This window comes from Danio aesculapii, chromosome 7, assembly GCF_903798145.1.
Source record: "Danio aesculapii chromosome 7, fDanAes4.1, whole genome shotgun sequence".
NCBI classification, from domain to species: domain Eukaryota; kingdom Metazoa; phylum Chordata; class Actinopteri; order Cypriniformes; family Danionidae; genus Danio; species Danio aesculapii.
The window spans coordinates 45,585,514-45,708,401 of NC_079441.1; the positions used below are offsets into that span (position 1 = coordinate 45,585,514).

Here is a 122,888-nt window from a genome sequence, read left to right on the forward strand (position 1 = left end):
TTTATACAGCTTAAAGTGACATTTAAAGGCTTAACTAGGTTAATTAGGCAGTTTAGGGTAATTAGGCAAGTTATAGTATAACGATGGTTTGTTCTGTAGAAAAACAAAGTTTGAAAAATAAGTTCTAGCCGAAATAAAACAAATAAGGCTTTCTCCAAAAGAAACAAATATTATCAGGCATACTGTGAAAATTTCCTTGCTCTGTTAAACATCATTTGGAAAATATTTAAAAGAGAAAAAAAATCTTAGGGGGGTTTAATAATCCTGATTTCAACTGTACAGGTTTTCATTCTATGGTACCTTTAAATATTTACAACAATTCACAAAATTTACTAGTAAAATGTACAAATATTCTGAAATATATGCATTAAATCAAGGATATGTGAATTAATCTCTTGATTAAAAAAACAAAAAACAAAGACAGTGTTTTCACTGATAAAGAAAAAAAAAAAGATTGTAAAAAAAAAACTATGTATACATATGTGTGTGTGTGTGTGCGTGCGTGCGTGCGTGCGTGCGTGTATATATATATATATATATATATATATATATATATATATATATATATATATATATATATATATATATAGTGATGGCTGTTACAATGAAATTTAGGCTTAAATTGAATTATAACTATAATTATTCATAGTCAATCACAACAATTATATAAATGTTTCTATAAAGACACAACAAACCTTATACTGTATTTTTATGACATTTATAGCTACATTTATTATACTGTAATTAATACCTAGTAGTGAAGCATTTAATTTTTCACTGCACATGTTTATAGCACATTATATATGATTTATATGAATTAATTAGTCAGTCATCATTGTATTTATGAAGATGCAGTCTGCAATGTTAAAACATATGTTATGCTTTAGTTACTCAAGAAAAAAAGGCTACACCTGTATTTCAGTTCTGTTAAGTGATGCCACCAGGTTTTCTGGCCCAGAGTCAGTGTTTTTAAATTGGAATATGAGGATCACATATTGGTATATTAGATCACGACAAGCTGTTTCTTGGGAAGTTATATCAAGTCTCTTTCTGAATGTGGAAGGACAAAATTGCTTTGTTTGACCTGAAGTTAAGAAAATCCACAGTCTATCAAGAAAACCGAATCTGACAATGACAACCTCAGGCGGATAAACAGCTAAAGTCTTGTAATATGTCAAATTTGCCAAATTATTTATTTTAACAATTAATATCCTCAATTCCTTTCCCAGGGATGGGTTGCAGCTGGAAGGGCATCCACTGTGTAAAGTATATGCTGGATGAGTTGGCGGTTCATTCCACTGTGGTGACCCCAGGTTAATAAAGGGACTAATCTGAAAAGAAAATGAATGAATGAATGAATATCCCCGATTCCACTTTATTGCAATTTAAAATAAAGTTAATTCAACACCTTAAACAACATGCCTCCCAACATGTCCCAACTTTTTTGGAGTGTGTTGCCACCATTGAAAAAAAACGTGTTTATGTTTTACAGAAAACACTGGAAATATTTTCTTTGCGTTTTTGCCAGTTGATTTTTTTTTTAAATAAATAATTTTTGAATAATATTGCATTTTACAAAATGTCCCAAGTTTTTTAGATTGTATCTTGCAATATATATAGACCTTCTGACCAGTGACAGTCCAGCATCTGGACTTTGCATCTAATTGTAAACTCCTGTGTTCTTCCTGGCTGCTGTACAATTACTAAAGATGTTCAACAGTACCCGACAATTCTGATCAGTCAGAACAACATTTCAGCCTCTCAGTGGATGTTAAAGTCAAGTGTGCGTCCGTGACTAATCGCAGTGAAGGCCTTGTGTCTCCACGGGGTCAAAAGTGACATGCGGACCCCCAAACCAGCCAGCATAGCCCTCAAAGTCAGCATGTATACAGTGAACTGACATTTCGGATTCGCTCGTTTAGCCAGAGTGTCGTATCCACACTTGGCTACTGACCAGTGGAAGCATCATATCACACGTGAAGCCGCTCCAGATGTTTCTGCTCTGGCTGGCCACGAGCTGCACATCTGCTTAAGGAAAACCGCATATCCAGGTGCAGTCTTCAAAGAAAAAAAGATTAATTAGCCAACACTTTAAATTAATGTCCATTGATGGACCTTTAATTATGGAGTAATTAATTATCATTACAACACAGACTAATTATATCATTAAGTAAAGTCAAGCAAAAATAATTTCATTACACCAAGGTGGATCCAAGACACTTTGCTTATTTTCAACCCAAGCGCACGGGCATGTAAACAACATCATTGTTATTATCCGTATGTTCTAGCACAACAACGGAGGTGGCAGCATGTCTGCCCGTGGGTGTCGAATTCAATTAATTTCCCTACAATCTATGAAGTTATTTTGAACATGTGTGTTTTAATAACGTATCTTGTAAAGAATCAAAAAGTTTAAAAAAAGCATTGCAGTGATACAATACAGAGCTGATTAAAGGATCCTGTGTGTGATTTCCACCCTGTTTTACACTCTTCCTGTTTTGTTTAAGATTGAAATCCCCTCAAGACAGCAAGAGACTGACGGTTCTTCAGCAAAGTTCACACTGTGTGCGCCGTGAAATGCACTGAGCCCACCCAAAACTGTCAAAACGACAAACAGTACATCTCTCCAGCAAGCAGAGCCCTGATATCGCAGCCGGTGTCATTGCAAATGGACGACATCTTCTGTGTGTGCCTGATAAGGGCACTCACCTCACGGTGACCTGATTCGATGTACACACGCGCAAATATACGCTCGAACGTGAGCGTCTACAAACACGGGCGCACATCTCATGCAGATACGCGGAGACACGCACACAACGAATCTCTCGTTCTGTCTCTCTCTCCCATCTTGTTGCTTAGACGTGCATGTCTCTGGCAGATGTACAATGTCACAGGCTGGGGAAGAGGAAAAAAAAAAAAAAAAAGTTGTGTTCCCATGCAAAAGCGGGCCTGCCAGTCACATTTCAGCATGTCCAACCTTGTGACAAATCCCGTCATTCAAACCTCACATCACAGACCTGTCCATATGGTTACCTGTCTCCTGTCACTCTGTCAATCCCAGCCTAGAGAGCTAAAGGCACAGGTCGGACAAGAGCGTGGACGCAAACCCCACGAGTCAGGAAAACTCTCCGGCGAGCTAAAGGCTTCCAGTCCTGCAAATGAGTTGACTGACAGCTCATGATTGTCCTTCCTAGGCAGTGACACGTTGGAGTACTCCTAAACTACCAGCGCCTCGTCTTCATCGGGCTTCAGCTTTTCTCATCTTCACTCATTCGTCTACCCCCCACTCGCTTACTCTCGTGCTTTTTTCCCCTGCATGCGTGTGTCAAAACGTCAATTTCGGCACGACAGGATGTGACAAGGCCCGTTGCCCGGGGGGACGGCTGGGAATAGAGGGCTGCGCAAATTGATTTTGATTTCATTCCAAATCATTCAAAGTGTTTAGTTCTAATGGGAGCTGATCAGAGCGCAGTTCGGAGCACGGCACCGGGTCTGGAGATTAGTTCTGTCATTCGGGCGATCAGGGCCTGTCGGGTCCACTCCCTCGCTTCAAGACGGGGAAGGCCACATCACTTTTTTTTGTGGCTCTCGTCAGCTGAGCTCTTTCTAAAGCCTACAGTTTACATAAGAGACAGAGTAGTGAGACGTGAGCGATACCCTCTACCTCACATGAGAGGTGCAGAGATCCACCCACTGGCGTCCAGAGCTGTCACCGTCGTATGCTAATGCAACAAGATTGAGGAAAAGAGCCACTGCTACAAGCACTGTATGCAAACGGGCTTCTGGGACTGGGGAGAAAGACAGAAGTCTCCATGCAGTTGGAAAATGAGTGGAAGATTTGAAGGTTTCATGGATCTGTGAAGATGCAATTTGCGCTTCATGCTCTGCAGTCGGGTGATTTAAAAAAAAAAAAAAAAAAATCACATGTTTAGAACAAGATTGTCAGCCATCTTGGTGTGGAGCAGACTGCCAGTTTTGCATAATTCAGATTTTTTTACATATTTATCACTTTCTTTTAACATCTATCATTGGGGATAAATGTCTAGAATCACTTAGAACCAGACCTGTCCCTGCAGGCACAGGACATCAGCATGACATCATATTGACGTTGTACCCCAACATACCCCAACGTCGTGCGGACATTGGATTTTGTTTGGAAATGAAAATTGGGTTGATGTCAATGTCCACTGTCCAACCTAAAATCAACCAAATATCAATGTCTAATCATGTTACACCTTGACGTTGTGTGGACGTGACAATATCAGACGTTGGATTTTGGCCACTTTCCAACACAACCTAAAATCAACCAAATATCAACGTAATTTGACGTCGTTATTGGACGTCAAGATAACGTTGTCCTTAGGCGCTAGCTAGACATTGAATTTTGGTCACCTGACATCATGACCTAAATCTAACCTAATATTAACATCTTATGATGCTGTGTGCCTGCTGGGATGTTACATTCAGAATTGAAGATTCTGCTGGTTTTTTTATAAAATTTGTTACACCCTACACAAATATGACCTGAAACTACGAGAGTAATGTGTCATTGTGTCCTTGTAAATTGCATGTGTGTGTATTTAACAAAAAAAAATCACCCTTTACAAAGTCACGTTAAAAATTACAGCATTGGCCTCAAAATACAACATTTTTCATTTCAAAGACAGAAAAGAAAAAGTATTTCTGCATTATGCTTGTTACCTCAGCCAAAGTCTCTTTAAGGCAAGCCATTTCACTCGATGGGCATCTTTGAAATGCCTCTGGAGCAGTCTGCTCGGGCATTCTGTCTAAATGGGGAAATATCAAATTCTCCAAAACTGTTTGCCGAGCTTACATTTACATTATATATTTGGAACCACAAATAAAATTAAACAACTGTCTAAAAGTTTAGTTTCTAAACTTTTAAATCAAACAAAATTGGCATTTTTCAGGTTGCCCGAGCTAATGCGCATGTGCGCTCAAAAGGAATGATATCATTTATAGCCGGTCCACATTTTCATCCTCTGGATAATGCTTCATCAGATTGTGCTGCTCTTCTGGTGTAATTCACAACTTGGTCTTGATGGTGAATCTCCTTCACAAATTACAGTGACTCTTTGTTTACAAGTTTGTGGGAATTTGAGAAGTTGCTGTCATATGATGTGCGTTTGAAAGGACAGACTGCACATCACGTTCATTTCATACAGATTGCAAAACCAAGTGCACTTGTTTTCAAGCTTTTATGTGGATAAATTTCTTATGTCTGTGAAGCAAGTATTCACTGATATTGCAGTGTATTTGTTGATCACAAAAAACAGTTTTAATAGCACACATCTGGTCCCCTGGAGAAACATCAGTCTATAACGATTGCTGATTGGCTCCTGTACTAGTAGGCGGGGTTCAATTTGCAATTTTGATGTTATACTTTTCCCCATTCAAAAATTTACGGGTGGTATGTCTTGTGTATTCTATAATTTTTGCCTCAGCTCAATTTTGGCTGAAATTTAAAAGCCATTTTGAAATAAATACTGAGTTGTGCACAACCTTGATCAGAGGAACATTTATTTCTAGCTAAAGGGATGGTTCACCCAAACGTTTACATTTACTCACCATTTACTCTCCCTCGTGTGCTTCCAACCCTTTTTCTCCCACTGCCATTGACTTCCAAGTATTTTTTTCCTACAATGGAGGTCAATGGCTACCGCATTCCAGCATTTTTCAAAATATGCTATTTTCTGAAGATGTTTAGAAGTGGTGGGTCAGTAAATGAAGACACAATTTTCATTTTCTGATCTATGCTATTATTACACAGGTGTCAAATACAGTTTCTGGAGAGGCGCAGCTCTGCACAGTATAGTTTCAACCCTAATTAAAAACACCTGATCAAACTAATTAAGTCCTCAAGTTTGTTTGAAACCTACAGGTAAGTGTGTTAAAGCAGGGTTGGAACTAAACTGTGCAGAGCTGCGACCCTCCAGAAACTGGATTTGACACCTGTGCTTTAACATAAAAAAGGGCTTATTAGAAGCTTATTTAAACTGGAACGTCTCTTTAAACTGAACGTCTTTTATATTTTTGCAGTTTTTCTTGGTCAACACCTCAATTCTAGTGCCGCATCAAACTGTAGTCAAGGTTTGGGAAGTCAAGGTGGTAGTATTTTTGTGGGTTTGAAACAAGATGCTGTCGGCTGCACAATTGTTACTCCCATGTACAAGGGTTTCTAATTTGCAAGCAGTTGATGGCCCAGAACTTTCTGAGCCGATCAAATGTGACAGCATCAAAGAGTGAGCTAAAGCAGACAAACTTTACAGCCTCTCCATCAGATATGCAATCCCGAGAGAGGGCGGAAAGGAAGACTAGAGAGAAAGAGAGAGAGAAAAAAAGAGGAGAGCTCGAGGGTTATCGCAGGATAAATTCCTTAATTTGCACATACAGACAAGTGCATTTAGAAAATTGATACATTTAATAAAAGCGACAGGTTTATGTACAATGTGAAAAGGCATATTGAAACATTTCACATACAGACGACAACGTTGTCAAAAAGATCCCTCTTCACACAGATCTCCGAAAATTACTGCAAACGTTGTATTACGATTTACTACACACTGAACATATACTATGTCTGCACATGTCATTACTGTTTTTAAATCATATTTTGTAGTTTAAACAAACAAAATAAAATATTGTTATCAAAAATATGTAAATGAATGTAAAATGTATTTTATATTAAAACATATATGTTTATTCATTTTCCTTTGGATTAGTTGCTTATTTATCAGGGGTCGCCAAAGCAGAATGAACTGCCAACTTATCGAGCATATAGAATGTTTTATGCAGCAGATGCCATTGCAGCTGCAACCCAGTACTGGGAAACACCCCAATATTTTCAGTTTAACACTGTGTTGTGTAATCAATACACATTACTATAACTGTTATGGGTTTGGGATTGATAAAAATACGCAGTTAAGGCTGAATGATCCATCTCAGTCACTGAGAGCTTCCACCTTAAGATGTGCTAGTGGGATGAAACTCAGTCAACAGCATCTCATCAGCCCGTGACTTATTAAAAACTTTCATCAGTGTGACAGAGGGGCATCGTTCCCTGATAGGGTGTGTGAGCGTCCGTGTGGAATGACAGCAGGGCGAGATGCCAGTCTTCTTAGGGGGCATGACTGTGCCAGAGCCCTGGAGCCTGTGCCCTTAAGCCAAGGACATGTGTGGTGGAACACTATTTAGTCTTATCGGTTTTCTATCTATCTATCTATCTATCTATCTATCTATCTATCTGTCCGTCCGTCCGTCCGTCCGAATAATTCTGTGTGCACAAAAGCAATCAAAAACTGATATATTTTCAATCTTATTCTTATACTGTTGCTTGTTTTAACCAACCCAGGCGCATTCTGAAAACGTACCGATATATACATTTCTGGAGAGCACCAAATATGTCCCAGGAGATATGGTTTTTGCAGTTTTTGTTTTGCGAATCCACCAGAGGCTGATGTGTATGCTTTTTAAGATATCAAATTTGTCTTGCGAGTGCCATTCGCGCCTGCTCTTCTCGCCTAAAACCACCAGAGGCCGCTGTTGACTGACTAATTTACTGACTGACTCACCGATCGATCCCCCCACTCTCCCCCTTCCCTAAATCCAACCAATAGTGTTTTCAAAAGCACAGATTGACCCGGCCCACCCACTTTCCTAAACCCAACTGACAGTTTTAAAAGGCAATCCAGAAAAAGTAAAGCCCTCGCCTTATTTTTACCACGTTGTGAGATTTTACTACATTCTCACCCTGTTATTTACGTGTTTATTTAAGCTTTTGGCTTCTTTTTTTTTTTGTCTTACCTGCTTTCTGGAACCGTTCTTCGCCGGACTCAAAACCCGTTGTCGCAGTCAACTCCTGTCGGCGTCTCAAGTCCGTCGACGTACATGGCCAACTAACTGGACAAACTGGTAACAGCGAGAAAGCTATCTATACAGAGGTAAGCAGTCAGCTGGTAAGCGCGAAAAGGAACATACCACCCTATAGAGTTAATTTCAAAGACGAAATGCAGTCATACGTACTTCTGGCTACATAATTGGCGACCTTCAGAAACATATATAGGGCTATGTTTTCAGAATGAGCCTGTGTTGTTTTTAACTTTCAGCAGCCAATACTTCGGTCTTTAGCACAGGGAGACGGTGCAAAAAAAGTCAATCAAAAATCAATCAACTGTGCCCCAGTAAAAGCTTCGAGATACGATTTACTTCATGCAAGTTAATTAATTTAGGGTGGTAATCCCAGAATAAAGACGTTAGGGGTCATTCACTTTTGGCATCTCTTGCATGCGCAAGTTTTTGTGTGCAACCGAAACAACGCTGGTGAGAACTAAAGTTTATATTATATAATGGTGATCTTATTTTGAGCATGGCTATGAAGCAGGAAAGAGAGATAGTGAGTCAGGGAGGTAAGACTAAATAACATCAATTCTAGGCCATGAGTCAGGTCTGAGACAACAGATAATGCTATAAAAATCTTTTTTCGTATTCTATAGAATTATCATAATTAATATTCATGCAGAAAATTGTGTAAGTGATCTTAGCTTATCACTCCAGTTGTGTCTTTACATTGTTTTCCAGTTACATTTAGGATTGATTTCTGTTATTTATTTAAAAAAATAATTATTGTATAATAATACTTTTATTTACTTATAATGATATAAAGTGAATTGTTCTATTTATTGAAAATAAATAAATACATTTAAATGTATTTAAAATTTATATCGTCAACCACATAGCATCTTTATTTCTCGGGGGATGGGAAAGGGGGTGTATTTGGGGTGGTTCGCCCAGGGTGCCATTTAAACTAGAACCGCCACTGGTCTTCAGTGTGACGTCATGCTTCAAATATCACTCCAATTTAATGAAAGATTTTATTAAAGAAACATTTATGTGTATATAATAAACATAATAGTTTTCTTACTTTATTGTAACATTAAAAGTATGAATGTGCTTTGTGGCACATATATTGTGCACTGCAATGTAAATCAATCAATAAAAAGTCATCTTCAAATTAGATTTTTTTTAGACTTTTTGTTTTTGGTGACACAGTCAATTTGTGAAATTAAAATAAAATAAAAATATATATATAAAACATTACATAATAATCATTGGTTCCTTAAAAATAAAATATTACAATGAATGAATAAATGATATTACCAACCCTAAACCTTTAAAAGCTTATGTAATTTGAATGATCACTTTTAGTTCATTATTCTTTGTCATCACAAGCGCATTAGCATGAGAGCTCCATTCAGATGGAAGGTGCGAGCTCACCTGCTAGCGTATCTTGTTAAGGCTGTTTTTTATTCAGTGTGAGATCAGAGGCCAGATCCCCATGAGGTCAGCACTTTCTCTCTTCCCTCTGCGTCTCACCACTGCTTTAAGGTGCCTACTCATGCCACGAAGAGACAGGATCTAATAGATTGATACACAGGTTTTGACATGCTATTTGAGCGTGCAGCCGCCCTGTAATTGGCCACGTCATCATGCATTAAATTAACGATATATAGAGAAGTGCCCAGAGACGAGTGTCTTTGGCCGATCCATCAGCCGTCAGGACAAACTGCATCTGACGGCTCTCTCCGTGGGGCTAAGAGCAGCCAAGACAGGGAGGGAGAGAGAGGATTTCAGCAGCAGCAGCCCTTTTTATAGTAATGCTCTTGCTGAAGAGGATGTGAGATTGGGTGGGAAGGTTTTTATTTTTAAACTCTTTCAAGGTTGACTTCTCTCAGTCGTTTTTCCAGATGATCAACATGTGCCATTCGTGGTTCTTTGTTCTTATCTGTAACTTGAGGGGGGGAATAAAATGCCATACTGGGGTAGCGCAGGAGAGCCTACAATTTCCTAAATATCAAGGTACTGTTTAAAGTTACTCTAACTGGAGTAGAAGAGCAGTTTTTAAGCATATTTCATGAGCATATATTTCTAAAGAACATCACAAGAATTTGATAATAAAAAAAGATGTTTTAAAAAAGGACAGGCGGCACAGTGGCTAGAACGATCGCCTCTCTGTAAGAAGGTCCCTGATTCAAGTCCTAGATGGGCCAGTTGTCATTTCTGTGCGGAGTTTGCTTGTTCTTTCCTTGTCCACGTGAGTTTTCTTCTGTGTGCTCCAGTTTTTCCCCCACAGTCCAAAAACATGTGCTATACGTGAATTGGGTAAATTGTCCTTAGTGTATGTGTATGTCCTGGTCCTCCAGGTTGGGAGTCGAGCCTTGGGCTAACGGCCGACCTCGTAAAAATGAGATGTTACGAAACACCAACATGGTGCGGCTAAATATCAACTTCAATATAAATGGCCCTGGGAGTAAGCAAGCAAGAACGCTGATCAAAGCATTTTCAGATACCTCATAATCATTATTAAACAGGCACATGGTCATAATTTCCTTAATAATCTGACAAACCCTGTTTAACTGACAATCTAACTTTCTTGTTTTGACTGACTTTGCAAAATGGCGAGTCATCCTGAACTGAATGAAAACAAAAACATCAGGTTGACCAAATAAAGGACAAGGCAATGACCCTTTCAGTTAGAAAAGTTGTTCTGATTCCTCAAATACTGTATCTTTACAATGTCATTAACACATTTGTTCCTTAAAAAGGCTGGTCTCAAAGGGGGATTGCTTGCATTTTCTGCAGTTAACTCTAGTGGCTGAGAGAGCTTAAATGCACTGAAGAAAACACATCCAAATAGAAAAAAAAAACACAACAAGATATGCAAACACAGAAATGTGATGCGAAAACCACCCAGCTGCTTCAAGTTTAGCCTAGATATAAACAACAAGGAAAATAAAATTAATGAAAAGTCCATACTAGAGTTCTGATCTAAACCCAATTATACATCTAAGGAAAATCTCAGTAATAAAGTCATGGCTAAGAAACACATTACAGTCAGTGAACTGTGAAAGAGACTGAAGAAGAGCTGATGAAGATCACAGCAGAGCAGACTAAGGGCGTACTCACACTATGTACAGTTGCCTTGAACCGGGCCAAAGCACGCTTGTCCCCCCTCCCGTCTCCCCCGATGGCCCGCACTCACATTACATTTGGGCCTGGGCACGCTTACGTCATCGATGATGCGCTGATCAGAAGCGCTCTCGCTCAGCACAGCGGAGATTTCTTTAGTTATGTCGTCGTTTAAGTCATTTGATATGCAGTGACACGCAGTCAAATATTTTGCCGAACAGATCAGCCACTTTTGACGGTCATAAACAATCATAAAGTCCTAGTGCTGCAGGAATTAGGAGGTTTGCTGAAGGTGCGAAGCTTTCGTGCAGTGAGAGGTTTGCGTCTTCAATAAACGCAACGTACGGAACTACGACAGTTTGCGTTCATTGAACAGTAAGAATGATTAATAAACGCATATGAAACAGTCCCTTAAAAGTCACGTCTCACTTTCAGTTTCGGGCTTTGGCGTGTTTTGCACTCACACACAAGCATACCGCACCAAAGCCCAAGTGAACCGGGCTCTGGCACATCTCTTCCAACCGGCCCGATTCAGAGCACTCACACTTCTCAAACGATCCAGAAAACGGGCCTGGGCATGGTTCGGATAGCATAGTGTGAGTAGGCCCTAAGAGACTAGCGATGTCCTGTGAGAGACTAGTGATTTCATGTGGCTTCATGTCATTCAAGTCATGCTCAAGTCATTCAATACACATTCTACCCATTTACTATTATTTTACAGTTTATCCTTTAGAAATTTTAGTTATAATAATAATAAAAGTTTTTTTGTTGTTGTTGTTGAAGAGTCAAATTACCTGAAAATGTCCATGTATAGTGTTTAACACTGAAAACTCCAGCATTATAACTTCAAGAAAGGCCATAATGGTCATTTTGACCATTCTTATATAAGACGTCCTATTATCATGTCCTTTACATTCAATACTTTTACTAAGATTGAAAATAATTTTTTTAAAGAAGTTATTACCCTAACAATAGGATTTTTTTTGTTAATACAGGTTATAAATGTGTATTAGTTACTAGACCACCTCCAAAGGTGTACACCTCACTTTGTCCAGCAAGCAGGAGAGCAATATTTTTTTTTTCAGTGGACTGAAGACACTGTTGTGAAAGACCTGTCTGAAGTAAAGTTATGTTTTCTCTATCAGAAAGTTGTGTTTTTGTTAGCAGGATGTTGCTAGGCAACAGAGGCACAGGAGTAAGTAGCGAACATTGAAAGGCATGTGGTCGATTTGACCGCTATGGTAATACAAGATAGAAATGAGAACTGTTTTGTGTTTTGTAATTTGAATAAAATAACGCACACCTGGGCTAGCTAATCAAGCGATTACTAAGCTTTCAAGAAACATCGTTGCAGGTGTGTTAAGGCAAGTTGAAGCTAAAATCTGCAGGACACCAGCCCTCCAGGATTGAGTTTGGGCACCCCTGCAATACAAATATTTTGGAAGGGGATTATAGTTCTATAGGTTTTATTTTAACAAAGTAATTAAATTACAACATTTACAAACAGTCAAAATGACCACCTCAGTAGTTCTAGCGTTAATACACCAACCATACAGTGATCTTTGTGTCCTGCTGTTCAACTTATAAGAAATAATGGAAAATATGACATCCATTTTTATGTAGATCTGGATCCAGCCCAGTCCGGAGAACAATTATTCAGTTGGATATATTCACGTAGTGCACAAATTATTAAAAAATATCACCTCATGCTGCTTAAGGGCGCGAGCAAGATGGAGGTGTATAATATGGAAACACTGACAGAAGCCATTTTGATCTTTAAATTCCCTTAAAAAAGAAGAGTGACCTTTACTTAGAAGTTATATAAAGGTGCAATTTAAGCAGACTCTCTGGAGTTCAGATTTATTAACATGAAATCTGAAGTGGAGCATACTTTATTGCCCCATGCTCTGCCGCAGGACTTACAGGGGCCTTTGCCATTTCAAGCTCTCGATATTACCATATTATTATTTCATTATTTCTTTATTCCGATCCCTAAACTCAAGCGTGGCCATAAGTACAGACGACGTCAGTTTAAAAGGGAAAAGTACATGCGATATATATTGAAATGCAATCATCGCAGTGACTCATATCTACAGGTTCTCACCCAAGGGTTTTCTTTGGCGGAGGGTATCACTTATAAATGCTCCCTCACCTCAGCCTCTCTCACCCTCCCACTTTCCCTCTCTCACACACACTCACACTCCCCAACCTTTATATTCGCACAACACCGGTATAGATCTCGTCAAAGGGCCCAGGTTTATTTTCCTTTGCACGGGGGATGTAAGCATTGAAAACACAAGCTGTGTTTGAGGGAGGAAGTTGGCGAGACAACAGAGGATGCTTTATGCCGCCGACACAATGGGGAGAGGATCACAATGGCATCCTGCCGAGCCAGTGGCACACAACGTGGGATTACAGCAAGTGGGACTTAAAGCACTGCAGATGGGGCGGGGGGGATCCACTGCAATCAGAGGCATCACAAGAGAGCTGCTTCGCTCCTAGTGGTGACCCAAATGTTTAAGCTGAATAAAGCTTTGAGGGAAGTGTGTCGTGTTGTATAAATACCGAACGTGGCTCTTGTTCTTTCCTCCCACCTCTTGATTGAACCAAAGTGTGCACAGGAGATCAGTGAGACACTTCCATATCTCATAGTCGGCGGTGAAGTGGTTGCCACGTTCAATTACGAGGCATCATAACAGTCAGTCTTGTGCTTTCTTTTCCTTACCCCCGGTTCCTCTTGATACCTGTGCAGACTCTAGTTGTTAGCATGTTCTTTCTTGGCAGCACTTCCCGATCTTGACTTATCTCCATCCCCCTTGTTGACTTTCACGTCCACATTTTAGCCCTTTGCGTGCGTCACTGTCCTACATAATGTTCCTCCAGGTGTCCTTACAGAGGACTATCTGCAGCCATCTCAGCAGGGGCACTGAGGGGCTCTGTCACAGGCCCCGCTGTCAGGCCTGGCCCCTGTGACAGAGAGCAGCGCGCCTGCTAATAAGGGTATTCATCACGACGGCCAGGAGCCGTGACAAGAGTGCCTGCACCACTCGATTGTCCCTCAAATATGAACTTATCATTTAATTACTCTCCCGTGCCTCTTGATTGCCTTGTCAAGATGCAGGTTAGTTAAGAGAAGAGATCTCTTCTCGCTGCCCGGGCCCTGGCCCTTACCTTGACAACTGCTCGTCTCATCAAAACATCAGCTGCCCGGGAGATCCTCGAAAATGAGATTCAATTTCATCTACGCTGATGCCGACAGCTTTTTTCTTCCCTATTGCTCGGGGTCGGAGTCATGAAGTGGGACGATCTGTAAGTGGGAGAACATTTGATTGCTACACGGTTAGCAGAATAAACAGGGGAGAGGGAATGTAGAGGTTGGTGGGAGCTCTTACTATGAAAACAAGAGATGAAAGAAATAGTTCACCCAGACATTGATTTTACCCAATCATTGACACACTCTTGCATTGATCTTCTTTTTCTTCTTCTTTACTGGAAAATGCAAATAGTCGCAGGCACTGGTAAAGACAGCAGGAAAGCAATCTATATGATTCACACACTGTATTTTATTACTTGTTATGATTAATGTGATGTACAGACCAAAACTCTTGCCCATTCTGATCAATACCTTGATGGATATGGCCAGATTTGTGTGCATGCATGAGTTAGTCAGTCGATCAATCAATCAATCAAAAAAGGCATGGATTCAGTTGGGTTGTACATTTGATATTACATTTTATAATAAAAGGTTATGCATCAATTATAATTGAAATGCAAATCAAAAAGTGAGATTTTTGCCTCTAATCTTGACTAATCAGCACAAAATAAATACAAAGTGTAAATATAAACTTGAGACAAAGTCTATCATAGAAAATTATTTAGTATAATTAGCTCCCAGAAAGTGATTATATTCCCAAAGACCACACACCTGTTAATTCAGAATAACATGATAGAGAAGCAACTAATTTAGAAGAAAATATGATAGTGGTTTCTGCGCTTGCAGAACTTTTTTATGGATTGATTGATTCATAAATATATCACACTAATTTCCCAGAAATTGACAATTTTATTATATTATTGGATGGAACAGTGCTTTATTTCCTAATATTGTGCATGTGCTTAATTTACAACTTTGGATGGAAACATAGAAATTGAACAGTTTTACTTTACACTACCTGACAAAAGTCTTGTTGCCTGTCCAAGTTTTAGGAACAACAAATAATAACTTGAAGTAGTTGATCATTTGGTATCAGAAGTGGCTTATATGAAAGGCAAAAGCCTCTAGATTACGCTTATTTTACCAAAATAAAATATGATCATGCCTTGATTTTTAATTATTTAATTAGGACAGTAAGGTCTGACTTTGCTTAGACAAAAGTTTTGTCACTTAACAGAAACAATGTACAGTATAGAATATAAAGTCATGGAGCAGTGGAAAAAGAATTAAAATTGTGTATGACTTGGAGGACTGCATCCATACATCTCTGCATTGACTCAAATAACTTATTAATAAAGTCATCTGAAATGGCAAAGAAAGCCTTCTTGCAAGACTCCCAGAGTTCATCAAAATTCTTCAAAATCATCTCAATAATCATTCTCAATAATGTTCATGTCTGGTGACTGGGCTGGCCAATCATGGAGCACCTTGACCTTCTTTGCTTTCAGGAACTTTAATGTGGAGGCTGAAGTATGAGAAGGAGCGCTATCCTGCTGAACAATTTGCCCTCTTCTGTGGTTTGTAATGTAATGGGCAGTACAAATGTCTTGATACCTCAGGCTGTTGATGTTGCCATCCACTCTGCAGATCTCTCACACACTCTCCATTCTGAATGTAACCCCAAACCATGACTTTTCCTTCACCAAACTTGACTGATATCTGTGAGAATCTTGGGTCCATGCGGGCTTTGTGATGATTGGGATGCAGTTTAACAGATGATTCAAGAAAAATCTACCTTCTGCCACTTTTCCAAATGATCAACTAGAAGTCAAGTTGTTATTTTTTGCAATTACAACTGGGATTGACGACAAGACCTTTGTCAGGTAGTGTACTTTAACTTACATTTACTTAACTTTCCTGACATAATCAAGGTGATCTTTGAATAAATATAGGCTATAGGAGCAATCCCTTCTCTCCCAAAACCTATAGTATGCCTTATAAAAGTCTTGCGGTATTACCATGAGTCATATGAATCGGCTTTATGAACCTTGATGATGTGCTGCAACTTTTAGTTTCCTTTACTTTCATTACTTTAAAAAGATTTGCCAGGTTATTCTTCAAAAGTTCACTTTTCTTTTGCATTACTTTGAAGAAAAGTTGTCCAGGTTAGAAATTATATAAAGAGGAATAAAAGTATTAACGAAAAACACAACAATGAACTTTTTTTTCTCTCAATACAATACAATCTATCAGACTTGCCTGTAAATATGCAGAAAGAATTCTTTTTAGCTGTAATTTTTGTTTTGAATAGCAGATTTTAGAGCACGTATAATGAGTGTTTAAACTTTGGTACTGAAATAAACTGAAAATAACAACGTGTTATACACATAAGTGTGCTAAATGCAGAAAAAATGCATTGCGAAGTCATGAAAGTCAAGAGACACTTACGCTTCTGACAGACTCTTTTCTAACTGTGCCATTTTTGGCTGGCAAGTCGTGCAATTCCACAACTCCAATTCTGTTCAACACTCATGTAATAAAATCACTCTCAGTATTAAGAGGGATCTTGGCATTTCTTTTTTTATTTCTGTGCAACAGTTTACAGCCCTCCAGGGGAAACAGAGCCCAACCTATAAAAGTTGCAGCCTGGCATGAACCGAAGCCTTTCAAATGAAGACGTATGTCATGGAGTCAGAATGAGAGAGAGCTAGAGATCCAGAGATGGAGAAAAGCTGAAGTGAGAGAGAGGAACAACTTTTTAGTGCGCGCGGTAGATACCCTTTTAAACAAAGAAGACTAATAAATTCCACCTTTCTGATGTGATACAAATTAAATTGTGAGCATGAAATTTTGGCCATTTCTTTCCCAGATGATTGGAATGAATACGGGCTAGTTAAAGTTTAATATCCTATTATGTGTGTCTGTTTTACTCTCGCTGTCTGTCAGAAAGGTTACTTCTAGCTGACTGTGGATATTAAAAAAACTTCTTTTAGACTAAAATATTGTCAAGAAATGGTGTCACGATGGTGCAGTGGGTAGCACGATCACCTCACAGCAAAAAGGTCGCTGGTTTAAGCATCGGCCGGGTCAGTTGGCATTTCTGTGTGGAGTTTACATGTTCTCCCCGTGTTCGCGTGGGTTTCCTCCGGGTACTCCGGTTTCCCCCACAAGTCCAAAGACATGCGCTATAGATGAATTGGGTTAGCTAAATTGTCTGTAGTATAAGTGTGTGAATGAGAGTGTATGGATGTTTCACAGTGATGGGTTGCAGCTGTGAGGGCATCCGCTGTGTAAAAACAAATGCTGGATAAATTGGCGGTTCATTCCGCTGTGGTGACCCCAGAATAATAAAGGGACTAAGCCGAAAAGAAAATGAATGAATGGATGAATGAACATTGTCATGAAGTGTCTCTATAACTTCTATTTCCATGTTTGTTTGTTCAGTATTTGAGCAGAACATAGCATACTGATGCTTATTAATCCATATTTTACACATACATATTGTTTACAATGGACATGTTCTCAGGCTGAGAATGAACATACAATCTAATCATCCGCAACACAAATGGATTAAATAAAGTGAAGGGTCACTTATCTTACTTCGTTGACAACTCTATTGGCACTGTTCCAGCTTAGAGTGGAATTTTAGATCCTGATGATACTTACACTATACACTTTTCTACTTAAAATAAACCTTTATTTGGGGTGGCTTTGGGGGCAAGATAATGCAAATGAAAATATGTTTTCTATACAAGTTTTTTTTTAATTATCCATTGTCGTATGAACTTAAAAATAAAATAAAAAATCTAAATTATTTTTTCAAAATGCTTACATTTACCTATTTGCAGTGTTGGGGGATGTTACTTTTGAAAGTAGTAAGACAATAAAAAAAAAAAAAAACACATCCCCAAATCAAAATAAACCATTGAGCTTTACACATTGAATACATTTCTTCACGTGGCCTTAACAAATGTGTAAATCATTTCCCAAAAGAGAAAATCGTACTATATTACAAAACATAGTCATTTCTAGTAGACAGTGGCCGCATCTCCTCAACAATAAAAGCAATAACCATTTAAAATTTTGAGTTTAGTCTAATTAATTCTTTTACAGGGCGTCGCGGTGGATAGTGAGTAGCACGATCGCCTCACAGCAAGAAGGTCGCTGGTTCGAGCCTCGGCTGGGTCAGTTGGCATTTCTGTGTGGAGTTTGCATGTTCTCTGCGTGTTCGCGTGGGTTTCCTCCGGGTGCTCCGGTTTCCCCCACAAGTCCAAAAACATGTGCTCTAGGTGAATTGGGTAAGCTAAATTGTCCGTAGTGTATGAGTGTGAATGAGAGTGTATAGATGTTTCCCAGTGATGGGTTGCAGCTGGAAGGGCATCCACTGCGTAAAACATATGCTGGATAAGTTGGTGGTTCATTCCACTCTGGCGATTAATAAAGGGACTAAGCCAAAAAGAAAATGAATGAATGAATGAATAATGGTCCTGGAGAGTGTGAACTGTTGTCAATCATTTGTTGTTTAGCTGGAGGTGGGGTGCGGGTGTAGTGCTTTGCATCCAGTTTTTTTTTTCGATGTGGTGTTTCTTGCAACTGTCAAGAGTTTTACTTACACATAATCTACACTTAACAACAATCCACTTCTTTTCTTCGATCAGTTCAAAATAACAAGAATCCATTGCAAAAATGTAAGTCTCCGGCCTGCCATTCTGACTGTCTGTGGTGATGATGGCCGATTTGTGAAGGAATCATTTATTTTAACTGGATCTTCTAAGTGAACTGGTCAAACCAGTTCATTAAATTGAACGAGTTGTTGTGAGATGGTTTGCATCTTTAGTAATTACTATTGTACCGAATACCCCCTCTGACTCGAAATAAACCCATATCCTGAGTTATTCAGTTCTAGAACAGTACTCTTACTCATCTGCAGAGAAAAAGAAGACCTGATGATGATGATGAGTGCGAGTCGACTGACTGTTCCCTCATAGCAAGCTCTCTCATTAAGTGTGTGATTCAACCTGACTGTCATTTTGACTGTCAATGACTGTCAACCTGTCATTTTTAGTCCGCAATATATTTTGTAAAAGCCAATTTTTTAAGTAAAGTAAATAATATTACTTATATTTAAAGGTAATGAGTTACGTTACTCTTTTATTTGGAGAAGGAATATTATTTCATAATGCTTATTACTTATAACACGTTACCCCCAACACTGCCTATTTGTAACACAACAATCATAAAGGTTTAGTTTATTTCTGCATATTTTTGATCCCCGGTCTTGAATTTCCCTCCCATTAATTTCTAAAAGTGTTCAAATACTCATTCTTCTAGCTCTCATACCTACATTATTACAGATAACCTAACATAGCTGATACATCTTGCATATCATTCTACATGATTACATTTGTTGCTAAGTGACATGAGTCTTTCAGTCACGAATGGACAGCTGACCTTGCTTTGTGCTGTATTGATGTTCGTGATATAAGAATACAGCATTTACATTTATGCTTTCAGCAGATGATTTTATCCGAAGCCTGTGTCTTCAGGTTACATTTGTTCAGCGCATTCCCCTTGGAATCAAACTCTTGTTAAGCTACTGAAACAGTGATATAATAAAGGCTACACAGCACTTGGCTCTGTGTTATACGGCTCACAATTTTGTCCTTGGTGTACCATGAACAAATTATCAAAGCAAAACGATCAGATTGCAAAAGGAGAATCAAGCATGGAAACCGTCTCACACCACACTGAGGTCACTGTGTTCAATGTGGGTAACACTTTATTTTAATGGTCCATTTGAGGAGTTGGTAGACTGTCTACTTTATATCTGTTGATACTTCTCCTTCAACAGACTTTTAACTGACTATAAGAAACTTATAGTACTTGCCAATTTACACTAACCCTAATCCCAACCTAGCAGTCTACTTATAATCTAATGAGAATTAGTTGACATGTAGATGCAATGAAACTTAAATTCAACAAACGGACCATCAAAATAAAGTGTGACCTCAATGTGTGTTCAACCCCTTCATGAGATCAAAGATGCCCAGCAAGCTTTGTTGATACTGCTAAAATAAGATGATAATGGCTCAAATGTGCCCACCCCCCTTCAAACAACCATATGAGGATTTTAAAGGCCTCATGGCTCTGTGTAGAGCATTTTGACGCACTTTCCTTTAAAAGTGCTCTCCGTAACGATGCTGAAACCCATCTTCTCACAGCTCAAATTTTATCGCTCGCTATAAATCTCAGGAATGGCAGAAAGGTGCTGCTTAAAGTGAGGTGCGTGGAACTTTCAGATGAATTGTGGCAGTCAGAATGCTGACTTTGACAAGCATATCAGCACGTCTCACCGGATCCCGCATCAGAGGCGCAGTTGGAAAAACATAGCGAGATCTACCTGGCCCGTCTCCTCCGCCGGGACGGAGATAGCGGCGACGATGGACTGAAATCACACCGCACTTCCCCCATCTGTGCCGAATCCTGCAGTGACAAGCATGAAAACCTGCGTAATCAAAGCGTAATTGATTATACTAATTGCCAGGGCATAATTGGATCCGACTCAATTAAAAAGCCTGAGTAATTGAAATGAATTACAAATGACGCATTTATTACCATCGGAATAAAAAAGCAAGCAAGCGGATGAGAGAGAGAGAGAGAGTGAGAGAGAAAGAGAGGGAGAGAAAGCGAAAAGCTTGCAGGGTTGGGCTTTGTCTGCAGAGCTTGGGGTCCTGATGCACCTGCAATGCTAAATCATCAGCGCCTCACTAGATAGCGCCGGGCCGGGAATGCTTTGTGCTGTTTTTGCAATTCCTCAATGCGGATTTATATCTTTTGCTTCAGGAAAGGTTGTAATATTTCACGGCGCACGGCACAGAGTGCGACTCAGTACTGTGCGGGCGTTCAGAATGAGTGCTGGAGGGGGACGAGGGGGAGGGTTGAAATACAGTATCAGCATATATTGTAATTTTATTTTGATAAGGCCACGCTTAAAAGCCGAGGAGGCTCCCATGCGCGCAGAGGGCGAGCGGGTTTATTTATTTTACATATACACAAAGCCTGCGGACGCTTCCTCAGCCGTCATTAGCGATTTCTCTACGACAGGGGATATCGGCAAATGAGAACAGGTGCACCCCTCCCCCGCACACAAACACACACTATTCAACAGTAGTCTTGATAACGTAAACCACTTTGCAGCCACTTCCTGAGATGCAGCATATGTGTAGTTGGTGTCTCTGAGTGTGTATGTGCACATGAGTGCGCATTTTTTATTCTCCAGCCCTGTCAGAATTTCCTTTCAAACTCGTCTGATCGGGTCGAGTCTCATCACGCTGTCACCCCAGCTCGCTTTTCATTAGTCTGCCTCCTTCTCTCTCTCTCCTTCTCTCTCTCTTTCTTAGCCTCCCTCCCGTTCTCTATCTGTCTCTATTCGCCTAGCCAAGCAGAAGAACTCAAACACATGCGCAAATTAAATCGACATCCAAACTCACTCTCATATACAAAGCAATTTAAATGATATTCATTAGAGCGATGACAAGTCCTGATGAGGCTTCCAGGAGGAGAGCACTCCTTCAGCGCTTTCGCCGACTCCGTTTCATGCTCACCGATGCGTGATGCCCGTCGCCATACCATCACTTAAAATACCGAGAGAAGAGAAAGAGAGAAACCAAAGGAAACACATATCCCACTTGTCTCAAAACAAGCACAAATACACTTCCCTAGACCCCTTTCTGTGCGACGGGCTGGCTGTTTGCCTTTTGCGCTCTGTCCAAACACCTGACCTTTCTGGTGACAGATTAAACTCCAGTCTTTTTCACAGAAATAAAAATCATATATATATCATATATATATATATATATATATATATATATATATATATATATATATATATATATATATATATACACATATATGTCAGAATTATTAGCCCCCCTTTTGATTTTTTTTTTCTTTTTTAAATATTTCCCAAATAATGTTGAACAGAGCAAAGAAATTTTCACAGTATGTCGGATAATATTTTTTCTTCTAAAGAAAGTCTTATTTGTTTTATTTTGGCTAGAATAAAAACAGTTTTACATTTTTTAAAAAACATTTTAGGGAGTAAATTATTAGCACCTTTAAGCTTTATTTTTTTTTTTGATAGTCTACAGAACAAACCATCGTTATACAATAACTTGCCTAATTAGCCTAACCTGCCTAGTTAACCTAATTAACCTAGTTAAGCCTTTAAATGTCACTTTAAGATGTATAGAAGTGTCTTAAAAAATATCTAGTCAAATAATATTTACTGTCATCATGGCAAAGATAAAATAAATCAGTTATTAGAAATGAGTTATTAAAACTATTATGTTTATAAATGTGTTGAGAAAATCTGGGGGGTTAATAATTCAGGGGGCTAATAATTCTGACTTCAAGTTTGTGTGTGTATATATATATATATATATATATATATATATATATATATATATATATATATATATATATATATATATATATATATATATATAAAGGTGATTTTTGATGCTACTTCCTGTCTATTTTTGAGTCTCCTTTCTTCAGCCATTACTCTATTTATGTCCATGGCAATTAACTGCTGTCAGCTGCTTTTAATGTATTAAAAAGCCTGGCTCTTTCTCTTTCTCTCTCCCTCTTTTTTTTATATTTTACCCTTCATCCGGACGAGAGCCAATTAATTTGGGCTTTTCTCTCGGCCCCTAATTAACCCCTTCAGGACTGAGATGATGGCTAATGCCACTGATTGAGGCCAAGCCTGAAATTACCCAGAATTACCCAACTGCTGTGAGCGAGAAAGGAGATTACCGTACGTTCATTGTTCGGCGGGGCCGCCATTCATTAGCTCGCTTACCCATAATTCATTAGGAGGAAAGGAACAAAATGGAGTCGATAACACGGCCAATGTGTTACGTATATTTCTCTTACCCGCTCCTGGCCTCCTTTCCTTTTCCCTCTCTCTTTGTCTGAGTTAAAGCTTTGGCAGACATGAGAGTTGTCTGCCAACCTGATGTTGTAATCAATATATGTGAGCTGACGTGAGTCTGGACACGCGTGTTAATTAAGCAGCTTGTGGGTGGAAATAATTTGAGTGTGATAATGAGTTTTGAGAGAGGACTCGAACAAGATAACTGTCTTTGGAGTACAGCCACTGACACGCCGGGCTGTCTAACAAGCCACGCCCACTTTTGTCAGCCCAGAGGTAGCAATCACCCAATCACTAGTTAGATTCATGTTAATTAGTTCTCAGCTTTTTGTGCGGGGGATTTAGGTGTGCACCTAGTAACCGACCTCGAGTATGCGTATGTATGATCAAGACAAATGTCATCTTCTGTTAGAGTCAGCACCTGCACAGTGCAAGTATCGTATTTAAAATTCATATGAATACAATAATGTTCATCAATAAATTAGTTTAAATGTTTAATAAATAAATGGGTAAAAACAAAAGTCAGGACAATTAAAAATACAACTTTATTTTATCGCATTAGAATGTGTCCTTAATATAGATATTAGGGATATTTATATTTTAATGTTATGGTTTGTTTATTATTTTTAAATAAATAATGATTAACATAATGCTCCTGTGATTTAAAGAATATATATCTGACTGTTGACCACACAGCAAGTTATATGGGTGGAAATGCAAACTGAGGTGCATTGAAATTGAAAATCATATTTAAAGTCGCCTTAACAATGTAGAATACTAATCAAGAATTATGTGTTGGTATATTCACAATAGGAAATTTTCAAAGTGCCTTCATAGAGGATGCTTTCTGCTTAATATTCTGATATGATAGATTGTAGACATGAATGAAAAATTGATCATTTGGACTCCTACAGTGTATTTTAGGCTATTCCCACCAATATGCCAGTGTAGATTAAGACTTATTTTGTTGTGCAAGGTCACATATTTAAATAACTATTTGACGGCATATAAAAATAATCTATTTAAGATTAAAGTGCAGCCAAAAATAATCATTATAACTTAATAATAATTATTATAAATCTTTTTAAATCTTCAAACATTTTCACTATTCCCCCATCCACTTGCTTTTATCAATTTGTCAGCAAGGGGATTTAAATAAAAAATTCTACATATATTAATTGTTTGGTACATATAGTATCTCACAATCATTAGGTAAACAAATATTAGTTCATATTAATTCATGTACAGTTGAAGTCAGAATTATTAGCCCCCCTTTGAATTTTCTTTTTTTAATATTCCCCAAATGATGTTTAACAGAGCAAAGACATTTTCACAGTATGTCAGATTTTTTTTTTCTTCTGAAGAAAGTCTTGTTTGTTTTATTTCAGCTAGAATAAAAGAAAAAAAAAAACATGGTCAAAATTATTAGCCCCTTTAAGCTATATATTTTTTTCGATATCTACAGAACAAACCATCGTTATACAATAACTTGCCTAATTACCCTAACCTGCCTAGTTAACCTAATTAACCTAGTTAAGCATTTAAATGTCACTTTAAGCTGTATAGAAGTGTCTTGAAAAATATTTAGTCAAATATTATTTACTGTCATCTTGGCAAAGATAAAATAAATCAGTTATTAGAAATGAAATATTAAAACTATTATGTTTAGAAATGAGTTGAAAAAATCTGCTTTTCCTTGAACAGAAATTGGGGGAAAAACAAACAGGAGGGCTAATAATTCAGGGGGGTTAATAATTCTGACTTTAACTGTATATTCACAAGCTTGCATGTATTTTCCAAGTATCTCCCAGAAGAGAATGATGAGTGGAACAACAGCCCAAGGCTGATCGCTGCCCCTGCCATTTCACAAAATAAGACACTCGCTATGCTTTGGTTTTGTTGACCTCTTAATTCTGTTATTCTATTAGAGGTGGGGGTAAAATTGAATTTGTGTGTGTGTGTATGTGTGTGTGTTTAAGGGGTGTTCAGGTTAAATGGTGCTAAGCACTTTCCCTTATCACCCCCGCTTTAGAAGATTCACCTCTGACCTCTCTGAGAGGTCTTCTTTCTCTCAGTCTGAGCCCCAGGGCATCAAACTCTCCAAACATCAGACAATCAGCTCACATCACTTCTCTGACTGCCCTCCAGCAACACTCACACAGCCATCCCTTTCCTTTCCTTTCATTTTCTTTCCTTTCCTTTGCTGTCCTTTCCTGATAATAGGCTACTGTTTATTTTGAAGCTAATACTGGTAGGTAGCACTTTATTTTACAGCCCTGCATGTGTACATACATATACTATGCACTTATCATAGTCGTTCCATAAAATGGTAGAAAAACTACTAACCCTAAACCTATCCCTGAACCTAACCTTGACTTTTGTAGTTCCACTAAGTTCTTTGTTAGGAAAGTACACTGTTCAACCCAAATTCTGCATTCAATTTGTTTTGGAACTGCTGAGGAGCCACTTTTGAAGCATCTCTTTCGGAATTGAACCAAGACAAACTACAGGAGTTAAAATTCATCTATAAATGGGTTTCTATTTAAAGATAAACTAACAAACAATTATTAAGATGTCAAATAAAATGTCAGATTGTAAAAATAATAAGAAGAAAGATGAATGCAATGGTGTTGAGAGACCTAAAGCAAACCAATGTGAATACACAAATGTGGTGGTCATGATGAGCTTGACATCCAGGTGGCACTAATGGGAATTGTATGGTATTGTACAAATTTCAGTGTTTGTGGTGAAACAAATTAAGATGAACCTAACTAGGATGCCAATGTGCATGCATAATTCGTCATGGAATATTGAGTATTACATATACTCTTATAAAGGTTGTCGATTGGCTTTGAAAGTTCTAAGAGGAAGTTTTGGATTTTTTTTTTAATTATGACATTGGTCACACAATTTAAACAAACATACACAAAAAAAAATGTTTCTTTAAATTATCTATCACTGTTAGATTCTTTGATGAAACCAAAAAAAGTTAGTCTATTAAAATCCCTATTTGGATCTTGTGGCACTTTTATTTTTAAGAGAGCAATATTTGTTAAATCAGAGCTGAATTATTGACAAATACTCTCCAAATCTAGCAATGCCAGGGAAGCAATAAACAGATCAAATTGTTCATTTTTTAAAAACAGATTTCTGGCCATGCGAATCTTTAAACTAGTTCTAGATGAATTCTGCTCTTGAAAAAGCTAAGCAGCCGAGGTTGTGGATGAATTGAACTTCTGTAGCCTGCCTTTCACCCCATGCAGCGGTCAGAGGTCAGGGGTGAGTGACAGGACAAGGAGGCCATGACAGGGCCATGTTTATTTAACTCTTCACCCAATGAAAGGCTAAAAAAAGATGCAACCACATTAATGATAACGATCAAGACCAGAGATGTCCAAACGTTTTCTTTTAACTAGCCAAAAATAAATAAATAAATTATATATATATATATATATATATATATATATATATATATATATATATATATATATATATATATATATATATATATATATATATATTTCCTTGCTGACAAAATATATAATAACCATATTACAATAAATTTACCATGGGTAATTTCCTAATTTGTTTGCTAATAAAGTAAATAAATAAATAAGTAGAAAACTAGAAAATATAAATAATCCATTTTATAACACAATAGTGCTCAATGCTAAATACACTACTCGAGCCTTTGCCTTGATTTGCCACCAATGACTTGTGCATTGTCCTCTATCTGTCAAGTGAAAGTATTTACATTTTAAAAGTCTGATTTATTGAAACATGTAAATTCTGTTTCACGATCACGATCTCTTCCCATCATTCTCCCTGTCTTTTCAGTTGGGACACTGGGCCAAATCAAAGATTACCTTGGGACAACTTTGGCCCGCCGGCCCTACTTTGGCCATCAAATAAGGTATAATTATTGACTTATTCGAGTTTTTATTATTATATCAAAACATATAGCTAATTTTAGCATTTTACCATACTAATGTAATAGTATTCAGACTCCCTATGTAGTTTCAAGAATAAGCTGACAATTTTTACCCTAAGGAAATGTGTGCGCAATACCAACTTCAAAACAGAAAAATGTAGCGAGTCATTTGTCTACTGTTACAAACCAAACTAAGTACAAGTTTAGATCAAACTTGCTGGTACATTTTGGTCACACTTTATTTTAATGGTCCATTTGTTGAATGTAAGTTACACTGCATCTACATGCCAACTAATTCTCATTAGACTATAAACAGACTGATAGGTTGTGATTAGGGTTGGGTTTAGGGTTAGTATAAGTTGACATGCACTTGCAAAGTTCCTTATAATCAGTTAAATGTCTGATTAGCAGCAGTATCAACAGATATTAAGCAGACAGTCTACTAATACTCAAATGGACCATCAAAATAAAGTGTTACCCCTTTTTTATCCTTAAGATAATTGCTTTTATTGGTCAGTAAATGACAGTTTAATAAGAAAAACAAGTACATATTTGTGTATTGTGTATTGTATGAGACCATTTCAGACTCACATTTAGCTTATTAATGGCTCAGACATTTAACATCCACAATTTTCGTTTGTCTTGAGGTCATAGGCTCAGTGCAAACAGAAGTAATGCTGTTTTGAAAGGCGAATTAAAATGAATTAGTATATAAATGAAGTCATGGTGCAGGCATCAGCAACTCCCAACCATCTCTGACAGATTTTATTGTGTTACCCGCACTAAAAGATTCACCCTCGGTGTCCTTTATTTGCGTTTTTATGCTGCCCTTTTTTCATTCATCTGTGTTGGTGGGCTTTAACGTCTGCCGTTTGTGATGAATACCGAGGCGTATGTGTGCATCTGTATTGTAGCAACTAACTGCTTTTGCGCTGTAGATAATTCTTCCCCCCGGTATGTTTGTCTCATAGACACGCAGGCCCACGTGGGAATGTGAGCGGGTTAGGAGGGAGTGAGTGTGCGCTCACTGAAACCTTATTACCTCTTCCTGCGTGGAGTGTGTTGTGTCTCGAGTGATTGGTGATCACATTTGTAATGGCACACTGCTGCACAACGCCATTATGCCCTTTGTCATCTTACTGAGCCACTGACAGCCAACAGGCTCTCGGAGACAAGAGGTATAAATGACAAACACACACACACACACACACACACGTACGCACACAAGCATGTATGTGAGATGATTTGGAGACTACAGGTGTGTGTTTAGTGCTTTTAAGTAGGCATTAAACTCAGTCTAACTCCTAAGATGTGTGGTGTATTGATTTCTTGTTGTGCAAAGAAGCGTTCAAGCCCCATTTAAGATTTCTCTGCTGCACGTAGCCAGGAGCACAGCGAGGCCTTGTGAATTAGGGAAATCGCGCATTCATCACACGCATTATTTTAAGATACTTTGGAAAGGCGACAGCTTGAAGATCTATGGTGGTGCATTACAAAACGCAAAGGCGCCTCCTGTTCTTTCCCTTCATTCCTTATTGGGGTAATGTTGGGGTCACTGGGACACACCCATGAGTGTTTTTTTTTTTGGTGTGCTAATATCTCTTACCGAGTGTGTGTAGATTGTCCACACAAGCTTGTGATTGAGAGAATTTATAAGGTGCTCTAAATTAGCATTTGTAATGGGAGTGCTTCCAAGGTGAGACTGCAGATGGTGAGTGAATTACAGTGCATGTAAATTACACAGGTTAAGAGAGACAGCTCGCCTCAAAGGCGTCCGCAGACAAAGTGAAGCCTTGGGTCAGCGCAGTAGTGAATCAATCAGGCCCAATTGTTGAGGAGGGGATGCGCATTGCCTGCATCGTTGTGATTTGCTATGAAGGTACCCGCTTATTGCAAAGGCCTAGTGAAAACGGCCTGCGTGTGTGTTTGTTAGCGATAGCGCAAGCGCAGATACATTTCCTCCGCCGCCGCACATAATCCGCAATTTTGTTTATCTGAAAAGTCCAGCAATACATAAAGTCCCTTAGTAGCTCAATAGCATTACAACACCGCATTCATTTGTGTTGGAGAGGGCTGGTTCGAGAGTTTCACTGAGCTGCTCTTTTGTAGCAGCGCAACGGAGATAAAGCCTCCAATGTGTGGTTCGCTCCCGCACACGTAAACCTCTCATTCTGAGCAGATTATGTGTACAGACCAATTACGTTCCTCACATCATGGGAAATATACTCATTGTTGAGGTATTTAAGCGCTAAGCAATTATGTAGGCCTTTTTCCTGCGCAAACATACCTTTGGCTGTGCATGTTTACAATTGGTTTACTCCCCGTCGTGAACTGGGTCAAATTCATAGCTCAACGCAACCTTGATACAGATGTATGCAGATGCAAAAGAGGCCATTAGCATCAGGATATTGTTTATTTGTGCTTTTAGGAGTACGTAGGCATTTCTTGATCGTTAAATGTATCTGTGCATAGTTGATCTCAACCTTATGGCCCGTTTACACTGAGTGGTATGGTTTGGTTTGGTTTGGTATGCTTTCATGGCCGTTTCCACTGTCAAAAGGTACCTAAAAGCAAACCGTACCGTACCACTTTTTGGGTATCCTTTGCAAAGGGTACCTAGCATGACAAAAGGGTACCAAAAGGCGGAGCAAGACGCGCAGCTGAGCACTATTGCATGTTTAACAATTATCATCACCTTTTGGATCATTATGAACTGAGAATAAGTAATTTCTAATAGAGGTTACATGTGCTGGTGAAGATTAAAGATACAGATGAGAGGTTTGCACTGACTGTGGGGTACATTTCATGTTGTTTTTGAATGCAAATAAGGCCTAAATGTATACTGTGTGTAGTTTTTCTGTAATTGATAACATATCGGAGACTGTAAGGGTCTATATGTGTTCATATATGTTGCATTTATTTATTTATTTTATATAATTGCAGACTTTACAGTAGGCTATTTCGCCCTATCCATGATCTGCAATTATAATCAAATTATGTTCATGGAAATGTTAGTACTGAACATTTATACACAAATATTTTTGTGTATAAAGTGTCTGTTTTGTGACAAGTGCTTCTTGTATGATATGTGAACGACCCAAACAGCTTTACTTTGACATTTCCTCTAGCGAAAATGACTTCGACTGAAACTTTCTTTCATACACCACGCCCATCATTGGTACCCTTTTGGCAGTAGAAACGCAAGCCTGATAAAGGTGACCCGTACCGACCCGTACCATAGAGTACCACTCAGTGGAAACTGGCCATTAATAACCCCAAGTTCGGTGGCTCATCGGGCTGGGAGAGAGGAGAGAAAATGGCTTTCTCACACTTCAATTTCACGCAGATTTTCTTTGCGACTAATGAGCACCTTAAATATGGCGCCAGGCTTCAGTAAAGCCTGTGAAGGCTGACATTTTCACACACAGCAGCACCTTGTCACCACACATGATGTCCCCTCTACCTGGTTCCTGACGTCTTTGAGTGTGTGCGTGCGCATGCTGAATGCTCTCTGACAGATCTGACGAGGAACATATTCGGTAACTAAACAGAGTAAATCTTTGTTTTTTGAAAAGTGTCCCCCCCATTATGAGATATTTCATAATGTGGCTCTGATGTACCCCCCCCCCCCTCTCTCTCTCTCTCTTGCATATACACAAGCAAGGAATCAGCACATTCAGTGTGTCATTTATATTTTGTTTGAGTGCAGTCTATGTATGCTAAAGCATAATTTTACAGTCACAAACTTTAAATGCGATTCTGTTGTCATCCTGGATGAGTCCCAAGCAAATTTGTCCCTGCAAAATGGGAACCTGAGCTAATTACAACAGTGAAAACTGTGAAAAAGAGACAGTTAATGCCAGAGCAATTATCTGCTACATTCCTTTGTAGAGAGGGAAAGGCGCACCGCTCTTCACACCGCCTGATGCTTCCCTAGTTAAACCATATTAGGAGACGTTGTGAGTTGATGTGTCACCAGGCAGGGAATTAGATGAGAGGAGTGATGGGATAGATCTGCCAAAAATATATGACACCACTAAAGTCTGCCGCATCAGAGATAAACACTTAATGTTTGTGAGACCAGCAGCAGAGGTCTATGCTAATGTATAAACACACACGCACGCATGCAAGCCACCTGGCTGATTTTAATTTGCCTGTCAGAGGTCCGGTGGTCTACCCCGATCGTCACACAAATGTCTTTTTACATACTTGTCGACTGCTATTTAACTGACAGCAGTTCTCTTTAATCTGCTCATTTCTTATCCCCCGGCGCCCGACAGACTTGTGAGCCACGACACATCAAGTTATTGCAAAAAACCAAAACAATTTCAATTTAATGCTGCAGTAGAAAAAAGGTTATATGAAGTCATATAATGAGTGCTTCATTGTCAACAACAACAGAAAAAAAAGGTAACACGGCACAGAATGCATAACAGTGCCTGTGCTGTTAACATGCCAATATTTTACACATAAGATTTCCATTCACTGGCAGCTGTCAGTTACTTCAGTAAATTAACTGCCAAAACGTAGCAGAACTGTCAATTGGAGGTAAGGTAACCATGGTTACCTTTCATATCCCCTAAAATGATAAAGCTGCAGTGTGGCTTTATGGAGGAATAATTAGACAGAACAACAAAATAAAAGATACCAATCAAAAAGGCATTCTACAATATGAAACAACAACCAAGAGTGTTTATAAATAAAAAGGTTACATCGTGGAATTCCTCCTTACATTATAAAGTTTCATCTTTTTATACAACCATTTAAGTCAAATGATGGAACACGTCTTGTACAAGTTTAACCCTTTGAGCACGAGGTGGAAATAAAACTTTAGGGTGATCTTTTTTTCTTAGCATTTTCATATCTTCTGATTAAATAACATATTTATAAAACTATTGTGCAAAACACTTTCATTAATGTCTTCATATATTGTGCACCAGTAGATAGTCATACCCATCTTAAATTATAAAATATAAAATGATGCATAATTTAGACAGAAATTAGTTTATGTTTTTATGTACACATTTTTACATTGACCTGAATTCATAAAAGGCCCCTGATTTGAGCAAACTTAAAAAAAAAAGAAAATAAAAAAATAATAACATACTATTTTGGATTCACATATACTTCTGCACCGTAAGCTGAATAGGAAGTGATGTATCAGACGATGTAGTGTTTGGTGGGTATAAAAAATAAATTAATGAAAAAAAAAACTTTGAATATGCCCACTCAAATACATATCAAATGTGTTATTTCCAATCTTTTGTATTTATTTCTTTATGTATTTACGTTTGGGGGTTGTAAATATAAAAGTATTTAGGCGTACTCAGAGGGTTAAATTTTTTTAGGTCAATAAAAATGGAAATTAAAAAAAAAAGAGAAAAGAGAGATAAAGAAAAGCCCAGATTTAGTTTTCAAATATTGAACTAAACCATTCATTAATGCATGCAGCTTACTGCATCTCAAGGATGCCAAAAAAATTCAATTTACACAACTTTCAAATACATACAACTTCATTTATGTCTTTTTTATTTACCTTCATATTTTACCAGTGACCTCTTCACTGCACAGTTAGAAAATTATCATTTGCCATCATTTTCTCTGTTTTCCATTGTGAACTGAAAATGCAGAAAATGAATGTCTCTAGGGCCAAATGAGTTTTCCCCAGAGAAAGAACTCCAAATGATGTGCCAAAACTAAACAGTAGTTTTCTGGCATCTATGTGCAGTTAGTTCTTTGTTAATTACTTTCAGTTCTTTTTTTTCCTTATGAAATGTTAGTCAGAAGGCTTGAAAAAAAGGACAGGAGATAAAGAGATAAGAGAGTTTTTGTCCTTGGCCATTGCTAAGGTTTCTCAAGTTCACTAACATACATAAGATGGTCCTCCGGGGATTTACCATGGGTCTTACTCAGATGGAGCTTGACAGCGTGTTTGCTGGCAAAAGTCCGGTTACAGAGTTTACACTGATATGAGGTGCCATTTGCCTCCTCATCTGGGGAAGGGGAGGGGGAAAGTGAGTGAGGACTGGGGTTCGCGAGCGTATGAGCCAAAGAATGCGCTTGGGCTGAAAGCAGTTTCTCAGATAGTCCCTTGGTGTGGCGAGAGATCTGGCTAACAAGATGTTCTCCAGACAACTTAGCCAGGTCCCTGAGCCGAAAGCCCAAATGTGACTCAAGATGGCTGACGTAGGTAGAGGGGGAACGAATCTGTGATGCACAGTCACTGCAGAAGAAGACAGGATGGCCAGAGTCTAAGTTTTTCAAGAATTTTGTGCCACCTGTCCGCCTCAGCTGGTATTTGACATTTGCTAGCCAGTGGCTAATGGTCGTCATTGAGAGTCCAGTAAAACGCGAAATATGCATGCGTTCCTGTGGACTGAGGTCTGACATAATGTACTTGCCGTCACCTGTTTGCCGTAAACTGGAGGCAAACTGTGCCTGCAGGATGAGCAGATGCTGAGGATTCCAATTGGACTGTCGGCCTTTACGTTTCTGAGCAGGAGAGATCTCTTCTGATTCCTCAGGTGTAGATCCATCTATGTCTGATCGCTCTGAAAGACTTGTTGGTGTGGAGGACTTAGATGCATGGTTCTCTGTGAGGTTCCGTAGCATATCGGAGATGTCAGACAGGGCATTTTCGCGCAAAGGTGAGTTGGACATGAAGGAAGCCACAGCGGATGAGGCTTTGGCCATGGTGATGGTTGATGATGGCGAAATTGAAGTGGGTGTGGAGGTGGAGGAGGACAGGGCAGCAGATCCCAAAGAGTTGCTCTTATCACTCTTGCCTTTGGTCAGATCAATAGGCTGATCATTGTTGATGTGGTAGAAGTAGCGGTCTAGATGGTCATTTGTTTTTTTGGTCTGAGATGGAGTGGAGGCAGCCACGGCTGCCTTCTCTGCCAGGCTGTTGCTCATCTTAAAGAGCATGCTCATGGGGTCAAGGGATGGCAGGGCAGGCTTGGCAGCTTTGCCAAGGTGAACATTCATGACAGACTGAAGCGCACTTAAAGGGTTGACAAATGGCTGCTCTGGGGGATGGTCAGTTATAATAGCAGTGCTGCTACACAAGGTAGACACAGGGGTTTTGACAACATGGTCAGTACCATTTTCCAGAGACTCTTTTGTAAGAGCATCACCATTTGATTCTTTGTGAGTGATTCCGCCCCCATTAGTTTCAGGGGTTTTGGCTCCTCTTCTTTCCTTAGGGGACTCCCCTCTGGCAGATTCCCCTGCATCACTACTGCAAGGAGAGGGCGTGGTCCGTCTCAGCGGGGAAGACCTTGCTCCAGGATCCCTCATCTTCTCCTCTACTTTGGCCACTTTTTCTGTGACTTTTTTGACTAGCTCCTCCATTGCATGGAAGTTGTTTTTGGGCAGAGGGGATGTTTGGCAACTAGGTGGTGAAATTAGAGGTTGGCTTTTGGTAGGAGACAGGATCTCTTCTCCAGAAAACATATACTTCAGAGGAGAACTTTTCCCAGAGTTGCGCAGGGACAGTTTCATAATGTTTGGAAGCTGGTAGGCAGCGTGGATACTGGGATAGCCTCCCCAGCTGGGTGTGCCATTCTGTGCTTTGTTTATGGCAGATGTTACTGTATTCTCAAGAGACTTCAAAATGTCAAACCCCCCCTTAGGGCTTTCTTCAAGATCTTCCTCTGTCAAATATGGATACTTGGATGAAACTTCAAACTTCTCATCAGTTTCACTTTCGGCTGCTTTCTTGTCTTTGTTATTATTTGTCTCTCTTGTACACTCCACTTCCTTCTCCTCTTTTTTAATCTCCATGGGCATGATGGCAGGGGAGATACTAGGGGGAGGAGGTGCAGGAGGTGGTGGGGAAAAAGCAGTTGCAGCAAGTGGCACTGACTGTACCTTGTCTTCATTAGTAGGTATAGTGTTAGGCGCTGTTGTGGAAATTGATTCCATGATAGGTTTGCCTTTCTTGATGGCAGAGTTAGTGACTTTGATGAAGTGTCCTGTGACCATCATATGGGCCGTCAATTCCTGTAATGTGTCATGTGAGCTTCCACACTCCATGCACTTCAGTATCTGGGATTTTCGTGACTCAAACTGCCATGCATAACTAGCACCGTTCTGGTGTCCATACCGATTATTGGGTGTGATGTAAGGATTGGGGGTCTTTTGCAGAAGGTCATTGGGGTCAGATAAAGAAGGCTTGGGGGTGCCACCATTTGAATCTGGTGAGCTGGGGAGTTCTAGCTCAATAGGTGCTCTTTTACGAGCTGAGGAGATAATCTTGGCTGCCACAGGAGTTACAGGTTCCTTAAGAGGCACTTTCTGGTAGTGTTTCGTTTTGATCATGTGAACACTGAGATCCTGTAGTGACTCAAAGGAATGTCCACAGTACATGCACTTGAGAACTTTCTGGGCATCCTCCTTTCCTTCCATCTCAAGGAGGGAACGCTTGCGAGGCTTTGACCAGCGCTTGGTACCTTCACTGTCTGTCTCATGGTTGTCATCTCTGTAGTGGCCCGTTTCATTCATGTGCACAGTGAGCTCAACTAGCGTGTCATAGGCAGCACTGCAATCTTTGCAGCGGAATTTGCTTGCACCAGTGAAGATGGAGCCATAGAGTTTGGTGCTCTGCCGATAAAGCTGCACAGTACTGAAAAGGTTAGGTTCGGATGCTGGGTGCAGCAGTCTACTCTGGTTTTGTGAAACATTCTGCAAGGTCTTAGCCACTGCTGTCTGGTGCCAGTCATATCCACCACTACCACAGCTACTGCTGCTGCTACTACTGCTGCTGCTACTACTGTGGCTACGTGGGGGCTTTTCTGGTGGTTGCTGAGTTAAATTCAAGTTCAGCGATGACCAGTATGAGTTGGTCAGGAAGCTAGTGTAGATAGCTTTCATCTGTTCCAGGCTGTCTGGGCCTAATGGTGTCGCCTCCTCGCTGCTTGGTGTGGCTGTTGTCGTCATCATCATTGACGAAGTCGAAGAAAGAGAGGTGAGGGGCTCCTTGGCTGAGCTGTCTTCTTCATTCTTCACTGAGGCACTCTCAAAGTCTGACATGCGGTCACTGGATTCACTCAGGTGGGACTCGCTGTCCATCTCATGGCTGGAGAAATCAGCAGGTGGAGAGTCATGGAAGCCTGGTCTGTCTTTAAGGAGTAAGTCCTTGTCCTGGCACACATATTTCATGGCAGGTTCCTCCTCCACAGCAGAATCCTCTCCCTCAACATCCTCATCTAGCAAGGCAGCCTCCTTTAGCTCCTCTGGCACATATGCTGCAGGTAAAAAGGAGATAAAAGAAAAAGCAGAAGTGTTATCACATTGTCCAATGATGAAGAATTCCTACAATGCCTTGTATTGAGTATAGACAGCTGATAGAAATGTCAGACATCAATGTGTTTTCTCTAGCAGTGAAAACAAAACAATCAGTCAGACTTTTTTTACATTATAAAGTGTTGCAGTAATTTCTTCTCTGCTTTCCAGTTGCATTACATTGCCACATGGAATTAAGTTCTGACTCTACCCCCTTTGTTCTGAAAAGAGAGTGTAGCAGAAAAAAAAGAAGAAGAAGAAGAAAAAAAGAAGGGGTGGGGGTTGTAAAATAACGGGAAAAATCACTCTTCAAACCGAAGTTGCCACCTTATTCTTCTCAAGGGGCAACAGCTTGAAATTAAAACTAAATTTGAAATTAATGAAGCACATTCTGGAGGTGGCATTCGTTTCTGAAGTAATAAATTACTTGTATCAACCTCAGAGACAGCAGTTCCTGTCTGTCAATTAATATGTCTTACGCTTCTTCAGCAGCCCCTAATGCATTCCCAAACAGACACACTCGCCATTTAAATTAAGAAAGCATTCTCACTCATTACCCAGCAAAGGGCTGCCTTCTTGTAAATAAAAATGATTATATGTACAATTCTGACATTAAATCCCTGCACCAAACACATTTGTGTCAATTACAAAAGATTAGAAAGTTGAAAATTACGATTCGCAATTTAGCCTTGAGAGCGCAAAGAAAACACTGTAACGTTTATTATTTTTTTATTTTCAAGTCTGAAAAATAAGAAATCAAAACATATTCCTTTTAACTTCCAGTGCAAGTGATGCAGAAAGAGAAAGGCAGAAAGAGAGAAACAGAAATTCCACACATTCCTAACTCTGTCAGTTAATCACACTTTTGACCAGGTATGTAAACAAAGCAGAGAAAGGACACTCCATTGGACACACAGATTTTCTGTGAACACATTCTATCATGTCTAAATACCACAAATGTCAAACTAGTCATGCAATAACTTCAACACACAGTATATACATTTAATTCTAAATAGAATATGTCAGTTTTTATACAAGGGAATACATTCCAGGGTATCCTCAACAAAGACTAGGTAGAATTAAAATAGTATGAATTAGGCATGGGACGATAACCGTTTTTAAGGTATACCGCGGTTTGGAATTGTCAAGGTTTTAAAACCGCCAACTTTTTCTGGTATACCGTTGCTATGGTATATGTAATATGTAGTTTTTGTTAGTTTTTTAGGACAACAGTATCTCCAGCAAAAAAGATACCAGCAGATGCCATTTTTAAATAAATCAGCGTTTTTAAGCTAACGAAGACAGCAGAAGTTAATGGTTGATATGAATTATTTAACCTGACTATTCAAATTATGTAAACTATTATGTTTACTATTCAAATAATATTACATCTTTTCCAAAATAAAATGTATTGTGTTGAAATGGGATTTTTTTTGTTTGTTTTTTACCTAGACATTTAAAAAGAACATATTTTACAGCAGCAATCACAATACCGTGAAACCATGATATTTTTATCCAAGGTTATTATACCGTCAGAATCTTATACCAGCCCATGCCTAAAATGAATTGATATCAGCCCCATTTTATCGAAGACAATTAATTTAAGCCTTTAACAAAATAATATGTTATGAATTAATTATGATAGCCATATTACACAAAAGCACTAAGTACTAAAAGTAAACTATACTAAAATTAGTAATTACAATAATAATACAATTATTGATCACACTTTATTTTGATTGTCCGTTTGAGTATTAGTAGACTGTCTGCTTAATATCTGTTAATACTGCTCCCTCAACAGACATTTAACTGACTATAAGAAACTTTGCAAGTACACGTCAACTTACACTAATCCTAACCCCAACCTAACAGTCTACTTATAATCTAATGAGAATTAGTTGACATGTAGATTTAATAAAACTTCAATTCAACAAACGGACCATCAAAATAAAGTGTAACCCAATTATTATCATTTTTAATTAACCAAATGAATCTATTTTGACAAATCACAAATAAACATGACTTACCCTTCCAGCTTACACATAAAAAATAGCTAAGCATCTAATTTACTCAAGCATGTGTATGCATGTAAATGTTAGTATAAACTGCAATTACAAAAACAAAGTACACAAGTCTCAGAACAAAAGGAAAAGACCCTTCAATGGTGATGTTTTTTTTTACAGCATTATTATTAGGATCCATCTTCTCACACACATCACAGCCAGTCTGTGAAATCGAATCGCCCCCTACACAAATCACAACCAACTGTGATCGTGCAGCACACACAAACTCACATGCACACGCTCACACACAGCCATCTGTTCTGAATCAGCCAAAACGACAGCTGTTTAAGAGAACAATGCCTTCGTTCAGGAAGCAGGAGAAGCCGAGCTTTACATCAAGGCCAAATAGCAATGTAAAAACCCGGTTCCTTCGAATGCATTCTCTTTAAACCTGCTCTCAATGATTACAACACACACACACACACATACACACACACACACACCTAGGTAAAAAGGTAGAGGTTTTAGCATGAAATTTTTAGCTCCCACTAAACCGCTGCATGTAAAATGTAAGGTCAACCTTGAACATAATTACACAAAATGATTAGCTGGTAATTAAAGTTAAAAAGGAGGGTGAGGGTGCCAATGGGCAAAAAACAAGAGCTAGAGCGAGAGAAAGAGAGAGAGAGAACGTTTGCTCATCACTTCAAACCTGTCTCGCTATAACCTTGACCTAAACTTGACTGTATGTAGAGCACAGAGTGAGTATTGCCAGTGAGTAGGCGTACGCCCTACAGCAAATCTGAGAGAGGAGTGTGTACATGTTTTTCTATACGTGTGTGTTTCGTTCAAAATTCATTTTCTGACAGCAAACACAAAATTAGCACTGCTTAACAACCAACAATCGGCCTTAAGCCCCAAGGTAACCTGAGAGAGGTGGAGAAAGATGAGAAGAAAACAGCGACAGGGGCTAACGAGAGAGACCCGGCAATCTGCACCACACACACATACACACACCTCTAATGTTGGTGCATGTTCTGGCTGTGTTCCAGGATCACAAGCCCCCAGTGTACCTAGAGCCTGTGTGTTCTGGCTGGGAACAATATTGAGATTTCATCCCTGGACCTTCAGAAGCCAGTGCTCCGGTCCAGGCCTACCCACACCACACAGGTGCTGTTTTAATTAGAAAACAGGATGCTTGGATCCAAACGTGGTAGGGTGGGGGTAAAATGAGAATGACCTCCCAATGATTTGGCATCAGATTGGAGGAAGAGCTTGATCTAATTTACACTCGGACATCCAGGGAGACGACCAGCAGAGAAAGCCCTTTTCTAAGGCAGTGGAGAGCATAACCTTGCAAAGTTTAGAGTGCTTTGTGGGTTAGGACTATCGGAGAACACCTTCCTCAAAAATACAAAAACAATATCCTAGATTAGTGCTACACTGTAAAAAGTGAAAACTAAATTAATTAATTAGTTTCAACTTAATTTATTACGGTTTTCAGTAATAAATACGTTTGAAAAAATGAAATCTTTTAGGTGTAAGAAGTTGAAGTAATTCATTTAAATAATTTATTTTCGGTGTAGGTGAAACGAATTTACATTAAATGCAAAATTACATTTAAACTACTTATTTTTTGTGCAACTGTTCAGTTTGTTCATATCAGAACAAGCATTAGGTTAATACAACCCAGCATTTTTAGAGTGTTTTACCAGTGACTTTAAACAGTGCCAATATTTTCAACAGCTGCTGATATGGAAATCAGGAGAATCACTGAGCCACAAACATCCAATTAGAAGCTTTCCAATCCACAAATCACCCACATTTACCATGGATTAACTGTATCAATAACTTTTGCCATTGTATTGTGGCAGACATGTTGGTATTGGATCTGTATTATAATATATATGCAAACATGAATTATAATCCATTATTCCTTTCATACATCAACAGTATTTACATAATTTTTACATAATACATAACAGTATTTACATTAATATGTGAAATGTTCACCAATTTGGTCAATGCTTGTCATGTTTAGAGTTGTCACCATACTGGAATTCGATACCAATCGATACTGAAATTTTAAAAACGTCCTCTTCCCACAAACATTTGAGCAATGTTGAGCACGTTCTTTAACATTTGTCATTGGTTCTTAACTGATTTGCTATTGTGTTCATGTGCTCAACAGAAATTACTGTGATTGGCCGTGAAGGTCATCAGTTCACCGAACTAACCGCTGTTTACTGAGTGTAACCACAGATACAGGGACACCAGAGCAGTTTAGGGTGCTTTCACACTTGGTTCAATCACCTGGACCGCAACCAATTTGTCCCAATGATTGTCCCCCCCCCTTGCCACCATCTCGGCTTGTTTGTGCTCACTCTGCCGTCTGAACCCTGGTACGGTTGCGTCATCAAGCTGTTGTTTTGTGTACAGCTGTTGCTAGGTGTTGGCCACGAAAGCAAAGCACCAAAATGGAGACGTCCGCATATCATGGCCATTCTGCTTTTACTGAACCTTGGTTGTGGTACTAAAACTAAAATACAGGGCGCCAATTGCACCTATGTGCCGCAAAAAAACAAAAAACTAAAAAAAACAAACAAACATTAAAAGTGTTCAGAACATCACACAATGTCTGCAGAAGTCGTTACCAAGGGAAATGACACACAGACACACACACAAATGAACATTATAAAAATTAAAGTTCGCTGTACAGATGGTGGTTCACTTCCGTTATTTGCTACAATTGCAGGCGGACTCAGGTACTGTTCACAGGCGCGCACCTGAGTTCAGAAGACAGCGTTCACACTAGGTAAACGTATCAAACTCAGAAGTCAAATGAACCCAGGTGCAGACCAAAATTGCTAGTGTGAAAGCTCCCTTAAAGCATGTCAATCAGCTGGTTTGTCTATAAGCTGATATACGAGAGATTCGCTGATGAATCATGGCTTTAAAACGGTCCAGCGTCCCTGTATCTGCACGTGAACACAATGGCAAATTAGTGCTGTTTAAGAACACGCTCATGGACAATTTAAAAATGTCAGTATCAATTAGTACCAAATTCCAGTATCGTGACAACCCTAGTTACCTGTGGTGCGGTTCATTTGGTCCGGACCAAGGGCAACAACTGATACATTGTATCATTTTTCTTCAGTTTTGGGTCCTTTTCACACCACACTGATTGCTTTGGTCCGAACCAGTTGAAAAGAACCAAAATGCAGTCATCTGACAAAATCCACATCACTCATTGGCCAAATGTTATTGAATGTATTTCCTAAACTGCTTTTTGATTGGTCAGAATTAACATGCAGGAAAATGCCAATGGAACTCCCGCAAGTAAACAAACCGACAGTCACAAAATGTCGCTGCACTGGCTGATTGTATCCCTGCACGTAGAATACTATATAGTTTCCAGCGCAGCTGCAGCTGGAAAACAATGTTTTAATACATTGCAATCGGCGAAGGCGTTGTCAACCGATATTTTTTCTCCAAACCCCATAAGATGGGACAGTGCATCGGACTACAGCAGCTGGATTAGTCCAAAAGGCACAGTACTTTTTGCCGTTGGGTCTGTTTTAGTTCGGATCATGTTCTCACCACAAACGAACTGCTTCAGGGTTCATTTGAAAGCGTACCGAGACCACCTCTTCAAGTAGGTCTCGGTGTGCTTTTTTGGTCCGCTTTTGGTGCGCAACCGAGTGCGACTGCTACATTCACACCTGCCCAAACGAACCACACCAGGAGGGAAAACGAACTCTAGTGTGATTCAATCGAACTAAAGAATGCAGGTGTGAAAGCACCCTTAGTTTCTCCAACTTTTGCTCAGGAGAATCTATAAACAAACTAAGCAAGTCAACATTAATAACAGAAACATTTATCAACCTTTCAGACGCACTGTCTTTTCTAGTTTCTAGTGTGTTTCTTCCAATACATAGAACTATATACAGGTAGACTAAGTTAGAACCCCTCAAGCTCTTGCCATTTGTTCTTGTTTGCAGTCAGCCTCACTTCAACAGACAGCGGTAGAAGTCGGGAGCCCAGTCCAATACTTCTGGGTGTGCGGATGAGCTGGTGAGAGTGAAAGAGTAAGTAGTTGGTAATTAAAGCTGCTATATATAGCCCCTAAAGCCCACATTTATAATGGGAGGTATCTCTCTCTAATATGCCACTATCTGCAATGTGATATCATTAGGAGGAAAATGGTTTGTAGCCTTAAGCAGACAGGCTGTCTGTGTGCGGCTGGAGAATATGAGATAGCACCAATCCACTTCTCTTCTCCTCTTTCCTCTCATCCTCCGCCCGCACTCCTTTCCTCACCTCCCCTCCATCTCTCCTCGGCTATCATGACCCGCGTTAATGAAGTTAATTGAATCTGAGATCAATAATGCTTAATTATCGCAATTTGACATGCACAGACAAATTGGTGGGGAGGCCAGACGTGAACGCATGCATGCATGTGTATGTTGGAGGATAAGAGTGTGTGTGTCCAGCACTGGGGTGGGCGAGAGGGCACGGCTTGGACAGCGGAGGCAGAGAGAGAAGGATGGACGAAGCAGACAGGCGTGCCATCGATTCCAGAGAGACGCCCCATCGACCAGGCCTACTGACTGATGGAGGCCCTTCTCCAAGGCTAGCTGGAGAGATAGAGAGAGCTCACTGAGACCACTTTCACCAGCCCAGCCCACCTTGCCCACAAACGGCACATTGAGATGGATTTGAAGGACAGAGGAGCGTAACGGAGAGAAAACAGAAGAGATACACTTCTAATAAGAAGCCTCTACCTATGGAATCATCAGTGTTTTGTTTTGAGAACGCATGAGCGTTACTAAGTGATGGTTACCATGGCTGTAACTCTAACAAGGTTTGTTTCCCCGCATTGTCTCCGCAACCAGATGAAGACCAGAGGTATTTTCATTTACGAAGACATTAAAGGCATATCCTGGGTTATTTACAACTTAAATGTTTATGGACAGCATCTGCGGAATCTGCGACTTTAATGGCGATGCTGATAGCTGCATATTTTAAATGTTTATTTGCGATGCTGAACACTTGCCTGCTAGGCTTCCGCTGCCAGTGCATTACTGCAAGCCCGTTCTGCGTTCATCCAAATTAATGTCTGTAGAAACTGACAGCATGCCACAGATGCAGTACGCGGACATTAAATAATAAATAATATTCCTAAAATATTCATTTAAAGCCAATGTAAATCGTTATTAGCAAACACTTTTACTTCCATGCCTCCAAGTATATTACGGCTCCGTCGGTTGAAGATGGTTAATGCATTAATTAACACTGCATGTAGGGCTGGGCGATATGGCAAAAATACAATCTCAGTAATTATTTTCCATATTGAATGATAATGATATAAATGCGATATGACTGAAGTCACAAAAATTAGAGGGTCCATTAAATGGCATAACATATTTTCGGCCAATAAATTTTCGGTGGTCGAAAATTCGGTACATCTCTAATATCAACATACTTTAGATTCCCATTGTTGCACATTTCTGCTGTGTGATTGGCTCTTAGATCAATGTAGAGTAAAAAGGTCCAGAGCTTATCGTTGTTATTGACAAATTTTAATCGCAATTCGATATTATATCATTTATCGGCCCTCATTGCTTGAGCAATGTATTTGTTGGATCTTTGTTAACATTAGCGACAAAAAATACAGATCTCTTGTTAGTTCATGGTAGGTCAGTTCCATTAATTAATATTCCTATACACTAGGGGTGTCACAAATAAATGTTTCTTCAATGCACTGCGATGCAGATGCTGACAATTTAATATCGGTTCAGTAATAATCATAACCGGTTATTACGCACTGATGTCATTTATCTTTTATGTGCTATGTGGTGGTAGAATACTATGGTGAAGGTGGTGAGGGCGAGTAAATAAATGCTCCAACTACTTAAAAGCAGGTAATTCACTGCTTGTGTTTGCTGGACAATCTTTTATTGAAACTGAAGAAGGTACAGCACACGAGCCGCTATTTCACTACTAGGGAGAAAATGAAAGCTGTTAAACTCCACTTTTGCCTCTCTCTCTTTTTCTCTAACTTTGGACATTTGACTCGCTGGCGTGTTAGTGAAGTAACTTTTCCGCTCCTTTCGGTTGTTAAAGTGATACCTGTGGATTCAGACATGAGCGTGGCTGTAGTGCGAGTTTCTATCATGTTTATTACAGATTACCTGCGATAACCGCGCATTATGCGTATAGACTGTAACAGTGGCTGTTCTTCTTGTGTCTCTCATCGGTGAACAGCGCTGACAGTTTTAGAGCCAATAGTAGCCCTTTCTGTTGAGCGGGTGAGGACAATGACCAATAATAGGAGTATTAGAACTCCTAAAATTTACATTCGTTTATTTGCTATATGCTCATATTGTCTTCTGTGATTGTATTTGTGTTTTGTTTAAAACGTTCAAAAAGAGTGTTTTCTTTGGGAAAATTAAACGCACAGTACCTATATCTGACTGCTTGTATTAAAGGACAAAATTGTATTACAAATAAAAATGTATTTATGGATTTTAATACTATTTTTAACTTGTGTTGTGAAGAAAAAAAATCTAATTGTGGACGGTAAGCATTGACAATGCACCGTGATGCATCGAGGTATCAAATTGAACTGAATTGATGGCATGATAATTGTATCTGAACTGAACCGTGAGATCAGTATAGGTTCACACCACTAGTATACATATACTTTAGATTTTAATGATATTTTAGCAAATAATTACATTGGCATTGGCTAAGAATAATATTTGTTTTAAATGTATTTTTATTGAATTGAAAGAAAGAAAGGAAAAGAAGGAAAGAACAGAAAAGAATAGCTTAATAAAGCCTAACAAGACTGTTTTTGAAATAACTGGTACCATGAATCATTCTTAATAAGACCAGGAATATGCATTAAGAAATGAAATTCTGATCCATTTAGATTATTTCAGGTTCTCCATCAGAATGAATCACATATACGGTCTTATCAAAAATCTTGGAAAAAATGTTTTGAATGAATCACAGGTACTTAAAACCTTTAAAAATACACTGTTATAAAAACGTTTTAAACTTGCAAAACTCATTCTTGAACACATTTAATGATTACTGATGATCACAGAGCGCAAAACAGATCTTTAACCCCAGTTTCTTTGCACACGACCTGTCTTGTTGTTATGAGTATACGTGTTACTACGGAGACATGTTAATACGGGGCTTTCAATCAATTCGGTGGGTGGGAAAACCACACTCCTATGTTACGTTTGGGTGGACCTTAAAATGGGAGCAATTTGGGTCCTTTTTTAACATCAGGAAATTTTAAAAAAGAGTCTTATTGTTTCTATCACCCCAATATGACCGTGGACACACTATACCTACTCACAGTTCTGTCCAAACAGCTTACAAAAGAAGATTTTCATCATAGGGGCCCTTTAATTAAAATTAGTATACACAAGTTTAGATTTTAATGATATTTTAGTTAATAATGACACTGGCATTGAACTAAGAACAATATTTGTTTTAAATGTATTTTTATTGAATTGAAAGAAAGAAAGAAAGAAAGAAAGAAAGAGAAAGAAAAAGAACAGAAAAGAATAGCTTATTAAAGCTTAACAAGACTGTTTTTGAAATAACTGGTTCCATGAATCATTCTCAATAAGACCAGGAATATGCATTAAGAAATTAAATTCTGGTCCATTTTGATTATTTCATGTTCTCCTTCAGAATGAATCACATATCCAGTCATATCAAAAAACCTTGCAAAAAAAAGATGTTAGGAATGAATCACAGGTACTTAAAACCTTTAAAAATACTCTCATCTTTTGTTATAATAATGTGGAAATATGAGGTGGTGAAAGAGTGTGCGAGTGAGCGAGAGAAAGAGCAAGCTGGTGTGGATTAAAGAAAAGAAACAGGGCTGGAGGTGCATCGGCGCTGGCAGAACTGAGAGAGAGAGCTGGTAAACACAGACGCTAGCACGGCTAATCGCCCGCTCATGCCACTCAGCGGGAGAGCCCCTGACAGTGTGTGTATGTGTGTGTGTGTATGTTTACACACCCCCGCTCGCCCCCCTCCTGCATGTGCACAGCAACCGGTAACTACGCTGGAGAACAGAACTTCCCCCTGCTGCCATTGCACCTCCACTGGAGTTAACACTCCTACACGGCATCAAGATTCGACAGCCGCGAACACACACGTGAGCGCTCAGTCATACAAATGATCCTGCATGCGACACAATAACGTACAAACAAAAAGTTGATTTATATTCAATAGCAGGCTCGGTGCTGATGCTGCCATTTAGAAACCCCTTTCTAAGGAAATGTAGAGGGGGTCTTTAACCACTGATGAGAGCATTTTAGTACTGATTATCACTATAGCCTTATAACTCTTTATTCATCATCTACTCAGTGATGTATCACTCCGACCAAATATGGTTCTGTTTAGTAATAAAAAAGAGACACCTCCAATAAAAACCTTACATGTGCTTTTTGGAAGTTTTCCTTCAGATATTTGAACTAAGAGGTTAAAACAGCACAGCATGGATGTTCTCTACAGTAAAAACACGCTCCACCTTTTCTAAAATGCTATTAGTCACTAATGAACACCAACGTCCACCCTGAATGTCCCCTAGAATTCTAGCCGATGCTTTTATACTGAAGTTTGCCCCTTTGAAGGAATAGTTCTAAGGTAGCACTTTAGTTTAAGTAACAATTCACACGGTTAACTACTGGCTTATTACCTGCATATCATTAAGCTATTAACTGTTTATTAATATTTCTAAAGTATAATCAGTGTTTAATTGGTGAATTGCGTGGTCTCGGAACAAATCGGGGTAACGGATCCGGCATGCTACTCGAGTACGTAGAGGTGTCGCGGACGAAATTGAAAAGGGGGGGAGGGTTGTCGCGGACAAAACTGAAGAGGGTTGGGGAGTCGCGGAAGAAAGTGAAAGCGAACAGCGGACGGGGGAGGAGGGGGATCGGTAAATTGAGGTGCCCGATCCAGCGTGTTCCGGCACAATTTAAGCCCTGAGTATAATCTTATTACATATTTAAACCGACCCCTAAACCTAAACTGTCTTACTAACTATTAATCTGCAGCTAATTATTAGTTTATTGTGCTTATATCTTAGTTAATTTGTTGTTAATAGCATGAATTGTACATTAAAATAAAGTGTGACCAAAGTCTGTCATTATTTGCTAACCCTTCACTTATCACAAGCCTGTTTGAGTATTTTTTACTGTTTTACGGTTTACCGTTGAACACAAAATAGGGTATTTTGAAAAAATTTTGGCGACTTGTAACCAGTAATTTCCATAGAATTAGTTTCGACTACTATGGAAGTCAATAGTTCCGAGTTTCTATCATTTTTCTAAATGTTTTCTTTTGTTTTATACAGAAAAAAAGCATCCATATGAGGGTGAGCAAAGTTTTGGGTGAACTATCCCTTTAAGAGGAACCACATCATGAGTTACCATCTGTCCTGTCCTCTACTAAAATATAAGATCATTTGCAGGTTCAGAAAGGATTATAAGAATCTGATTTGCTGGACAATCATTTTAAGTTTCACTTTTGTGCATTAAAGACGTTACTTTTTTTGTCTGCATCAATTAAAATGTTTTAGGATGCAAGCAAATCACCTTAATGTTCCAAGAAACGTTTAACATAAAGTTTCATCTTTATTTAATCTATTAAAATATGTTTATACTGTATAAGAATATGAAACAACATACTTATTCTGACCTGTACTCATAAATGTCAATAGAATAATAAGTGATCACCACTGAACTTCTTGCTGACAAATGGGTAAAAACTATTATTATCATTGTATAAAGGCTTAAGTTATATGAAATTACATTTTTGGTACATAAACTGCTTTTACCTTTAATTGCATTTTAGTGGTGTCTATACAAGTGGTGTTTATATAAGAATGCGATTTATTTCTGAAATAATATTTAGTATTCAGTTTTCTACTGCTAATAATAATTATAATAATAATAATAATAATAGTAGTTGTTTATTATTATTATTATTATTATTATTTAAAATGGTACACACAGAATTTTATGTAAAACAGATCTGGTGTATGTCCTAAAATAAAATAAAATAAAATAGATTAAAATTAAATTAAATTAAATAAAATTAAATTAAATTAAATTAAACCTAAATAGCAAGCCAAACCAAGCTGTAACTATATTGCATCAGTTCTATTTGTATTTCAGGATATCACACTAGAAATCAGCAATGACTGAGGGGGTTTTCTGAATGATGAGTGACTGTTCTCAAATACAGACAGAAATCTGTGGGTGCAGCAGGTGTTTTCCACACTGATGAAACATTGGATGAACTTACTGCTCACCTGTGCAAAGATCAGATAACAATGACAGAGAGAAGTAAAAAAAAAAAGAAAAAAGGATAGTATATTTGTCAATATTTATATATATATGTGCAATTAAATAAATCCCAATAAAATAGTCCAATATATAATACGAACTCTAGTTAGTCTAGTGTGTGTTTATGTGGGGGTTGCTCTGAAGCAGCTCTCAAACAGACACCACAAACAATTATAAAGCAGGAGAAAGACAATCTCCAGCAAATGATCCACCCGCCTGCCTTTGTTATTCAGATGCGCTCCACTTGGAGAAGTCACATTCCTAAAGCACAGGGCAACCAGAGGTCAGACACATCTACACAAACACTGGGAACTCCCAAGAGGCCGAAACAGAGAGGGAGAGAAGGAGGGGCAATTGTCTTTCAATGAGTTTACATGTGTGTCTTACTGAGAATCTCTCGCTTTTTCTCTCTGACTTGTGTCGTTCCTCTTCCTCTTTCAGTAATCCCTCCCATAACGTGTCTTTCCCTCCTTCTCTCTCTTTTTTTCTTTCTCTCTCTGTGTCCCACTCAGAATCACAGGAGTGTGTCAGTCTCCCATTAGAGAGGGTTGCTGGGTAATGGGAGAGAACAGATCTGCCTTGCTGTGATCCCCAGGGCCTCACTCGGCTTGGCTACCACATAGACACAAAACACACATTAACACCACAATATAAATATTGTAAAGGGTTTACATAAAGACAAAAAAACTATATGTATGTGTGTGTGTGTAGGCTAAATAAAATAAAAAATATTTTGATGCTTCTTCAAACTAGTCATTTAAAATGAGCTGAATAAACACATTTTTGGGGGACAACTCAATTGTTTTATGTTCAATCCACTTAAATTTGTTAACATGAAATAATTGTGTGGAATCCATTTTTACAGTGGGTCTCTGAATGAGTTGGAAATTCAGATAAAAAACAACATTTATATATTTTCCAAAAGTTCAATATTTCATCTTGTTATTTATTACATTTAACATAGTTTAGTTACAATAGAACAGAATTCATAGGTAACCAAAATAGGTTTTGCTGTTTAACTATTTATTTATTTAACTATATATTTATTAACAATGTTTGTGAACATGATATGAATTTGCGTGATTATCATATCTCAAATCACAGAGTTGTAATGCAGCACTGTAATCTTTTAACATAAGGAACTAGGGCTGGGCGATATGGCAAAAATGTAACCTCAAATATTTTCCAAATTGAATGATGACTATATATATTTTGATATAATTTGTTAATGCTTCCAGATTAAACGAGTATCCCAACAATGACTGAAGCCACAAAAAATAGAGGCAGATAAATTTTGGTGGCTAAAATTTCGATACATCTCTGCAATATTCACATTACAAGATCTGTTGCAAATTGGGATTATAATAACCAGCCACCACAGTGCAGAACTTGTGATTGTGGAGTCTGTGCTAATGTTTAACCCTAATATAGTCATTTTCCCTTAAATGTGTTTCTAAAGACCGGTGACTGTGTGAAATTTCATGCAAATTTAAACCTACAAGTTTGAACATTTGAAGCTTTAACAAAAATTAATTGTATTTATTTATACAATGAAGACTACAGTGTTGTTTTCAATATGACTGAATTTCTGTGCCTCAATACACTGAAAAAAAAGATTTCTGCAAAGTTGTTGCAACCAATATATATGGGTTGAATTTAAACAAACTAATTAAATTTAGTAAAGTTCAACCTAACAAATAAATTGTTTACAACCACTTAACTTAAATTTTGTAAATACAAGAAATCATCTTTAAATATTTTTTTCAGTGTACTATTAGATTCCACACAAAACCATAAAACATGATTTATTTCATTTGCATCTTTGTTGTAATTCACTTAATTTGCTTTATTGTATTATGCTTATCATTTGTTTTTTATATGTTATGCAGATACTGCCCTACAAAATAATCTGTTAATTTAAAATTATGATTTCCAAATAGTGTTACAAGTCATTGTTTGAAATTATATAGCAATATATATCGCAGACAAAAAAAATATTGCAATGTCAGTTTTTCCCCAATATCGTGCAGACCTATTTTAATGCACATCTGAAAATGAAACATTCAACTTCTAGGTTTGTAATGAGATTTTATAAATCAAAAAGTGTATGTCAGGACCAATAGCCTAGTGATTAAGTGCACTGACATTTAGCACTATGGTGCTCACGGCAACCTGAGTCCCAACTTGAGTTCCTTTGCTGACCCTTCCCCTCTCTCTACTCCCAATACTATCCTGTCTGTAACCACCGCTGTCCTAATATATGTATATATATATATATATATATATATATATATAAATATTAGGGCTGGGCGATAAAATCGGTATCAATATTTATTGACCAAACATCCTAGTCAAAATTGATCAAAAAGATTCAGTATGTAGTTTCAGTATGAAGCGTTATAGTTTTATTAAAATGTGGCTGCTAAACACTGCTAAACTTGGGGTGTAAGTTTGACATTTAATAGAGGCGCGTGACTTGCACAATGTGCATATGGGAGCAACGCAAACATGTTGTGCAAGCGGCACGCACCTGAACTGCGTGCATTTTCCAGCCACACCTAATTGAAAAACATCAGAACTTTTCCAAATGCCCAGAGTGCACTGCGATTCATGCAAGTAGAACTAACCAATCTGCTAGTTTGGAATATACAGATTTCAGTAATAACGGCGGACTAATTACCTCAGACAAACACCGCGAACACAAACACTGCAGTGCTTTTTACTTTTCTCCATAAACTTGCATTGGAGCGATGATTTGTCTGTTTGTCATCCTCTGAGAAAATGGTTGATGGTCTCATCTTACAAGACACTAGGGGAGGGTGAGCACAAAGTCCATTGTAAATGGTCAAGGCTAACCATTTTGAATAATGATGGTTAGTTTCTTTAGTTCTGAAAGCTCAGATTTGATTATCATAATTTGTTGTTGACAGAGTTTGGGGTTTACTGTATCTTTGTTATTCGCACTTGAAAGTTTGCTTTGATTGTTCAGCATCAGCACTTTACCATTGCACACATTCTGTACCATTTTATTCATCAAGTTAAAGAGTCTCTGTAACACTTATGTGTATTTTATTATAAAGAGTTCAGAGATTTTGTTGAAATATTTTTTTGTTTTTGACTATTAAAACTGTTTGCCTTGTCGGCGCCAGTGGTGTAGTGGTTAGTGGGTCGACACATGCACTCCGATGCTCATGGCGACAAGAGTTCGATTCCACCTCGCGATCCTATGCCGATCCTTTCCCTCTCTCTGCTCCCCAGGCTTTCTTGTCAATACGCTCTATTTTCCTATCTAATAAAGGTGAAAAACCCGAAAAAATTATTATATAAAAATAAAAACTGTTTGCCTAAGTAATGTTGGTGAATTAAAATAAAGTGGTAATACATAAAAATCCTAATATTCCTAACTGTATTGTTTAAAATATTCAATAATTATCAATATTGAATGATATGAAACATGGTATCATAATATTTTTTTTCTGCAATATTGTCCAGCCCTATATATATATTGGAGGGTTTTATATGTTTCATATGTTAAGTAACAAGCTATTAGAAGTTGGATGCAAAATATTAGTTACATTTTGAAGCTAAATATTAGCTCTGATGTTAAGCTCTGCACAGTTTTAATGTGCCAGGTTCCTAGCATGCTAATTAAAGCACCTATGCTAAAACTTTACAACAAATCTCTAACAAAAAAGAAATGTCAACCTCACTTACGGACGAGTCATCCAACAAGCACCAATCGCGACCCATCCCTCTCGCAAACACACAAAGACAGAAAATAGACAAGATCTCTGATTTGAAACGAAAAAAGTCACTGTGTCTCTCCCACGTACACAAGCCCTGAACTTGGCAGATACGTTAGGCAGCAAAATAATAGGCATTTTCCAACCCATAATGCAGAGTGTTAGCCGGTGGCAGTCCACTGATTTAGGTACTACGTCGAGACGTCAATCTGAAGGCCTTGGAAAAAAAGGAGAGAGAGAGGGGGGGGGGGTGTAGATACACAGAGAGTGGGCCTGCAAAGCAAAGACGAGCTAGAGAGATAGAGCGAGCGAGAGATGCTCCTAATGGGAGACATGCAGTCATCTAGTCGCTGGCTCTCTCCATTCAGCGTGTCACTGGGTATCCATTACCTGCCACTCTCCTCTGATCTCTTTGGACAGCTCTGATCAAAAGATGTCATTTGACCTACTCGCCTGCTCGTGCCGGCCCGCCGGGGTACATAGCCTGCGAGCGCGGGGCGGAGAGGGGGGCTGCCTCGCCCGTAAATAAAACGACATCATCGCTTCAGCGTCCCGTCATGTTCTCTGGCCGATTATGATAATAGTGGATCTGTCAGCACATAAACGGACAGGGCAGCCGTGGCACTAATGCGCAGGATATAGCCTCTCTGCCTCCGCCGCCTTAGTTCCTGCTCGGCTCTTTATTGGGTCGACTTTTTTTCCCTCATTGGATGGCACCTGAGAAGCAAGGCCTGCTTGTTGAGGATGTCAGGGTTAATCTGTTAGCATCGAGCCGGGCCGCGGAAGCAAACAGAAAGAGATTTGCCTTATTCTGATTTGGAGGCAGACGGGGCAGAGGGTGTAGATGAGCCGGGAGGGGACTGATTGGCTATGATATTGCTCGTGCTGCGTTCGAGAGGACCACGGTTGGGCTTCGGGGCAGACGTGAAAACAGACACATAATCTAAACAAAAGCAGACGTAGAAACAACACGGCGGCGCACAGACACATCATAGATGATGAAGAAAATTACGCAACGACACATGAGGAGAAGCGCACGCACACACATACACGCACGCACATTCACTCAGGCTCGGCGGAGGCAAGACGGTAAAAGGCAGGCGAACGTGCAGGGTTTTAGAGGCGAGAAAAACGGCGCACAATAAAGCGAGAAAACAACACTGCTCGGAGGCAATTTAGACTGCAAAACACAAACCATTAAGTTTGTGCATTATCTTTTAATTTAATCTGGAATGATTTATAATCCATCACGCAAGGCTTCAACCATATCCAATTATTCTCTGTGCCTTGATTGACAACAAAGGTGATTTATTAAGCTAATAAAAAGTGATGTGCACCCAGCACCCCCTCCCCTTTCCCCCCCTCGACACTCCACCCCCCCACCCCTCTGTGAAAATAGCCAGTGAGAGACACTCTGCTTACAGCCCTGTAGCCACTCACTGCCGCCCTTGGCCACGAGACTGGGGTCAGGTTTGGCATTCTGGAGGTGTAGTTAGAAAGCAGATCTGAGAGCAGAACTTCAAAATCAAACAAAGCATGAATGTAAAATTAGACATTATAATAAGTATTGTTGTTGTTGATAATGTTTACTTGTTATTATTATTATTAATAGTAGTATACACTAAAGACCAAATGTAGAATAACTTCTTTTGTATTCTCCATTTTTGAAAAAGGTTTCCTATGGTCATCAAGATGACATAAAAAAGAAAAAGTTGTGTACAGTTACTGTTGTCTAAGTACTTATTTTATTTATTTACTTTTATTCCTGTTAAGCTAAAAGTACAATTAAAAGCAGGCAATATATTTCAGTCTTCAGAATCACATTATCCTTCAGAAATCATCTGTAAAAATTATGAATGGGCACATATTTTTGGAGTAGTGTGTGCTCAATTATTAATAAAGACTTTTATTATCAATTATGAAAACTATTTTTCACTGCTTGATAATCTTGTGCAAATTGTCATTATTATTTGTACCCTTTAACCTTAACTTCGATTAAAAAACAACAACAAAAACAATATATATGTATGTATGTATGTATATATATATATATATATATATATATATATATATATATATATATATATATATATATATATATATATATATACACACCACTCTAAGCAAATTTAGCTTTTTTTTGGTTTGTTTTAATGGTAGCCTAACCTTGAAGAGATGATGCCAACCGACACATTACACAAACTGTTCTTAATTATTGTAATGTTCAGATCACTTCATCAAAAATATATTATTAGGACACATAAACACCACCTTTTTTTGAAATGTATACTATATATTGTATAACTGCAGGTTAACTATGTCGATATATACCACAGGTGTCAAATTCTGTGCCACAGCTCATTTTAGCTTTAACCCTAATTAAACACACCTGATCAAATTAATTGAGTCCTTCAGGCTTCTTTGAAACCAGATCATAAGTGTATTGAAGCAGAGTTGGAACTAAACTGTGCAGGGCTGTGGCCCTCCAGGAACTCAGTTTGACACCCTTGATATATATCGTCCCCCCTAGTCAACACCTTAACTCTTTCTGATTTTGAGTGTAATGTATTAATGTACACCTTTTCTAGAGCTGCTTTGGAATGAAAATTATTGTGAAAAGGGTTATACAAATAAACTTGAACTGAACTGAGCCTTTTCCCAGAGATGGGTTGCGGCTGGAAGGGCATCCGTTGCGTAAAAACGTGCTGGATAAGTTGGCGGTTCATTCCGCTGTGGCGACCCCAGATTAATAAAGGGACTAAGCTGAAAAGAAAATGAATGAATGTATGAATGAACTGAGCCTACGGACAAAAGGTCAACCAAGGGGTTTCAATGCCAGCTAAAGGGTTAAGTATAAAAAAACAATACATTTTATTTGTATTATTGTTATTTTTTTTTTTGAAACATAAATATTTTTTAACAGTATAAACATGTTTACTAACACCTTCAACTTCAAATTAAATGCACCGCATTAACGGGTAAAAAAAAGGCTAAACAAATCTATAATACTATATATATATATATATATATATATATATATATATATATATATATATATATATATATATATATATATATATCCCAGCAATCGATGCATGACAGGAATTTACCAGTAGCCTAATTCTTTTCAAGTTTGCAAACTACTTGTTTGTCCCAGCCGACCAAAAAAATGCATATTCAGAGGAAGAGAGAGATGCTCTCTGGGTTTTGGCAGAGAAAAATGACATTATGTCTCGGATCCGTTCATTTTGGGTATGCATGTGTCATCTTGTCGCAGCTGCTAAGGGCTAATGTTCTGCTCGGGATATTATTTCTGATTATTAATGAAAAGCAGAGGACAGGGATGATGCTTTTCTTCAGGACGCTCGTAAATAATACTAAAACTGTGCCAACAACGGGCCCGGCCACCTAATGAGCCTTTAACCCTGTGAGTCACAATCGCCTTGTGTTAATTTTAGGCCTGTAGCTGCTATGAGGCCACATTCATTCACACAGCTGTGCCTGGAAGTAGAGCAAAAAAAAAACATGCAACACATTTCACCTCTTTTACTGAAAATAAAAGATGTGGCTTTCAGAATGGTTGGAGTGCAGATTCCTTCGACTGTACAGTATATTGTCACGTGAACTGTCGATCGCACATGTGTGTGTGTGTGTGTGTGCACGTGTTCTGAATGGCTCATAAACCACAGGAGGACACATTAATGTCCACAATGTTCAGCCTGCCCTGGTAAACACACAACCCCCTCAACTAATGATGCAATAAGAAAACAAGCCATCACAGCCCCTCCGCAGAGAGAGAGAGGGACAGACACACACACACTGTAGCCGACAACAGATTTAAGATCTTAATATCACATACTTAATAAGGGTGGGGAAAAATGTTGGTGGTCTACCAGAGAAGTATTTACTTTCCTTTGCGCAAAATTCTCTGGGAATAGCCAGAGGACAGCAGCAGAAGAATTAAGATAAGAGACCGAAAGGTAAAGAGTCACTGAATAGACGACTATAAATGTTGTAAATAGCACAATTTCCATGAGCGTGTGTTAAAGTGAAGCTTGAAACTGGCTTCTTTTTGTCCAGATAAGCAGACGTGGCTCTGGCAGTACATTCTCTCAGCTCATAAAACTGGGGCCCAGGGCAGAGGACCCTGTTCGCTCTCTTTACAGGCTTCCACTGTTAACGAGAGAACGGCTCTCGTTATAGCTGTCCCGGCACAGCCGTGGACCTTTGCTTTGAGACGTTTAAAAATGTCGCCCGGCTACGCCAGGTCACTGCGATGCTACAGAGCCATTATTTCACTATCTTTATCTCCAGCCTTTCTGTCTCTTATATTTGAGTCAGTTCTTTATATAGTGTGTACAGAACTAGAGACGATCTATATTATTATACGCGTATAGATGAAAGTGGAGGGTGGTGGAAACTTACTTGTGTGCTACGTGCCGAAATGAAACACAATAGGATGTAAACAGGATGTGCAATTAAGACACCACCAATCCAGACAGTCAGGTTACAGCATAACACACACACACACAGAGAGAGATAAAAATGCTAAATTAGATGTAGAAACAAGTAATTTGGAAAATGATAAATATAACATAATAATAATAATAATAGTAGTGATTTTTTTTCCTTCACTTTTATCATTTGGTGAAGTTTTGTTTCTTGCTGCTGTCACCACTGGCTTGCTTGGTTTGGGACTTGTGAAGCTGCGCATTCGATGCATTTGCTCTTCAGTGTTTGGACTTTCAGCAGTGATTATTAAACCACACTGAACTGAACGTCAACTCTGAAAACTGGACTGACAGTTTCAATCTACTAGAACTTCTATGTTAAGCTGCTTTGACACAATCTACATTGTAAAAGCGCTATAAAAATAAAGATGAGTTGAATTGTAATAAATAATATGGCTAAATAAGCAAGTTTTAGAGGAAATAAAATAAAGTATGTTTTTCCATGATACAGAAAAGCATTAAATGCTTTTAGATGTTAATAAAAGAATCTGCATTTAAATCAGCTGATTATTGCTTTTCATTAATAAATAATAATCATTTCGTAGTTCATAATTTCTCTCTGTGGAGTTCACTTTTAAATAAACCAGAGTAAAAAACAAGTATTATAATAGTTGCATTTCATAAAATTGCAAGCTAAAAAAAGTTATATTATAAAGTATATTATATTCTAATTTGTAATATGTTAATGCCTTGGATATGTTGCTTATGTTATTTTGCAAATGTTCTACAATATGTTTATATTGATTTTATTTTATATATATTTTTTCTTCTTTGTTATATGTATATTTTGATATTTACAGTATTTTAATTTATTAGTGTTACCGAAGTGCTCAGTGTGAAAAGCAAGTCTTTTATTTTGAATTGATCACTATAACGGATATAAACGCATACACAGAAGGAGATCGCACATTATCAGGAATTACTATGCTCTTTAAAAATAGCAATCATCCCCCTCCTAAAAAAGCTTATGTTTCTGATCCGACAGAGACGTTTAGAGGTAAAATTAGGTTTTCTAATAAAAAAAGATAGAAATTACAAAATTAGATCTCTTTTTATTAAAAAGGTTGTTACATTGTCCCCTGTAATCTCTTATTGGAATAATATATAGAGAGATTTGAAATGGAAAAAAATATGGTGTTTGAAACAAAAATATTTCCTCACCAACAAGGTCAAAGAGGTATCTTTTAAATTAATCAACACATTTTATCTTTTTAAACAATAAAAAAAAAGTTTAATTCTAATATTGATGTAAAATGTTCATTAATACTGAAACCGTTTTTCATTTATTTTGGGATTGCAATTATGCTATACAATTTTGGAACTATATTGGTTCATTAATTAATGATAATATACAAGACGTATCTTATTTTGTTATAAATGCAATTTATTTTCTTTATAAATTCCATATCCACAAATGCAAATTTACTAATACCAAACCATATCCTGTTTTTTTTTTTTTGCAAGAATTTAGTCATTATTTAAATCTATTTTCATTATCTGAAAATAAGAAAGTAAACAGAACTATTTCATTTTGTAATGATTTTAATTTATATACTGTAATTGATTCTTAAATTTGTCACCCTCAAGTTTATATCATGTTCTTTATTTTTCTTTTTCTTTCTTTCTTTCTTTCTTTCTTTCTTTCTTTCTATTGACAATGCAATTCATATTCTGTTTTGTAAACAAATTATGATACAAACTTGTCAACTGTTTTTGGAGATCGCACAAAGTCTCGGCGTCCCACCTGTGCCGTGTGCAATGCTGTATAGGTTTAGCTTCTAGGTTAATTGGAGAACAAGGTACTGACACTTCATATTTCAATGTGTTTGTTGTATTGAGTTTGTTTTGTATATATCGAATTTAAGTGATGTCTGTTTATTTGTATATGGCTTTCATGTTTGTTTCATGGTTTGCTTGCTTTGTTTTTGTTTTCCTTTGTATATAAAGCTCCTACGGTGGGCTAGATTTTCCAGAGACTTGTGTGAATGTTGTACTCAAATAAATCATGGGAAAACACAAATGAAAGAGCCAATCCTTTATTGAGCCAGGTAGCTACATAACATTTACGCATATTTATTTACATTAGATGTCGTCTGTGCTATTGTTGTCTACTTAAAGGGATGCGTCAATAGAGCCGCCATTTGAAATGAATGTAAGACCAAGATCCAGAGCCAGATATATATACACATATATACATATATCTATGATCGGGAGTTTTCCCAGTAGTCAGTATGCAAATATTTTATTTAAATTATGAAAATTATAATTTTCCATCACTTTTCTACATCTATGGATAAGTGATCGCATGGGCATTGCAGACTAAGAGCATGTGTTTGTGTGCATGGAAATGTATTATTCTCCCTCCCTGTTAAATATGATCTAATCCATGTCCTGAAACACACCTCCTCTCCCGCTTTCACTTCTCATTTTTAACAGAGCGAGCGATTTGGGAATGAATCTCTGTTATGAACGACTCGTTCACTTAGCCGACAATAATACAAGTTTCTAGCACCGCAGCATCTTGTTGTCATATTTCATTACATTGTTTACTGATTTTATTCAACAAACTAGCAAAAACCTAGAATTAAATGTGAGTTTGGTGCTGCTTTGCCTTATGGTCAGTGCAGTAAGTGACTTTATTATCATCAATATTTGTTTAGCACAAAAGTTCGTAACATACAAAATCATTAAAAAATAAATCTTACCTATGAAATGTCCAGCCTTTATGCTTTGTTTTCTTTGTTTGCTTGTTACTACAACCATCCACAGCGCTAAAAGTCTAGTATCTTCACATTGGTTTTAGTCTTGACTAGTGCGGTTGAATGACATTCGTCCTGAGAGCCCTGTACAAATGTGGCGGCGCTATTGACGCATGCTCAGCGTCCGTATGCGATATCTAGTGTATATATCTATGATATTTATGTATTTAAAATAATGATGCGAAGAAGAAGAAAAAGAATGTCATTGTTATTACTTTCCATCAGTTAAAACTAAATTCAGCGTTTAATTTCTGAGAAACTACAGTGCTGCATATCAATCAATTTCCACAAGTCCTCAATGAGTTTGGTTTCCCTCGGTGTCAGATTGCATCCTGCATATTTTCTGCTTAATTTGATATTTCAAAACCTGAGCTCTTATTTGGAATAAAACTTTTGATTATTCTGTTTGTCTTTGGTATGATTTATTGCGCGACTGAAATTAAAATGCAACTCTAGATCTTTTAAAATGCCATTCGTTCTAAAAGGGCATTCGTTTGCTTTGATATTGCATTACAGACAAGTTATTCCTAAAATCACAGTGAATGATGGATAGCTAGTGCTCTGTAGCCATCAACACCTCTTAGTGGGGGCCGTGCTCTGATTGGTCGGATGCCGCGGGGCTCTGTTCTCCCCTCTTTCCCCATTGAGTCCTAGGGGCCGCAGGGCCACTGATCTGGGCTGGGAACTGATAGAGTATCCATTTCAAAGGCCTGGCCTGTTCCACGACTCCAAAAGGAGAGGGGGGGAGAGAGAATGAAATATAGCAGGAAGAGGGACGCCACATTTAATTATCTCATTATCACACAACGACAAACGAACACAACTTAAACAGGCCAAAGAGTGATCTGTAAAACTCAGCGTGTTAAAAACCACCTCTCTCTTGTGTGCATGTGTGTGTGTTTGAGAAAGTGCGTCAAAGCTCAAAGAACTAAAGACTTGTATTTAGATGTTTAGATGTACAAGCTCTTTTAAACTGCCATTTAAACACACACTCACACACACATACACACACCCTCAGGGCTTATGCTCGGGAAGATCATTAACCTCTCCATACCCAATTAAAGTGAGAGTCTGTGCGAGTGTGTATGTGTGTGTGAGTAAATGTTTGCTTCCATATGTGTGTGTGTGTGTGTTCTCAATGTGAATGTTTTGTAAATTAATCACACTGTGGATAAAATGTGCACAAACGCACACACAAGCACACAAAAGCTAATCAGTGTGTCTGTTATGAATGCAGTAAGGATGAGGAAGAGTTACCACCTAGCATTGTGTTTGCAGGATGGAACTCCACAGGGGAGCTCAGAGAACCGCGCCACGGCCATGAACCTCACAATAACACTACAATACAATCAATACCACACACACACACACACTCAGTACACAACTCACGGCTACAAACAAAAAGCACGGTTCCTGCAATAACCTGCAGCAAAGACACTGCTGCTCGCTACAAAGGCCTACAAAAAACAGCAATGTTGTCTTATATATATATAAAAAAAGCCAATATAAAAATAATAAATGATGTGAATATTGCAGATTTATGTATGGTTGTAGTCTTCACAATAATCAAAGGCACCGACAGCACACACACACAACATTTTGCTTGCCTACAGAGTGTATGAGAAGCTCTAAATGTCACAGATGTTCCCAAACACCTGCTTTAGATGCCAAACTTACTCAAAAACAATAATAAAACAATAAAAATCAAGAATGTTAAGCTCATGGCCAGTTTTATACATTAATAAGGCTTTAGTAATTGTTGTTCATTTTAATTTAGCCTGGGCCTAGAAGATTTGACAACAAATCTCTTATCACAATATGTCATATCATAAACTTATAATGATATATCACAATATAGTATCATCATTTCTCTAATCAATTCTGAATCAATTATGCTGTATAATTGTATATACTCAATTGTATTAGGGCTGCACAATATACCGTTTCAGCATTGATATCGCAATGGGATCATTCGCAATAGTCCCATCGCAGGATATGCAATGTTGAGTTCATAATAATGTATTTATAATTGATCATTTGCATGTGTTTTTGATGCCTGTGATTGTTTAATGCTTTTAAAAACGTTCAGGTATAAGAAATTGTACCATTTGTGATTTTAAGAACAATTAATTTTATTGAATTATTTTACTGCTGTTTATAATACTTGTGCACTGTTACTATAATACTTGTATCTTTGTCTTGATTGTATTTATAGATTGTTATGCATGAAAATACCCACAACAAATGCAAATACAGAAATGCACTGCAAATAGCATAGACCACATCAAAAAATGTTTACAAAAGTTTATAGTTTATAGTTTTTACGGAGATGCACTCCCACTGCAGAATCATCCCAATTAATCTAACATTATAAATTCTTTCCAAATAGAGATATTAAATCATCTGGTGAAACTGTATTTGCAATAAATATTGCAAAATAAATATCGCAATGCTAGATTTTTCTAATATCATGCAGCCCTCAATTGCATATATATTCGTATGTGAGTATATCTAGTACTGTATATATTATAAGCACATACTCAGTAATGTACTCATTCGTATGTGATAATATCTCTCATTTCAGTGCAAATGATTGATCGAAACAGTAGAATATAAAATAAATAATAATAAAAAAACGTTTCAAAAATGAATGATTACAGGTTTGATATACAAAGTAAAATGCAAAATGTAAACATTGTACTTTCAAGATTGCGACTTTCTCACAATTCTGTTATTCATGTTTCTGTCTGCATTCCTGTAATTTTGCGTTCATATACAGTTGAAGTCAGAATTATTAGCCCCCCTGTTTATTTTTTTTTCACAATTTCTGTTTAACGCAGAGATTTTTTTCAACACATTTCTAAACATAATAGTTTTAATAACTCATCTCTAATAACTGATTTATTTTATCTTTGCCTTTGCAGCTTAAAGTGACATTTAAAGGCTTAACTAGGTTAATTAGGTTAACTAGGCAGGTTACGGTAATTAGGCAAGTTATTGTATAACGATATTTTGTTCTGTAGACTATCGAAAAAAAATATAGCTTAAAGGGGCTAATAATTTTGACCTTAAAATGGTTTTTAAAAAATTAAAAACTGCTTTTATTCTAGCCTAAATAAAATAAGACTTTCTCCAGAAGAAAAATTATTATCAGGCATACTGTGAAAATGTCCCTGCTCTGTTAAACATCATTTGGGAAATATTTAAAAAAGAAAAACAAATCAAAGGGGGTTAAAAATTCTGACTTCAAGTGTATATTATGAAAAAGTAAAATTGCAAACAAAGCATTTTGTGACACTGCAAACAAAACAACAGAGCATAATACAAAACAACAGCCTTTTTATTTTCAGGATGTGATGAATCTAATTCACATGAACACATAAAAACTGCACATGAACACTTGAAATGTTCAAGCATGTGTGCTAAAAGCTTCTTCTGTGATATTAATTCTATTTATTTGATTTGATGTGGGGCTGGGCGATATGGCAAAAATATAATCACGATAATTATTTTCCATATTGAATGATAATGATATAAATTATGATATAAGTTGCTAAGGCTTCCAGATTTAAAAGAGTATCCCAACAATGACTGAAGCCACATAAATTAGAGGGTCCATTAAAGGAACGTTCGTCGATATATTTTCAGTGGTCGAAAAATTGGTACATCTCTAATATCAACACACCCATTGTTGCACATTTCTGCTGTGTGATTGGCTCTTAGATCAATATAGAGTAAAAAGGTCCAGAGCTTATCATTGTTATTGACATAAATTTGATTGCGATTTGATATAATATTGTTTATCGGCCCGACCCTAATTCAATGTTTTCCAGTATTAATATAACGGCCAAGATCACAGAATGTATTATTGTCATGATCACTTTTCGAAACACGTCACCACCTTTCACTTCGGTGGAATAAAAAACCTGCAAGACAAAGACAGACAGCATGAACACTCCCTTCTTCCTGAACAAATCTTTGTGCGTGTGTGTGTGTGTATCAGGGAAGATAAAAAAAGACTCTAAGTTTGCCAATTTTTACTTGATACCATCTTCTCCCTAGTCTCATGTTTTTTTTCCACTACCACTTCTACACACTCTCCTTTCTAGCAGCACCTCCAAACAATAAATAAAGCATGTGTGTGTGTGTGCGCGTGTGTGTGTGAGTGCGGGTTCTGTTGATAATCCTCCAGAGCTGAAGCTTATCTGCATTGTAGAGAGGTGCGAGGCAGACAGTCCCTATCGCAGGTATTAATGTAGCGCAGTTCCCTGTGTCACGATGGAGAGATAAGCAAACACACAGCCACAGCAGTCCCCAACACTCCAAACACACTCACAAACACGCACACACACACAAACACAAAACATAGCCAGAGGTATAACAGATTGTTTTCCCCCTCAGCCTACAATAGAAACACTACTAGCAGAGGAATAGTGAAACATTGAGAGCAGCTTTAATGCTGAATCTAAAAGTGTGTGTTCTATAAAACAGAACATGCATGCAATGATACGAGTGCAAATGCTGATTTTTATCTACAGTCTATGATTTTTTTTATATGTGTTTATATGTGTTTTTTTTTAATTAAATGTTTATGTGTGTATGTGTGTGCTACTTTAAGTGAGTGTTCCACGTTACATATATGATAGAAATAGAAAGCATTATGAGAAAATGCTAAATTGTATGCCCCCCACCCCCCAAAAAACAACAACATTAAAATAAAGACTAGCTTATGGCAACTTTAAAACAGCAACACCAGTTGATATGCTGTAGGAATACTGTTGTTTTGAACACGAGTGTCTCAGTGTTAATAGTTTATTGGTTTTGAATGAGATTATGGTTTTGATTTCTCTTGATAAAGAAAATAAAAGAGAGAGAGAGAGAGAGAGAGAGAGAAAATTCATTTTAATTATAATTATATATTTTGTTGAGATAACAAGAAATTTTCATTTGATTTAACTAAACAATTTAAAGCGGTAAGATTTTACAGTATATGTGGATGGAATGTGAATATATATATATATATATATATATATATATATATATATATATATATATATATATATATATATATATTAGAGATGTCCAGATCCGATTACGTTGGAAATCCGGCCTGATCACGCGTTTTCAGACTCGATCGGAATCGGACGTTAACTCCCAATCAGGACTCAAATATAAATGTATATGTGAAGAACACAGATGAAACTTGAAGCGGAAAGCGCGAGTATGTCTGTGGTCTGGAGGTATTATAAAGTTGATGACGACAACATTGCCATAGCACACTGTGAGATATGTAAACTTGGAATTGCCTGCCGGGTAATTTAAGTTGAGGTGCTATTTGTTTTTATATTAGATATTTTTTATTTGATTTACTGTTGCACTAAAGTCCAAAAGTGAAGAATTTATTTTTTGTATTACTTGATTGTTCTAGCTCTGTTTGTTTACACAGTTGTTGAATGTTAAATAAGGTGAATTAAATAAAAAATAAGAAACATACTGGATCTGTTTCTTTGCTCTTCTCTATTCTTTATATATATATATATATATATATATATATATATATATATATATATATATATATATATATATATATATATATATATATATACACACATACAGTATATGTGTGTAAATGTGTGTGTGTGTGGGTTGGTTAAATAATGTTCCAGTGTCATGCGAGTTATTTTCTTTTTGTAAAAACAAAACAGCAGACCCTATTCTGACCTGTAGTTATTAGAATATATAAAAGAATAAGTGATCGTACTGAATTTTATTATATTATAAATGATTCAAAACGTCATCCTGACAAATGAGTAAAAAATGGTGTGGAAGTGGCAAGTATAAAGTTTCAAAATGACATTTAATTAGTATTTTTGGGCAGCACTGTGATCCTGATATGGAATCCTTTAATATTTCATCAAATGATTCTTGTTCAAAATATACCTGATGAGATTTTGTGTGTGTGTGTGTGTATAAACAGCTATACTGAATAACATTTGTTATGGATGTATTCTGTTTAAAAAATATATATATATAATCAAATAAATATATATATATATATATATATATATATATATATATATATATATATATATATATATATATATATATATATATATATATAAAGTGGTCAGAAAACAGACAAAATAAACATTAAAATAAAATATAGAATCAAGCGGTGGTGTGTATGTGTTAGGTGACTTGTTGAAAGAGTGATTTGGGAGTGTGTTTATACACACAGCGGGACAGCTGTGTGCTTAAACCTCTGACCCAACTGTTACATTCATGTGCAGCATGTATGCAATTTAATTACACAGCCAAAAATTAATCTGAGTCATCCAAAGCTTTCGTTTCGCATCCACACAAAATGCCACTTGCTCAGATGTGCATGAGCGTACTCAATACGTTATGCTTTAAGATTGCCAGCGTCATAACATGTGTGCTTTTTACATGCACAGCTGAGAGCACAGAGATGTTACTCTCACACACAAACTTTTCCCCCACTGAATTCCAGGGTTGGGTGACTGGATGGAGCCAGAGGAATTCATAAACAGTGGGGGCCTTATCAGCCGGGAGAGGGACATCCTCTCAAGCGCACAGCAGGCGTGATGTGGACCGTGTCATCATAAAGCGCCACAGACGGCCTAAGGAAAGAGGAGGAGTGAAGTGGCTTTTTTTTTTATTTAATGAAGCTCTGATTTTTTTAACCCTTTAACAGACATCGCAACTACCTGGTCAACCTTATATCCATAGGCTTTCATTATTACTTTAATTGCTTATTACTATTTATCAGAGTTGTGTCAGTTTATTATCCAATGCAAGCATGGACCAAAAAATTATTTTCAAGGAGTGCACCTTAAAGAGTTGACAACTCGACAAATCTTAGTTAATTTGGTTGTATAATATATTGCTATCTATCTGTGTAATAGACATCTGTAAAACTGATGACATGTCTTCTTAATTTAACAATTGAACATGATGTCATTTAAATATGCACTGTAACAAATGCATGGTTCCACACAGTTCATTGGGTTGTCTTGAATTAAATTAACTTATTTACAAGTTTAATTTTAAACAAATTTAAGTAAACTGAACAAAAACAATTAAGTTGTCCCAAAAAATCTCAAGAATTGTGATGTTTAAGCTCATTTTGCATACGTAATGTGTACAAGCAGCAAAGTATCTGTGTGTGTTTGTGTTTAAATTCAACTTTAGACAATGCACTACTAACGTTTTACCTTCAGAAGAGTTAAGAAATAGTTTATTTGATGTAATAACCTTCATTTATAACCACAACAAATTATATCATTATTATATATAATTATATTTGATATAATTTGTGATTCTGACCAACTGTCAAAAATGTCAATAAATGAAAATGTTCGTTTTTTATTATTAAAATTAAGGAAATGTTAACAGACAATCACGGAAAAATAAACAAATAATGTGTGTATATATATATATATATATATATATATATATATATATATATATATATTGTGTATATATTATTTTTTTATATATATATTAGGTGAATTGTTTTAGGTGAATTGAATAAACTAAATTGGCCGTAGTGTATGTATGTATGTGAATGAGAGTGGGTGTTTCCAGATACTGTGTTGAAGCTGGAAGGGCATACGCCGTGTAAAACATATGCTGAATAAGTTGGCGGTTCATTCCGCTGTGGCGCCCCCTGAATAATAAAGGAACTAAGCCAAAAGAAAATGAATAAATGAACTAGCATACTGCTTAAACCCATAAATACAGTACATGCAGAAATGTAGAGAATTGTCAAGCGGTCTCTTATTTATTTAATTATTTATTTATTTTCCAGAGCGGCATACCTTATAATAAATGTGTTAAAGAGTAAATATGACAATATATCAAATCCTACTCGAAATTAAAACAATACAATATGAAATACATACAAATGTATAACAATTCTGCTTCATTACCAATACTAATTCATTTGCTTGATTTACTTGCATACATATAAAAAATACATAAATGAGAAAAATAAACAACAAATATAGGATCATTCGCATTAATTTAAAATCACTTTTGGATACAGAATCACAATTTTCTGTCCATCTGTAGCTCACAGATGTGATGGCAGGGGACTTCAAGGCCATATTTAAAAGTATGCAAGTCAATGAGACTAAAAATAACACAGCAGCCCCCTAAAGCACTTTTTTTTTCTGGGAAGGAAAGATTATATTAACAATCTAGCAGTACATGGCTAACCACACTGAGGCCATTTGAACCATTTTCTTTCAGAGGCATTTGCTTTTAACATTAACAGGCCCCCTTTTTAAATTAGGTCTCCGTACTGGAGCGGACAAAATTTGCATCGGCAATCAGTCGTGAGAGTTTGTGTAATGTTTGACTTCAGTGCGTAACTAGCAGCTATAGGGACTGACCCAGGACCAGGTCAATATATAACCTCGCAGCGACTCAATAAATCACTTAAACCCATGTTTGACACAAGTGCAACTGCGAAGAGAGATTACGCTGATAAGCCATTTAGCTACACATTTACTGAGAGCCAGTGACTGAACTTGCGATTGATTATGTAGCAAGAGCAGAACGGGGATGCTAGGAGAGGAAAAAAAAAATACATTTTAAATATTCTGAAATGCCATAACATAAACTAGCATGCTGATCTGGTTCAGTGTTATAAAATAAGAAGACACATTTTTAAAAGTTTGTAAGTCTCGATTAAATGAATAATAATAATAAATAAATAAAACAGATACATGGGTGACACGGTGGCTCAGTGGTTAGCACTGATGCCGAACAGCAAGAAGTTTACTGGTTTGAGCCCCAACTGGGTCAGTTGGCATTTTTGTGTGAAGTTTGCATGTTCTCTCCGTGTTCGCTGGGTGACCCCTGATGAATAAAGGGACCAAGCTAAAGGAAAATAAATGAATGATTGAATAAAACTGACAAATATATTAGCATATGATGAGTTACTGGCACAATATTGTTATTATTCATTCAGGAAATTCATTGTTTTTATTTCAACATTTATTTACTAATTACTTTATTGGTCATTTCATATTTTAGAAAATGCTGTAAATGTATTATTTAACTGTTATTATACATTTTAAACAAATACTTTAATTCTAATAAAAAGGTGATACATTTTATAAAACTATCTAAAATATGAGCTGAGCAGTATAATTGTTAGTAAATAAAGGGGAAAAAATAATTCCCTTCAAAAATAACAACATTGTGGCAGTTCATATTTTAGATTATGCTATAAAGTGAATTATTTAGTTATAATTAAAAAGTGATTAATTGAAGGCGCTATTCAAAATATGAACTGACCAATAAATTAATTTTTATATAATAAAAGAAAACAAAAACAATAAATTTCATAAAAGTAAAAAATAAAATAACAGTATTATGGCAGTAATAGTCAGTTCATATTTAGGATGATGCTGGGGTTCTCTCCTAAAACTGCTACCCCTGAAACCCAGCTCCGGAAAAGTGGATGAGAATGAATAAATGAATGAATTGATTTATAATTAAATATTTGAAATATACTTTATAATTATTATGGTTAAAATGTGATTAATGTTAAAGTGCTATCCAAAATATGAACTGATAAATTAATTTGTAAACAATAAACAGTGAATTTCCTTCAAAAATAACAACATTGTGGCAGTAATAGTCAGTATATATTTAGAATAATGCTATGAAATGTATTATTTAATTATAATTAAATATTATTTTTTTTCTCTCTCTCTCTTTTATTTTCTCTATCAAGAGGAATCAAAACCATAATCTCATTCATAACCAATACACTATTAATACTGAGACACTCGTGTTCAAAACAAAAGTCAGTATTTCTACAACATATTGACTGATGTTGCAGTTTTAAATGTAATATAATGTGTATTTATCATGTATGGCCAAAAACTTGAAGCTCTTCACAATGAGTCTTTCCACACCTCCACCAGTGTTAAGTTATTCTTCATTTAATATATATATATATATATATATATATATATATATATATATATATATAGTGTGGGGGGTATCCAATTTAGTATTTTCTCACAATGCTTTATATCGCTATCATGTAAATAACATGAAACGCTCACTAAAAGTAACACACATATAAACAATACAGCCAAACGTCTAGCGTTTGACACATTTTCATAATGCTGAAGGAAAGGCTCATCATATTAGTCTGCAGAGTAATAGTTTCATGTCTAACATATCAAACGCTAATCAGATATAGCCCGAACGCCACCTTTTTTAGCATCCATCGTGTGAACGACGAAAAAAAAACAACTCTAACACTCTCACAGACACTGAGTTAAGAGCCTTGACATTTCCATCTCTATAATTTTATCAGAAAGGTATGCTGAGGAGGTGTGAGAGTAGTCGTGTCTATCTGAGGCATATTTGCGGTACGGCCCAGCGCAGTAAAGCTATTTTTTCTCCATTTACACAAAGGTCAACCCATGTCAGCGTGACGTCTATGAGCGTGTTTTTTTTTTTACAGTGTTTTGACTGGACTCTCAGTCTGCACCTGTGAGGGAAGATTAGGGTGACTCTTTTATCTGATAATGACTAACCAAACATTACTTACAACGTAGAGCACGGACGCTCCCTCATGTGTAACTAGACACATTTGAACGTTTTAAACACCTGAGTCAAAACAACGAAAAGGATACGCTGGCCGATTGCTGTGTGAAATCTGAAATGTACAATAAACTTTGATATGAGCGTAACGTTTGAGAGAACGCTTTGGTTTTCGGAGGTGAGCGCATTGTTCTAGGTCTTATCTCTGTATGTGGAGTGAAATGATGGAGAAAAAGTGTGTGAGAGAGAAAGAGACAGTCCCATGGGAGAGCTGCTGCTAGAGGCAACATGACCTCACATTACCTCAGAGACATGTAGGTGCAGGAGACACTGCTGTCTAACCAAGTGAACAGAGACACAGGCACAAACACTCCGCACACCATGTTACTGCAAATTATTACATGGCTTTCCAGAATGCTTGATTGTGATCGGTCGGCGCAGGCATTCTGCGGTCAGATGTGTTTTTGGGTAATGACAGCTAAACTGTGTAATTGTCTGACTCTTCTTTATTTCAGCTTGCAGTACATCGAGAGCAGATATTTACAAACAATACTGTGTGAGTACAGTGCAAAAGGGTCAAAACATTAAAAAAGTTGGAAAGAAATGTATTTTTTTTTGTTTGTTATTAATCGTTTTGGTATAAATCTATATAAAAAACGTAACTTTTATATATTTGTTAATTCATTTATGACTTTGAGGAGGACGCTCGCATGCATTTAAAGAGTGAGGAAATTATTCAGTTACACTATAATAAGGCTGTGCGATTGGAGAAAATATCGAATTGAGATTTTTTTTGTCAGATATTGCGATTGCAATTTGATTTACAGTACCATTTAATTTTTGTAGTCAAGCTTAAGCTCAATAATCTGTGAGCCATGGCGACAATTCTGCGACAGCTTTTAAAAAAGGCCTGTTTTTGTTGACTTTGAAACCAAAATATTCCCATATTACAAATGTTGTTTTTCTTTGACATCAATTCATCTATCAGTGCTTCAGAAGCAGCAGACACTATAATCCCACTTATCAGCGCTTTCCTGTTGGTTTTATTTTTTGAACTGTGGGCGTAGTTCAGTAGCGCAATTCTGATTGGGCAGAACGAAAGTGCGCTCAATCAATTGGGTAGTAAGACTGTCACACACAGCCGGCAGTCACGCATTTGCTCTGGGCAGGGGAAATAAAGAATATATATATATATATATATATATATATATATATACTTTATATAGATTTAGATTATATATAGATTTCATATCACAGCCTCTTGCAATTAAATAATCACAACGTTTCAAATTGCGATTGCAATTCGTTTTCAATTAATCGCACATGCCTACTGTTTAACACCGTTTTACCGTTAAATTTATGTCAAGTATTATTTTTAAATAATTGCCTAAACATAGTAATATAGAGGTATATAAAAATAAAAATAGGCAACATGGTGGCTCAGTGGGTAGCATGGTCACTTCACAGAAAGATGGTTGCTGGTTCGAGTCCTGGCTGCACCAGTTGGCATTTCTGTGTGGTTTGCATGTTCTCCCCATATTGGCATGGGTTTCCTCTGGGTGCTCCGGTTTCTACCACAGTCCAAAGACATGCGCTATAGGTAAATTGAATAAGCTAAATTGGCCGTAGTGTATGAGTGTGTATGGATGTTTCCCATACGGGCCCGGACATAACAGGTCTGTTACTTCAGTCCCGCTCCTGCTGGGTGTTCTTCCGCGCCCGATCTACTAAAAAAAATTTTCTTCTCAACTGACTGTTCCTGCTGAATTATGATGAGAGAGAAGAGCTGAACGCTCTCTCTTTACTTAAGTTTCCTTCATAGTGATGATACGTGATAATGGAGCTCTCTGTAATGATTGTTGATAAAAATGTGTTGTTGCCTTGGTAATGCAATCATAATGTAAGCAGAAGTAATCAATACTCTAAAAGTGCTCAATTATTAAAATGTGTTGACATAATTATTATCCGCATAATTGGTTGAGACTGTTGAGTCAAGATGTAAAGCAGAAAAAGAGGAAGTTTAAGCTTTTTCTCTCTTTATTTTTCTTAAGCATTTTATATGAACACACCATTTTCAATATACCCTACTTGTTTTTAATGAATGAGAGAACATTCAAATCTACAGTCATATGTGTGAAGCCTGTTGCATTTTCATGTGTTTGTTACCCAATAAATATGTATATTGTTAAAGCCATTTCTTTTTCTAAACATAACACATACCGTATTGTACCGAAACCGTGACCCTAAAACCATGATACATACCGAACTGTGAGTAGATTGAACTGTTGCACCCCTGATAGATAGATAGATAGATAGATAGATAGATAGATAGATAGATAGATAGATAGATAGATAGATAGATAGATAGATAGATAGATAGATAGATAGATAGATAGATAGATAGATAGATAGATAGATAGATAGATAGATAGATAGATAGATAGATAGATAGATAGATAGAATAAGTGAATAAGTAATACAAAAACAATTACCGTCATGTCATTGATCAAACTTATCTGCATTATTTTTTAGAAAAAGCGAACGGTCCTGCACACAGAGGTCGATAAACCTGTCCTTAGATATCCAACATGTGGTCACTCATTATTCTGAACTGTCTCTCGCTGTATCTGAATAACATTAGCCGACTATAAGTGTGTGTGCACACGCATTTCAACAGAGACATCTTAAGCTCGAGTTAAAGAAGGCACACCATGTAGGCCTGAGGCTTTGTGGGAAAGTCGCAGCACATACACACACACACACAGAGACACACTCTCCGAGGCACACAGGAGAGCGAGCGACATGGATTTGAAGAGGAACACTTTTAAGTACGCGTTTGTAGCATTTGCTCGTATCAGAGCGAGGTACTCAACCCTTCATGTGGTTCCTCTCTCTCCCTCTCTCTCTCTCTCCCCTCACTCACTCTCATCTCCTCCGCCAGCCCTTTTATTATTTCTCTCCCCTCTCTCTTTTCCTCCGATCTCTTTTTAATTAATTACAACCTGGTCTAGTGACGGAGAAAGTAAGCTTTATCTTCCTCTGCTCCACTCCCTCACCGTGTCGAGAGAGCGAGACTGAGTTAAGAGAGAGAGAGAGAGAGAGAGAGAGAGAGAGGACATGCCACACGCCACTGCTTTCCTCCTGCTCCACTCTCTTCCTTTCCCTTCGTTTTTTCCCTCTTCACTCTCTTCTCAGGCAACCCTGAGCAAGTGCTAGCAAGGGTCATATCTTTTTAATTATCTTTCTTGCCTTTGATTAATTATTCCGTCTGACAATAGCGTGTTTCTAATGCTTTTCACCTGCCTGTCTTGATTGACAGTGCCTCTGTCTGAGTCAAAGCAAACAGCTGCTGCCATGATTGCCTAGCAACCAGGAGGTGATGGATGAGACCCAGAGATGGATGGCCACAATAAATCATGTCTCCTGCTATAAAACTGGAAAAAAAAGAGAGAGAGAGGGAGAGCAAGGGAGGGAGAGAGGGGTACTAGGAAGGGGAAGAAATAGAGCATACAAAAACAAAACAACCTATTCTCTCGATCCTGTTCTTGCTTTCCCTCATGCCCCTATGTTTTCTTGCAGTCTCTCTCTCACCGAAATGGCTCCGAAGCTCTCTTAACAGTTTGACCCGAGCTTTCAACCTTCTCGGAAGGGTGCAGCTCAAAAGTAGGGTTTGCAACGGCAGATGAAGCCTATAGGACTTCACAAGATGCGGACTGCTGAAACCCAAACACTCAAGGAGTTTGTCATAGGGTGGAGCCTGTCATGAGTTGGGACACGTTCTAGGTGCTGGAAATTTTAAGAACAATGGATCCAAGTACACCCACCATGTCCAGCAACGAGCCTCTGAAGCCAAATAATTCATCAAACCCATTTCAATGCAGTCGAAAGCATGATGCATCTCACGTCGACGGCCGCATAGTCCCTACCGCAACAATGGACAAATATATCAAGCATTGTTGAGCGCTCAACTGCCACCGCCAGAGACGACAGGAATCTGACCAGCCCGTGAACTGCAGGCACACAGCAAGAGTGCAGCGTTAACCGAATTATCAGATGCTTATAGATACTGTGAAAATATGATTCGGACAGATCTCGTCTTACAGTCACAAAAGGGACGGAGGAAAACATGACAGAAATGTTTTCATTAACACAAGCCGAGCGCAAAGGATCACGTGCGATTAGAGCGCTCAGATATGTGTTTCTTTTTCTGCTTTCGTTAAAGGTCGACTTCATTTCCTGCTAATGAAGCCCAGCTGTTCTCGCTCTTTTCGTGTTCATGATGACAATGGTCACCTCGTTCCTGAGGGGCTGTCGACAAAACTTTACGACCTCGATGAAAAACGTGTCAGCACGGGGGGAGGAAAACACAAATGGAAAAAAAAAAGAGTTACCAAGGTTACAGGGCCACGGTGATGACAAACAAAACTACTTAAGAGTTTTGTTTTTTCAAGCGCTGCCACCCTTATTTTATTTTTGCCCTTTCAGGCACACAAAAAAGGGTAGTGAGTGGGTGAACGAGTGAGCAAAGGAGTGCAACTCCTCTGGTATCTGGTAACGAACAGTGCAAGAGCTCGGCCCATCCATCAGAGGAAGCCCACGTCCTGCTCCAAGCTCTCTCTTGTTCCCTCTCTCTCTCCCTCTCTCTGAGCCCTGCTCAGGTTACAGCTTTACACGGCCAGTCTAAATAATATTCAAAATGATGAATGACATGGCCAGCCTCGTATCCATCATCAATTTCTTTTTTTAAGGAGCATCCATCTTCAGTAATGCTCCTTTGAATCATGGGAAAGCGAAAGAGCTCCGATTCACTCATGCAGGCCCCTGGAGAGGCAGAAGGAGGGACAGGAGGAGGGAAAGAGGGAGGGTTGATGATGGCGGATTCGGGTTCTGACTGATACCTGACAGTCAGACGTGGGCTGCACAAGTCGGGACTTACTTCTAAGACGTCCTGTGACCTCACTAATCACAAACTTCTGTGAGGATCAAACATACAAATTATGTGGAAGGTTTAACTGGAATTGCTAAAGGACCTACTGGAACTGTGTCTCCCCCTCATCCCCTCCCCTGACTGTGCAGACCCCTCGGTGGCGTGGAGGCAGTGGCAATTCTCCGAGGGGGGGACAGCCCCTAACACTAGGCTCCTTGGCAAGGGCCTGTTTGATAAATGACACATGTCATTCTGTCAGGAGGGAAGGGTGGGTCCATGATGTATGACCGTGCTGAGGAGCTGGGGAAATCGACTGTTTGGCATGGAGCTCCTCTCTCTCTCGCTCTCTTCCACTCTCTCGGTCCCACTATCTGGGTTCAGGACGGCATCACAAAGACTGAAGTGTTGTATCTGTGCGAGTGGGAGCTAGAGAACAGGCCGGCTGTTCTTTTTTGATGTCTTTTGCTCCATCTAACTCTCTCTCATTTTTTTGGGAAAAAAAGGGGAAGAGGAAACAGGCCAACGAAGGAAAGAAAGGGGGGGGGAACTATGTATGAGAAAGAATCAGACAAGTCCTAAAAAAAAATCTGGCTCGGAGTAGTGTGAGAGGGCAGGATATCAATCAAAGTCAAATTCGGCAACAACACGACTACTATTTCAAATAAAAACTACACAAGGCAGACAAACGACCTCGGCACTGGAACGAAACCTGAAACGGCTCGCCGACCAACCGACCAAAACTCTCTACTCATCCCTTCTCGTGTCTCCTCAAAGGCAGGCTTCAACTCACCCCTCCTTTACTGTAAAAATCGTCTTCTCTTTTTCCTTCCTCTATCTCATGCTCTTTTCTTTTTTAACACACTGGCAGTGGGGGCCTGACATCTGCAGAGTGCATTTAAAGAAAAAAATGTGTCAAGGAAGCGTGATCCCCCCTCCACCCTCTCTCTCTTTCTCTCTCTCTCTCTCTCTCTTTCATTAGCTCACTGGCAGGGTGGCACTTCTCAAGCTCATTACAGCCAGAGGATTTATGGTGCCGAACCCAATGGCGGAGAAAAGGCATCTGTCAATAATTGCAGGGAGCAGCGCACACACATCTCGAGAAGCTTTGAAATCTCATTAGGTATGCAGTTATCAGGCATAAAGATCAAAAACATTACTCAACTCAGACAGAATCCTACCAAGAAACATTAATTAGCAACAGGCCCGCAGTATAAAATAAAACAGACTTCCTCTCTCGCTCTCTCTCTCTCCCAGCCTCCCTCCCTCACTCTGCCCCTCACACCTGCCTGCCTCTGCCAAGAACCAGAGCAACTAACCCGAGCAGGCGAATGCATTCAAACGCGAGATCACACAGGAAGGGAAATACTGCCATGACATTACACACAGGAAAACGCACATCATCATATGTAAACACTCATATATGTGCATCGATGTTGCGCAGACGCGACCCAGACGTGGACAAACACAAATGCACAGGGGACTCCAGTAGAGTTAACAACATCCCAATCCCTGCGCAACGCGTTCCCCATTTCTTCCTCTGCCCTCATTAAGCAGAACACAACGCGGAGGGAGGAGGGATAATTCCCAGCATCTGAGACTGATCAGCGCATGAGAAAGAAGGAGTTTGTGAGCGTTTGAGGGCCGCCCCTCTGTCTTTCCTCTGGTTGGGGTAGTGAGGAGAGAAGGAGGAAGAGGCCTGTCAGGCCGGAGAAGGATGTCAGGACTCAGGCTGGCCCTGATTACTAGGGCCCCTCTCTCGCTCTCATTCTCTGCTGCTCTGCCTTTCATCACCAGCACCGCCATCAAAAAGCAGACACACACAGACGCACACACACACACCATGATAAAAACCCAGCACAAGACTGATGGCTGTCAGTTTTTAGACTTTGGGTGAAAGAGGAGGAGGGTGCTAAGATGAGCCGAGTGGTGGGGCAAGACCCCTGCCATTTATAAGGAGGAATTATATGCACTTACGCACACTTGGGCAAGGCAATATCTCATATCAGTCATTTCTGATAATGATAAACACTACCGGTCAAAAGGTAGGGGTCAGTTTTATTTATTTATTTTTTATTATTATTAAAATTATTCTGTTTATCAACGCATCATTTAAAATGTAAAACAAATGTTAAATACTTATTTATTAAATATTTATTTATTACTTAATAATAATTATTATTATTATTATAATTTATTTATTTATTTGTTTATTTAATTATTTATTTATTTATTATTTTTGAAGGATCATGTGACTCTGAAGACTGGAGTAATGAAGCTGAAAATTCCTCATCAAAATCACTGGATTAAATGATTAAATTAAATTATAAACCACATTTGAACAGTTTTATAGTGCAACAACATTTCACAATTTTACAATTTGTTCTGTAGTTTTGATGAAATAATGCAGCCTTGGTTAGCAGAAGAAGCTTAATTTAAAACATTTCGAAATCATACTGACCCCAAACTTTTGACCGGTGTTGTATATCATGACAGTGCCATTTCTCTAAATTAAATCAGTTAATAGTTTATATATGTTGACCACGTGTAAAGAACTATTTCTTTTTTTACGTTTTAAAGTGTATACTCAGAAATTGACTCATTCATTTGTGATCACACATCCCACTTCATTTAAAACTTCAGGACAAAAGTTTGTCTAAAGTGTAAAAAGCTCAAATAAAACGATTATAGAATATAAAACTCTTTTTTAAAAATGAAATATTACAGGTCTGACATAATAATCACCAATGAAAAAGCGAAATATAACCATTGTTCTTTCGTGATTGCGTGAGTATTATTACGCACATAAAAATAATGAAAATGTATTGCTGCAAACAATGTAACACCACAAAATAAGCAAAAAAGCATAATATGAAACGGTAAACTTGTTTTATTTTGTCCATTTACATATTAGAGCTGCACAATATATCATCTCAGCATCGATATCGCAACGTGCTCATTCGGAATAATCGCATCACAAGTATACGCAAAGTTGAATCTGGATTATAACTGATCATTTTGCGAGTGTTTTTTCGAGGCCTGGGACTGTGAGGGTTTTAAAAGCGTTTAGGCATAAGAAAATGTATCGTTTGTAACTTTGAAAAATTAATAACGATTAATTTTATTGAATTATTTATAAAACAAAGACTTTGCAGAATTATTTGACATTTAATTATTCAATTACTGTAAAGCTGAATACATTTCGACTCTTCGAAAAACAAAACTTTTAAAATAAATGTATTTAATTTGCATATTTTTCTTTTTTGAATTTATTGATGCTCGTAAATGGTTTGTTATATGTTACGCACCCGCTATTATTCATTCCAATAGATCTAAAATCATAGATTCTTTCTAGTTTTTCAACTCATGCTGAGAAAATGTATTCATATCGCACTTATATCGCAGAATAAAATAATAATAATTAATTCTTTTATTTTTCAGCTTAGTCACTTTATTAATCAGGGGTTGCCACAGTCGAATGAACTGCCTGTGAAATATTGCAATGTGTAATTTTTTAAATATCATGCAGCCCTAATACATATCATATTGCACAGCCCTAACACACAGACACAGAGAGAGAAAGGGAGACTTCAGTGGCACTGTCAACCAAACCGACAACCAGCCCACTGCCAAAATTTTTACTATCTAGTCCCTGCCCCCAACTAACTCTCTCTCTTTCTCTGTGTCATTTTCTCGGCCTCCCTCAGCATGTCCCCATCCCTCTTCGACATGACAGGGATTACTTCCACGCGGCCATATTTCAATGCACTACACTGGGACTCTCACAGTTGCGTGTAGCTGCCAGAGTGGACCGACCTCACAAATACACACACAAAGAGCTGCAGTATCGCTCTGAGTGAGCGAGAACAGGAAGGCGGGACAACTTAAGGAGAAGGAAAGAGTGCAGGCCGAATGATTCATTAGTACTGTGATACTCGGAGCCACCTCCGTGCAAGGCTAAGCTAATTTCTCTCACTGTACCGGGCAGGGTAAAAATAACCGTCTACCACAGCCAGACACATAGATCCCAGAAACCCTCTTCGTTTCCTGTCTCCTCCCAGATTCTCCCCCACCGGAAGAGGTGTGGACCACGGTAGCAGCAAATCATGCAGAGCGGCTGAGAATCTTGACCAATCGCCAGTGTAAAACAACAAGTAGATTTGGGGGTGTATTCTGCGTATCACAGCGTAATGAGCAGGGATCAGTGTTCATTGTTGATTGGTAAAATAAACAATGATCAGAGAGATGAGCATAAGGATCTGATCAACACTTGCTGTTGTAAGTTCTCTTCGTGGGAACTGTTTTGTAAAACATGTACACATCACAGCGCATGCAGTTACAATTCTCTCAACAACAGAGGAAACCATCAACAAATGAAAGCACACATCCAGCTGAACTAAAACTAATTCAACTTCTCATTGAATCAACACACACAGTACACTCTGAAACTTCGACAGGGAACGTAAACATTTATAAATGTTTATTTTTGTTGTTACTTTTGATGTGTAAACGGCAGATAAGCCACTCAAAATATTTAGTTTCATTGTCACTAAAAATGGTTGAACTTCTTTTCAATCTGTATCATTTTCTTTGATGCGATAGTAAATCTTGTCAAAAGATGTTCTTTAAATATATTTAATTGATTAATTTAAGCATATTTAAGGGAATGTTAATCGAAAAGTAATCGAAATCGACATTCAGAACATATAATCGAAGTTTTATCCAGGTCAATTTTTAAAATTACTTTCCCTTCGGTGTGTGGAGTCAGGTGACCCTGCTCTGTTAAGGCTACTTTATACTCCTGCGTCGAATGGGCATGGGTACCTCTCAAACTACACGTCGCAAGTTTGCACTACATTGACGATGATTGGAAGCTGCGCCAGAGACGGCATATTTTCTATTACAATAAAATGATTATTTACATAAAAATATTTGTTTACAGGAGATGCAAGAAATGCACTGTTTAAAATATTATTAACAGGATATACAAGAGTTATTTTATTTAGAATAGATCCTGCTTATTTTCTACACTTAATATTAAATATTTAACATCGAAAATAATAAGTTATTTATTTTCATTTTTTTATAAGAAAAAAAGTGACTGGTTTTAGGCAATGTGCATTTTAATTTCAGTTGTTCAGCACTGATGTTCAATAAATAATCACAGACAGCAGATAGTGTGTGTTTCCTTTAATTATTTTAAAATCAAGAAATGCACCCTTCATTCAGAAATCTCTGACTTGTAATATGAGCATATTTACTGTACAAAACTTGTTAAATAGATAAATAAAGTAATAGTTCATTGATCGTAATCGAGTTCAAATAATCGAGATTTAGAATTTAGGCTAAATCACCCCAGCCCTAGTAAATACTACTAAAAAACAAGATATAATGAACTCATAAGCAACAAGAAAATGAATACATAAGGTTAAATTTACGAACACCAAATGTTCGATAGATGTTAATTTATTTTTGTATGTACGTACACTGAAATCCGCACAACACATTTCAATCCACAGAATTAATATTACCCAAATCTTCACACTACTCTGTGCAAATGACAGTATTTTAGTCAGATGAATTTCTATGACAATTTAGGACAAATATAATACATTATAGAAAATGTGTTGCATAGTCAGAGTGAAGATTATTTGAGTTTTATTATAAGAAATACCACTATTATTTATAAATTGAATGATCAGTCAATCAACAGTAGGCATGAGACGATAACTGGTTTTAAATCCATTAAACATTTCTGTTATAACATTTCTAATGTATTTGAACGTTGTTTTTTTTACGTGTTTTTTTTTAACAAGTTTTTTTAGGACAACAGTAGAATAGGACCCTCCATATCACTAGCTACTGGTCAGTCCATGATTCAAGAAACATCTGAAAAATAAATCACTAATAAACCAACTTCCAGCATGCTGTAGAGCTGAACAGTGCAGTGGTTTAATTTATATTCAAGAAAAGAAGGATATCCAAATATGCCTTTTCAAGTTGTAAAGAAATCTGACATTTATTGTTTAAAAATATTTTAAAAGGTAATATATATATATATATATATATATATATATATATATATATATATATATATATATATATATATATATATATATATATATATATATATATACCATATTAATTGTGGAAATAGTTGTTTTTTACCCAGACATTTAAAAAGAACATAATTTAGAGCAGTAATTAAAATACTGTGATATAGTGAAACTGTGATATGTTTACCCAAGCTTATCATACTGTCAGAATCTATACCGGCCCATGCCTATAATCAACAATGTAACTTTACATTGTTGAAACAAAAAAAACATTGAATTTTTACATCACATGTGATTATTTCCAGTGAAAACATTTTCTATTTTGCTAAATAACGTCAGTGTTAAACTTCATTTGTGTCTGTATTCCACTCAAATCAATATTAAAACATCGTCTAGGTCATTAATACAATAGAAAAACATTACTATGTCCAGATTACGGCTAATATAGTAAATATGTGTGTTTCCTCATAAAGAACTCTACCTTTTTAGCAGTTAATACTATGCATCTGTATATTTTGGGGTTCTTCAAACTGTCCTGCCTCTTTTAACCAGTGAAATCACTTGATGCTGTAACCTTTACAATGTAAACAATTTTAAATACATCACGAGGAAGCAAAACAGCTGATCAATCGATGAATCAAAGCAATACAAATAAAATAATCGATTCTCAAAATAGCTTGTGTAAAAGCAAGTCGCACACAAACAACAAAATCACCCTGCACTCTCATTAACCCTGCTGCAGTCACCACTCATCGCCATTTCTTCACCAAACAATCTCTGGAAAAGAAAGGATGAAAAGAAAGGAAGATTGAGAGAAAAACAGAAAAGGAAGGAGATAGTAAGGGGGTAGAAAGGGGGAAAAAATGAGGGAAGGATGCAGCCTTGTGAGCCAATTTAAGAAATAAGTGCTGATGCATCAGCTATTGACTGTGTGAACGCTCCTGATAACGCTCAAGGCGAAACTGTGAGGGAAATGACAGCATCAACCGCCTGCAATAAACTGCAGCCCGCGAGACCAAGGGAGCCCTAATTGACAGCTGTCAAGCTAATGGGAGCCATGACGGAAGATTCGGGAAAAAAATTCTGTTTATCAACCATCAACCCTGGTGTGGATCCACAGGGAGGAGAACTTCCCCTCCCTCCCTCCCTTCTCTCTCTCTCTCTCTCTCCGTTTGGCTGTTAGGTTATTCAGCTTTTTCCCTTAACCCCCATCTCTCTTTCCTTCGTTCTTTCTCTCACTTTCTCTCTGTTCCTGTGCTTTTTCCCCGCCTCTTCTGCTCTTAACCCTTCTCATTGTTGCTCACTTCTTGCGGTGAAAAAGGCGGAGGACAGCCATAACTAATCATAGTGTCAGTTGGCTGCCTGGGAGCGCAGGGTTTGGGGCCAGAGCAATGTGAGGATGACGAAGACTCAGGCCCCATAATCCACACACACAAACACACACACACTGCTGAAGGGACACCTACACATGGACAAATGCAGTCTTCCTTCCAGCCTCCATGTAAATAAAAGCAAGGAAATCTGTAAACTACAATAAATAATCATTTCAGTGTAACGATATATTCAACATACTGCCTCTGCTCCAGCGAAAACGACCAACTAAATGTGCATGTGCTACATTCATAATGCTGTCAGTATAGCAAAGCAAACATTTTAACACCTATGAAATGCTGCAGATAATGTTTAATTAGATCTACGGTTTGATTTGAAGATTTTACTCTAATGCTTATTACATGCAAAGCACCTAGATTAAAATTATATCCTACTGTATGTGCATTAATATGCAAACTGTTGATTAATCATTAATCACTTCATGAAACGTAATCATATATACATATATATACATATATATATATATATATATATATATATATATATATATATATAGTTGCAGTCAGAATTATTATCCCCCTTTTTTTACATATTTCCCAAATGATGTTTAACAGAGCAAGGAAATTTTCGCAGTATGTCTGATAATATTTTTTCTTCTGGAGAAAGTCTTATTTGTTTTATTTTGACTAGAGTATTAGATTAAAGTTTTAGCCCCTTTATGCAATATTTCTCTATAGTCTACAGAACAAACCATCGTTATACAATAACTTGCCTAATTACCCTAACCTGCCTAGTTAATCTAATTAACCTAGTTAAGCCTTTAAATGTCACTTTAAGTTGTATAGAAGTGTCTTGAAAAATATCTAGTCAAATATTATTTACTGTCATCATGACAAAGATAAAATAAATCAGTTATTAGAGATGAGTTATTAAAACTATTCTCTATTTAAATGTGTTGAAAAAATCTTCTCTCCGTTAATCAAATATTGGGGAAAAATAAACAGGGGGGCTAATAATTCAGGGGGGCTAATAATTCTGACTTTAACTGTATATATTCTTTTTATATTGGATGGGGGAAAAACAATTTGTGGAGCGAGATGTAATTCTGGACAGTGGTGTACATGACACAATTTTCTTTTTCTTAATAATGCATATGATTATAATGACTAGGTTTAATAAGGATAATTAACATAATCAAGTCACCGTGATGTTTCATTATAATTTAAGTAATTAAACTGCAGCAAGGGAGGACAAAATTATATCTTAAACCAAAGTGGACGACTTTTAATTTGCGAGAAAGTCAAAAAAGATCACAGAACGAAACTTTTAAACTTCAAAAGCGCCTAAACTACTAAAGTATCCTTTATGAGAGTTTATCTACGATAATCATAACTAAGCTGTTATTTTCTATGCGTTCCATATAAGCATATGTATGTGTGATCATTATGTGCGTGCGACCATATTTACGAGCCCACCGGTGTTCCCCATATGATCTTGCGTATCCACCGCTCCATATCCTCGCCGGAACAGGCTTTGAGTTTGATTAATCATTGCTCCCTGTCTGCAATCAATCAAACGCACGCGAAATCACAGAAATCAGCTCCTTTCCCCAACTGCAATCCATCTCAGCGCAGCCTCTGTAACATTCGTCACAACCCAAATATTTTTATAAATCATATTTAGTCACTCTAAACACAATGCTGAGAGTTAGCATTTATTCTAGCGCAGATGAGATAAACCAACTTTAAGCATGCTATGAGCGCTATCATAATGACCGTTATCAATGTGCTCCGTCTTCATACATCACATCCTCTCGGTTCAAATGCACATACTGAGATTATGTATCGAGTCAGGACACACGGCAACATGTATACTTAAGTGTTGCGGGATCTTTCCTACACCAGTGTACTTTAGTAGCTAACTTTGATATTAAAAACCAAGAGGACAAAGAGATAGCTGGGGGGAGAGAAAAAAAAAAGTTTGATGTTCTCTTTGACTCCCCAAAACAATTGATATGTTTGGTCTGGCAAAAGCTTTGAAGCCTGTGAACAAAAACATGGTGTGTGTACGCTGCACTGCCTGTCTGAATGGGTGTTTTTTTTTTTTTTTTTGGCGGGGGGTGAGTGAATCACCCTTGCTAGACAGAGAGTGCTGTGTCTGTCTGTTAAAAAGAGAGATAGACAGAGTAGACGGAGCAAATGGAGAGAAGGCAATTTTTCCCCCCACAATAAAAAAGGTGCGCATGTACGCACACAGAACCCGGGATGCACATCCACCAGGTTTCTTCGGAGCACACATTTTGTGCGCCTTTTGATTCTGTTTTGTCACCTCGACGCTATTATTGCTCTTAGTCTCTTGACCATTAAAAGCGCTCTATTCCAGCCAACGTGATTACCCAGGTAGCCCGGACCATTTGTCACCTGCAGCAGCAAATTGAGTTAGTGCACCAACTAAAGGCATGGAGGACTGTGTAATATCAACTTGATTACATCAAACTAGCTGCAAACCTAATTGGGCTGGATGACAGTGTGCGGAGCTTGTCATCTCCAATCATTAGGCCTGTCAGGAATCCATCAGCTTTACAGCTAATTAGGTGAACACTAATGAAGCTGGCAAAACAACTTTTCTTTTTCTACGGCTGAGCGGGCCTTCCAGACTTGGTGGGAGGAGGGAGGTAGGGAGAGACAGAACGAGGGAGCAAAAAGAAAGAGAGACAGAAAATGTGAGGGAGGGCGAAATTTTCTCATGCAAAGCTCAAGGTTGCAGGGGACTGGATTTCCCAAAGTTCCTAATCAAGGCCCATCATCTGCCATCTTTCCTTTGCTCTTTCCATCACGACGGCGCAATCAATTTGTCATCACTCTTTGTATGCCACAGTGCAGTCGTCAACCTTATAACTTGCAGCTGTGAGGGCTGCTGGGAGGGAGGGATGGAGTGAGGAGAAGAGGGAGAGATGTAGAGGAGGGGCATTGGCTTGAAGGAAGGAGAGAGGGAGTTAAAAAAGAAGAAGAAGAAAAAAATATATATCACAGGAAGTTGCCTCGTCTAAAGAGAGAGAGAAAAAAAAGGCTCTCAGCCTGCTCTTGTATTTGTCTTCATCCGCTCATCAAAGGCATAAATGCCTGATTTTTTCTCTCTCTCACTCCTCTGAAATGAGAAGCCTCTCAGTCACCCTTGTACCCCTCCTCCCTCCTTCCCTCTACCTCTGCGCGTCCATTAGGCAAAAGCATTTTGATAAAGTAAAGCACAAGCCTATCGTACTGGGGGTGGGAGGGGGGGGACACACACAAAATGAGAGCACTCACTCTGCCAACTTCTGATTGACCATTAGAGCTATTGATGAATGTGGCTGTCAAAGGAGAGACAATTAAATCAAATATGAAACAAAGTTGCTTTGACGGGTCAGACTGATGGAGCAAACCATTCTTCCGTCTCCAGATTAGGTTATTAGTTTTGTGTGGATGAGCGTGTGTGTGTTTGTAAGACTGTAGGTGTGCCCTCTGTTGGATTGTTCATGAGGATATCATTCTACGGTGATATACCTACTGTATGTAAGTAGTTAACCGTATGAAACCTGATTGTCATTAGTTGAACTATTTGTATTCCGATTAGATCTTCACCTGAAAGTTTGAGCGATAAATATTTAGCCACGTTATTCTACACTAACAGAGCGTAATTCATCCATGAATAAACAAAGAGTTCTTGTGTCTCCCAGCAAAGTTTAGACAAGGATTCAAAAATCACAAGATGTTCGTATTCTAGTTTTTAAACAGCAAAAAATATCACTGCTCGAATAAGGAAGCTACAAAAAGACATTAGCAACAGTTAAGCTGACAGATTTCTATTTTTGTTTCTTTGACTACATCGTTTTTCCTTGTAACAAATATGTCAGCTAACAATCAACATGTCATGAGATATATATTCCGTTATTTTTAGACAGAATGAAGCAGAGCTGGCCTCTATCGCTGTTTTTAAGCGGTGTGTTTTTGTGTGTGTTCCTGATGTTAGTGCTCTTTGAGCAATGGGAGTAAATGTGGCCTTGTGTCTGGCCTATGTGGAGAAAAAAAAAGTAAAAATGCAGCAATTAAAGATGTTTAAATGGATGGTTGTCAAAGCAGACGTGACGTCACGGGGTTGTGGCGTTGCCATGGCGAGTGATTTATTGATGTTTATCAGGAATGAATAGATCAAAGAGCATCCGGATGACAGGCGATCAATCAGCCTTCAAATCAAAGATGGCAATTGTCCATTAAAGGCTCTTCTTAGACCCTCGCGTCAGCTACAAGATAATCTTAGAGTCATTCCCACAATCGGAGAGGAAGAAATAAAAAGAAAGAAAATTAATTCGCAAATAAATAAAGTTGTCCTTTCGTGATCAAATGTGTTGCTTTCGCACAAAAGCCCTCAAAACAACGAAGACGAGCATCAAAGAGAGTCATGACAGTCAGCTGACACCCAAGCCCTTTTTTCCTGCTCTTCTTTATAGATCTCTAATTCATGGAGTCAATTTCTACGCCCTACGAGGAAAAAGAGCGGTGTAAAAGAGAGAACAATCAAAAGACTTACAGTCGACTCAGCTTCAGCTGCACGGGGACTGACCAAAGTACAAGAACTAGGCGAGTGAAATAGTCAGTGTGCTCCTGAATGAAGTTAAACTATTATTCTGCTCTGTGGCTTCAAACAATCTGCTACACAAATATAATAAAAAAATAATTAAAAACATAGGCTTTTAAAATTAAAATAGAAAAAAAGACAAAGAGGAAATAAAAAAGTTTTTTCGGCATACAATCCTATCCAATAAAGTAAAGGAGTTGTGGGTAGTATTTTCAAATCATTCACAACACTCGCGCACACACATACTGCGTTACTAACAAAATCGTGCAAAAAAAATAAAAAATCTGAGAGGTGAAGAAGAGCAAATGAAGAAGAAGAAGAAGAGGAGGAAGAAGAAGTGCCGTACCTGCCGAGCGCCGGGGCGCTTGCTGTTTCCTCCGCGGCATGTTTCTCTTTCAGGGTTTTTTTTTTTTCAGGAGCCCCTGAGATCCCGAGAGCTGCTCCGCTTCTGCTCTGATACACGGCACCTGGGGCGCTTTCACACGCCTGACATGTATCGGCAGTTTTCAAACCAAAAAATCAGACGGCAAGATCTGAAGAGGATGAAGACGAAGCGGGATTTTCCCCCTCTTTCCTCTCTCTCTTTCCCCCCGCGCGTCTTTTGGATATGACGGAGAGTCGAGCCGCTACAGTGGGGAGAAAAACCGCTCGTGCCTCAGTGCGATCCTCACTCACTCCGCGCTGGAAGCTGCAACAGGCAAGCTTAAAGGAAAACGAAATGATCGCGTCACTCAAAGTCTGCAAACAGAGGCAAACATCAAGCACTGTCATATTAACTCCTTCCATCTCGAATGGGTTAGCTAGCTCATGTCATGTGGGTAGGCATATGTCTCTCTCTCTCTCTCTTCCTCTCCCTCTCTCTCTCCCTACCGCAGCCAACCCCAATGCACTCTAATAGTAAAAGTAGCAGCTCACAAACACAACAACTATAGATATGCAATGATTGACACTTACATAGGTATGATCAAATCGACAATCTGAGTTAACGTTTTGTTTTTGGTTTTTTGCTTGAGCGTAAAGCTAGTGCAAGGCAGGCAGCAGTGATCAGTGATTTACAAACATAAACATCAAAGCTTTACTTACGCGATCGCCCGAATAAACGTGTTATCCATGAGGAATCCGTCTGAGTAATCGCATACAATTTGAAAAGCCCCCCCAAAAATACAAAAAAAACGAGCGCTGCTGTCGCCGATAGCTTTCTGTGAAAATCCCAAAGACTCCAAGTGCCCACCGTCTTTCAAACGTCCATCTCGTTTATAATAAACAAACCGGGGGAAAGACAAAAAGCTTGAAGGAGGAGATGGACGGACTTGTCGCCCGCGCGCTGCCTCGTTTGCTTATTTTGTCCGCGCGCGTTGGGAATCCGCTGAGAGAATCGATGCGATAGGTGTTTGATTGGGTATTCCTGCTTGTAATAACGCACATCAGAAGGAGGGGATGGACTCGGGCTGCGCCTCAGCTGCTGCTGCTGCGAGAGCATGGATCACTGAGCTATTGCCAAACACTTTCTTGGCCGCTAATAGCACTTTTTTAGCCTTCTTTGTGGGGCTTGTAGCAGGTATTTAAAAACAGCAACGGGCGATGCAGACGCGTCTTCCTCTCGCTCCCGAGACGCCTTTCTCTCCTCTAATGTCACTTTCGAAAATCCGTTGTTTTCTTCACAGAATGGACTTTTTAAGACGGTAAGATCAACATTTTCCAAATATGTCCACCTACTTAACACGAAAAATAGCAAGTGTTATGAAAGAGACAGTTTTATGCGTAAATTGGAGTCAGTGTAAAGTCATTTGTTGTGGAGAAAGGGCGAAGTTGTCCGCTTTGGATGAGAAGGGGAGACGGGAACTGTGAGACTCCTCTCTGTTTACAAGCTGAGGGTGAGTTGTTGCCAGACTCTGCCTCCTCTACTACTGAAGTCCTCGTCTTCTCCTGGAGCTCCTGCTGTCTCCTCTCACATCTCACCGCGAAGGGAACCGCGTCGAGTCCTCGGGAAAAAAGGGGTCAGTCGGGGAGTCGCAGCGTTCAGTAAAACCCCCCAAAATGTCCAGAATCTCTTGAATGTCCGCGCGCCGAGCTCACAGGGGCAGATCGAAAGGGAAGAGAGCGGTCTTTCAAGGATCCGGGATGTTTTTGCACAATCTCACTCACTCGTGTGTGCATGCCGTTAGATCCGCCCAAGCATCTGTCCGTCTAACCATTGGCGCATCCATCAGTGTCACACACACACACACAGACACACACACGCCGCACGGAGTCGCTTTAACTACGGGCAGCTTCTCTTCTTTATCAAACCACTGATAAAGCAAGATTACAGGGTTGAGTGGGGGGAGGCTTTCCGATTTTGTTTCGTTTAAGGAATAATGAGCTTTATAATTACGATAGAGCTAATGGTTAATCGGAAACTAAGTGGCAAGTCTGTGCACGAGGGTGGGTTTGAAAACTTTAGCGGAGAAAATGTTTTTATAGCCATAATGTTAGGCTATTACGCATTTATAATAGTTTACCAACGAGTATGCCAAATCGTATTTGTTTGAACGTAAAACTGATCGCAAATTCATATGGTAGCCTAAGAATTATTTAACCTTTATTCATTTACTTCCTTTATAAAGTCTCACAATACTTTTTAAATTCTCTTTTGCAGTCTTCATGCAAGGCTGAGGTAAATCTTGAACTTGAAATTCTTGAATCTTGAATCGTTTCTTTTATTAGCTATGAATTACAGCTTTAAATGAAATTTATTCTGGACTGTAGTGTTCATTTTTAGGGCCATATTTCAACATAGTTAAAGTATGAGCATGTGACCACTGGTTAAAAAACTAATTAGGCTATATCATTAAATCTTGTTTTAAACTCCGAATTTAGTTGGCTTAATTTTGAACGTCTGTAAAAAAACACTATAAAGTATGAAACTTTATAAAAGTGTATTTTTTTGTCTTAAAGACTATATAACATGACAGACAGGTAATATTCTTCTTCAGATTTGTACTTTGTAGAGTGTAGATGCATGGGCCTGTATCCAAATAATAAAACAAATAAATAAAAGCAATTAGCAAAGAATAAAATGGCATCTTTTTGTAAAAACTACAAGTTATAACTAAGTGTGTGTGCGCGCTTCTGTGTGTGTGAAACAGAGAACAGCTGCATATATGAACGTGAGCGCGCAGTTCAGTGTATCCGCCCCCTTTTTATGTGCTTATCCTAAAATCCCCAAAATGTTCGATAGTAAATTGCATCGACTTAGGAAGTTTTGCATTGTTATTTTGCCAAAAATGAAAACACTAACTGTGATTGTTCTCAGTTACTCAAAGAGAAGAAAAGGTACGTCACAGTCTTATTTCACTTCATTCTGTTCTGTGTTTCTCATGTGTATATTCTTCATGCGTCTAACAGAGTGTGTTTCGGTCTGTCTTTTATGTGGTGAACTGTTAAAATATCAAATAACCACTGTTTCCATTATCAAAAATTAGATGCATCTGTTAAACGTTAATTGTAGGCCTAGCAAATTATTGCATCTAAAGAAAAAGTCTTTAACTATTATCTGTATTTATTTATTTAACTTTATATTATTATTATTATTATTATTATTATTACTTGCTTACTTTAATAACAGTTCTCCATATTTCAGAATATGCAGATGTCTGATCTATTGTTGTTGAATAAAGGAAAGACAGAGTGACATTAATAAAAACTATTGTTCTTAAAACAAAAGACAAAGTTTATTCTTTAATGAACCATTTACAGTTAAATGAAGCTTGTCTTTATTCCTTCAAATGCTGGCTTCATTTTGTTTTATTACAGTAGGCATTGCTGACACTATTTATAGAGAACGAGAGAGAAAGAATATTTGTATCATAAATAATGAGTTATTTAGTAACACTTGGAGGCTCATTTTAATTGCCACATGGGCGGAAGACAACAAGGACGCTAATATGTTTTATTTGCCGCAATAACATGGCTCGTGGTGGCTTTGTTAAACATTACTGGTTTAAACAGTTGTTAATTCACTTTCAAGAAGTAACTTTTCATTTCATCAAATTTCTTGTCGAATATGAAGAAATAAATGCAAGTGTAATGTGATCAAGAACACAAATGAGGTCTCATTCTCTAAAAAACTGAGTAGAACTTTAATATTCAGAAGCTAAAATCACCAAAAGATAGCACGAATAAAATAATAATTGCATAAATTGTATTAATTGTGCTTTTGTTATCATTGTCTCCACATATTAGTGCAGCTTTCGCGAGTCGGAGAGATTTAAGAGTTCCTTTCTACCTTTAAACTGTGAACAAACTCTGAAACAGCCCCTTTGGATACAAGTCATAAAGCTTGAGCAGCATGACTTTAATCTCACACATATTTATAATATACTCTTTAATCGTCTAAATAATACTTTATTGGAATGTTTAAGCCTATTTTAATTTAAAACCGGAGATTAGCCTAATACATTTCATCTGTCCACACTCAGATTTTAGCCTCAGCTCTCTCATCATTTCAATGAGTCTTGTTTCCAAAAGCGTCCGATGCAAACACGAAATTAAAAAAAAAAGTAGGTAAACATGTGAAAGAAATACTTTTGCGCACTTTTGTTTTACAAGCATGAACATTTCTGTTCGTTTGCCCTTTTCCTCATTCGCCTGAACAGCTTTTTATTAGAAAAAAAAATCGGTCCTAAATAGTTTAATTAAATTTAATCTAAGCAATCGTAATCAATGCACATAAATTGAATAGTCGTTTCGTTTCACTCTTTGTGCGATCAAAATTTGCGGGAAGTTTAAGAGGGAAAAAACGTCAGTTGCATATAACTTCATCATATCATCAATACAGCCCCTTCGTAAAGCCGCAAAATTATTAATTAAAGAAACAAATAACTACATAACTTGACGTCGGCTGTCTCGTTGTACTAAATGCAAAAAAAGTTCATCATAATTCCAGACGCTTCATAATCTCTCTCCACTTGAACACCTGTTTTCCATTTCGTGATTCCTCTCAGAGCACAAGCTGACACGACACAGATCCACAGGAGGGATCACAATTTATCCAGCATCTCAGTATATACGATCATATAAAGTAGTGCGACAACATGATTTCTACTCCTGCAGAAACTGTTAACTTGAGTCAGTCTGTTAGTGAAATCCAGGTCGGGGCGCGTTTATAAGATGTTTACTTGATTAACAATGTCCCCTAAGTGTATTTAAAGCATATTTTAATCTTTTTTTTTTTTATCATAAAGAAAACAAATGAGCATACATAGGAATTTATTTATTTATTTATTTATTTTTTTGTCAATTTACTGATACGATTTAAGGTTTTAATACTTAATAGCAACATTATGTAACTGATTTGTTATATTTTAAAAATATATTAAAAGTCATTTTCTTTATTCAAGCCAAGTTGAATTGAAACAAATCCTTTGCAATGCTTGCATGTTACGGTATCTTAAAGTGTGGCCAGCATTACTGATGGCATTGTTGATTATATATACTGATATCATACCGACAAGAGCAGGTTTATATGGAGCAGAGGCTCGGTTGGATGTTGGATGTGATCGATATATGAGTGGAGAGCATTAGTCATCAGTCAGACGAGGAGAGCTGAAGTTAAAGTTGAAGTTGAGGTTTATTGGCTGCTGTAACCGGGGATTTGTCTTGCTGAGTTGCTCCAAACATTAAACACAACACAATATACAATATAAAACACAACAATATGGTATGGAGCAACATAACAAAGACAGGTTAGACCCAGGGGAGCAGCAGGAGCTCATTGTTTCGAGGAACATCTCTTATGAATAAAGGTTAATATACGACGACACCACCCATGAGAATAGGAGACCCAGCTGTGTTAGGCCAGGGTCAGTCTGATCAGACAAGACCCACGCAGCATTAGCTCAGCTTGGTACCAGGCTATATATTTATTTATTTATTTGTGTGGTTCGAAGAGGGGAAGTGTTTTTACCATCATATCCTTACCTTCTGAAAAACAATGGCTAGGACTAGATCCTGAGCAGCTATAAAAAGCATGTGTGGTAATTATAACTAGGAGATTTCCCGTTTCTGGAGCTCATGCTCTCCTTCACCGCGCATCTTCACGGCACACTTGTTCCTAGTAGTGTGTGTAAAGAGGCTAGGCATCAGAGAGATCTCCTCAAGAGAGACAAAACATTTACTCAGTTACACACAGCAAATGCCTATTCAAGATATGGCAGATCCCATATTAGGGAGATTTTTTTTCTCTTTCTGTCTGTTAACATTGGCAGTTTTACATTTTGCTGACTCTTTCATTTAGAGTTGTAATGAATCACTGATTAAATAATGACAAATTATTTTTAATGTAGCAGTATTTACAGTTTACATCAAGGTATTTAAACTGTAATAAAATGTAAATATATCAAAAATGGTCTGTATTAAAATAAGTTTTTAGTGTTTTGTTGTGCACGTATTTAGCTGACTTTAAATAGAACTTTATATCACTACCAGAAGTTCTGTTTATAGCTTATTATGGTGTAATTCACAGTGAAATGCATATTTTTATCCATTTCTCAGTGAATATAGGCAATGTATTTTGGTGCATTTGAACTAAACAGATTTATTAAACAGATATATTTATTAAAATATAATTTTAGTCACCGAAAATCTTTAGAAATAGAAAGATAATACACTTAAATTCATGCTAAATATTGACAAAAAAATAATAATCTACAAAATTTCAACATTTTTTTTTTGTTTCTCTTGATTTTTACTCTCTCTCTTCTTTAATAATAATTTTTTTTCCCTAGCGTATAAATTTGAGCTACTTTTTGGACTTTTATTTTGAACTATCTTGTTAGATTAGCTCCAGATTTGGCTTTGTTACTGACTAATCTAATTCATTCGTATTCACACATATAATACTGTATAGCTTAAGAAAATAAACATTTAAATGAGAGATTTGTGAGGGGTGTACTCATATATGCTGAGCACTGTATATGCATCTTTTATTGTTCATTTTCAGTTGATTAATTCATTTGATGGAGTTTGTTTATTTTGGATACTCAGTCGGTCTAATTAGATATAAAAGAGAAAACATCCTCTTCATTTTAGTAATACCAGTTATTTGTTGACCTTGTGGGGACTTTCATTGTTTTATCTTATCCGGTCACATTATGAAAACAGCTTATAAATGGTGTAGGGTTGGGGATATAATAGGCCGTTTGTATAGTATAAAAAATAATTATGGTAGTAAGAGGTCTCTACAAAGTTAGCCATAAAAGTGTGTGTGTGTGCGTGCTTAAAAAAGTAATTCTTTATTTTTTCAGTTACACATTACAGGTACCACTTTGTATAATAAAAAGTAAAATATGCATAACATACAAAAACTCATAACTTTTTTACTATTTCTGCGAAGTTTTTTGTAAACAATCTGCAGATTTGCGGAATTATTTTGGAAGTATCAAAACAAAAAACTTATTAAACTTATTAAAAAAATAATGCCTTTTTAACTTTTATTTAATGTTTACAATGCAAATCCAGTACTTATTTGGTAAACAAAGCAAATGTATCATATAATATATCTACTAAAAGACAGAAAATATGACTTTACAAACTGTATTTTAAATAAATCATATTCATATTAGTCAATAATATTACTAAAATTAATATAAAAACTGAATAAATATACATTTACTGACATTTACTCAAGTAATTCTGTAAAAATTTGCCAGAAAATCTGTGGATTTCCGCAAAAGCGGTTATATTGTGGGGCTACTCATAACCCTACAATAAGTATCTGTTGATAAACAGTATTACACATTAAGTAAATGTACAATTACACTGTAACAAAGACATCATATGATGTTGTGTAACCAACATAGCATTTTGACAATTACGTCATATTTTTAATTGTGTCTTAAGTATCTATCTTACAAGAATTGGCCTCAAGTCATTATCATATTATTCTTATTCAGCTCGATCTCATTTATTTAAATTCATATGAAAACGTATGAATTTAATAGGAGGTGTGCCTATAAACCCCACCCATAATCCTTCCCCTCATTAGGCTAAAATGCATGTATGAGACTGTACAACTTAATACAAATCAGCCACTCAATCAAAAAGTTAGGACTTTCCGTAAGATTGCATTGTTGTTATCACAGATGCACATATAGAGTGTAGGTAAGTATCCCACAAATAAAAACTGGTTCACAACGCATCTAGTTTGTCTCCCAATTGTTGTTCAACCCTGAAAGTTGAAGTGCTCTCAGAGGAAGAAAAGGACTGCAGGCCTCTTCAGAGAGGCGCAATATTTCCTCTGCCTCTCATCGCTGATGTGTGTCTCACACTCTGCTATGTCCTTCTTCCTCAGAAGAGGAACCTTAAGTGTTGGGGGCTGCTCTTTTGTCTCTCTCTCTTTCTCTCTGACTCCTTCTCTCTCTCTCTGGGTGTGCTAGCTTGCAGGGTTGAGAGGGCAAGTGCTGACCAGCCCTCTTTCTCTGCCTGTTACTAGGTCATGGAGCGCCCCCCTCCCCGCTCTCATACCTCTTTCTCCAGCACCTTCCCATCCTCTGCCACCAGGGAGAGGGTAATTTAAGCCCTGCTTGATATATCCAATTCATCACTGTCCCACAGACCCGCTTCAAAATTAAAGTCTGATCTACAAAGTTAAAGCAGGTTGAGATAAAAATTGGCATAGGTCAGAGAAGGAGGGAGCAGTCAAAACACGTGGTGCTTTTTCATCTCTTTTGATTTATGCTTTCAGAGAAAGGCAGCGGAAAAATTAAAACATTAGCCGGTTTGATCAGGTGTGGGGAATGTTGCGGTCATCAAAACCAAAAACTGTCAAATCAGGTGCAGGTTAGATTGGAAGGAATGTTTACCTTTGAGGTTTGATGTTAGGGTGTGGGACTGTAATATACAGAAACATTTATACTATACAACAAAGAGTAGTTTGCCTCAATTTTATTTTAATAAAAAATAAATTGTTATCATTTAACCCTCATGTCTTTCCAAACCTGTTTGAGATTCTTTTCTTGAACATAACATGATATATTTTGAAAAATCCCTCTATTTTCCCATCCAAGTCAGTGCTAATCAAAATTGTTTGATTATTAACATTCTTCAAATGTTCTCTTTTTTTTCAGCAAAAAAATAAAAAATAAGGTCATGCAGGTTTGGATCAATATCAGAGTGAGTATTATGACATACTACTTTGGGAAATTCCCCTTTAAAACAAAAAGCCAAATTGTGTTGGTTACAGATGGTTTAAAAATGTAAAAAATGTACATAAGCACATCCCTCACAAATCCATCTTTTAAATTAATATTTTCTATAGGAAGCTTTACAATATTATATGTATGCATATACCTTACATTAGTCAGTACTAAAGCTAGATCTGGAACCAATCTAACAAAATAACTTATGATAACGGTTCAAAAACTATTCTCTGAGAAATTGATACAAATATTTCCATTCCATTCATTTTCATATTTTTTCCCCCAGTTTCTGTTTAATGGAGAGAGGATTTTTTTTCAACACACTTCTAAACATAATAGTTTTAATAACTCATTTCTAATAACTGATGTATTTTATCTTTGTCATGATGACAGTAAATAATATTTGACTAGATATTTTTCAAGACACTTCTATACAGCTTAAAGTGACATTTAAAGGCTTAACTAGGTTAATTAGATTAACTTAGCAGGATAGGGTAATTAGGCAAGTTATTGTATAACGATGGTTTGTTCTGTAGACAACCAAAAAAATATATAGCTTAAAGGGGCTAATAATTTTGACCTTAAATTGGTTTAAAAAAAAATAAAATGTTAAAGAAAATAAAGAAACAAAACATTTACTTCTTTTAATCTTTAATTTTAAAATTAGGCCCAAAATATGTCCCAAAGAAATCAGTTCAAATGACATGCTTTAGCTCAGTAGTTTCCTGGTTTGATGTCAGCGCCAGTATTGACCATATGCTTTTTTTTTTTTGATCTTGAAAGCGTTTTCTTCAGATTATCACTGGTCGAAACAGACAGTGATTGAATCTCCTAAGCGAGATAAAGATTTTGCAGTGTGTGTTTTGTGCTGGAGATGTATGATGGGCAACTGTGATTGCACGATGAATGCACAGATGTGGGTGAAGAGCTTGATTATGACTGAACGCTTGACTTTGATGTAGTGGCGAAAGAATGACCAAAGTAAAAGAAAACAACTTTCAGTTTAATGGGCCCATGGAACTCTGTCTGATTGGACAAAATGACGTAAAGCAGGCATGAGTCAGTCGTGATTGAAGGAACATGTGAGTGTGTGTGTGCGACACGGTGTGCGGTTGGGGTGGAGGTACTAGTATCAGCTCTCAAGAAAGACTGATTGTTAGTGTGTGAGAGAGGAAGCGAGTGTGTCTTTGTGTGTATGACCGCAGACATAAAAACGCATGTGTGTGTGTGTGTGTGTGCAAAACGGCACGTTTTCGTTCGTTTTGTGCGTGTGCACAAGCCTGCATGTGATTGCCTTGCATCTCCGTGTGCGGGACCTGATCCACGGTGCTGTATGGTAAACAGGAACGTTTTCCCTGGAAGGAGGAATTTCCCCCAGCAGCCCCCTATAGCAGTAATGGTGGTGGTAATGAGCTGCAGCTGTCAGAGCTCTTTCCGCCTCTCGTCCCTGATTCATGTTCCTGCCGCACAACATCTACAACTGGAACAAATGTTTACCCCAATGAAAACCAGACAAACACGGCCGGCCCGGCTCACAGCTCCTAACGGAATAACTAATAGCCCCAGCTCTGTTTTAGTGCTAATAATGATGCAACCGAACTCTGAAACGCAGACCTACAAGGTCAACAGCGCTGACCATCAAACAAAGCCGACGTTATTTCAAGACCTGGATTTATTTGACCGAAAATTTGATATTATTTACCACCATCATCTCGCAGAATGCACTGCAAACCATATATTGTTTCTAAAAGCCAGCCGTTCCAATCAAGGCATATGTGTGTTTTTATAGAGCAGATGGAGCTTGACTCATTCTGGCTTCCTGACTGGGTTTCCTCCCAGTATTGGGCTCCCATGAGGTTGATATTACTAGAGAGCGCAATCTATATCCATTGGAATGAGTGTCATGATTCAGGGATCGGGGGTGAGTCACTGATTGTGACTGAGCTGGAGCGGGATAATCCGAAATGTGTTTTCATAACTTTTTATAAGTTGCCGTCGTTATACTGCCGTTTAAATATAGCGGCTGTCTTTTCGCATTCCGCTCGGCCGTTTTTCCCTTTTGCTCGTGACATTCTTACATCCTTTTTTATTGTGGCTGTTTTCCTTTCTTCTATTCATAATAAAGAATCGAACGCATTAAGTGATGTAGGGAGATAAAGCGCCTCGGAGTGTGTTTGTGTGTTTACCCCATGCGGCCATTAATGCTACGGCTGCATGCCAGCGATGACATTAATCCATTAATCACACTTTCTTCTTTTCTTTTTTTTGTGTATTTGTGCAGGCCTGTTTTATTAATTAGGTGTGATGTAACGCTGATACAACCTCGCTCTGTCAGACTTCCTTCCTCATTACGCACACAAACTCCCATCAGCCACCTGTCAAAAGACTCCACCCTGGGAATCAGAGTCTGGAAAGTGTAAGAAAAGACATGGCGACTGTGACACCAGGAGAAGAGGGGGAGATTAGAAGTTATGGAACAAAATAATAAGGGTTTGCAAACTAGGAAAGAGTGCCGGAAGAGAGGGAAACAAAAAATCAAAGATCAGCCGCATTAGAGTCGCAACCTTTCTTCCTCTTTGCCTCTCTCTTTTTCTGCTGTCTTGTCAAGCGTGTGAGAGCCACTTCACTATGCTGGTGTTTATCTTAGGCTGACATTCTCTGCTCCATCTATTTTTCAGCCCTCCTAAGCAGAAGCTTCACCTCAAAACACTCCAGTAGAGTTTAATGACAAAGAGAGAGAAAGGGATAAATATACTTACCATAGGGACAAAGCTGAGTGGATAAATCTAATAGCAGGTTACACGTTGTCTTTTCTGTACATTCAATGCACGACTCCCTATTTTATAAAGCAGGTAATATTTAGAGATCATGATACGATTCTGGTTTAATATACTTAAAACATTTAAAAATGAAGATTACCTCATCATTTACTCTTTGTCATGTGTTTTTAAATCTAGAATGGTGGTTCTCAATTACAAATTTTTATTATAATGTAATATTTGGATCTCAAAGGATCTTCAGAGTTAATGATGACAAATTAAATTTTATAAACTGTCCCTTTAAATAATCAACTTCAAGTATGTATATGATCAATTTGAAATCTTAAATTTATAATGTGTAATTCTGTTTACAAATGTTTCCCCAGTTTGGGTTGGACATCTTATGGTGTCTGCGTCCAAATAACATTGTCAAAATTGTTTTTTATGTTTAACAACTTTATCACCTGATAAAGAAGAGAATACACAGGAAAGTGAGTGAGATAACTTTGTACATGTAGAAACCATATTTGTTATAATGATCAAATTCACCTACTGTATATTAAATGCAAGTAATGCCCGTTCAGAATCTGTGCGCGCAGAAATGCTCAGATTTCCGCATATATTTAGCTCATCATTGAGTCTATTTATTTAGTTGTGTAAATGTGTGTACATTTGAATTTATTCAGCGTTTAAATTAATTTGACTAATATTATTGACTAATATGACAATTTTAATTATATGAATTTAATAATATGAATATTTATTTATTTAGAATACAATTTGTAAAGTAATATTTTCTCTCTTTTGGTAGATATATTATATGAGAGACTTGCTTTGTTTACCAAATAAGTGAATCTAACTGGATTTTTATTGTAAACATTAAATAAAAGTTATTAAAGGTATTTTTTATTTCATATATTTCAAGAGTTCACACTTAGCTGATGATGGATTATAAAGTTTGTTTGGCATGCTGTCATAGGAAGAGAGCCCTAAGCTCATAAGATCCTCGAGCCTGGGGCTCCGTCCCGTTTGCAAGGTGAGAGGGGAGTTTGAGCTCAGGTAGAGCTAGAGAACTTCCTTGCAATGGTAGCTAATGAACAGATAGTGATTGCTCTTAAGAGATAACTACTTACAAGGAGCATGTCTATGGTGCCGATTTGGATTATTCAATTAACTTAAGTTGCATGTTTTTGGACGGTGGGAGGAAACCAGGGAACCCAGGGGAAACCCACATGAGCATGGGGAGAACGTGTAAACTCCAAACGTCAACTGGCTTGGTAAGGACTAGAACCAGTGATGTTCTTGCTGTGAGGCAACAGTACTAACCACTGGGCCACCGTGCCACCCATCTAGGAAAGGAGGAGGAGTTGGGGTGGAAGGGGGAATTCTTCAAAACGAAGATGGCGTTTATATGGCACTTTTAAGGGTATTTATAGTGGCTTAGGAATCGTCTGATAGGTGAATCATAAATTGAATAATGCAGGACCGGCCGCAAGCAATCATAAGCACGTGATCCTCTGGAATTTAGTTTATAAATAAACTTCACTAAATTTTTATGAATGATACTACCAAAAACGTTCTGCATAAATCCGCAGATTTGTACAAAATTCTGCGCAGAAATAGCAAAACATGTCCGCAGATTCGGTCTGGCCCCAGTAATGTGTCAGCTGCAAGCAGCAAAAACTAAATCAAATTAAATCCTTTTTAAGACCGGACTCTTATCAAACATGTGACTTTGGAGGCCGATCAGACATTGTATGTCTGAGTTATGACAAGTACTCTCTTCTACAAAAGTATATAAGTAGGTGGGGCTGTGGAGCCATTTTGCCACACACGGTTTTGAAACATCAAGTGTACATTCTTGCCACTTGTGTGTGTGCAAAGCTTAGTGAGTGTTTGAGTATGTTTAGACACTCATAAACGAGAGTTATTGGATGGAAGAATAATAATAAGACGAAGCAATTACAATTGGGTCCTCATACCACAGGTGCTTGGTCCCTTATAAAATGTTCAAATGTGAGTAAAGCAATGTTTTAATCATCATACAGTGGAAGATATATTTATATAAATGAAACATATTCTAAAAGTACTTTAAATAATAAGAATATAAATTATTATACATATATTACTACAGGGAAATTGTTAAAACATAGTGATTTAAATGATAGTGGCAAAGTACATTAGCAATATGTAGGCCTTTAAAAAATTAATCAAATAATTGTAAAAATGTCTAACATGATTATAGGTCCATAAACTGCTGTTACACTGAATGTCATTTAATCAGGGTATAACTTTATTAAACAAGATTTGCATATCCAATGCTTGAACTCCTTTTCTATCTTTGACCCGTGCATATTTTCATAGATTTTTCTTATTTTTAGATAAGAGGGCTAACAAGTAATAGGTTTTGAAATGTTGAACTGTTAAAATAACTTAAAAGAATGGATCATATGGAGTAAATAAACAATTAAATAAAGATTTGGTCTGAGAGGAACACAGCTGAGAGGAAAACAAGATCCCACTCAATAAAGTAATCACATTACAGCTGAACCTGTTTGACACCTTGATTTTGAATATATATCTGATCAGAGGACGAATTTAAATACCTGTATCAGCGCGCACACACACACACGCACACACACACGCACTCGCACACGCATGCACACACACACACACACACACACACGCACACACACACACACACACACACACACACACACACACACACACACACACACTATCAGATGTCATCATGTTGACCCCTGGCTGTCGTGGTTTACAGTGAGAGACTCAAAGACCCAGAGGCTTGTCTTTACAGCCCAATGATTAGCATTCCCGTGGCTGAACCCAGACGCTAGAAAAAGTGACACTGGAGAGCTGCCTACTGTATGTTTCCTGCCAGTGTAAATCAGCACTTCCACATATTCTCCTGACGGCCCTCCGAGAGTTATACAGGGCACGTTTAAAATGCACAACCACAGAACGTGTCAGAAAAGACTTAAGACTTCTGATTAAGCATGTAGATTTGCAAAAGCATGATGTGATTGCTGTATTTTTTATTGAAAGTATGTCCTAAATTAAACATTTACAGTTTTTTACAATTATTTCACCACTAATTTCAGAACCCTAGTGTCAATTTTCAAAACTCCAGACACAAAATTCACAAAGATTGCCAAAATTGTATATATATTGTATATATATACTTTTACAGACAATGTTTTAATATTTGACATTACTGTACTGTATGTAAGAAAGCCCAATCACAGCAGACCAATGTCAGGCCTAGACTTACATTGACAGAAGGATCTTTCCAAGATTTTTGAGTAATGAAAACACCACTGTGATGTGGAGGAGAACCTGTGCCCAAATCCACAACACTAGACTGATGGAAACACATCCCAAAATAGAAATCTGATATATAGAAATATATGCAAATTACATATGTGACATAATAGTTCATATGAATTGTTCATATATATAATATGGCATACATGTCAAAATATTGCCTTTTTTTCAACTATTAGAATTACAAATATGTACATACAGTATATGCTACGTAAATATATTATTATGTTATATATTTTACCCCTACAAATATATTACCTATAATTTGTATAGGTGTCCATATGACTGTATATGAACAACAGTGATTTTTGCACTATTTTGGCAAATTATTGACTATTATGACATTTTATATACAGTATGTGGAATCCAGTTGTAATTTGCATATGTTGTCATATATCATGCCATATATCAGCTTTCTATTTGGGGATGTGCAGTGAGAAAAAAATGACAGTAAACATACATTATGATGGAATGAATAAAACGTTCAGTATATCCACTGTCTGTACTGTTCCCTCTACACTTATGTATAAACCATAATGAAACCTGTATCATATATTTTAAACAACAATATTTAATGATTGTTAAAGATTATTCATTGAAACGATGTGTATCTTGTGTGCTGATGATCTAAAGTTCTGTTCCTGTAGTATTTGTATGATAAAAAGATCATGTGAACCAATGATCCTGCAAATGGAAGACTTCTTTAAGATAATGAATGCAGCATGCAGAGTTTTGAACACTGGAGAGCCTGTGTTAGAAGTAGTGACTGTTTAGAGTTGTGTGTCTAGAATTTAGAAAATTTGGGTTTTGAAATTTGTGGCAAAACAATTCAAACTGTAATTTGAAGTAGCTATTTTTGCATGTATTGACACTGAGATGTGTGATGTATTTGCCTTGTGAAAACCAAATATGGCTAAATGAAGGAGTAAACGCTTTTTGTTTGTTTGTTTTTACAGTAGACTTAATCAAAATTTTTATATTAGACAATATTTTGTTGAATATGTATTTGTTTGTTTGCTCGTCCCTTGGCTGGTTTAGGGCTGTATGACAGTAGAACCATCAGTAGATGTCAGTAAATGCCCATTTTAATAAGTGAGTCATAGGGCTCCATTTTAACGATCTAAGCGCAAAGTCTAAAGCGCAGGCCGCAAAAGCATTAAGGGTCCGAAACCACTTTTGCTATTTTAAAGATGGAAAAATGCAGTTTGCGCCCTGGCACATGGTCTAACAGGGTTATGCTTATTCTCTAAATGAGTTTTGGGTGTGTTTTGAGCATAAAATGCATTAAACCAATCAAAGTCTCATCTCCCATTCCTTTTAATAGTCATTTGCGTCATTCCACGGTGCATTTGCTACTTAAATGGTGGACTTTGTAAGTGGAAAAACTGAACACTTCACTAGCGAGAAAACAGTTAAACAGACCATCTGCACAGCGAGGATAAAGAACAAGCCTCCTCCATTTGGCCTCTTTACTTTCTCTTTACTTTACTCCTTTACATTAGTGGATAAGGAAACGGTGTTGTACTCATTTCACTGAAAACATCCATTAGCCTATATATTTAATTTAATTTGTGAAGCGCAAAGATTTGTTTCAAAACTCTCTCTAAATTCAGTTCTGTTTTCCAGCAACTGAATAAATAAACAATAATAACCAAGTGTGGTCAAAAGACAGTTATATCCAAACACAGGTCCTACTCTTATGTCCCATAAGGTGACGCATACGTCTCCAAAACCTGACAGGTGAACAAATCTAAAGTTTTTATTGAAACAAATATAAATATGCATATAATAAATAATACTGCTAATAATAATAACATTATACAAATGCAAATTGTCATCAATAAACTGAAAAAAGCCCCCCGACATTAAGGCATGAAGTTTTATATTTATGTGAAAATATTTTTTTTGCAACATTTTAATCCTTAAATTTTTTTCATGTGTAAAGATATGTGTGTGTTGCTGTACATCCTGTGTGTATTAAACAATGTGTAAGCATTTGGACCTGCATAGGCGCATAAATAACTAGTTCTGCGCTGGACTTTAGACCTGCTTTTAGTTGATCAATCACCCGGTCTATTTCAGTTCCTCAAAATATTAACACGTCAACATTGCGCCTTAACACACCTCCTTTTTAGATCGGAATACTTATGAGTCCACAAAGTGACGCAAATGGATTTGCTATCAAAACAATGTGGCACAGAACATGAAAATTAGGGGTGCGCTGGTCAGAAAATAGCAAAAAATTGTGCCATACATGTCTTGCGCTGGGTGTATGACAGGGCCCATTGAATCATTTACTCAAACATTTTGTTAATTCATTCAGTAAAGAAGAAGAAGCATGGTGTTTCTTTAACATAAACATAACATACCTATAAATAAAATCTTATTTATTTAGCCATTGAACAAAATCAATATAACAGTACCTCACACAATCAATATCGGGTCAACACAGTGGAATGAACCGCCAATGAAACACAAAAATACAACTGCAATATTATCATAAGAAGTTTTCAGGATTTTTTGCCTTTAAAAATAGGAACTTTTTTAAAGAGGAACTTTTTCAAAGAGGAACTGTCCTATCTTTGAGCAGGAAGTGACCCGTTTCTCTTACCTGATCATAGATGAGCACTCCACATCGTAGATTCAAACAGGGTCAGTGTGTATTAGAGTCTGTAGCAGGTGCTGTAGAAAAGGCACACAAGAACCCTGAAAAGGAAGTTCACAGGTCAAAGGTCAAATGTGTGAGCGCACAAGGCAGCAGGGCTAAATAAAAAACAAATCATAAATGAATTCAATGTTTTCTCCAGATTTTCTGCAGATGACAGTGTGTGTGTGTGTGTGTGTGTGTGTGTGTGTGTGTGTGTGTGTGTGTGTGTGTGTGTGTGTGTGTGTGTGTGTTTATCGGTATGTGTGCACAGGAAGGTGACTAATTAAATGAGTACATTAATTACACGTTCGACACAAGACACGGTGCGTGATCTCTATGTGCGCGCATAAGCTTCCAACAATTCAAACCCGTGAATACAATGGCAATAATACAAAATAGGCTCATACTGCGTGTGTAATGACTAAATGAAATGAAGCCTGCTGGTTTTCCTGGGCTCAATGTGGCCTGTGTTCAGCTGTATTTTAGTGCTGCGTTTCCCAGCCAAATGTCATGCAAAGTGTCTGCAAAATGGTTTGATCTGAGCAAATTAATGTTGGACATAAAAGTCTGGCTTTCTCTTGGGCAGAGGCCAGGCTTTTCAGAGAGAAAGGGGAAAAGCACTTAGTTGTAAAAGCGAGTTGCGCTTTACATTTTGATTAGGTCGTTTTTCATGACTTGAAAAAAAAAATAGAGAGAAAGAAACAGAAGAGCTTGAGATTTCAGGGGTTAATGGAAGGTATTTATTCCCTGTTGTGCTGAAAAAGTTTCACATTTATTTATTTATTTCTCGCCATTTTAGGGTTAAATATCAGATGCATAGATCTGATTTGAATGGCACTGAGATTCTTAACTCAGTAATATTATAAAAATTATATTTGGCCGTGTATTTGAGGAAAGACCACCAACATGATTTCACCAAGTAGGACTTGTTCCTAGATTAACAAATGAAAAGTTCAGATGCAAAAAAAAGGCATCTTAAATTTTCTTCTACAGTGAACATTTTTCTTAGCCTCTTATGTTTGTTTGTTAACAATTGTTAATTGTTTCATGTTAAAAGCAATGAAAAGAGTTTGTCATTTGCCATATAAGTGAAATTACTGAATAAAGACATAGGAGCCTGAGTAAAATGCAAATTTTAGAACAAAAAACCAGATGGCACTTAGAGATGTTTGTATCTGAACTTACCTGCCACTTTATTAGGTACACCTGTTCAACTGCTCGTTAACTAATTTCTAATCAGCCAATCACATGGCAGCAACTCTGCATTTAGGCATATAGACGTGGTCAAGATGATCTGCTGCAGTTCAAACCAAGCATCAGAATAGGGAAGAAAGGTGATTTAAGTGACTTTGAATGTGGCATGGTTGTTGGTGCCAGACGGGCTGGTCTGAGTATTTCAGAAACTGCTGATATACTGGGATTTTCATGCACAACCATCTCTAGGGTTTAGGGTTCTCTTGATTTCTGCTGTGACATTTGGATTGTGGGGTCTAAATTTGATGTCAACAACATGAAAACATGGATGCATCCTGTCTTGTATCAACAGTTCAGGCTGGTGGTGGTGGTGTAATGGTATTTTCTTGGCACACTTTGGGCCCATTAGTCCATCCCTTCATGACCACAGTGTACCCATCTTCTGATGGCTACTTCCAGCAGGATAACGCATCATGTCATAAAGCGCAAATCATCTCAGACTGGTTTCTTGAACAAGACAATGAGTTCACTGTACTCAAATGGCCTCCACAGTCACCAGATCTAAATCCAATAGAGCACTTTTGGGATGTGGTGGATTGGGAGATTCGCATCATGAATGTGCATCTATCTATCTATCTATCTATCTATCTATCTATCTATCTATCTATCTATCTATCTATCTATCTATCTATCTATCTATCTATCTATCTATCTATCTATCTATCTATCTATCTATCTATCTATCTATCTATCTATCTATCTATCTATCTATCTATCTATCTATGTGGAATAAAAAAACACTTTACACAAGCCAAAAATCTTGAAAAATGAAAGATACATAAAAAATGTTTTTACAAGCAGTGTTTCATCTTAAAAATACACTGTTTATTCACATGTATCATGTGTCTATTAGAAGAAAAAAAAGGCAGAAAAAAGCAGCCCTGAAAAGGTTCATAATACTCCTATCCATAATTACAGTGCTTGAGTCTGTGCGAGTTAAAATAAAGGCCTCCATCATAATGTCAGTCTCAGATGCTCAGACTTGGATCATGATCCACGAGTGCTCGGCTCCATGGTAACCAGTATTAAGTGGACACTATAATCATATCATTAATTCAGCTTTGTGACCTCTTTGTCTCTATTTTTAAAAGCAGGTGAGAAGGTAACAGAGCTCCACACTCCTCTGCAAAACAGCTCTCTGCTTTTACACAGCAGAGCAATTTTACACTAGCGCACATCATTGGAGAAGCAGTGGGAGCTCGCTTAATGCCTTTAGTGAGAAAACAGACAGAGAGATTTTTCTCTTATGATTAGAAAGTATGCAGCCTGCTATGACTTGACATTATGCGGTAATTGGCACATTCACATTTGCCTGGATTTACTTCATTTATAAGGTAAACATTATTGTCGTTTAGATATTTTTAATTTGGCAGAAAATAACATGTTTTAATTTGATGTGGTTGAAAAATCAAGGGTATTACACCAAATATTTATGTATTAACTCATCTGTTGTATAAAAATTATATAATTGTGTAAAAACATGGCACTTTTAATTATTTTATGCACTAAAAATTCCTCAAAAAGAAAACAGAATGTTCATTCATTCATTCATTTTCTTTTCGACTTAGTCCCTTTATTAATCTGGGGTCGCCACAGCGGAATTAACTTATCCAGCATATGTTTTACACAGCGGATGCCCTTCCAGCTGCAACCTATCACTGGGAAATACCCATACACACTCATTCATTCACACTCATACACCACAGCCAATTTAGCCCACCCAATTCACCTAAAGCACATGTCTTTGCACTGTGAGGGAAACCAGAGCACCCGGAGAAAACCCTCGTGAACACGGGGAGAACATGCAAACTCCACACAGAGCCGAGGCTCGAACCAGCGACCTTCTTGCTGTGAGGCGATCATGCCACTGTGACGCCAACTATCAGAATATAAAAACACGATTATAAGTCATAAAACCAGAGAAACTACACATTTTACACAACTACAAGACATTTAAAATGATACAAATAACACAATAAGTCTAAACACGTTATTGACGTTACTCTGAACTGTCCTGTGTTTTATTTTTTCTCAGAGAAGTGAGTATCCTGCTGAATCAGATGCATCACTCTTGTGCATGGTGTTCTAAATTCAGGTCAGTGCCAAACCACATCACATTTACAGCCTTGCTGTCCATATTCATGCATTCACTCTCTCCTACAGATGAATCTCCCATCCACCTGTGCTTAATCCAAAATCTGCCAAATCACATTTTGTAACAATTGGCACAATTTGGCAAAGTTGGCAAATAAATATGTATATTAAATAAAAATGTAAAAAATAAAATAGAAAATAATAGAATAAAAATGAAATAGAAAAGTATTTCTCAGTGCAGGAACAATACAATTATACAGTGCTCAGCATATATGAGTACACCCCGCAAAAAATCTCTTACTTAAATTATTTTCTATAGGATGCTTTACAGTATTATATTTGTGCACATACATTAGATTAGTCAGTACGGAAGCCAAAACTGGAGCTTATCTAACAAAATAACTTACAATAACAGTCCAAAAACTAGTACACCCAAACTTATATATTAGGGAAAAATATTATTATTATTATTATTATTATTATTATTATTATTATTATTATTATTATTATTATTATTATTTATTTTTTTATTTTTTTAAAGAGCAAAAAATCAAGAGAAACTAAAATATATAAAATTTGTTGAAATGTTGTAGTTTGTATTTATTTTGCAATATTTTGCAAATTTTAAAATATTATGTTAAAATGCATTATTTTTCTATTTCTAAAGATGTTCGCTAACTGAAATATTATTTTGATAAATATATCTGTTTAATAAATCTGTTTTGTTTAAATGGACCAAATTATTTTACGTATATTCAATGAGAAATAGATTAAAATATTAATTTTACTCAATTATCCTGTACACCTTTTTCCCTTCTGCACTGAGAATATATTTTTCTTTCTTTTTCCTGGCTGTCCACTGTATTTTCTGAATTATGAACTGAGTAAAATACATTCCCAATATCCCCTTTGTGACAACTAGGGGTGAGAATCAGTGATATGTGACCCTGGACCACAGAGCAAGTCATAAGTGTTTTTTTTTTGTGGTTTATATATCATCTGAAAGCAGAATGAATAATCTTTCCATTAATATAATATAGTTTGCTAGGATGGGACAATAGCTACGTTTACATGGACATCATTCATTGAATGCTTTGCCTTAATTTGAATAAGACAATAATATGATTAAGATGTTTACATGAGTTGTTGTCTGAATGTTCCTTTCATGATCCTGTTTTACATGTTATTAGGGTTGGGTCGACAGACGATGCCATCGTCCAATAGCCAATAGACATCATGCAGCAGCAGCAACCCGCTTGCGAAAAATACATACTTAGGCCCGTTTACACCAATCTGTCGTAATTTGTGCGTAACTTATCTTTATTTATTTATGATTTGGTTATGGGTAAAGCAAAGACCATGCGGGTCAGGTAGCTGAAACAGTAGGCTACAAATAATTAATTTGTTATTAATTAATTAATTATTCATAAATAATGAACAACGATGCCATCGACCATCGCGATGTTTCACAATTAGACATCGTACGATGCCAATTTGTTCGACATTGCCCAACCCTACATGTTATAGCACATAATTCGATTAACGTCACTGCTTCACCACGCTAGCCACACTTCCTCCGGAATTTCATGTAATTTCGGGTGTTTCATTTTTAATCTGTCGACTTTAACTGCAGTTGGGCACTTTCACTTTCATTTAGAAACATTTTATGCATTCCCCTGTGACAATTGGAATACTGGATGCGACTATATCTCTGCATTTTATGATGCAGGTGTCTGTGGTCCTGTACTGACTCGGTAGGTGCAGAAAATAGTGTCAAACAACCATGTGTGTATAGACTATCCTGTCGCAAAATGCCGTGAAAATCCTACAGGACAGCAATAGTTTGATTAAGGTGTTAACATGTCTGTACTGCTTTTCAATAATGCGACTAAAATCAGCATACTCCACACATCTTAATCTGATTTCTGTTTAGTTCAATGACCTTAATGGGATTAAATCAATCAAAAATCACTGTTTACATGGTAGAGTCTTAATCGGAGTATTATCTTAATCGGATTAAAATCGGATTATTGGTGTCCATATGTAAACGTACTCACTGTTTGGCTGATATACAACTATTTGAAAATCTGAGGATGCAAAAATGTAAATACTGAGGATATCACCTTTAAAGTTGCCCAAATTAAATATTTAGCAATGCAAATGACAAATCATAAAATATACATATTTGTTTTTATATTTACAGTAGGAAATTTACAAAACATCTTCATGGAACATGAAATTTTAAAAATACCTGTGAATTTGTTGGACATATTTTTTTCCCAACCCATAGTAAAAACATTTGATTATAATATGCCAAAAACAAAGTAAACACAAATTTAGATCACAAATGAATCTAAATGTTTATGTCTTTGTGCTAGAAATATATGTAAATGAGTGAATATTTAATTAAACGGTGGAATTTGAGGTTTATATATCATCTCAAAGCAGAATAAATAATCTTTCCAATAATGTATAGTTTGGAAGGACAGGACCATGTTTAACTGTATACAACTACTTGTATAAATACTGAGGATATCATCTTTAAAGTTGCCCAGATTAAATATTTAGCTATGCAAATGACAAATTAATAAATATACACTAGTTAAATTACAGTAGGGCATTTAAAAAATGTCTTCATGAAACTTTTTGATCAAAAATACCTGTGAAATTGTTGGACATATATTTTCCCAACCCTTAGTAAAAACATTTGATTATAATATGTCAAATACTAAAATAAACACAGATTTAGATCACAAATCCATCCATATATTCATATCTTTGTGCTATAAATGTATGCAAATGAGTGACTATTTCATTAGACAATGCTATATTTGCATTTTAAACAACATCTGAGAAAGCTTAATATACAAAACCTTCGATTTTAATGTAATCAATCAACTGGGGAAGTACAGATACAACTGTTAGCTATTTACAGTACTTTACCCTATTCACCTGCAGTAAATCACGGATGAGAAGCATATGCTGATAAACACAGACGCAGGCTCGCGTGCCGCTGATACGCACAGAAAGGTGTCTGTCGCTGTTAATGTCATGCTGTCTACTAAGTGAACGTCTCAGTCACCTCTCATTTCCTTCCCCTCATCACCATCGCTCTCGTTCTCTTTTTACTCTTTCACACACAAGTGGACACATCATCATCATCTTCATCATCTTACACACATCAGCATCACTGGACACACACACTCTCACGCATATCGAGAAGCGGAGAGATGCTCTTTCTGAGTGAAAGAGGGAGAGATGACAAGTAAGAGGGGAAGAACACAGGAAGCACATTAGTTATCTGCCTCTCGCTTTCACATCCCATTAGAGTTACACTCCTCCATCTGCTCCCTCACTCTTCTTCTTCTTCACCTCCAATAGTCTCTGTCCTGCTGCACTTTACTACCGCGGCCTACCTGACTAAATGACACTTCACACCAAACACACACACACACATGCAGACATATGAATGGCTGAAATATTTACAGAGCTGCAGAATGGAGGAATAAAAAAAGCAGCAAGGATTGATGGGATAAAAGGGAAAGAAAAAATGAAAAGTGGAAATTATACAAAACCTTTTTTTTAAATAACGTAAATGATATAATAATATTGTCAAAATATGAGCGAAATTGGTCTAGAGATTTTCCATTATTTGTTTATTCATTTTTTGTTTATTTTTTTTACAAATACATTTATTTGATTAAACATGCTTTAGTTGTAATTTACTCAGGAATAATAAATAAATAAATAAATAAATATAAATATAAAAATAAATATAAAAATATATAAATAAATAAATAAATAAATAAATAAAACAAACAAATAAATAAATAAATAAAAACATTTTATTAATTCCTTTTTTTGCAAACATAATTCAGTGGAACAAACTTCATTGGACAATATTTTTTGTGTAAAATACTTGTTTTGATCTACATGTAAAACATAAACTTTTAAACTAGTTAATATTTAGAACATACATTTACGTATTTACAACAACATATGTAATAATTATAATAATAAATAAATAAATAAATAAATAAATAAATAAATAAAGTAGTTAAGCTACAGTGGGGGAAAACTATTCAACACGTCATGTTTTTTTTTTTTTTTCTCCGGGAACAATATTTCCAATGGAGCTGTTGACATAAAATTGAATCAGATTTTGGTAGAAACCCAAGCAATACAAAAAAAAAAAAATATATATATATATATATATATATATATATATATATATATATATATATATATATATATATATATATATATATATATATATATATATATATATATATATATATATATATATCTCACTGTTTAATAACAATGGAATGACACAAATAGAAAGTCTTGAACTACTTAAATGTATTTAATACTTTATATAAAAGACTTTTTTTGATGATGGCAGCTTAAAGACGCCTCTTAAATGAAGAATAAAGTCACATGCATTGCTCAGGTGTGAGTTTTTCCCAGACTTCAACAGAGTGTAAAAACTTGATAGTTCTGTGGGTCTCGTCTATCAAATCTGATCTTTATTTTGTATTTTATGTTGTACTCAAGTCAGGAAATTGGCTGGTCCATTCTACAGCTTGATTTTCACCACAGCGAAATGAACCGCCAACTTATCCAGCATATGTTTTACGCAGCGGATGTCGTTCGAACTGCAACACATCATTGGTAAACATCCATACACACTCATTCACTAGGGCCAATTAGCTTACCCAATTCATCTATATCGCATGTCTCTGGACTGTGGGGAAAACCGGAGCACCTGGAGGAAACCCACAAGATCATGGGGAGAACATGCGTACTCCACACAGAAATGCCAACTGACCCAGCCGAGGCTCGAACCAGCGACCTTCTTGCTGTGAGATCGTGCCACCCACTTTGCCACCGTGATGCCCCCTGTGTCTTTTCATTTTCATTCAATTTATTTTCAGCTTAGTCCCTTTATTAATCTGAATCGTCAACTTATCCAGCATAGGTTTTACGCTGCGTATACCCTTCCAGCTGCAACCCATCACTGGGAAATCATTTCATTTTATTATGCATAACTTAATTTGTAAACTATTTAAATTTGTAAACATTTTCTTTGCACATATGTATTTCTTTGGTTGTTACCAACATCCAGTAAAAATTTCAAGTCGACCTTTAGAAATATGTTTTCTGAGAAAAATGGTGATGTGTTGAATACGTGTTTCCCCCACTGTATATTACAATTTGTTGTATAGTTTACTGCTCTAAATATAAACTGACAAGAATCGTTTTGGTATATGAACTATTATTATTATTTTTTTTCAATATTAGAAGATGCTTTCTGTAAATAGTTGTAAACTTATACAAATCACATTTATTTATTTACTTAGAGAGAAAAAATGTGTTATTCAAAAATAATCTACAACATTTGATCAAAAGTAAATATTATTTTTTTAATGTTTCTGCTCATAAAATGCAGCTTTGTTGATACTACAACAACTACTACTACTACTACTAATAGTTATCATTGTTGTTATTTTTTTATTTATTATTATTGTAATTGTTATTATTATTAATAATAATGAAATAAATTAATTATTTAAATTAAATTACTTTTTTGACAGGTTTAATTCTGTAAAACAAAACAGCATATTCAGAATAAATGCTACTTTATAGTTTTAAATAAAGATTACGTCCCAGCAGGCACACAACATCATAAGTAGGCGTGTCAAAATTAATGGTTTCTTCGGTGCCGTAACTTACTATGGCGAGGGAGGCAAGCGAGAGACAATGAGACAATTACTTAAAAACGCAGAAACTGTGCACAATTTCACTGCGTGTGTTTGCTGGTCAGTCTTTCTCTGACACTTACAGCAGAAGCCCCTATTTCACTGCGATTGAGAAAATGAAGGTAAACTCTTCATTTCTTTCTCTCACCATGGCCCGGTTGTCCTGCTGGCGTGACGTTCCCTCTCCTCGCGACTGTTACAGCGATACTTGTAGATTGAGACACAAGTGTGTGTCAGCAGAGCGAGTTTTCTCTGTCTAGCATAAATCAGCTGTGATCGGCGCTGCTGTTTATCAGTGTCACTAAAGCCAATCGCAGCCTTTTCTTTTGAACATGTGACCAATCACAGGGGTGTAATGCTGCGTTCACACCAGATGCGAAAGAAGCATAAAGCGCGAGTGATTTATATGATTTATAAGTCAATGCAAAGACACGAATAGACATCCAGCGGCACAATACGCGCAAATGAGAACGCAAATGAAACACTCAAGTTTGAAAATCTGAACTTCAGAGAACATTCGCGTTGTTTTAACCAATCAGGAGCTTGCTTTTGTGGGGGCGTGATTATGACATAGCACCTGTTGTTGTTCCATCATCCAGGTACAGTTTCTGGAGGAGTTGATGAACTTACAGAGCTAGATCCATCTCTGAATGGATTTAGTGGACTCAGACACGGCTCCAAACGAATCAACGCTGTTTTCAGCCTTACTAAAGCAGATAAACACAGCTATTCTCTCAATATAATCTATGTAAGCCATTTAGCAACAAAGCTAGAGTCACCAGGCAGACAGAAGCGAATCAGCGTCTGTTGTGAAGTGAAGTTGATGCATGAACGAAAGCGGATTTGACGTGCGAATGACGCAAGTAAACTCAAAATGTTTACTTGTGTCTATTTACGCACGAATAGCATGATTTATCTACGCGTACCGCGTCTGGTGTGAACACAGCTTAAGAAAGAACTCACTAGACAAGGCTCAGAAAATGAGCGGGGTATTTATATTTGTTTATTTGCTATAAATGCTCATGTTGTTTTTAAAGGTACAGTTCTAACTGCTTGTATTAAAGGACAACATTGTATTACAAATAGTAGATAAATAAAAATCTTTTTTATACAAAAATTGCTCTGCTGTGAAGAAAATATAAAACTGTGTATGGAAAGCATCGTCAATGTACCGAGATGCACCGAGATCAAATTGAAGCGTATCGATGGCATGATATTGTAACAGAACTGAACCATGAAACCAGTGTAGGTTCACTCCTCTAATCATAAGACGTGAATATTAGGTTAGATTTAGGTCATGATGTCAGGTGACCAAAATTCAATGTCTAGGCAATAACTATGTCAAATTATGTTGATATTTGGTTGATTTTAGGTTGAGATGGAAAGCAACCACAATCCAATGTCTGATAGATGTCATAGTGGTAACGTCCACACAATGTCAAGGTGTAACATGATTGGAAGTTTATATTTGGTTGATTTTAGGTTGGACATTGGCCGGCCTGAAGTTGGGTTCTGACGTCAACCCGATTTTCATTTCTAAAGAAAATCCAACGTCCCCATGACCTTGGTGCACGTTGGGGTACAACGTCAATATGACGTCATGTTGACATCCAGTGCCTGCAGGGTTAAGTATGTTTAGCAAGAAAATGCTATTCAGCCCTCCTTGTTTCAAACTTTGACTTTAAATCATTGTGTTTTTTGTCATTTCATCACAAGCTATTAGCATATTTCTTAAATGTAGAAGCGATTTCTGATTGGCAAAAGTTTCTGCACCAAATTCATCTACAGAGAGATTATATGCATTCCAGTCTGTCTATAATCCCAATACACTTCACATTTCCTCCCTTTAAGCAAACTCAAAGCTATAAAACAATTATCACGAGGTTGCTACATATTTATCTCATTTACAAAGCTCTTTCTTCCATTATGGCTAAAAGTAAACGCTATGGCATCGGCAGCGAGAGCATTGTTGAAAAGCCACAGTTGTGTTTGTCCCTCCAGACTCTCCATACACACACAGAAGCTCTTCAGGGGGTTGTTAGCTGTGAGTTTAGCCACCACAAGCGCTCCAGCTCATGCACTAATTATTTTCATAGTCAGCCGGGTGTGCAGAGCTGGCCTGCAAGTTGTGCAAATGCTTATTTAAGCTGTGTAACTGACATCCATATGGTTTTTATCACCATGAAGGAACGTTTGAACTGCTTGTGTTTTCATGCGGCCAAGGCTCTGACCTGTCTGTCAGAAACACTCATATGTGTTGCGTCTCTGGGAAATTCTATGCCATAATGTTCTGAATCAGTGTGTTTTTTTTCCTTACTGAGTCAATGCTGTACTCAAAATGTTAAAAAACTCAACCACCGTTGGTATTTCTAGTCTAGTGTCTTTTTTAATTAGTATTATCATTTTTTTATACTTTACATTTTTGGAATGATTTAATATTTTTTTTAATTGATGTTTTCTAAAACATGAGACTGTGATGTTTATTTGGTACACCGTAAAACCCAACAGTCAACTTTATCAAATGAAATGAGTGTAGTTAACTCAAAATTGACTGTAAGTTAATTCTACTCATTTGAAAAGAGTTTTGAACTCAGTGTTAAAGGTAATGAGTTAATTAAATACCTCATTACTTCAACTTAAATGGATTAAGTTCGCAGTACTCATATAGATAAGTTTTTAACTCAAATGGTTTGTAGCAATCTGTTTCCTTAAACGGTTTGAGTTGCGTTAACCTATTGGGTTTTACAGTACTCAGTTGGTTTGAATTCTCTTAATTTATTGGGTTTTACTGTGCTAAAATTGCTTCGTTTCCTCAAATGGATTACATTCACAGTACTCATTAGGATTCATTTTTGAGCTTAAATGGTTTTTGGCAATCAGTTTCCTCAAATGGTTTGAGTTAGCTTAAGTTTTTGGGTTTTGCAGTGTAACTATATAAGAAAGAGTTAAGGTTGTGTTTTGGATCAAATACATGTTACACTCTCAGAAATAAAGGTACACGAGCTGTCACTGGGGTGGTACCTTTTCAAAATTTGTACACATTTGTACCTAAAAGGTCCATATTAAAACCTCAAGGGTACATATTAGTACCTAAAAAGTACAAAAGTGTTCCTCTTAAAATTTGTAGGTACCAATATATACTTTTGAGGTACCAATATGGACCCTTTAAGTACAAATGTGTACCTTTTGAAAAGGTACCACCCCAGTGACAGCTCGCGCACCTTAATTTCTGAGAGTGTAGGGTCAGAACTAGACTTTAAAAATAGCTGTTAATTAGTAGTTTCTGTATTTTTTAGTTCACAAGTTTTCTCCGTTTATTTATGGTTGTGAATTGCATTATGGATTGTTGATCTCTGCTCTGTCGACTTTGGATGCTGAAAATTCATTTTTACAATTTAACAAAGTGACTTTTATTGACATTTTAGTAGTTTGAAATAATATATCATTCATTCATATTCTCTTCGGCTTAGTCCCTTCATCAATCCAGTGTCGCCACAGCGGAATGAACCGCCAACTTATCCAGCACATGTTCCACGCATCGGATGCCCTTCCAGCCGCAACCCATCTCTGGGAAACATCCATACACACCCATTCACACTCATACACTACGGACAATTTAGCCTACCCAATTCACCCGGAGGAAACCCATGCGAACGCAGGGAGAACATGCAAACTCCACACAGAAACGCCAACTGACCCAGCCGAGGCTCGAACCAGCGACCTTCTTGCTGTGAGGCAACAGCACTACCTACTGCGCTGTGTCGCCCTTGAAATAACATAATATATACAAAATAATATAGAGGGAAATAGGTCTGTAAAACAACATGTGTTAAAGGTTTTTGTAGTGTAATACACAACACCAAATGGCACAAGTCACTTTTTAAGTCACTTTAGTCAACTTTTCAAGGGTCAAAGTTGTTGGAAGAAAGATCAAGCTCCCAAAATGCAATTCAAAAGCCTAAATAAATATAAATAAACATAGGTATTTTAATTTTTGTCAGTTTAGTGGCTAATTTGTACAAATAGAGTTTGTATAAATAGAAAATGTATGATTTTAAAAAGGAGGTGTGGCACTCAACCCCACCGCTCAACCCAACCGTCATTGGGGGGCGAGCAAATTATACTAAATTGTATGAATGAGATTGTATGAATTCATATGAATTAGCCACTAAATCAAAATGTTCTGAATTGCTGTGAGATTGTGTTGAATTTATGGATATTTTTTACAGTGTAAATTTAAAGTCACAGCTATTTCCATTCACACCGAGAACAATAACAACATATGTGTTGCATCTCTGGAAAATTCTATGCCTTAATGTTCTGGATCAGGATGTTTTGTTTTTTCCTTACTGAGTCAATGTTGTACTCTAAATAAACATGTTAATAAAATTGAACCACAGTTGCTATTTCTAGTGCCATGTCTTTTTCTTTCTTTTTTACTTTTTGGGAATGATTTAATTAATGAATTAATGTTTTTCAAAGAACGGAACTGTGATGCTTAGTTATATAAGTCAACACTGCTGGTAATCAGAACAATAAGAAAGAGTTAGGGTTGTTTTTTGGATCTAATTATTCCCATTCACACTAAGGACAATAACTATAAAGATAACAGTTAATAGTCATAAAAATGTTCTGAATGCACCACAAATATAACGGCAATGATTGAAGATTAATATTGATAAAATCAGTTTTAAAGTTGTGGTGATGACTGTTATATGTAATATGATGACTGTAATATGTCACTAAAACAACACATGCTTTAAACAGCAGATAAAAAACTGCAACATGCTTATAATAAACAGAACAATATAACAATCTAAACTGTTAGTGTGGATACAAATATTGTTCTAGTTATTGTTCTTGGTGTAAGGGCTTAATGGTTTCTGTAACAATGCACTTCTACAAACTATTAAAAATATAAAATAATCTACAAATCGGCTAAAATAAATTAAAAAAAACTTTTGTGGTAAAATAATAAAGTAATTAAAAAAATGGGATTTTTAATATGCTAGATGAAAAACTGTAGCACATTCGTATTATAAACAAGAAATTAAAGCAAATGACAATAAATAAAAACAAATCTGTGATAGAATAGAAAAGAAAAGCGATTTCAAATGTCATTTATTATAGTTTTATAAAAACATAGCATCTATTTTAATAATAATAGTTCAATTTAAATAGTCGTAACGTTCAAAACATTTATTAATCTAGCCATTAATCCTGTTTTTTTCTACTTTTTTGTTTACAATAGTGTGCATTAGTGTGAGTAGATTGAGTTCTTGCTGTAAATGGGGCTTATACATTTGGTTACATCATGGATGCTAATATTGTTATTACACCTATATCTCTACAGTTATCATTGTTGCTGTGAACAGCTTTTTAAATTACATCACACATATTTTAAGTCTGTTAATATAAACATCTTATTTACAAGACTATTTCAACATTGAAATGTATCTAAGGCCCAATCTCAATTCTGCCCCTTAGCCCTTCCCCTTACCCCTCGTTTTGGGCATGCACACCAAGGGGTAGGGGTGTCCCAATTCTCTTTAGGTTGAAGGCGTAGGGCTAAGAGGAAGGCGTGAATAGCCCTTCGAATGGAGATTTTTCAGGACCACACTCGAAACCAAGGGGTAAGAAAATTTCCCAGAATACACCAGCCACAACGGTAGTACTGCTGAACCTGGAAGGAGATCCACAAATTAGTATTTTTTTGCATTATTATGAATTTTTCTGACAAACAAACGCAAAAATAAAAACAGCTAAATTTTGTGATCTATAATCCCTCCTGTATAGCAGTCCCACAACATTCTGACACTCAATGACACTTGGATACCCTGTCAGAAAAGTATAGTGGCTTTTTACAGTGTCTGCTATAATGTTAATGTTGTTTTTGGTGTGTTTACATTGATGAATATGGCCACTGTGTAAATGCACAGTATAGTTATGATCTTATTGCCACATTAGATCGTTATGATAACATAATATTTGCCTTCAGTGATTTTCTGAAGGTAAATACCAAAAAATAGCACAACTGGAATAACTACAGCTGTCGCGATCGTCTGATCTCATATGAAGCAACAGATTGCGATGACATATGATGACATGTGCTGGTGCTGTAGTGCTGTCACAATTCCTAGAGGTACATTTTGAAGCCCTTCCCCTTAACCCTCGGTTGTGAGGCCCAAGGGGATAGGGAAGGGGTAGGGGTACATAAATAGAATTGGGATTGGGCCTAAAAGTCACACTGGGTACTCTTAGGAACTGGGTAAAATGTGTGATTGAGTGTTCCAGGTCAATGTCCCTTTATACTCTGAGTTAATGTATAATACACTTGCTCCAGAACACTGAAACTCCAGCCCAATTACAATTCTCTTCATGCAAAACACTAAAGCCACAACACCACAATGGAGCATAACCACAGGCCTTGTCAGAGACAATTGTTTAGGAAAACGTAATTCTGTGTAAAAAAGAAAAAAAAAGTCCAAATGTCTCTCTGTACAGTAGTTGTACGGGCAGTATTACTTTAAATAAACATCGCAATTCCAGCATGGGTTTGTGAATAAATAGAACAAAAGGCAAAGAAGCGGATTTCCTCTGCTGATTGCAGCCAGATGTTAGCCAGGGTCTGTTGCCGCTTAACTGCCTATTAAGAGGGAAATTCAGAGTAATTCAATAAATAAAGCCGCCATAGGAACTATAGTCTAATGTGTTATAATGCAAGCCGAGAGCTTTTACACGCTTCCTTTTTTAATACAAACACTTAAGTGAACAAAAGTGTACATATATACGTGTGTGAAAGGATGTAGTTATGAGTGGACATTCATTGAATGAATATTTGTCATGCTTTTGGATTACAAGAAATTCTGAAAAGTCAACGTTTGTGTGTGTTTTAAAATCTGATGCATTAATGACTCTTAAATATAGATAAAAAATAAATAAATAATAGTTTGTTCTCATTTTATAATTACTAAAATAACAACAAAAATAGTACTACTATTTCTATTACTACTACTACTAATAATTATTATAATAGATTTTCAGATTTTTAACAATAGCTTATTACATTAGTTACTTAAACTAACAGATACTACTTTAACATTTATTAATCTAACAATAAACAGCTGTTTTTATTATTAACTAAAGAATATGGTATGTCAAATTATATATATATATATATGGGATTCACCGCTATGGATGTTTTGGCCGATATCGATAACCAATAACTCTTAAGATTTGGTAGCTGATAACCGATATTTACAGGTCGATAAATAAAAAATATTTAAAAATGTTTTTTGATACAATAAACAACAGATTTTATTTAAAAAATATAATAAAAGTTTGATATTTAATATGAAAATATTATCATATAATATATAATAATATATATATATAATATTATAATAATATATAATATTACAATATAATATTATCATAAAAATATGATTATTAATATTATATATATATATATATATATATATATATATATATATATATATATATATATATATATATATATATATATATATATATATATAATTCTATCAAAGTGGAGGTTTGACTTCTTTGGCCGATATCGATAACCAATAACTCTTACGATTTGGAGGCCGATAACCGATATATACAGGCCAATAGATAAAAAAAATATTTAAAAAATTTAAGTTTTGATACAATAAATAACTGATTTTATTTTAAAAATATCATAAAAGTTTGATATTTAATATGAAAATATTATCATATAATATAATAATATATAATATTATCATAAAAATATGATTATTAATATGATATATATATATATATATATATATATATATATATATATATATATATATATATATATATATATATAAATATATATATTTATATATATATATATATATATATATAAATATATATATATATATATATATATATATATATATATATATATATATATATATATATATATATATATATATATATATATATATATAGTTTTATTAAAGTGGAGGTTTAACTTCTTTGGCACATTGTATAAAAATATAGATTTGAATCAAAATTCCATTACATCCTCTCTTGCCTCTGCATGCGTCTTGCTGCATTCACACACTCAAATGTACACAAACACTGGATACAAAGAAGATGTTATAGTGTCCCCAGTGGATTTATTATGGATCTGTTTGCTTTGGTGAGTACATGTCAAGTACTTTCAGCATCCGAGTCTTCTCCCTCTCTTTCTCATTCAGACCCAAGTGTAATTAAGTAAACAATGCTAGTGTTAGGACTGCAAGAATTGAATCAATAAAAATAACCGAAAAGCCCATACAGTACCAGTGATAGAAATAGAGAGAGAGAGAGAGAGAGAGAGAGAGAGAGGATCTAAATAATCAAACATGTCCCACACACAGTAAAACACTTGTCATTTCCTCCGTCATAAACCCATAATGTGTGTGTGTGTGTGTGACGATGATGATGATCATATCGTCATATGGATAACTCCAGTATGAAGGGAGAGTAAGAGGGAGAGAGAGAGAGAGAAAGGCAGAAAGGTCAGAGACACTGAGTGAAACGGATAAAGGCTAATGATTATCTCAACCTTTATCTAATCAATAATCATTTATCCAACAATATTACCACCAGCTACTGGCCGTT

The 122,888-nt window shown here is 37.0% G+C and overlaps 1 protein-coding gene and 1 long non-coding RNA gene across 4 annotated transcripts; one reads left to right on the plus strand and one right to left on the minus strand.

Moving 5' to 3' along the window:
* Positions 1-31,313: 31,313 nt before the first annotated feature.
* On the minus strand, positions 31,314-89,337 carry tshz3b (teashirt zinc finger homeobox 3b). Of its 2 annotated transcripts, XM_056462000.1 has the most exons (3): positions 88,298-89,337; positions 87,561-87,916; positions 31,314-36,257 (listed from the first exon to the last, which is right to left on the minus strand). In XM_056462000.1, the coding sequence occupies exons 2-3, from the start codon at positions 87,598-87,600 to the stop codon at positions 32,854-32,856; spliced, it is 3,444 nt and encodes a 1,147-aa protein (XP_056317975.1). In that variant the 5' UTR covers positions 87,601-87,916; positions 88,298-89,337; the 3' UTR covers positions 31,314-32,853. The 2 variants fall into 2 exon arrangements, with proteins under 2 accessions (XP_056317975.1, XP_056317976.1); XM_056462001.1 differs by lacking the exon at positions 88,298-89,337 and having other exon boundaries at positions 87,561-87,990.
* On the plus strand, positions 88,814-117,260 carry LOC130232228 (uncharacterized). Of its 2 annotated transcripts, none has more exons than XR_008838096.1 (3): positions 88,814-88,896; positions 108,434-108,493; positions 115,737-117,260. It is a non-coding gene; the product is annotated as an uncharacterized LOC130232228 (long non-coding RNA). The 2 variants fall into 2 exon arrangements; XR_008838095.1 differs by lacking the exon at positions 115,737-117,260 and adding an exon at positions 109,683-110,662.
* Positions 117,261-122,888: the final 5,628 nt, after the last annotated feature.

Coding starts and splice junctions, on each gene's coding strand:
- tshz3b (XM_056462000.1), bottom strand. CDS start 87,600: ATGCCGCGGAGGAAACAGCAAGCGCCCCGGCGCTCGGCAG. Junction 36,258..87,560: donor AGCGCCCCGGCGCTCGGCAG/GTACGGCACTTC, acceptor TTTTACCTGCAG/CATATGTGCCAGAGGAGCTA.